The sequence below is a fragment of the Vigna unguiculata genome, chromosome 11, assembly GCF_004118075.2.
Source record: "Vigna unguiculata cultivar IT97K-499-35 chromosome 11, ASM411807v1, whole genome shotgun sequence".
NCBI classification, from domain to species: domain Eukaryota; kingdom Viridiplantae; phylum Streptophyta; class Magnoliopsida; order Fabales; family Fabaceae; genus Vigna; species Vigna unguiculata.
In genome coordinates, this window is record NC_040289.1 from 12,678,403 (window position 1) to 12,822,581 (window position 144,179).

At 33.2% G+C, this 144,179-nt stretch overlaps 3 protein-coding genes and 3 long non-coding RNA genes across 19 annotated transcripts in view; 5 read left to right on the top strand and 1 right to left on the bottom strand.

The window, feature by feature from the left end:
• Nucleotides 1–20,273: 20,273 nt before the first annotated feature.
• On the bottom strand, nucleotides 20,274–24,054 carry LOC114168967. The gene is made up of 3 exons (XR_003600797.1): nucleotides 23,939–24,054; nucleotides 23,643–23,711; nucleotides 20,274–20,567 (listed from the first exon to the last, which is right to left on the bottom strand). It is a non-coding gene; the product is annotated as an uncharacterized LOC114168967 (long non-coding RNA).
• Nucleotides 24,055–32,872: 8,818 nt separating this feature from the next.
• LOC114168188 lies at nucleotides 32,873–49,261 on the top strand. 2 transcript variants are annotated; one of them, XR_003600635.1, is made up of 18 exons: nucleotides 32,873–33,031; nucleotides 33,113–33,176; nucleotides 33,747–33,855; nucleotides 34,480–34,542; nucleotides 35,982–36,091; nucleotides 38,438–38,504; nucleotides 38,614–38,685; nucleotides 41,173–41,334; nucleotides 42,191–42,264; nucleotides 42,365–42,462; nucleotides 42,836–42,943; nucleotides 44,300–44,406; nucleotides 46,517–46,617; nucleotides 47,313–47,450; nucleotides 47,902–47,949; nucleotides 48,341–48,455; nucleotides 48,638–48,729; nucleotides 48,929–49,261. XR_003600635.1 is itself a non-coding variant. In XM_028052925.1 (17 exons), exons 1-17 carry the CDS (start codon nucleotides 32,977–32,979, stop codon nucleotides 49,013–49,015), a joined length of 1,569 nt encoding a protein of 522 aa, XP_027908726.1. In that variant the 5' UTR covers nucleotides 32,874–32,976; the 3' UTR covers nucleotides 49,016–49,261. The 2 variants fall into 2 exon arrangements, 1 of the variants encoding a protein (XP_027908726.1); XM_028052925.1 differs by lacking the exon at nucleotides 46,517–46,617 and having other exon boundaries at nucleotides 32,874–33,031.
• A 9,665-nt stretch (nucleotides 49,262–58,926) lies between these two features.
• LOC114168922 lies at nucleotides 58,927–62,492 on the top strand. Its single transcript, XR_003600788.1, has 2 exons — nucleotides 58,927–59,267; nucleotides 62,160–62,492. It is a non-coding gene; the product is annotated as an uncharacterized LOC114168922 (long non-coding RNA).
• Nucleotides 62,493–72,075: 9,583 nt separating this feature from the next.
• LOC114169441 (protein yippee-like At5g53940) lies at nucleotides 72,076–93,907 on the top strand. 8 transcript variants are annotated; one of them, XM_028054590.1, is made up of 7 exons: nucleotides 72,076–72,196; nucleotides 72,329–72,468; nucleotides 75,068–75,111; nucleotides 77,295–77,369; nucleotides 93,106–93,214; nucleotides 93,401–93,456; nucleotides 93,544–93,907. In XM_028054590.1, exons 2-7 carry the CDS (start codon nucleotides 72,373–72,375, stop codon nucleotides 93,629–93,631), a joined length of 468 nt encoding a protein of 155 aa, XP_027910391.1. In that variant the 5' UTR covers nucleotides 72,076–72,196; nucleotides 72,329–72,372; the 3' UTR covers nucleotides 93,632–93,907. The 8 variants fall into 8 exon arrangements, with proteins under 8 accessions (XP_027910391.1, XP_027910390.1, XP_027910393.1 ...); XM_028054589.1 differs by having other exon boundaries at nucleotides 72,077–72,196; nucleotides 72,312–72,468; nucleotides 93,544–93,879; XM_028054592.1 differs by lacking the exon at nucleotides 77,295–77,369 and having other exon boundaries at nucleotides 72,080–72,196; nucleotides 72,312–72,468; nucleotides 93,544–93,879.
• LOC114169440 lies at nucleotides 83,347–84,622 on the top strand. Its single transcript, XM_028054587.1, has 3 exons — nucleotides 83,347–83,657; nucleotides 83,735–83,853; nucleotides 83,939–84,622. Exons 1-3 carry the CDS (start codon nucleotides 83,348–83,350, stop codon nucleotides 84,524–84,526), a joined length of 1,017 nt encoding a protein of 338 aa, XP_027910388.1. The 5' UTR covers nucleotide 83,347; the 3' UTR covers nucleotides 84,527–84,622.
• A 48,195-nt stretch (nucleotides 93,908–142,102) lies between the features above and the next one.
• LOC114170455 overlaps nucleotides 142,103–144,179 on the top strand; it is a 7,069-nt gene continuing 4,992 nt past the window's right edge. For 3 of the 6 annotated variants that reach the window (XR_003601069.1, XR_003601067.1, XR_003601064.1), the window contains exons 1-3: nucleotides 142,103–142,375; nucleotides 142,490–142,823; nucleotides 143,965–144,179. The exon at nucleotides 143,965–144,179 is cut by the window's right edge and continues 58 nt beyond it. This is a non-coding gene — a long non-coding RNA (uncharacterized LOC114170455). The remainder of the gene's footprint in view (nucleotides 142,376–142,489; nucleotides 142,824–143,964) is intronic. The other 3 variants (XR_003601065.1, XR_003601068.1, XR_003601066.1) reach the window with 3 other exon arrangements.

Below are 144,179 nucleotides of genomic sequence, written 5' to 3' on the forward strand. Positions count from 1 at the left end.
ATTAGAATCATACCAATGCATGTAACTTATGATATAAATTATGCTTTTTAGGAACACAACAGGAACCAATGATACCATCCAACTCATGCAATTGTCATAGAAGTATATCAATCATTCCCTAAGTTTATTCCCTTTGACCCAATCTCTCAGGCACACCCAACTTCAACAACCACACAACACATTAGTCTTTCGTTGGTTAATTTAGACCCATTTTATTGTGACATCTTATGTATTAGAATTACACCTAAGACCAGAATTCACGATCAGCATGAAACTTACACCTAATCATACTTTGGCAACCCTTATATGTACTATTATTTCGTTCCTCTAACTTATCTAAAACAAGTTTAATGTTATGACATGTTCACCAAACACACATTAGACACGCCACTGCGTAATTCCGCACATTATCTCATTATACCATATCCTTGATTCAAAATGAACCTCAACAGGAACCCATCTTATTACCAAAACACAGTCCACCAAAAAGTTGTTGGACATTAGCCGTCGCCTAGCGAGAAACCCTAATATTCCCAAATCCCATCAATTATCCAATTTCTCACCCCAACAGACAGTTAGTATTCCATATTATATCTATACACAATTTAAACATTAATGCACATGGTATCACACTCCTTTTAAACATAATCATCATGACTCACGTTATACCCCAAACTCGCGCAACCCATCAAGCTCATGCAATTGCCTAAACGTCCAATTAACGTCAAACAATAACCATTTCATTATTTTACTTCAGCAATCACGCAATAAGACTGCATAAAACAATTTCAAAATATTAGCACATCCAAAACGCTATTCAAATGCATAGAAAAGGCACACAGAGCCTGTAACACCTGGTGGGGCCTGATTACTACTAGGCGATTTTTGGCAATTTCCAGAAAGTTGATCTATAATGCATGAGTCGCTTGGCGGCCCATGAACACTGCTAGGCAATTTCTGTGCAGAAACCTAGAAAACGCGAAAACAACGACAATTGAATAGAAAACAGGCACCACAAGCATGAATCATGTTACGAAAACATATTAAAATGAATATACACGTAAAGGAGCTCCCCTAACTTGGTTTCCCAGCTCCGAGAGTGCTCCTAAGCTTCTTCCTTGAAAAAAAAAACTCCTCATGCCTCTAACATAGGAAACCTTTACCTTCTATTAATAATGTTCTATTTACTTAATCATAATATACTTAATATAAGTCAATTATGTGATAACGATTATGCTATTGTGGAAATACATTAGCATATAATTTACTATTATATAATTGTATCACACAATACATTAGCAAATCACAATAAACTATTGTATAATTATATCACCTTCTATTGCATTACTATAATTTACTATTACTTGGCTTAAGAAGTAAATACAATTTACTATTTATAGCATAAGATTTGCACTAAACCCTTTATTAACAAGACTTCTTATAAATTGTGGAAAGGTATGAAGCCAAACATTTGTTATTTCTATCCTTTAGTTGTCAATGTTTTATTCTGAACACTAAGAAAAATCAATCTAAATTTGACTCCAAAAGTGATGATGGAATCCTACTTGGATATTCTGAAACATGTAAGGCTTATAGAGTCTATAAATCTAGAACAAATAGTTGGAGAAGTCATTCATGCAAGATTCAATGAATATAGCCTTAAAAAAAAATTTAGGGTGTCAAAGCAAATCTGGCCTGTCGGGTTGGCCCGCTAGCTGACCAAAAAAATGGCAGGTCGGGTTAGAATTTTCAACCCGTCAGCCCATTTTGTCGGTCTGCTTATCTTGTCAAATTGACGGGCCAAAGGCGGACATGCTTGCCTTGACCCACTTGACCATTTTTATTTTTTAAATTATATTTCTGAGCTAAATTAATAAATTAATCCAGGCTCCATGTGTTAAGAGGGGACATAGAAGTCTGCTAAACTTTGGTTTCACCGTCTTTCCATGTCTGCCAACAACTATACATGATGAGCAATGACAAACCGATATTAGATGTCGATTGTAATAAAAAAGATTCACATTCCCTCTTTAAGAATTGAGATCCGCGAGTTAAAATGCAAGAGAAATAATCTTTTGACAATTCACTATTCACTTTTAAAGGAATATGATTATTAAAAAAATGTATATGTTAAGAGAAAGAAAAAATATGTATGATTGATTTTGTTATGTTGAAATTCTTTAATATTGATACTTGGCTGGGTAAAGTTTCATCTACTAATCAAATTATCTAAAAAGTTGTAATGATTAATTGGATCACAGTTAATACCAGTAAAGTTACTAGGGGATGTCTTAGTACTTCAGATCAAAGGTAGTAGAAGAGAGCATATTGGTAGATTTTCATCCTTTTTTTGAATCCGTAATTTTATTTATGTGGTTGTGATAATGCATTGGAATATGCTTCGAATGCTAATTTTAGAATGTGATTCTTCTTTTGTTTGTTTAACTTTTTATTCTCTTTCAATTGTTTATTTGGAAAAAGAGAAAATGTGAGTTATATAAAGACATGAAATTTAGACGTTCTCAAATTTTTTGGGAGGAAAATCATTTTAGAGATAAATTAGTGACTTTAGGATTGGAAAATAGAGAAAGCTTTAATTAATATCCTATTATACCTCTTATAATAAGTTTAAATTCTTTTTTTTTTGTTATTTTTGTTCAATTTAGTCCCAATTTTTGTTAACATTAACCAATCTGGTCCCTCTCAAAATTGAAACCAAATTTAATTTTTATACTAAAATTCACATTTTTTATTAAATATTTTTATATAATGTATTAAAATTCACATCATATAAAAATTAAATTTGGTCACATCTTTAATAGGGACCAAATTGGTTAATGTTAACAAAAATTAGGACTACATTGAACAAAAATAACAAATATAGGGACCAAATTGAATATAGAACATTGACTTTGACAAGTGACACCTTAATGGATTGAGACGTGGACATTTAAATTTTTTTTAAAATAATTTAGAAAAAGTAAATAAATAATTCAAAAAGACCACGAAGTGACACGTGGCATGCTACTGGGTTGACACGTGTATATTTAAAAAAAAATTAAAATATTAAAAAAAAAATTCAAAAAATTCAAAAAAATCACGAAAGGACACGTGACAATCACTGTTCATGGCCGTTAATGATTTAAACAGTATTAGCAAAAAAGGACCAATTGAACAAAATTGACGAAAATTAGAACCTATTTGAACACAAAATCAAAATTAGAACTTATTTGAAAAAAAATTGACGAAAATTGGAAAAAAAATGTATTTTAACCATAAATTTTTATATAATGACAAATTATAAATATCTGTTGGAGTATTAGAATAACTGATACCAAAACAAATAATAATATGTAATAAGAGTTTAAAAAAATGTAATGTAAAATAATGGATGTAAGTGTAAAATTTATTCATAATCTTATATGTTAATATAGTGAATATGATGTGGAGCTGTGGAATATCAGTCTAATAATAGTAGAGAACCTTCACTTTCTAAAAAACAGTGGAAATGAGACGAAGTGAATAGTATTTATCCGGTTCTGTATTAATTATCAAGAGTAGAAATTTCACCTCTAGCCATGTTGACCAAAACGAGAAGGTTTTGTTTTGGTGGGACCAAAATGCTGATTTTTTTTAGTGGTCTTTTAACATTTATATCAGTCGATGATACTGTAATATTATTAAAATTTATATACAAAATAAATTTGTATTTATTAAAAATAAAGCAAAATAAATAAATGAAAAATGAAAAAAATAATTGTTGATGACTAAGAAAAAAGAAGAAGAGAGAAGATAGATAATTTTATAGGAAATGTGTGTGATTAATTTTTTAAAATTTAACAAATAATTATATTATAAAGGATAAAATTGAAATTATAAAATATGGACACACAGGGAATTTTCTTTATATCTCTTTATATTATATATATATATATATATATATATATATATATATATATATAAAATAAAGTGAAATAAATAAAGAAAAAATGAAAAAAGTAATTGTTGATGACTAAGAAAAAGAAGAGAGAAGATAGATAATTTTATAGGAAATGTGTGTGATTAATTTTTTAAAATTTAATACATAATTATATTGTTAAGGATAAAATTGAAATTATGAAATATGAACACAATATAGAGAATCCTCTTTATGTATATGCATTATTTAAATATCTGTGATATTATACTAATAGGTGATGATATTATAATGTTATTAAGTTAATATACGAAATAAATTTATAAATAAAGTAAAATGAATGGAGAGAAGATGAAAGAATAATTGTTGATGGATAAGTAAAAAGAAAAGAGAGAAGATAGACACTTTTATAGAAAATGTGTAGAAATAACGGTTAATTTTTAAAGGATAAAATTGAAATTATGAAATACTAGAAAACACACAGGCGCTATCGCGCTTGTGTATCTGCATTTTTTTAATTTTTATAAGATTAATAATATTTATTTTTAAAACATATATATAATAAATTTTAAAATAGTTATAAAATAAAGTAACTGTTAAAAAAGGTTTTTAAAATAACGGTCAAAATAAAAAAGATTTAAAAAAAACGGTTAAAAATAAACTAATTATAAAATAATTAATTTTTAAAATAATAATTAAGGGTAAAGTTGGAAAATGAAAAGTGGACACAAAAAAGGAATCCCTTTATATATTATTATAGATGGACACAAAAGATAGAATTTTTTTATATATAACTAACATAAACATAGCACTATCCTCCATGTTTATGCATTTCTTAAGTATATATATTACAAGGTGATGATATTATAAATATCACTAAGTTAATATATAAATGAATATATTTATTAAGAAAAAAGTGAAGTAAATGAAGAAAAAAATAAAAAATAACTATTGATGAATGAAAAAAAAAACTGTTAAAATATTTTGTATTAAACATATAAAAATAAATGTTAGTCTTTAAAAAATAAATAATTATATTTTAAAAAATAATTAATTAATTATGGACATAAAAGAAAAAATTATCATTATATATAATTAAAGATTATAGATTCTTAAGTATTAATTAAAGGTTATCTGGACTCAAAATGAAACTACTCAATCATGAATTTTATTAAGTGTCTTTGTCTGTTTTGTTCACATTTTGTACTGCTAATGCTTTAAATTTTCACAATTTTAATCAATTAAATTTATAATAAAACGATGATGTTCCATAAAAGAAAAATTAAGAAATTAAAATTGTAAGGCCCACTTTTTTTGTTCCTAAGGTTTAAGGGCCTAACCTTATTTGTTGAGTCTAAGGCCAGTCCATAAGGTGCCCCAAAATCTCATTTCCAGCCCTAACCCTCTCATTCTGTCGTTTTCCAGAAATTGTTCCTCTCCTTCCTCTCACTTCTAAAACACAAAGCTCTACTAGGGTTTCAGTAAGCTCCTCCTTTCCTCCAAGCTTGTAGTGCATCCTCCCTCCGTGTAAGCAGAGCTTTAAACCCCTGAAAGTAATTTTCTGTTCCATTTGAAATCTTTGGTTCCACTTTAATCTCTGTTAGGATCTCAACTTCGTTTTTCTTGTTCCTCTGTGCCAGCGTCGTAAGTTACAGTGGAACTACAGTGTTCTCCCTTGCGTGTTGTCGTTAGTTTTGCAACCGTTCAGGTAAGGGAAGCTAGGGTTTCACTATTTTTAAGTTATTTTGCCTATTGGGTCTATTTTACGTTATGGGTGCTTGATATATATTGTTGATCGTGTGATAATACATTGTTTGTGTTGTTGGTGTTGTTTGAATCTGGTTTTGCATGCGTGAGAGCAGGTGGGTTCTACTGAACTCGCCTAGGCGAGCTGGGTGGTTGCTCTAAACGAAAAGTTCTCACTTAAGCGAGGAGCTCTCGCCTGAACGAGAATAGCAGCAACTCACCCCCTCTCTGTTTCGAGGGTTCGCCTAAGCGAAGGTCTCTCACCTGAACGAGAGTAATCTCGCCTGAACGAGACGGGCTAGCTTAAGAGTGACCTCAACGTGCCCTCTATTTGCAATATCACCTAGGCGAGAGCTGGTAGCTTAAGCGAGGGGTTCCTCTCGCCTGAGCGAGAGATCCTTAGCCTGAGCGAGATTGACAAAGTTGATTGAATTCTTGTATGTTCCCAATAATTGGCTGGTTTATTGTTTTAAAAAGCTCAAGCATGATGCCTTGTATGTTCTATATGATATGATGAGACTGGAATTGATGCGTTTGGTATGAATAAGGTCATGAATCATGGTTGGTTGGTTGGTTGGATATTGACATGAGATTGTTATGCTTGATAAACTTGTGGTTGGTTGGAGAGAGATGGTTGTGGTTTGAGATAGACGTAATTCCATTAATCTCTTGGTGAGATTTCATGGTGGTGTTGTAGGGTATGTATTTTGGTAAGGATTCAAGTAAGGATTGCATCTTGAAACTCTAAAGAGTCAGTTAATCTCATGTACAACGGACTGATTCAAGTGGTGAGAGTAGCAGGAGGCCCTAGTCTTTGGCAGGATAATGACCTTAGATGCTTGAAGGCTAACCTTGTGTGTGGTAGGATGAAACTCATTGGCAATGGCTCTGTAGAGCAGTAGAGGCCACCACAAGCGCAAACATATGGTGAATCCGACCTATTATATGTATTCGGATAAATTGAGTCTTAGAGTCTTGTTGTTTGTTATCACATGCTTGGATGATTGATGTGTTCTTGATTTTAAATTGCATGCTTAATTGTATGATAAAAATCTTTTTACTCTGGCTTACCCTCTTTGCTTGTGTTTGTCTTCTTGTATGGTTTTCCTTTTTGCAATGATCACCAATTCCTTGGTGTGAGCAGATATGGGAACCCCTAGTGATCACAGTCACGATGGGAACGCTAGAGTTTAATTTGTCATGAGTTGAAGTTGGGCTTACTGTTGAGTTCACGTTTAAAGAGCTTTTATTGTTTTGTAATCCATTGCTCATGAGCAAGCTCTTTTGGACAACTGTTGAACTTCTAAATTTTGTTCATGGCATCGTGGTGTGTCTTAGTCTTTCTCTTCGAGTATATTTTGGATAATTGTAATGGTTGATACATATATACTTTATGGCATTGCTCTTTTATAATATATTATATGTGAGGTTTCATTTATATGATTTATTCTCTATTATATGGTGCTGATATTATAATATCACTAAGTTAATATATAAAATGAATTTGTATTTATTAAGAAAAAAGTGAAATAATGAAGAAAAGAATAAAAAATAATTGTTGATGAATGAAAAAAAAAATAACTGTTAAAATATTTTATATTAAATATATAAAAATAAATGTTAGTCTTTAAAAAATAAATAAATAATTATATTTTAAAAGATAAATAATTAATTATGGATAAAAGAAAAAATTATCCTTATATATAATTAAAGATTATAGATTCTTAAGTATTAATTAAAAGTTATCTCGACTCAAAATGAAACTGCTCAATCATGAATTTTATTCGGTGTCTTTGTCTGTTTTTTCACATTTTGTACTGTTAATGTTTTAAATTTTCACAATTTTAATCAATTAAATTTATAATAAAAAGATGATGTTCCATAAAAGAAAAGTTAAGAAATTAAAATAAAATCATTTAAAAAAAATTATATCAAAACAATATTGTTTTTAAATTTTTGTTGTAACACGTCTATTCTGTCAAGAAAGCATAACAAATGGATTAAATTTACAGAAAACAAAAATATTTATGATAAGATGTGCAAAAGAAAAACAGTGTAGCGTCCCATTTAATAAATAAACTTACTTAAATGACACGTCACACAATATAATACGAGCAGAGATACAGAGTAAGGACTCATTCCCTAAAATATCCAAGAGTAAAAAGAAATAATCCTGGGGCACACCACGATGCCAAACAAGACAAGGTACAAGGTCTAAAGTAACTAGAAACACAACACAAAACAAAATAATACATGGGCCATAGCCCTAGCAAAAGACATAAGAAGAGTAGCCCAAGTCCAGTCGACTACGCAGCGGAACCATCGCCTCCCTGTTGGCCACGGGTGTTCATCGCATCTGCTCACATCAACAAGTTGATGATCATCACATAAGAAAGAACCACACAGCAGAACACACAACAAATAACAGCAGGTTAAGCTAGAGCCAAAATAGTTTTATCATGCAATCAGATATGCCTTTACAGTCAAATATACATACATCATTCAAGCACGTTATGACCTTTAAATCAATACACTAAGACTCGACTCGACTCATCCGAATTACATATAATCTGGTCGGATTCAGCGGATGCTTGCACTTGTGGTGGATACCTTTGCTCACCCCCGAGCTATGTGTTACAAGTGTTACAATGAATCAATCCCCCCCACACATGGTTAGCCTTTAATGAATTTCAGGCCTCCTGCTACTCTCACCACAAGAGTCAGTCTGCTCTAAGTGAGACTAACTGACTCCTTAGAGTGTCAGGATGCAATCCTTACCTTGAATCCTTACCAAATTATATAGATGGGGCACCACCATGGAAACCCACTAACATGGGCCATGGGATTACGTTCCGAACACTGAAGCGAGACCCTAAAACCCCACCTAGAGATTTCAAGGGATTACGCACTGACACGGACCAATCATACTCAATCAATCAAGAAAGATTCATCATGCATATATATATATATATATATATATATATATATATATATATATATATATATACATATCACATACCAACTCTTCATAATCCATCTCTTTCATTTTCCCAGTTAATCCATACCAACCCATCATCCTCAACCAACATAGTGGAATTTCATCTCATGCCAATGCCGTGTCACTTTAATACCAACCACTTTATTTATTTCACATGCAAAGGTCACACTAACACATCAATTAGATCCATACTCTCATATATATATATATATATATTCATGTCTTTCGCAAGCCTCACACTTAAAATAGGGTAATTCAATCAATCAAACAATTAATAACAACCAAGGGGGGAAAAACAACGTGGCCTGCAGCAGGTCTCGCTCAAGCTAGGAGCCCTCACTCATGCGAGGGGAGTGCCTTCGCTCAAGCTGCAGACTCTCGCTTAGGCGAGACTACGAACAAGTCCCTAAGAGTTTCGCGAGCTTTCGCTTAGGCGAGGCTATCTCGCCTGAGCGAGATGGTCTTTCGCTCAAAATTTGGTTTATCGCCTCAGCGAGCGCTTGGGCGAAAGCCCTTGGGTGAGCCTCTGCTAATCTTGCCTAGGCGAGACTAGCTCGCTTGGGCGAAAATAGCAGTTCACCCCCACTGTTTGACACTTGAAAAATCCAATATTCATCCAAAACAATATACCAGGCATATTCACTTCACAGCAGGCACCATACAATCACCAGAGATACATAACAGAATCCAATCACAGGTAAAATACGCTCAAAACAAGAATCTCTAGCTTCCCTTACCTGGAATAGCTAGCAGAAAACCCCGATCCCCAAGCTAGTGAACACGACAAACCTTAGAGGAGATTCACGAACTGGAAATATGGCAGAACAGATTCAAATCGGGTTACTAAGGTGAACCTAAGCTAGAATCACGATTATGGAGTCAGAAATAAGGAAGGTGTGGTTAAGGAATTAACTTATGTGAGGGAAGAACGGAGTCGAGCTAACTTGATCGGGATGGAGGAGCAAACCCTGGCAGAGCTCTTTTGGGAAGGTTGAGAGAGACAATTGTGATTCTGTGAATGAGTGAAAGTGAGAGTGTTAGGACGAATTAGGTCTGGACTCCTTTTGGGCCAGCCCTAGGCCCAACCGATTTGGGATAGCCCCTTACAATTTAAGACAAAGTAAAAAGTGAGCCTTACAAACAACTTGAATAGTATATTTTAAAAAATTACTGATAATTAAGTGATAAAATGTGCAGTCAAGTAAAATTATTTTAACCACAAAATCAATGAAAAAAACTCATTAGTTGTTAGTCATGCAAAAATTATAATGTATATATTCTAAGCATTTTTCGTAGAATTTTATTTGGGTAATATACAAATTAGATTTAGTTTTTATATATATATATATATATATATATATATATTAAAGAAAATTTCATTAGAATTGTAAAAGTGTAATTAAGTTTTAGCTTTCGTATAAATTTGGATAGTTTTCAATTGAATCTTTGAGATATTTGTTTCATCTTTTGGACACTCAATTTAATTCTTGTCTTTTAATTTGTTTTTTTTTCTTAATTGGGCGACGTTAACGTATTTCATCATTTTGTTTTCTTAATTTTTCACATATTAGTATAAGATTTTATGATTAATAAAATAATATTATGATCGATGTAAAATAAGAAACTTCGTGACATTAAAGCAATACTATTATCATTCATTAAAAAAATAAACGGTATGAACTTAACTGGAAAATATGTAAGTTTTGACTACAAAATAAATAATTTAACAAGAACTCAGTTAAAAGTTAAAAAATATAGATGATGATGAACTTGAAATATATAAGTAAATTAATTATAAATAACAAAACAAGCATTGAACATAGTGGATTAGATTTTCTAAAAATAAAAAGCGAGGAAGAAAACAAAGATTGAGTCATAATAAACAGAAAAAATAATGAAGCTAGAATGATGATGTTTAGGGAACATGTCTAGATTTTGTAAACTTTTAGTATGATTTGGTGACATTTAATGGACAGTTGAAGAAGGTATATGACAGAGAAGGGGTGAATTGAGATGATTTTCACGTGGGGGTCTGATTCTAGGGTTAGACTTTAGAAGGAGAGTGAGTCCCATGGCTAAGTTGTGGAAGGGACAAATTTAATGCTCTTCCTGTTACCTTTCTTACCTTTTTCTTCGTCTGGTTCAACTCTGCTGGGACCCGTTCATGCCAAACAATGTTTGAACCCTATTTTCAACGCATTCAAGCTTCTAAGTTTATCACTCTCCCCTCACCGGGGCCAATTGTCCTCTTTTCAGATTTTCTCACACCAAAATAATTGCAGTGCTAGTCATGCAGATTTATGCCGCCCCATACCACAAAAGTACAAAGTTCCAGAAAATGTGACCTTAGAGACAAAAAAAATTGTGTTCGACATTGCCATGCCAATCAAATCACACTATTGTACATGTCATCTCGTCTGTTTCATATATAACTTTGTTGTCTGTGTGTTTGGATCAACATTTTAATAACTAGCTTTTGGGTCTTGCATCCTTATTTAACATGGAAAATTGAATGAACTAGACACATTTATAACATAATTCCCAAACAATATATTTTTTTTAAAGGGTGCATCTGGAGTTCAATTATCAGTTTTGTGTGTTTATGCATGAACCTCTTAGTTTTGTCTTAAGAGAACAATTTTAAACTTAAAAGTCAATTTTACAAAATCGGTTTAATTTCTTAAGTAATTAAGGTTTTCACTCATTTATATATATTTAAAATTGTTCTTATCTTTAATCGATATATTTCCAACATATTCTTCACATCTATATCAATTCATCTATATCAACTTAATAAGAGGTAGAACAATAAATCTAACATATAATAATCTTAGTTAGAATAAAATCTAACTCATACTGATATTATAGGTTAAAGATAAACTTTAAGTCTAATTTAATTTTATAAAAGTAGCTTGTAAAATAAAGTTTGTACTTATTTTGTATGTTCTAAATTAGTTTTATTTTGATTGACGTGGTAATTCCAACATCATTCCAACATCATTTAAAACATTAACCATTGATTATGAGTGAAAGAATTAATCATTGATTATGAGTGAAAGAATGTTGGCCTCCGAGAGAAAAATGCAATTAATTACGATGTTAATCTGAATGTTGGTCACCAGAAGAATACAACACTAAATCTCTCAAATAATAGAGCATTATTATGCAGTTCATATTATCTTTTAGAAAACAAGACAGTTTATTATGGAAGTTATTGACAAAGTATAATCCTTATAAACTAGATCCTCAATTGTGTGTTTGAAGAAAATTTTGTTCAGGGGATAAATATCATTTCCCATGTTATTATTAGACTTGAAAATGTCAAGAATTTAAGTATAAGATAAAATTACTAAATTAAGTTAAAAAAAAATAGAGTGATATATAGAAAAAACAAAACTTAAAAACATGCTTTAAGGTTTTTTAACGTTTTACATGGGCAAGCAATATCTCATAATTGGTCAATTTTTCTCGGTTAAAGATATTCCAATGGAAAAAGAATTGGTTTCCTAATATAGATAAAAAAATATCCTTATTGTTGTTGAAAAGAAGAAGCAAATAAAGATACAATACAACCTAGAGGATTCATAAATCATAATTGGTCAATTTTCCTAGTTTATCTCAGTAAAAAAAAAATCCAAAGGAAAAGAGTTGGTTCCCTAACGTGGATCCAAAAATATCCTTATTGTAGTTGAAAAGAAGATGCAACCTAGAGGAGAAGCAAAGGGTGAATATGCTTCCCACAGTGAAGCAGAGAGTGGGGTCTGATATTCTGAAATTTGAGCATTCAGCAGAGTGATGGGTGCAGAGGCAGCAATGCAGAGAGAGCATGATGATGGATGCTGCTACCAACGTACGCAGTTTAGGGCAAGTGAAGGGCCCTAATTGGGTGAAAGGATGACAATGATGATGACGATGAAATTAGAAAGGTACAAGAAATTCGAAATGGGGTGTGTGATTTCTGCATGATTGGTGAGGCAATGAGTATAGTACTGGTTTTGAGGGAGCTTTGTTTTGTTTGTGATGAGCATAGCCGTTAGGGACAGTCTTCACCTTCTGCTTCTGCATCAAAATGGCATGGCACGCCTTGTACCATACCCAACCCTACCTTTTGGACTTTCTCATACTTCTTTCGCTCTTATAACGTTCCTGCTTTCTAGTCATCTTCCTTGTGCCTCCAAATCATTATCAAATAAAAAGGTAAAGAATATCGTGCATGTGCTATAGTCCAATGGCATAAAGCTTCACTTTGGAAGTTTTACAAACAAGAACGAATCATGGATATCTCTTCGGGGTCAAAGGGAATCATGGGTAGACAAATGGGTATTTATCTCTTATCCGCAAATAGTTGGTGGTCGTTTATTAATGGGAAAATTTAACTTATAACTTCTCTTATTTTTCCTTCCAAATCTATTCGGTTAACCTTAATTTTGAAATATTAACGGAGAAATTGAACTCATAATTTCTTTCTCCTTTCTTTTCAAATCTACCAACTCAACTTATAATTTTAAAGTGTTTTTTTTGATGAAGTTGAACCCGCAATCTCTCTTGAATTCTCTTCAAAGACGGATTCGGTAACATCTTCCCAGAAGAAATCACGTAAATCCTCTTAATTTTCATGTGTTAATTTAATTTCTAAAAAAATTATAAAAAAAAGTAAAGTTAAATGACCTTGCCAGGATAAAAGTCACTGAATTTGTCCGCACACCTTCCAATTTTACCACGAAATCTCCTTGGAACTCCTTTTTATTTTCTTTATTTTGGATTCCCCACCAATTTTCCACTGGTTTCTTTTTTCTGTATTGTAGTTGTTCTTATTTGTGAAAATACATGTGTTTTATTTTTATTTTTTTTGAAGAATATATTTTGACCTTATTCAATAAAGTGAGTGGATATCAGTGTAAAGTGTGTGTTCAGAAGTCTGTCACAAAAGGAAACAAAAAAAGTAACTTTTGCATAGAAATGTAAAAGCTGTAAACTTATAACCTTATAAGATAAATATATGAATATGAGTAAACGTTACATGAAAATGAAGGAAAACAGCATTCGTAATATTCCACCGATGATCTTATTTATAAAGAACTTAATGTTAGAAGTACTTGATGTTTCTGGCGTTTAAAATATTGTAGTGTGATGAATACGGACTGATATATATATATATATATATATATATATATATATATATATATATATATATATATATATATATATATTTCAATCCGAGCGTTATTAATAAAAATGGATGACTAGAAAAAAATCAAAAAAAAGTTACGAGTTTTGAAGAGCATATTTTATTTATTTTTTCTCTCAGCGACAAACATGAAGATTTTCATAAATAATTTATGTTCTTATAAGAGTGTGTTTGCTTTCGCAATAAACTATTCCGCATATTATCTTAACAAATAATTTATGCTCTTAACACTTTTTTTATAAATAATAATAATATATTTTAATTTAAATTATTTTATGACCAATGACAAAATAATATCTTTTTATTTTTATCAATTAAAAAAAATTAATCTATCAATTTATTATATTACTCACTAACTTTCATAAACTTTTATCTCAAATTCCTTTATTTCTTATCATTTTTTCCTTAATTTGAACTACTTGATGACATTACCCATAGTCAAGGGACAATCCATAATAGAATTGGCGAGAAGAATCCAAGAAGATTAAGCTTCATTTGAATTGAACAAACCTAAATTGATGTCCATGTGGTCTAAGGAAGATATGAAACCTAGTCTAGGATTATTTGTAACTATTAGATTAGGAATATTTTGGGGCTTGTATAATGGGGCAAGAATGTAGGATTTTATTTGGGACATAGTTTGGATTTGAGCCTAGTAGTCTAGTTTGGGCCCAAAAGGAGATAAACCTAGTTTTGGACCTAGAGGTGTACGCCTAAAATTTGGGTTTCCTAAACTAGGAGGAGTGGAAACTTGCCTTGCAAGTCTCTCCTTTGTATGCATAAAGCATGAAGTATGTGATTGCTTAGGTGGCAAGTCAAACTTTAAATATGTTGCTTTTTGGCTCCAATTTTCAAATTTCTATACCACTTTTTGGCTCTCCTTTTTTGAGACCAAATTAGGATTAGCTTGGCCTATATATAGAGGCCTTCACTCATGTATTTTTGGAGCTGGAGTTTAGTAATGAAATTTTGCCAAATTGTTGAACCATTCACTTGCCTGAGCTCTCCATAGACTAGTTCTCTCTTCTAGACTACTCTAGGCCTCTTTCCTTAAAAGTTGGCCTCACCTCTCCCTAGGAAACTCTCTTCAACCGAACCAAACACCATCAAAATATAGTCTAACCAAACTCTTGCAACCTTCATCTTTTCATGGAGTCACTCATCCTCACGATTTTGATGGAAGTAAAAAAGAAGGCCATCATTAGGTATTTAGAGCCTTGGTTGCTCACGATCTACAAGAGATAAGTTCTTCTTCTCCATTTTTTTTCTTTAATTTCGAGTTGTTTACATCTTCTCCTTCATGTCTTGAGTTGTTTTTATCGATTGGTTTATGTTTCTAAATCTTTTGTTCGGTTCAAATCTTTTACTTTTTCTTGTACCTTCATTTATGTGCTTTTAGGTGATCTTTTGTGTTCTACTATTTGTGCTTTTAATTTTCTTGAGTATTTTGTTGGTTTGTTCAGTGCATTTGTTGTATTATTGTGTCATTTTGATCTTATGATCATTACATGTTGTCTAGAAATCATGTTTAGTTGATATATTTCATTACTTCCTTGTTTAACTGTTTAAATTTCTTTGAATCTATGATGTCTTATTTGCTTTGGTGATTTGCACTTATGGTGCTGCATTTGGAGTAATTCAATTGAATTTCTCTTCTCTTCTCGAGCCTTGGAAATGCACCTTCACATCTAGATAACCTTGTTTATCTTAATGCTCAATGCAAATTTTCCTTGTGCTTACTTAATCACCTAATCGACATTTCTTAATCATTTTGTGCTTTTTTGTGCTTTTAATTTTTGGGCTAAATATGCTTTTGATCCCTTATCTATTAGTGAAATTTGGGATTAGTTCCTCTTGAAAACTTTGGATCAATTTGGTTCTTCATCTTTAGAAATGCGTGCATTTAGTTCTTCATGATAGTATTTGACTTAATATTGAAACGAAAATGTGTCAAACGATGTAAAGAACTCAAATATAATCATAAAATGTGTTTGAAACATCAAATAAACTTAATAAAATTTGGCTAAAAGGACTAAATCCACGTATTCATAAAGATGAAGGACTAAATTGGTCCAAAGTTTTCAAGAGAGACTAATTCCAAATTTCAGTAATAGTTAAGGGACCAAAAACATATTTAACCCTTAATTTTCTAACTTTGAGTTCTGATAGTTCTTAAAAAAATCCCAAAGTTAGGATTTTATTATGTTTCATTAAGTTTCTAGTTTTATACTTTGCTTCCATTAGTTTAATTCCTTGTGTAGCTTCTTGTTTTCTCTACTTTTGATTCAAGCATTTTTTATGATGAATTTGAAGTGATAGTGTTTCTTTTTTAAGTCAAAGTGCTGTTGGAAAAATGTCTAAAAGAAAGAAAATTAGTAGAAAAGAGAAAATGAAAAATGCAAAAAGAATTAAAGAAAAAATGAAAAAGAAAAGTGACAAAAAGAGTGCACAAGAATCCTTACTACTACTTGCATTTGCCTTGTTTTATGTGCTTTGAGTTTTAGAGATTTAATTATGGAAAAACATGCACATGTATGTATAAGATCCGAGAAAATTAAATAATTAAATAAATAATTATTTGATAAATGCGGTCAATGAGAACCTTTATGGCATTTAATGTTGGAAATTATGACAAGGAATAATACTAGCTTAAGTGATTGAGAGTACTTGGTCATGTAGAGAGAGCTTAGGTTTGAGTCCAATTTATGCCAATTGTATGTTAATTAATTGTTTTATTATTTTTAATAATATGGTTGATTATGATAAGTGATAATATAATCCTAGATATATAAATATTATCATGAAACATGAATTGGTTGAATGGTTGTGCATTAACTTGGTAATTGTATGGTTGTGTGTTTGAACTTGGACTTACATGAAATAGGTTCCATTTTGCCAAAATTCTTTTTAGCATGAATGTGAAGGAGGAGAAAACCCTAGCTGGGATATGTACTTAATTTACAAATTAATTGCATATGTTTGGGTTAGGTTATGTTCATACTTAATGTATGTAGCTTGACTGACGCAAATTCATGGATGTGTGCATTGCTTAATTGCATAATGAAGCTGGATTGTAACTTTCGCTTTGTGGGTTGTTATCTAGTGGATTGAGATAAGGCAAAGGTGTTAATTTGGGGGCCTATGATAAGTGAAATTGTGTTTGAATCAAGGATGTCAATACGTTTTTAATCATTGTTGCAGTTAATTTAATCTGTCGATTAGCATTGTGAATCTGCTAACCCCCCTTTTTTTTGTTGAATTGCATCTGAAAAGCTCTTTGAACGAAATGTTTGGTCACTAAGAGATGACCTTGGTTGAACTTGTAACATCCCGACCGGATGTTACAAATTTTTAAACAATAAAATAAAGAATTATTGCATTAGCTTAATTTAATAAAATCTCGTTTCCCAAATACGCGGGAAATTTAAAACTTTATTTCAAGTAAATGTATCTCAAATACATGTAAACTCATTTATAAACAAATCCATGTTCATAACCAATGATTACAATCTGTAAAATCCATAATAAAACAATTCTATAAAATTCTCCCAACTAGCCCCTACTTTGTCTCTATGCCTCCCCGGATCCACCTGCAACATCATCTGCTCACGTGTACCGCGTACACGATCATCGCCAAACACAAGCAGATAGGGTGAGCTAATAGAATAAACATATATATAGGATATAACACATTAATATATATCACACAATCACACCCAAGGAATTCTCTCCTTTGATTCCATACCACATGGCCACAACCATGTTAATCGTGTTCTACGTCTTCTAGTGAGTACCTCAAGATGTCTTGCTGTCATACCTATCGACCACAACCGATAGAGCATGTGCAGAAAACCATGCTACGGATCATACACCGTAACGCCAGGTAGAGTTCCCAAATACGAACGTAGTTTGTAACATTCCAAGACTATCAAACTCGTCAGCTAAATACTGAAGAGGGCAATCTATCTGGACCCATCTGTACTGGCCACAACCAGCACACTCACACCGGTAACACTCGCCAACCCGAGCTTAACTCAAGAGTTCCTCGTGTTCATCTGCCATCCTGAGCTCAACTCGAAGGATGCCATTCCGAGCCACAACTCAATGAATGTCACGTGTTTAACCCTTATCCCGAGCTCAACTCAAGGGATACGTTTTGAGCCACAATTCAAGGAACACCAGCAAGCCGACCTTTAAGATATCTTAGAAGCCTTGTAGATCACGCACATCATAGCAAGCATAACCCCAATCTACTACAGCAAAACCGACTGGCGCTGCTCACTAGGTGTCAGGCATTACCTACTTCCAGACCGCCTGACAGGGGACACGTGCCGCCAGGCGCATAGCGCCTTTGAAAATACCACTGCTGCAGTCATCGCCTAAAGGGACCACCCTCACCACCAGGTGCGCACATTCCAAGAGCCCACTGTTTGTTGGCTATCGCTTGGCGGATCCTACTCTGCCGCCAGGCGCTACACTAGTACATTGCGCAATTCAGGTTCTGATTTTTTGGTTCAGGTACTCCCTATTCACACCCCCACTCATCCAATCCCTCAACAAGTCTAATTACAATATCTTTACTTAATAATAGTGCTCAATATATTACCACTATCATAATTACCACCTCCAGGATTTCTCAAATCAAGTTCATATCATTAAGATCCTTAGCCACACCTAATGTTAGGTAATTTCATTGCTTTATACCAGTGATACGAACCAACCATCACAGTTAAATCTGAACACTACTATTACCACGCAGTTCATAATATAATCTGACTTATCATCCTTCATTGCTTATAGTCCTCCCATTACCAATATATCACCATTAACCCTTAGTAACCATTATACCAAGTTTTCAACCTAGGCCAATCCCTGTAATACCCCTAACTCCAAAATTTGTAGTTCTCAAGACCCTGATTGGTTTCCAAACACCACAATGCATCAGATCTCCTAGAACCCACAGTTCTGGTATAGCGCCTGGCGGCAAACTAGGTGCCGCCAAGCGGTTCCTGCAATTCCAAAAACTCGCCACCTCTCCCTGCATCTGCGACTCCTTCAACCACCCCAAATATTCTGGTTTTAATCAAAATATGACCTAAATAGGTTGCACTCACTTATTCAGATTCATGCCCATTCCTCACACTTCCAAAGTACTACATTTTAGTAATAGTTAACGCTTAATTTCTTGCAACTTTAAAAATCCCCAATCATCCATCTTAAAATTCACATTCATACAATTTTCCCCCAATGAATGTCCAATTACAGCGCAATTACACGATTATTGATCCTCAATCATCAATACATATATGAATTCCATTTTCCTTCAATTACACTACTACATATATTAGATTTAATAACATTTTAAAAATGTTGCTAAAACCTAAAAAAATGTTACCATTTGCAAAAGTAACATTTATACACATGTTATCTATAGTGTATGTTACCAAAAGGTTTTAGTAACATTCTTACATATTATTGGTATCATTTTTAAAAATGTTACCAATCAGCATCTTTACTAACATCTAAAAATTGTTACGAATTTAATTTTTTTGTAACATTTCAAAAATGTTACCTATAGATTTTCTAACATTTAAAGAAAATGTTATCTTTTTATCTTCTAACATTTAAATAAATGTTACTAATTATCTTATTTTGTAACAATTAAGAAATGTTACAAATTGTCTTTTTGTAACATTTTAAAATTGTTGCTAAAGATGAATGGTATTGTGCTCATCCAAGATTTTAAATGCATTGCATCATGCAAAAGAACAGTGGATGGATATTTCATATTGCTAGGTTCTCTCCAAATATTAAGAAATACCTTGAATTATGTAATTTACAATTCTCTAGAGTAAGGATCCTTTCGTCTCCTCAATCACAACTTGTACTCCCACTGTGGCCCACATTTCTACTGTATTTAGGGCTCCACAACTTCAATTCTCACACAAGAGATCTCAATATCAACTCAAGCCAGAGCTTTCGATGAGCTAATTCAACTAGGAAAACTTAGGATAAAATTAAGCAATAGTATAACCAATTTCATGTTTTGACACGACAGAAATATTTGTATACCAGCAGCAGCAACTCTGTTACCAATATCAAATCCTTCCAATTCAGTTCTTCATGGTTCATCAAGATGTACATGCCCAGCAAAGTAAGTAATTCAGATAATCATGTTTAAACATACAATGAACCAGCTGGAGTTGATAATCCACTCTTCTAGTATACCATTCCTACTCTAGTAAATTCTTGCATGCCCAAACCTATTATTATTAAACTATTCAACATTGATGTATATAGAAAATGCATCAAACAACATTGTTAAAATAAACAATATGATGAATTTCAAGTCTTACACATCAACTAGGCCAAGCATAACAACAACATCTCCATAATCTTTAGCATCATCATTTCTACATTCTCTATTGAAATTAAAATATATAAGATTAGTTCAACAAATCATCCTACAAAACCACAATATCAATACAAGAAAAAGTACCTAGCCAACTATAGGGAGTATGTTCTTCTAAATTCGAAGATCCTTCTCAACTTTTTCACTTAACAAGCAAATGAAGAAAGTGAACTGAGCTATGAAATGAATCAAATTAGAATAAGCAATCATGGTTTCTGTGTTGTTGCGGTCTATTTAGGTGTTGTTTTCCTCCCCTCTTCGAGTCAAGCCCTCCTACACTCTAGACTCCACTCTTTGCTGCTTTATTCTGTCCAAAAAATGGTTTTACAAGATAAATAAGCAAGCTGATTCATACCAAGATATCAAGTTTCCCAAATTTGGTTTTGATGAAATGAGCTAAAGTAGCAAAACTAGCAGGGTCATTCACATCAAGTAGATGAAAAACTAGAAGGTCTGAGAGACCGAAGTCTTTTAGTGTTTTAACTACTTTCAACCCCCTCTCCTGTTAGCACCACCACAACCCCATTTGAAGCCAACTTCTTACACATACCAAAACAAATCCCTTTGTTTGCTCTTGTCATAACAACAAACCTGAAAGATATTATTTTATTAATGTCTCAAGATTAAGAAATTACCAAAACAGAATAATGTATAACTAATATGTTGATTCACAGTAACTATTTTTTATCAAAAAATATTGTATTATGTCAACTCCAAGAGCGTCCATAACCATAACATTGCATTCAAGATTTATGATATGTTGGATTATCAACACTCTCACATATTGCTACCTTCACCTACCATTTTCTCTATTTAAAGTTTTAACATTAGATCTAACACCTTGAAAATGTTTAATCATTACTTCATCTTTACAACTAATTACAGGTTTTAATCTATCCTTTTTAATCATTTCTTTCTATTAACTAATACTGCAAAGATAAGATACATATAAAATCCAAGTCTGAAACACATATATAGACACGTGAGTATACGAAGAATTCAAGGAAGAAAATCTATATGACAAGCTTTGAGAGAAAAATAAGTGATGGTTATGGTAATTATATGGTGAGTAATAACCGTACTCTAGTGATCTTTGCAGGCTAAAGTAAATGTGCAAATACACATTTAAAGTTTTTAAATAATGAATGTTAATAAGGAAATTTTAAAGGATGCTTATACTTGGTTGATTATCATTACTCTAATTTTGGATTGCAAGGAATGCATGAAATCTTTGATGAGCATTAATGTTGGAGGTAGTCTAGAGGAAGCAAAATTGTGATTTGGAGATTGAAATGACTTCTGTTTTAATTGTATTTCTCTATATATATTTTTTTCTTTGCTTAATTTTCTAATACATTAAATGTATTTTATAGACTGAAATAACTTATAGAATTTCGTAACACAGTACTCTAACCGTTACACATATAAAGAGTCATATGAATACCACTAAATACTCTTAATAGACCAATGTCAATTTCCATTAAACACTTATAACAATACATTATTCAATAGACCATGAGTTATTAAATAAACTCAATATAGAAACTTTGGATCTGCAACCACACACAATGTTTGCCAACCTAAACATAGTTTATCTAATTTTAATGCATTTTCTAAAAGAGAAGTTTTAACTTCAAGAAGGACAACTTGAGTACCAATATCAAGATCAATGCTATAGAAAAAAAACCATGAAAAGCATTATTATGGGATAGAAAATTTCAAGTTAGAAGACAACTTCTCAACCTAGAAGATATATTATATACCTTAATGAGTATCACAAATAATCACTTCTATCAACGGTTTTGGAATACCAATAGGTTCACTAGAAACACTATTGCTCTTTAATATAACATTATTATTAACATAAAGTATGTTGAGATCTTGATGCAACTTCTCTTGAATTTTATACAGAAGATGAGAATAGAGAAATTCAAGTAAACTTAGAGCATAACTAGATGGTCCCTCCTTTGTAATAAATGTGTCCCTTTGCAGGTTTCTAATGTATACTATGTTAGGCACTTAAATTGTCCATCTCAATCATCTCTCTGATCCATCTTAAATAAACTAACAAAAACATTGTTACTATGTGAATGCATCATCATGGCATTTAAGACTTAGGACCCCATGTTCATGTAGTCACAACCAACCAAAACATCATCATGCTTTAAATCTATCAGTTGGTGAAAAATTAATATATATCAAAGATATTGTTATTGTTAGCCACTATGATACAATGATGTCAAAATCAGAAACAACTTACTGAAAAATTTGACATTAGGCTTGATTAGAATTTTGAGTTTACTTTTATTGAAGTTTATCTATTAGTATCTTGAAAAAATCAGAAGGGGCAGTACATGTCTCACCTTTACGGTGCAAATGAAAATTTGGCTACCATTGGTGTTAGGACTAGCATTTGCCATGCTTAAAACTCCAGAACCAGTATGTTTCATTGCAAGAAAGTGTTGAAACTAGAAATGTAAGCAGATTAATTAAACTTAATTTTAAATTGAAAAAGAAGCTTAAACTGAATTTTAAATACCAATAGGCAATCACTATTAAAAATTTATAATTAAATATTACTATCCAGCCATAATAGAGAGACAAATAGAAAATTTTTCATCCTTGAAACTTGGACCATAGATACTAATCCCACCAATTCCCTGCAGCAAAATAAAAGAACATTCTAAGCAAGAATAAAATTCATTAGCCTTTTTGATACATATACATCGCATGTCAGTTGGAAAGTAAATGCACTCATCACTAAATATATGCAGGCCTACAAACAAAAGTTTAGCTCACATTTCCTTCCGTAAAGTTTCCTCCCTGAAACATGAAATCTTTGATTATACGATGGAAGGAGCTTCCTTTGTAACCATATCCTTTCTCACATGTTAAAGGATTATTCAGCTTGATATATAAAATTCAAAGTTACACAATCCATTTCAGAGTAGAAATCCAACAGCAGCAAGAAAAATGTTGTAGAAAAACTTGCTTGCTTGTGCACAAAGCACGAAAAATTTCAGCTGTTTTGGGAACATGATCTCCAAATAGGCCCAAAACAATCTTGCCCACAGTCTCACCCCCAACATCTACGTCATAGAAACACTTGGTTGTCACCTTGGCTTAAAGCTCTAAAGCCTAAAGGTAACAAAACCCTAAACCCTAAACCCTAAATCCTAAACCCTAAACCATGTAAGAAAATCATGTTAATAACAGTAGAAGACATTATTGAGCATGTTAGTATGGAACGCTCATGCACATATCAGATAGAGAAACTTAAACCATGCACATTGAAATTGAAAATCATGAAGAAAAAATTAGGAGTGAGTGCGAACTGAACATTGTGACAAGCTAAATTGGTTTATGAATTGAAAAACAATACCTATTTTGATAAACGAGTATCACACTCTGGTTGCAGTTGTCGCATTACCAGTGCTACTACTTGACGACACTAAGTTAGGGCAGAAAAAATTAGAACTGAGTTATGGCAGATGATGTAGTGAGATGAAATTGAAATCGAATCTAAATCGAACATGAGATCGAAAGAGGCATGGAGACGAAATCGAACTTGAAAATGACACAGATCACGTAGTGACGTGTGATGAAGATGAAAGCTAAAATCGAAAGAGAAAGAATAACGAAATCGAAAGAGAGAGCGAAAAGCAAAAAATTTATTACCTTGAGCTTTTCGAAAGAGAAAGCAGGGAGGCGCGCGAAAGTTGTTGCATCCTTTAGAATAACACTTTCAGAACGAGAGACCGAATACCAAATTAAAAAATTTTAAAATACGTAAAAGAGCAAAAAGAAAAGATAAGGTGAAATCCAAATTTGATTGTGTTTTCTAAAAAACTCAAGTATGTAGTGGGATTTTCAAAATCTCTCTTATGTTTATTTTTTAGTAGAAGTTATAATATCCTTAACTAATAAAGTTCCCTTTTAAAATTGTATATTTTTGTGGTGATTGATCCGAAATTCCAAAAATAATATTGAAATTGTTATAAATTTATTTTAAATAAACAAAAATTTTAAATTAATATTAACTATATCAATATTATAATTATAATGAAATTAATTAATTACAAATTTCTTACTATCATTTTAAAAATTTCTAATTAAAATAAGAAATGAAAACTTAATATCTATAACAACATTATTTAAAAATGTTGCAATATCATTATTAACATTATTTATGGTAACATTTTTAATTACTTATGGTAACATTTCTTAATAAATATTACTATAGCTATTCATAGTATTCATAAGGTAACATTTCTAATAAATGTAACAAAAGAAATGTTGCTAAATCTAATAATTCCTGTAGTGTTAACAACGTTCCAGAACCCCAAGAAAAGCAAAATCGAACCAAATTGGTCTGCGTCGCCTGACGGGTGTTCATCACCGTCAGGCAGTTCAACAAAACCTAGAATATTGGGTGAAACAAACATGTGTCTGGCGGTTCCTCCTCATGAACCTAGATGGCACTAAGATGGGATGAGCCGCCTGGTGGGTGATGAACTACCGTAGACAATTTTTGGAAAATTCCAGAAACGTGAACTTCATACAGATTAAGACAGTTTATATTCACCCAATCATCATATAGTTCATGAAATTATAAAATGCGCAATAAAAGTACGGTTCCAGCTCCCCTAACCTGGATCCTTTTGCTTAAAAATGGAAATTTGGAGAGTTCCCTTGATCACCAATGGTCTCCCTTGAATTCCCTTCCAATTCAGTCTTCTATTCACGCACACACCACAATTCCTCTCTGAAAACTCACTCCTCACAAAGCTCTACAAAGGAAAACTCAGAAAACCCTCTTTCTCTCCACTAGTTGGCTTTTTAATTAAGACTTAATGTGGGTTAATGGCATAAAACGAAAATGGTTAAATGTTGGGGTTTATTGCCATTCAATGGTTCATCATGGACTGTTTTTCAGCCTCCCTTGGCTACCCATTCAGCTAGGGTTTTCTCTAACTTTTCACCTTTATGCCAAATATAAAATTGGCAAAAAAAAAAGAAAGCTTAATTTGGTCTCACCAAGGTTCAAAAACTCATACCATGTCAATGTCAAATCAATGCACAACCATTTAACCAATTTATGTTTCATGATGACTAATATAATTCTATGATTATATTATCACTCAACATGATCAAGCATATTAATAAAAATAACAATAAATCAAATAACACACAGTTGGCATACATAGGACTCGAACCCAAGTCCTCTCACACAACTAAGTACTCTCAACCACTTAAGTTAGTACTTTTCCACGTCACATCAATCAATATTAAATGCCATAAAGGCTCCCACTACCCTCATTTATTAATTAATTAATTAATTAATTAATTTTCACGGATCTTACAGTACTACCGAGTATACTGCATTTTCATGTTTTATTTGGTCGGTACGACCTCAATCACTTAGGAACTGAATAGCATATGATATGGGATGGTGGAATTTCATTGATAAATTAGCAACTATAATAAGAGGTATAATGGTTGGAAATTTGGGTTGTAGTGGAGACAATCAATACAACTTGAAATACTGGTGTAGCGCCTAGCAGTGGGTATCAAGCTGCTAGGCGATAACTACAAATACAGAGGGTTACTAGAGCGTTTAGCGCCTGGCAATGTGGACGGTCTCGCCAGGCGACAGATGTTTGGACAGTGGCACTAGGAACGTGTGGCGCCTAATGGTGGGGGTCATTCCACCAGGCGATATCTACAAAGACAGAAGCTTTTGGGGCACTTGGTGCTTAGCAGTAGATGGGTTCCGCCAGGCAGTCTGTAATTGGTTTTCGCCTCGCGGCGCTCAAGCAACACCAAACGGTGATGCAAGGGCAGTGGTTTGTTCTTTGGATGGTGCGTGGTCTGCAAGGCTTTGGGTGATACCTTAATTATGGAATTTTCTAGAGTATTCCTTGAGTTGTGGCTTAGAATGACATTCCTTGAGTTGCGGCTCAAAATGGAGGGTAAACACGTGACATTCCTTGAGTTGTGGTTTAGAATGGTGGGTGGTACCAATGTGAGTGTGCGAGTTGTGGCTCGTACGGAGGGTTTCCACTTGATTAAGCAATCGCAGGTTGTGACCAATGATGTGTTAATCTTTTGTCGAGAGTACAAATTATAGTTTGTACTAGGAACTCCACCTGACGTTATGGAGTGTAGTCCGTAGCATGATATTCTTGCGCGTGTTTCTACGGGTTGTGGCTTGTAGATGGTAGAACCACGAGTTGTGGCTTGTGGCAACGAAGGATCTTTTAGGGTAATCATCTAAAGATGTAGAACATGAATAAACATGATGGTGGCCATGCTTTATGGAATCAGGGGATAAAGTTTCTCTGATGCGTGTGTGTGTACTCTGAATTGTGAGTATATATATACATAATATATGTTATCTCACCTTATCTATTTGTGATTGGCGATGATTGTGTAAATTCGTTACAGGGGAGCAGATGATGTTACAGGTAGTATTGGTGAGGCATAGAGCCGGAAAGGGGCTAGCTTGGGAAAACTTTTCTGGAGTTTTATCATCATTTTCTTTTATGATTTTTATAAACAATATTTTACTGGTTTATGAACTTGTATTAGTAGTTGGACCTTAATGAGTATTATCATGACGTGATAATTAATGTTTTAATTTTCCCGCATTTTGGGAATGGCATTATAATAAATGCAGTTTTATTTTCTTTGGTAGTATTTTATTTAAAAATTAGTAATATCCGACCGGAATGTTATAGTATGTGTCGACCTTAGCTATTTAAGTGTCCTAGTGCACATGTAAGACCTACGAAATTTAATTAATTAAATAAATAAATAATTAATAAATGTGGGTAGTGGGAGCCTTTATGACATTAAATGTTAAATTCTATAATGTGGAAAAGTATTAGCTTAAATGGTTGAGAATACTTGATTGTGTTAAGAGGACTTGGGCTCGAGTCACAAGTATGCCAAAATTTGTGTTATTTTAATCGTGCATTGTTTTGAATAATATATTGGTCGTGGTGTGTGATATTATATTCTTAGATGAGTAAGAATTATCATGAATCTTGAATTGGTTGTACATTGACTTGACCTTGGCATGGGTGTGAGTTTGAACCTTGGTAGTCACTAATTAAGCTTTCTTTTTGCCAAAATTCTTTTTGGCATGAAACCCTAGATGTAGAAGGGGGCATCCAAGAGGGATGGAAAACCACCATAAAACATTAATTTAATGAGCATTAAGTGAGCGTAATGTTAATTTTCGTTTTAGCCATTAAACCAATTAAAAGTAGAGTTATAATTGGGATTAAGAGCAAAACTAGTGAGAGATAGAACCTTATGGAGTTAGAACAACAATCAGTGCTGGAATTTTAGTATGAGGGAGAATTTGGAAGCCAATTGTAGAGGATTGAGCTAACCAAAGGGAGTCACGTGCTAACATCTAAAGGAAACTCTAGCATTGTCTTTTGACAAAATTCTTTTTGGCATGAATGTGAAAAGCCAGAAACCCTAGCTGTAGAAGGGGGCATCCAAGAGGGATGGAAAACCACCATAAAACATTAATTTAATGAGCATTAAGTGAGTGTAATGTTAATTTTCGTTTTAGCCATTAAACTAATTAAAAGTAGAGTTGTAATTGGGATTAAGAGCAAAACTAGTGAGAGATAGAACCTTCTGGAGTTAGAACAACAATCAGTGCTGGAATTTTAGTATGAGGGAGAATTTGGAAGCCAATTGTAGAAGATTGAGCTAACCAAAGGGAGTCACGTGCTAACATCTAAAGGAAACTCTAGCATTGTCTTTTGAACAAAGATATCCAGGTTAGGGGAGTTGGACCACATTGATTTTACATTTTTTTATTAATCGTATGATAGATAGCATGCTTGTGTATGATTCTACTTTGCCTTACTTGAATTTCGTGTTTTTGGAATTTTTTTCAAAAACCGCTTGGCGGTTGATGAACTGCCGCCAGACGACTCATCTCCTCTATGTTGGTTTTGGGTTCTTGAAGAGGAATTACCTGGCGGCATGACCCTGACTGCCAGGCGACGCTTGCGTGTTCACCTAGTTTTCTGGGTTTGTATGCACGACCTAGCGGTGATGAACACTCGCCAGGCGACGCGAGCCAATTTGGCACAATTTGGTTTTTTTGTGAGTTATAGGCTGATTCCGATTATAGAAAAATGATTATTCTCGGGATATTGGAACTTTAATGGCAAATAATTGTTGAATTGCGAGGGAATTTGGTTTTTATTGGAGGAAAATGATAGATATGTATATTAGGGTTCAAACATTTGGGGATTTACATTTTTGGAGTAAATTACGTAAACAAAAACGATGTGAATCTATGTATTGGAGGCCTAACATATAATTGGTAATCATAAGCGTATAATAGAAGTGTATTGAGTGAAAAATTGATAAACTGGTAGGAGTTATTGGTGAGTAGAATTCGCGTAGGGTGCATGACCAAATATGGAATTATCCAGAAAGTGATGCACCGCCTGGCGGCAAGTTATGAGCCGCCAGGCGATAATCGATGAAAGTGGTTCTCGTGGCTGGTGCAGGTGGCTTGAGTGTGGGGTGCATTCGAAGGTTCAAGTGGAATTGGATAAGGGAAAAATAAGGTAGAACGAAATTGGAAATAGCTGGTATGCCTTAGGTTATAAGAGTGAGCTTAATTATGTTTAAGGTTTGGGAGAAATAACAATCTCGCAAGTACAACTTAATGGTAAATATGAGTCAATGTGAATTATTAATGGGTAGGTTATGTGGTGTAATCTTAAAGAAAACTTAACTATCGCTTGGGTAGGTTAAGATGATGATTTGGTGTGAATATATACACTTAGGCCATTAAGAAGGGAATTGGAGATGTGGCTACTATTTGGCATAGACCTTGGAGTTGGGGCCATCACGATGAATTGGGATCTATTTTTAGATATTTGTGGGCGAAAATTGGGGTGGTGGCCAAATTCAAGAGTGGTTGATGTCTAAATTGTGAAAATATAGAGATAGGCACATATATATTATCCTTGATAAAGATTTATGTATAATGGATGATAGATTCTTGTGTTGATGCCTGCAAGGGGCCTTTGAATTATTTTGGGTGTGGGTTATTGCATACGTGAGATCCTAGGATCCGGTTGCATTGTGCAGATACTAGTATTGCGCGAGTATTAGTGTAGCGCCTAGCGGTGGTGATTTATCCACTAGGCGATAGGTACAAAACCAATGGCTATTGGTATGTATTGCGCCTAGCGGTGAGGGTCGTCCCGCCAAGCGACACCTGTAGATAGTGGCATCAGAGGCGCTTGGCGCCAGGCGGCACGTGTCCCCCGCCAAGCGGTCTAGAAGCAAATTTTGCCTAGAGGCTAAGGAGCAACGCCAAGCGATAATGAAGATGCAGAGTGGTTTGTTGTTTTGATGTGCATGGTCTACAAGGCTTGAATGATACCTCGAAGGTCGGCTTGCTAGTGTTCCTTGAGTTATGGCTCAGAATGTATCCATTTAGTTGTGGCTCGGAACGATATCTCTTGAGTTGTGGCTCAGGATCGCGGATGAACACGAGGAACTCTTGAGTTATGGCTCGGGTTGCCGGTGTGAGTGTGCGAGTTGTGGCTCGTATGGATAGGTCCAGATAGATTGCCCTCCTCAGTATTAAACTGACGAGTTTGGTAGTCTTGGGATGTTACGAACTATGTTCGTATTGGGAACTCCACCTGGCATTACAGAATGTGGTCTGTAGCAAGTTTCCCACACGTGCTCTACAAATTATGGCTTGTAGGTGTGGCAACAAGACAACTTAAGGTATTTGTCTAAAGACGTAGATCATGGATGACATGCTGGTGGCCATGTGATATGGATTCAAAGGATAGTATTCCTTTTATGCAATTGTGTTAATATATTTGATTTATATATGTGTTTTATACTATTAGCTCACCTTATCTACTTGTGTTTGGCGATGATCGTGTATTGCGTTACACGTGAGTAGGTGATGTTGCAGGTGGATCTAGTGAGGCCTAGAGCCGAAGCGGGGATAGACTGGGAGAAAAGATTTATCAGAGTTTTTATGTTTTATGGTTTTGGAATAATTTTATAAACTTTTATATTCCAGACTTGGATATTGTACTTAAATTTTTATAAGTATGGATTTAAGTTACTTTGTGAGGAAATAAAGTTTTAAATATTCCCTTGTTTTCTGGAATTTCAGTTATTTTGAATGAGGTATTAATATTAATTCTATTTTATTTTATTTAAATTTGTAATATCCGGACGGGATGTTACAACACCATTAACATTTGGCAATTTGAGGACAAGAAGCATCCATTTCAATTCTAGCTTTATTTTGGTTTTTGTAATCCATTATAGTGTCTTTCTTTAGGTAATTCTTTTGAGTGCTTATCTTGTTTCTTTACCATAATTCTAGATTGCCATTATTTTGATATTCTCTTTTGTATGTCTGGGCAATTTCCATTTGAGTTTAACATTCATTCACTTTGAGTTTTTCTTGCTTTAATTCCTTGACCTCTTTTGGTTTGCTTACCTCTCCTTAGGAAACTCTCTTCAACCAAATCAAACATCATCAAACCTTCATCCAACGAAGCTTCCACAACCTTCATCCTTTTATGAAGTCACTCATCCTCACAATTTTGACGGAGAAGCAAAGAAGCGGGTCATCACAACCCCACTTTCACCTTATTTTCTTCTTAAATCCACTCAAATTTACTCCTCCAAATCCATGTTTAATACTGTCTTAGAAATTATGAGAGTCATGTACTATAGAGTAATCAAGACTCTTTTAATTTAAGATTAAAATAAAAACTTAAATAATTAGAATGAAGAAATAGGATAAACCTTGTCTTCTTTAAAAAATAAATAATATTTACAAGAAATTTGACTAAATAATATTTTGTGCAATATTTGCAAGAAATTTGACTAAATAATGTTTTGTGCAAGTTTGTTTTGAGACTTTGACTTCACCATTATAACCAATAACACAAAACAAAAACATCCTCAAAACACAACCACAAGCACCACGGTTTAGAAATCCAAGGTTAAAGATACATAGTGATCCCATTCCCTCTTAAACCATTCCCATTCACTCACTTATGAATCCAAAAGTAAAAGAAAACCAATGACACCTCTTAAACAAATGAAATGGAGAAGAGAATGATAGAATGTTGAGGTTAGGATTTGAAAAATACCAATTGGGTGGGATGTTGGGATGCTCAACGACAGAGAAATTAAAAACCTACTAGAAGCTTTGTCTCTTAACGATGACAATGAGAAAGTTACATAGGAAAAGCTCTATCTCTCAACAATGGTGGTGAAAGAAGCAAAAATGGAGTGAAACTTTACTTAGAACAAAAACAAAAAAGTAAAAAATTAAAGGAGTTCAGTTCAGTGGTTCAGTGTCTAATAATCGGATAACGGTTCTTTAACACTGAACTATTTTATAATTCACTTCGGTTGCTATTATAAGTAATTCAATTTTTATTAGTTTTTTTATACTACAGTTAACTGTAGTTTAGTAATGTTAAACTAACTTTGTCCGGCCGTACCACCAACCCTTGAAGAATAATTCTCTTCCGACCTTAAACCAACAACAAAACACAACCTCTTCCATGGTGAAGGAGAACACTGTTTCAAATAAAGCTCCAAAGGAAAGCAAAGTATTTCAAATCTTATGCGGGTGCAAGTAGAAACTTGGGAATGGAAGAAGCAAAAACCTAAGTCATACTTCAATTGGTGGGCCTATAATAATCGTCCCCTCCTATGCCACTCACTACTCAAACCCCCCTCCCTTGCGAGTTGCACCACTAAATCAAAACATAATAAAATTAAATTTTAATGTAAAAAATTAAATTGTAGTTACTAATATATGATCTTGTCCTTTAATTTACTCCAAATCCAGATTTTTTGCTTTTAATTGTCATTATTAAATTTTACATTAATATTAAAAAAATAAGTATGTATTTCTAAAATAAATTTTTATTATATTATATCTTTCTAATATCCATACCTATAAAGAAAATTGCTATTAATAACTATTTGGTAACCATTTTTTATTGTATATTACTAATATTAGTATTAATATAAACTAGTGAAAATACAACTTTTTTAGCCCATGCGTATCTATTTTTTTTTACTTCAGTAAAATTTTATTAAACTATAAAATAAATTTTATTAAAAATAATTATAAAATAAATAATTTGTATCTTGTTTTATCATTAAATATTTTTTTATTATAAATATTTATTTGAATTTAAAAGAATATTTATTAAAAAAGGTAAAATGGTAAAGTAATTATTTTAAGTTATAAAATAATTAAATTTAGATAAAAATAAAATATTTAATTTAAAATGACAATTGCTTAAATGATAAAATTAAAAAAATAATATGTATATAAAAAATCGAATCTTCTTTAATTATAAATTATTTTATTAATTATAAGTGGACACATAAGATATGTATTTTAACTAATAATTATAAAAAAAACAAGTAAACTTAAAATTTAAAAGAATTAAAATTTAAAATTCAAAAACTAAATTACAAAAATCACAATTTATATTTAGAGTATTTATAATAAATTATCTTTTACTTCAAAATTAACAATCTTGTACTAAACACAATATTTTTCTACACAGTTTATACTACCGTTTGCCACCGCTTCTCCTATTTTCTTCTTCCTTCCTCTTATTTCTCGTTTCTGCTTCAGACTCACTGCCACTCGCGCCATGGGTGATTTATCTCAACTTCTCGAAGCAGCTTCTGATTTCAGTCACTACCCAGGTTGCTAATGTACCTGTTCTTCACTTCCCTTCTCTTTATTTATCAGTATTTTTACTTTGAGTAACATTGCTTCGATTTCAGGGGTGCAAAGCGATGATTCCGCTAGGGACTTTCTCAATCGCTTCCCTCTTACTCTCATTATCAAGTTTGCTTCTTTTTCTCACTTCTGTTGTACCCTTTTCCTCGTTTTATGTTTTGCTGACTATTGGAGTGTTTACGTGGTTTAAAATGGGGGTATTTCTGAGTGTGTGCATAGGATTATTCTTCATAAAACAAAAAATAAGTGTTGGTGTTTGAACAAAATAAATTTATATATGGTCTTTATGCTGAATTTTGCTGCGGGTTTAGGTTTGACATGATTAAGACTTGTGTGCATTCAGAATTTTCTTCTTGACTTTGATTGAAAGCATTTTGATTAGAAATATACAACTCATTGTTCTCTTTGGTACATTATTGTGATTTGACAGATGAAGTCCTTCCACCTGATTACAAAAAAAAAAAACGATTTACTTTTAGAATCTTGATCAGTGGAGAACTTATTTGCATCCATGATTATGTCTGTTCTGTATGACTTAGTGTTGTGGTTTTTTTGGTTAAATTCTCTTCTTGGTCATGAAAAAAGGTTGGGGTCGTATTCAGTGTTAATTCGGTGACATATGACATGATACATCCTTCTGGAGAAATTTTCTCTTGATTTTCTCCTTTAATTTTGCAGTGCACTACAGACTAACGTTGACGTGCCTGACCTAGAAAATACTCTTGTTGCATGCCTTGATAAGCTATTCAATACGAAGTTGGGAGCTTCTTTGATCCCGCAGTATATGGTTTGTAATATAGTCTCTTACCTCATTCTTTCTATTTTTGATTTCAAAATTGTTAGTGGAATATGGTTTGCTAACTGCCCAAGTAAACTATATATATATATATATATATATATATATATATATATATATATATATATATATATATATATATATATATATATTTTAAAAGTGTATAATATGTTCTTGCAAAAATATTATCTATTTATAGTTTTAGTTAGATTTTTTTTTTTTGAGAAAATTAATTCGTAAGAGTGAGCTACAATAATTGACTTGAGTTTTTTTTTTTTTGTTTCTGTTTCTTATGCACTGAATAAGTGATTGAACTAGTGTTTCTCTCAGTAAATTGATCATCATTGACCATTATGTTATCTGTGGGGAATTGAATGTTTGTTCCAAGTCTTTTTATCCATTACGATTTAAAATATTGGATATTAGTTCTATCTTAAATTTATATAATCATTTTCTATCATCATATAATTTTCATTGTTATTGGCATAGGACATTTGAATCATTAGCAAACAATTTTCATTCTGCATACATAACGTTCTGTATTATTGTCCTATTTAACTGTGTTATCATTGTAATGGTTATTCTTATTGTTTTGCTGTTATGACTTTGGTTCAGCCTTTTGTTCAAGTTGGTCTGCAGGCAGAATCTCAAGCAGTCAGATCCTTATCTTGCAAAACAGTATGTGGATATGCTTTATATATGCCAAGTTTGTTTTTAAATCGTTCTCGTGCATTGACAATGAGAATTCATCACCCTCAACCACACCAATAAAGATAAATAATTTATGTTTAATGTAATGTACTTTACTATTTCTGTATATAGATCTTTGCGAATTCTATGTGGTCAATCCTCAAATTTTATATATGTGGGCTAATATAGAAATATAGAATCAATCTTGAACCTTTACCTTATAGATTAAGATGCTAAGATAGTATTGGACATGATGAGCCTTTTGAAGTAAGATCTTTGAGTTCAAAATAAAATTTACTTTCAGTATGAGGTAGAGTGGATTTGAGGCATTATCCATGCTTCAAGCCCCAAGGGTTGTTGTTATAATGGTGTTTTAGAGATATAAAATAATTGTGAACCTTAACCTAATCGGTGTTTGTTTGCTTTAGCTTACCTGGTTCCTATTTGGGGGAGTCTATCCTTGAAAATTGTAAAATTTTGTCTTACATGTTTAATCATTTACTTATTGTAAGGTTGGTTTCTCTTACTATCATGTCTGTGTATTGGGGAGAGTCTGTCCTCTTAGCAATCCTTTTTGTCCTAATCCAGTGTAGTGCTTCTCCTTATTAAAGAATGCTAGTCATATGTCTGTGCATTGGCATTTAATATTTAATGAAGCGTTCCTTCCAAGTTGTATATGCTGATAATTGAAATTCTTTGATACTTACTGGTGAATATTTTTTAGAGGAGAGAAACAAATGTTTTCTTGATATGCTTGATTGATAATTTTAACCAGCACAATGGATTTATTTATACACAAGAGAATTACAAAGATAATCAATGCAAAATCAATTTACAAGAGAACAATTAAGATGCCGCTTTATTATGCATTGAACCCCACTATATCAAGTACCCAAAAATCTTGGGAAAAATAAACGCCGAAAGAAGTTCTTATCTCATAAAATATTCCTATTTCCTACAAATTTACAATTTACGTTTGGAAATAATTTTCGCTTGATATTTTTATATATGCAAATTACTATTTATTAGGGAGGGTAATCATTGTGCTAATAATTTAGCTGCTTTGTCTTTAGATAATAAGATTCACTATAAATGGTATGATACTATGCCATTAAAGATTGTTCTTAATTTCTCTCATAATAGGTTTTAACTTCCAATGTTTAGAGTTGTTTAGTTCTTTAGTAGGAAGTTTGCATTGTATTTTTGTACATGGGTTTGGTTTGGCCCCTATGTTTTCTTGTTTTTTCCTTTCTCTTTTTAATAAACTTTTCATGTGATGACAAATGATTCGTGTGCTTTGAGATGTTAGCATAATTGAGATGTCAAGATACATAGTGGTGCCTAATAGGAGTTTAAATAAAGAAATTACTACTTATGTATCACTCTTTCAGTAGTATTACTTTTATTGACATGGTAGCAACTTTTAGGTAAGTCGCCTTCTAGAGAATGTTGACAATGATGACAAAGTTGCTGCTAGTGTTCGTCTAATTAAAGACTTCAACATATATCCTCTTTTGCTTGATTGCATCATAAATGGGTAAGTAGAGAAACTATTTTGAGTTCCTTATCATTCTTGCTTTGCTGAAGTTTTTATTGCAATAAAATGATTATGCTGACTGTTGCAATACCTAGAAATAGGTAAGGGATATGGCTTCATTGAGTAATTTATTGCCACTTGTGGACAAATTAGTTAGGAATTCAGTCTAAGGAGGCGCTTGATATTTCATGCATTTTTCATTTCTAGTTGTTTTAGATGACATAATCCAAGATACAAATAAATCTCAAATGTTAATTATAATAAGAAATTGAATTGAAGCTTATGAAAGAAAGGTTGATATTGGTAATTTATAAAAGAGGGTTAAAACTTGGTTGCCGTGACATCTAAGAGATATTATGAGATTCTAGTAATTGGATGTAATCTTATGTATAATGGGAACTTACATGAGATTATTTATTACTGATCTGATGGTACTTTGTTTACTAAGCATGACTGCCTCTATCTTTATGTATGATTATGTAAATCCAACAATTTCAGTTTACTAAGGAAGGATCTTACTCTTTCATTCTGTAATTCTCCTTCATTGTAGGGCCTGTATCCATTTAATAAGTACTATCTATTCTAGGAATCAAATCCCTAAGATTGTGGGATTGATATGCTAGTAATAAAATCAAGATACAACCAATATACATAATTAAAAACAATAGGAATCAAATCTAGAACTTCCTAAAATATTCCAATAGATATCCGTAACATTAGAAGGACCCTACTCTTTCTAGCTCCTCATATTTTAGTTGGACAAATTCTCCTTGATTTTCAGGAACAACATGGGATCAACATCATAAGTTGTTTAAACCCCTCACTTTGGATCCTTTGTATCCCCAATCTTTGCTGTGGGGTTTTCCATGGAACTTCCAACATTTATCCCTAGTGTGGCATGACATGTTGCAATAGGTACACCATACTCTTTTTTTTCTCTCCATCTTTTTAAAAGAGCCTCCATTTTTTCGGTCTGTAACCATGATGGTTGTTCCTTCAACAATCATTGTTGAATTTTCTGCAATAGGAGTCTCTAGCATTAGACTCCGACTTTCTTCACTCCAAATAATTTCCATCAGTTCATTGAGCCTTGGAACCTTCTCCTTTACCAATATTTGAAGTCTGACTTGATCATATTCGTGGTTTAGACCTACCAAGAAATCATACACCCAATCCTGTTCAATGTACTCTCTTAAAATTGTTGAATCCTCATAACACCCGACCTTAATGACCCTGTAGTGATCCAATTCCGTCCATAAAGCTTTAAGATGATTAGCATACTCGAGAACATATTTGGTGTCCTGTTTGGCTGTCATGGTTTTTACCTTCACATCATAGATTTGTTCTGTATCTTTTGCCTTAAAAATTTTTTTGCCCTATTGCAACCCATGGCTTTTTCCAAATTGAGAAACATACATGTGTCATTGATTTCTGGAATGATTGAGTTCCATAACCAAGCCATGATCATGGAGTCTTCTTCATCCCATGACTTGAAAATAGGATCATCTTCAACAAAAACATCATTGGTTTAAGGACTAGCATTTCCTTTCACTTTCAAGACGGTCTCAATGAGTTGAGACTATTTTATATATATTCTTTTTCGTCCAACCAATAGGCTGAATGAACCCTATGTAATTCTCCTGCATTGTGAGGCTTGTCACCATTTTCCATTTCAGTCATTACAATTATGTGCAATTAAGGCACGGAGAAATAAATTAATGAGAGATGCATAGCAATGGAGGTCAGATTGTGCAACAATGGAGGCTGACAAAGAAAAGAGAAGATGTAGCAGTGAAAGTTTCAATTAGGTTTACACAACAATGAAGACTGCAATTAAACCACACAAGGAGAGACTCCTAATGATCAGAAACTCTGATTCAATCTTAAAATTAGAAGAAAATAATTTCTCTCTTGTTCAGTTTGATTACATGATCTGATATATATACATACCTTGATTGGATAATTTAGGAAACAAGTACAACCTATCTTAGGAATTAAATCCCTTAGTGTGGAATTGATATGCTAGTAATAAAACCAAGATATAACCAATATACAAAATCAAGACCAATAGAAATAAAATTTAAAATTCGTAAAATATAGTGACATAATAAAATCTAAAACTTCCTAAAATATCTCGACAATAAACTGCCATTTAGCAGTAAATCAGGATTTCAGTAAAGGACCCTTTTCATAAGGTGGTCAAGGGATGCAACTTAATAGGGTTCTGTAATTACTTGTCCTTTATATTTAATATATCCCTTTTTAGATCTTTTTGTTGGCTAATAATTACATGGTTTTTTATAGTTCACTTACACTCTAGATCTTTTTATTTCCTCACATGTGCAGTGATGAACAAGTGGCAGCTGTAGCAGCAGATGCAATAACAAAGTTAGCTAGTTTTCCTGAAGGCATGGTATGCAAACACTTTCCTTACGGCACATAAATGTCTTTCACTTGTATGAAAAGAAAGTAGTTGAACCATCTACTTCGTGATTTATTTCTGACATGCTATGCTATTGTAGGAAATTATATTTCCATCAGGAAAAGTAGGTGAGACAGATCTGGAGCTTATAGCATCACAATGTTCATCACTGGTATGGTAATTTATTTGTTATCCATGGATTTGTATTTTTCATTGAATATATTAACATGTAAAACTGTGGGATTTACCTTGAATACTTGGTAAATCTCATTGAAATTAAAGAGAAGAAGATTTTAGAGTGAATTTGAGAGTGTGTTCTCTCCTCTTAGGTTTCAATATTTATAGTACATGAGATGCAATGGATGAGAGGAAAGAGGAGAATTCTAGAAGATGCTCCTAGGAACTAGAACTAAAGCATGCTCCTAGGAACTAGGACTAAAGCATGCTTCTAGGAACTAGATCTAAAGCATGCTCCTAGGAAAATGAATCTCCTTTAAGACTATTTATTCTAACAATCTCTACCAAATGATTTTACCTATTTCTTCATTGGATTTGAGAGTAAATTTAAAGAAACCTCTGCCACTTGAGTTTTATAGAATTGTATATGTTTTGAGTGTATTGTGTCTAATGCAGACCACACAATATGTATTTATACTATTGAATAGAATCAACTAAAATAAAGACACCTAATAATTGGGAATCAATCATACTAATTTTCGAGATTATGTAACGGTTGATTTCCGTCCCAGAAATCTGTAACAACTGATTATATTCTAACAAGTTTATTAAGACTGGAGGTGTGGGCCTAGATTTATAGGGAAGGCCCAAGGTTTGGATGTCTTAAGAGGAACAACGAAGGAAAGAGAGGGGTTGACATGGAAGTAGGTGTAACAAAATTGACAAATGCATAGGGTTATTTATATGAGGACTGTTAAAGAGCAGTGAAAGGGGGAGAAAAAGAATAGTTAGGTTATTTAACATTGCTTTGTAATAATCTAATGTGCCATTAGACTAATATTTCCCAATGTAGATCCACCTGTATTTATCATATGGTCTACCAAAAATCTCCCAAGTTTGATATCTTTTCTATGGTATCCATCTTTTCAATTATTTGTATCCCTTGAACCTTTTAGAATAGGTCATCTTAAATAAACTTTATTAAAAGGCTATTGTCTGCTTCTAGTTTCTACATATGATCTTTCTTATTCTTGTCTTTCCTCTCATTCATTGTATCTGAGCTTCCAATGTTATGGTGGAGACGAGATATGATGGTTCCAACACCAATTATCTTAGAGGACTTGTTGTCACAAAGGAGAATTGAACCTCCTTCAAGTTTTGTAAACTCCTGGAACCATATGAAATGAACATCTTAAGTCCACTATCCGCTCACAATCTTCAGTACTGCTCAACACCATGAGCACCATAATCGTCTTCCATTAGAGCTGCATCACCAAACATAGATGGTCAATTAGACTGTTTACCAAACCAAGATGCTATGTCAAGTATATTATCCTTCTTCTGTTCTGCCTCTTTGAACAAAACCTTCTGATGTGTGACCTTCCTTCTTGCAATGGTAATATCTAATGAACGATGTATTTACCTATTCGCATCCTTGACCTATTTCTACCTCCTTTATTATCAATGATAGACTATCTACCCCTTGTTACAAGGCCATCTCCAGCACCAAATGCCTTAACTTCAAACTTCTTGTTTAGCATGTTTGAGCTCAAAGTTGCGTGAACCTCCTCAAGAAAGTCTCTCTTCCATACAATAGGTTTCCTTGAAATGATCATATATCTTAGGCAATGAACACAATAACAACAACACTTCATCCTCATCATCAATCTGCATATGAATATTCTTTAGAAGATTCTAATGAGGTTGCCAAAAGTGGTTGGTGAGGTTCTGACAAGCAGAGGGCGGCACGTTTGACATACTCCTGTTTGCTGGAGTAGACAGGTGCGTGAGAGCACTTGAAGAGAATCAGGCGTGCAACTTCATGGGTTGGATTGTACTCCCCAAGGTGCAGCAAACCCTAGCTTAGAGGACAAAGCGACAATGCATGACAGACAATGGCCTCACAAGCAAGAAGGAGGATAGAGTGGGATCTTACCTGATTTGTTATATCAACTTGAATTTAAGGGATGACCGGAAATCAGTGACTTGTCCTTCTCAGCTGACGGACATTATAAAAATATAGGTGACTACAAGCACAAGCTAAAAGAAAAGTCTACAACATGACCTTTAGCCCTTAGGCTGGGTACACCCAAAAAGCAGCTTTATAAAAATTGTACAACAAATAATGATAAACAACTATTTTAATACAAGCATTACAGGGAAAACAATTTCTTCCTCTAAAAACATTTTATAAAGAATGTTAAGTATAAAAGAACTTTGTAATGAATGTTCAGAATAAATATGTATTGTAATCTGTTTGTCATTTACGCACTGGAAAGGTTTTACGATATAATCACATGATTATTAACATGTGATTGTAGTTATTAACAAATATTACAAAATAAATAAAGGGTATAGTTTTGATGTTCCCCATTTATCAAGAAAGTCCCCAGATAAATTGCATAATCTAGGATTATTCTTGACACCATGTGCATAATGGATTAAATTTGCTACTGTATAACATTTTACTATTCTGATTTAGGGTCGAGTTCGTGTACTGGCACTGGTGGTTAAGCTTTTTTCTGTATCTAGGTCGGCAGCGTCCACTGTTTATAGCTTAAATCTACTTAAGTTGTTGGAAGCAGAACTCAGAAATGCTGACGATACCCTTGTAACTTTAAGTGTATTGGAACTTCTATATGAGGTTACTATTCCCTTCTCTTGTTATCATTGATTTTAAAAATGTATAATTATCCTTTTACTTGTGCATGTATTTATATTTAATTACTTTATTGTAATATCAAAGTTATATCCACAGGACAAGAAAATGTTAGAAACAGTATCTAATACACTGTTTTACCACACTCCCACCTATTGGTTAAATTGATTTGAAATCATAAAATTTTGTTGTTCTCACCTATTCAATGAACCACTTTCATGATTTTGAGGTTTCATTAAATTTTATGCTATAAGAGTGTTACTAGCACCTAAGGGGATTTAGCTTTACAATGATGTTAATAAATATCACACGAGGTCTCATTCTTACCTGTTAAAAATTAATTTCCTGGTTAGACTTATTTGATTATTTGTATTGCGAGAGAAAAAAATGCAAGTTGGGTTTAATTTATAGACAATCATGTTAATAACCATCACAATAGGTGTCACTATTACCCGTTAAAAGTTATTTTCCTTGTTGGACCTGTTTGATTATTTATATTTTGAGAGGAAAAAGCGTGTTTGGTTTAATTTATAGAAAATTGGGCACAGATCCCCTACTCCCAAAAACTTTTGTCTATTACCCTTTTGTAATTGGGCACTAAAGTGTTTGTTCCCAAACATTTTCACTCACGTAACATCCTCCCCCCAATAAACTGAATTTTAAAATGATTGCATGCAGAAGTGATTCCAAGGATAAACCAAACTACAATCATTCAATTAAACAAGTAACAGATACCAAATTAAGGAACTCAACAGTAGCAACTATATCAGTTATTTTTCTCTTCTCCGTTTCACATTACATGCTCATATATACAATCTCATTTTGTGTGCATTGGACGCAGTTGGCAGCAATCGAACATAGTACAGAATTTTTGTCAAAGACTAGCCTCATTGAATTGCTTTCGTCAATAATTAGGTAACGATTTATGTTCTTGTAGAGAATTTTTTATTCATCTGATGGATGTGTGAAAGTTTCCTTCTTGATAAAAACGGACATTCCTTTTTCTTGATGCTAGCAACAATTCTGTGGAATCAATTTTAAGATCACGAGCAATGATGATATGTGGAAGGCTTGTGCCCAAGGACATTATACACTCCTTCACTAACGAACCTTGTAAGTGCTGCTCTGCTATCCATTTCTCTCTGTTATTTGTTGGAAGATATTGGAGATTGATTTCATCTTCAGACAAAATTCAAAAACCTTAAATCCATCTAATTGAAACTAGGTTTTGTTGCAAATCTAATGGGTCACTTACTGGATTGATTTCATTTGTCAATTGGCTGTCTACAAGCATGATATGTTTCACAGTTTGATACTTATTTTCAAAGAGCAAGAAACTACTAATATGATGCTACCTTGCAGGGCTTGTTCGTCTTCATTTTAAAGTGTTCATATACTTTCCACACAATTTGATAATTTGTTTTGAAAGTATATTGAAACTGTTAACTAGTGTATACTTTTTGTGCTATGAAATTGATAAACTCAGGTGTTAAAGCTGTTATTGCATCTATTGATGGTAGACTTCAGTCATTGGATCCTTCAGATATAGATGAATGTGAAACTGCACTTGAATCATTGGGTCATATAGGATCATGTAAGTATGTCACAATATCAGTGCCTGCTTTTTAGCATATCTGTTTTTATATCAAGTAGGAAAACTGATTTTAGTTGATTAAATTACTTTGGTCTCGTTCTCAGACTTATCAATCTCAGATAAGAATATTAAGTGAAGCCCGAAAAGTGCTATGTAGTGGGTTGATTGCCATTATGAATTTTACAAGTATGAAATAATTTGTAATGCGTATATAAATGCTCAAACATAAAAAATCACTCCTAATTAAGACACATTTAATTAATAATTAAGATTTATAATCTTAAGCCAAATGCAGAAATTAATAAAAAGAAGAGTCAAGTAATATAAAATAAACAGAAAGTATATGAGGAAAGGGCAACATAGGTTACCAATCTCAACACAACAGTTGAGAGAAAACAGGAAAAACCTATTGAAAAGAAATGAAATAAAACAGAATAACAGAGAAGAGATCATACAACTGTATGCCAGAGTTCCACAGGTTGTGGATTGGGCAGAATCTGCTCTCAGAAGCTGAAGAGGAAAGTGGGTCATTACTGAAGCAAACGTTGTGCTTGTTCCTATGTAGTCACTGCTGTATAGGAAACTGTACCACTGGAATTTCCTCAGAAATCTGGATCCTTGACAAAGAAAACGCCTTGGTCTGACCCTGTATGGGGTATGCAAATGGATTTGAAAGGGGAAGAATATGGTTTTGGCTCTGGTAAGTAAAGAGAGGAGGAGATGAAATCTGAGGAATACCCCTTAAGGCCCATTGATGAGGCGTGTCCAGGCTTCACGTAACACAGGAGGCCAAGTGCGGTGCAACAGGATGCAATGCTGTGGGGTGCATGTGATGTAATGCTACTATATTGGTGCTATCTTGTGCTAAGTTACAAAGATCTCACCTTGAATCTGTCAAATTATATTGCTCTCTACTGTTTTTAAGTTTTAAACCCACATAACACCTATCGCAGAAGTTATTTATGGATAAAATTATATATTGCATTACATTCATTGAAGGCATGACAAATAACAAACTGGTAAACTACTCAGACTTCTACAAACCTTTCCAATCCATCCTAGGTTTTAAGCCAACTCAATGCCACCAACTTATATACTATAATATGATCATATCTTTAGTTGATGTGTGATATCCAACAAACTTCACATTGAAGATATTATCTCCATTACTCATATGTATATTATGAATAGGTGATTTATAATATCGTCATAACATATAGATATGCATATATGATTTTATACCATATTCAAACTACTTATTATCAATTTATATTTCCTTATTGATGATTGTTTTAATAAGAATTTCTTTGTTTTTTACATACTACAAATTGTAATTTATGGTTTTTGTGATCATAGCTACCCAGGGGGCCACATTATTACTCTCAGGTTCATCACCTGCTGCAAGACATGTTATAGATGCTGCTTTTGAACGACAAGGGCCACAAGGACATGGTAAACAGCTGGTTAGTGAACTAGATTCTTTTTCCCCTTTTCTTTTCAAAGTAATTTAAATATCCTAAACTACTATAACTTGATACTCCCTAATCCCATTTTCTATTGTTTAGTTGTGTTAAACTCTAGAAAAGAGAGAAATATTGAACTGAAACTGTATATTTATGAAATAACCATGGGTGGTTCACTAATATTGAGAGAAAGAAATGAATACTATAAATAGAGGAGATTTGATATCCTCTAATAAGATATGATATAGGAATAAATAAAAAAAAATGATCATAATAATACATGTGTAATCTATATATTCTTGATTGCAAAGTGTCAACTCATTATTTCTGTAACTATAACAATATTCTTGATTATATAGGATCAACTCTTTATTTTAAGTGGGCATAGATTGGATTTTTCAAAATCTAGTCTATATCCAATCTAGAGCCAATAAAATAGATTGGATCTATAATCCATATCCATTTTAACTAGATCAACCAAATTTGGATTTGTTTTTTCAATCCATTTTAATTGGATTAAATCTAGATTAATTAATTGTCAATTAGATTAAATCCAATGAAACAGATCCAATATACCTTATTATTAGGTTCATTAGACATGGGTTGAGATGACTCGGCTCGATCTAGGTCTGGTTCACTTATCTCAAATTAGGTTTGAGTCACCTCACCTCAGCGTCAACCAGAGTTCAAGTCAACATGGGCCCAAACTGACTTGTCTTGACCTGAGACTGTGCTCACTCGTCTCAACCTTCGACCGTGCTTACTCATCTCAACCTTCAACCTAGGTCGACTCGTCTTAACCTTTGACTTGGCTCAACCTTCGACCCAAGACGACTTGGCTAAACCTTTTGCCAGAGTTGACGCGATACGACTTTCGACAGGGGTTGACTCGCATGACCTTCGGTTGAGGCTAACTCAGCTCAACCTTTGGTTGTGGCCAACTCAACTAGACCTTTGGCTCGGGTTGACTTGACTCGACCCTTAGCCCACACTGACTTGGCGCGACCTTTTGTCGGAACTGACTAGGCACGACCTTCAGCCGGGGCCGACTTGGCATGACCTTTGTTTGGTGCAGACTCAATGTATCCATCAATCAGGGCTGTCCCAATGATCTTTGGCTTGAGCGGACTCGGCTTGATCAGGCCGACTTGACTTGACCTTCAGCTCGAGTTGACCCGACTTGACTTTCGGCTAAGGTGGACTCAGCTCGACCTTCGGTTGAGGTGGACTTGGCTCAATCTTCGACCATGGTTGACTAGGTTTGACGTTCGGGTTGGGTCGATTTGGCTTGACCATTGGCTCGGGTCGACTCGGTTATACCTTTGGTCTGGGTCGATTGCACATGAACTTTAGCCAAGACTGACTTGACGCGACCTTAGCCGAGGCAAACTAGGCATGACCTTAGGTTGGGGTCAACTTAACTCGACCATTGATTGGGGCAACTTGCTCGACCTTCGCTTGGTGATTTGCCTCGACCTTCAGCATGGGCTGACTCGACTCGACCTTCCGCCTAGGCCGACTCGACTCAACTTGACCCGACCATCAACCAAGGTTGACTCGGCTCGACCTTTGGCTATGGTCGACTTGACTCGTCCTTTGGTCGAGGATAACTTGTCTTGACCTTCGATCTGGGCCGACTTAGCTCAACCTTTGACCAAAGCCGATTAGGCCCAACAGTTTTGCTGAAACATCCTCGACCTTCAACCTAAACCAATTTGACCTGACCCTTCAACTCGAACCGACTGAATTTGAGCTTTGATTTAGGTCTACTTGGCTCGACATTTGACCATGGACAACTCTAGTCAACGTTCGACCTAGGCTAATTTGGCACGATCTTGTCCTTGATTGCCTTGGCTTGACTTTAGATGCAACTTGATTTTGGATTTTCAAAATGCAAAAAATGAACCAATCTAAATCCAATCCAAATTCTGTTAAATGGATTGGTTTTAAAATAAAAAAATGTTTATTTGGATTTGGAAAAAAATCCATTTAAATAGACTTAAAGCGATATGAATTTGGATTATTGTAGATTGGATTTCACAATTTGGATCTTTTGCCCACCCCTTGCAATGGGCTTTGGAGGTCTTGACGACCTTGTCTCTTGTTGCAGCAAGAGGGCTTTCCAAGCAAGGCACGTGGAGTGCACATGTTGATACTGGTGGTTGCATGTGATAGTGTGCGGGCAAACTCTATTTTGACGAGGCAGCAAAAGTAAGGCTCCAAATATTGGGAGTTTTGATACCAAATTCAACTATGTAAGGAAATATAAAATTATTTATTTTATTAATAACAATCACACTAATAAAATCCTTTAAAATAAGAAAAATGCTGAAATGAGAAGGAAGAATCTAAAGATACGTTTTACTAATTATCATGGAGATATTGAAGGTATCTTTATCCAAATAATTAGCTATTTACAACAGAACATTGTGTTTCTAAGATAGCATGAGTTTTTTATTTATATTGAGGGAAAGAAATCAATACAATAAATAGAAGTGATTTGATGCCCTCTAATAACAAAGATATGATATAAGTATGTTCCTAAAATTCATATACAATTTAGATATTCCTGATTATGTAGTAACTATTCCTTATTTCTATAACTATAACAATATTCTTGATTTTATAGATCAACTCCTTGTTTTTAATTATATAAAATTGCTTAGGCAGCCTGAAGGAGTGTATTGCCCTGTAAGATGAAAATAGCTGAAGTTGTATTATTCATTGATGCAAATTGCTGCAAGCAATGTTGGGTAGTAATGTTCTGAATCTTGGCAGCGTTGTTTCCTAGGTTTACAGCTTCTATTTGGGGTTTCATAATGCCTACTTCAATCTCTCTGATGCATTTATATGCTGATAACTTATCTTCTATGTTCTAACTTACATGGTTTCTTATGCGATCACAGGCTGCATTACATGCTCTCGGAAACATCTCGGGAGAAACTAGATCTAAGAATAATATCATACTCAATGCTGAAGCAGAAGAAAATCTGCGACGCTTAATTTATGAAACAGCCACCAGAAGTTCAAAACTGACTCCATCGGTTGCCTTTTTACATTTTTTTAGTTTCAAATGCTTTTTATTGCTTAATAATTTTGAAGTTTTACCTATAATGATTCGGTTTCTCTTTGAAGTAAAGGGACTAAGGATATATGTGAAACTTTATCTAACTGTAGCTTTGTCCTAACATAATCATGACTAGTTAAAAACTAAGAAACGTTTTACACTGATCAGGTTTATAGTGCAATGCTGCCTATTTTTTGTATTAATTTTTTTACTGAAGAATATCGACTTTTGTTTCTTTCCTTTCATATATATATATATATTAGAATATGTATCATTATCTCTATGTGAAATGTAATTTAAGATAAATATTAGCTAGATGATGAAAAATTCATCTTGATATAGGCAATGTTTGTTGCGTTGACTTGCATAAGAGCTTTTTAATTAAACATTGAAATACTACCATCTTACCAAGTTCATGCAATTTGCAGGGTCTGTTTCTGTCAGTATTGCAGCAGGATGCAGAAATACGTCTAGCGGTGAGACATTAATATGAACTTTCATATTGTTAGTATATATGCGCTAAATTAATTAAATTTTATTCCAAAGAAACCATTGACTTAAATTTAATATTGTTTAAGTAGTGATTATATTTATTAACATTACTCATAAGTTAAAAGAATTCAATCAATAGATGTGACTTACACTGTTAATAACCCAACTTGAGCATCCATTCACACGGGGAAATGGGTGAATGTAATCATGATTTCTTGTCATCAGCAAAAAACAAATACTCATAAGTTAACATTATATAAAGGAGTGTAATCTAGTGATTATATTTTATATAAAGTTATCATCTGATATATTTTCTCTATATATAATTGTCCATGAAATATTTTACTAAAAAAATTTTGTTCAATATATTTTCAGGTCTATAGAGTGATAAGTGGATTGGTTGCCCGACCATGGTGCTTGATGGAGATATGCTCAAAAGATGATATTATAAACAAAGTGACTAATCCAACTGTTGAAACCACTAAAATAGGTATGTATTATAATTTACATTGTTGTTAATTATCTCTAATTAGGCTTATGCTAATGAAAAGTTTTATTAAAAAAGAAAAAGAAAAAAAAAGAACATTGTTGTTAATTATATTAGTGATATATGCTTTTCCATTACTTCATTCCAACTGTCACATTAACATCACTTGAATTGGTTCATTTCAGGTATGGAAGCCCGATATAACTGCTGCAAGGCTATATACCAAACTCTGACACTTTCTGATAGTGTTTCTGCTTTTACAGATATATATGCAAAGGTTAGATTTAGATACTTCATTCATATACAGCATCGTATAATATATACTTTCAAATACACAATAATACGAGATTTAGTTATCTTATTGGCTTTCAGTTCTGAAAAATTTGACACAATGAATCAAATTAACAGAATTTGTGTTTGTTTGACTATATTTTTGTTGAATTGAAAATTTAGTAACTGAGTAATGTTGCATGCAGTTGGAGAAAGCAGTTAGAATGGATCCATACCTTGTTAAGAGCCATGGTGAACCTCAACCTGTTGTGGAGACTGCCGAAAGATTTTAATATATAAATGTCACTGACTAGGCAATGTTTTTTTCCTTCGCCAAGTTCTTTGTTCAACTTTAGCAAATTGTTTTTTTTTCTTCTTTTGTTGTGTTTTTGTATGACCTGCAAATAATAGGAGTTTTAGTATTTTTGTTGAGTGGGAGTCGGACGTGAAGATTTGTATTGTTTTTTTTTACGCTTGTAGTGTCAAATTTTTACAGAAGTATGTCATGGTAGATTTTCAACAAATTGAGTTTTTATGGATTTTGATATTCTATTACAATATCCTATATATAGATTGTAATAACAAAACATAAAAATATTGAAAATTGACTTTTTAAAATTTGGAAGGTAGTGTTGAATTAGAAGGAATCAAATTTATTATTGGAGTAAATATCTTGTAACTAATGTTTTGTCTATGATGATAATGGCAGAAATAATATTTTTGTTCAAATTATTAACTTACAACCTTGTCCATTATAAATATTGTTTAAAATCATAATAGGTACAACAATCTTCACCTTAATTAGATGACTCGGTATCCCAGAACATGCAATTTCATTTAAGATTTTGATGTAAATAATTCACCTTCAATTTCTTGGACTTCATCTGATTGGTAAAACATATGTAAACATAGATAAGATTTTTCATCACTTAACTTACTCTAGTAGGACAAAGCATAGTTGCATCATAAAAAAAAATTCATGCTATATCAGATTAAACAAAAATTTAGGATAGAAAAATTCAACAAATGATAAAGGTGATTCAATGTTTTGAAGCAGACGATCTTGTGCTATATGAGCAATGCTCTCTCATTTTCGTTTAAATCCATCTGTCTTCAATTTTTAGAATCTAATAACTAAATTCTTTTATATTTTTGCACTCTCACTACATTTATTAGTATTTAATCTCATGTACGGCTAACATCTATATTAAAATTAATAGTTGCATGTAAATTATTTTAAATTTTTTTATAAAATGCATGTAATATTTTCATGAAAAAGTAAATTTAAATTACCTTATTTATATATTTTCTAATTGTTATGAGAAAACTATAATATATTTATTATAATATTTAGTATATATATACATATATATATATATATATATATATATATATATATATTATTTTATTTGCAGTTTTATAAAAAAACACATAATTTGAATTATACAATAAATTTTAATGAAAAAATGTAATATTTATGGATTAATATGTTTTTAATGATATTTTATCATGTATGGAAAAACAAAAAATCCTGCATGTAACCCATGTCTCGTGGTAATCTATTATGAAAACAAAAACTTCGGTTTAATTAGTTTTGGAGGATATTTTTCTACTTTTAAATTAAAGTTAAATATATTTTTAATTCCTTAACTTTGATAAGTGAAAATTAGAAATAATTCATCTTTGAAATTTTGGATTAATTTAATTCTTTAACTTTATAAATGCATGTATTTAGTATTTTTAACCAAATGTTTTTAAATTTATTTGAAGTTTCAAATGCATTTCATGATAGTATATGAGTTGTTTATGTTAGAAATTGATAATCAGGAATGAGGAAAAGTCTAGCATTCTCATTTTATTCACTGATGAACAATACATCAGTTTATATATAAATGTCCTAGATGAGTGGCTCACTCTATATGACTAACAGAAAGAATAAAATGTAACAAACTGAATACCATGTATACAAAATAGAATGGAGAGAAACAGAAAAGACAAAACAGAGAGATATTCTATTGATATTCTCTAACAGTCCCCCTCAAAATCAAGGTGATTGAAGAATTTCAATGACATTGAGTTTGTCACGGAGAAGGCAAAAACGACTTCTAGAGAGAGGTTTTGTGAGGAGATAAGCAATTTGATCAGTGGCAGGAATGTGAGTCACGTATAAGGACTGATTGAGAACTTTCTCAAGAACAAAGAAAATGTCAAGCTCCATATGTTTAGTGCGAGAGTGCAGTACAAGATTGTGAGTAAGCGTTACTATGCTTTGATTGTCGCAGTGAATCATAGGAGTCTCCAGTGGAGTCGCCATCTGTCACAACCGAGATCACGGCGGAACGGCAAAAATAATTTAAAAAAAAAATAGAGAAGTCGCCATCATAATTTATTATGGAAAACTATAAAAGAACCTTAAAAGAATGGTCTTCGAAACCAAATTTAGATTCGGGAGTCGGTTACGTGTGGGAGAAGGTATTAGCACCCCCACAACGCTCGTCTTAAGACGGTTCCCTCTTTAATTAAGTGTGCAAGATAGAATTTTGATGTTTAGAATATTTGTTATTCCCAAAAAATCAAACAAAATAAAAAAAAACACATACAAAAATATTAAAGATTAAAACAAAATTAATTTTTATTTTTTTGGCCCGACAAGGATTGTACCTCGCTCCTACATATTTCCATCTGGAAAATCAAGGATAACGTAATTCTTTGTAAAAGGCTGTTTGATATTATTATTATTATTTTCTAAATTTTAGATTTATATATATATATATATATATATATATATATATATATATATTAATATCAAGAGAACCCAAGATTATACATGATAAAAGATTTAGTTTTCAAGCAAATCCGAGATTTGACGTGATGTTTAAAATGATTTTATAATTTTTATTTATTATTATTAATTTTTTTTTTCAAGAATTAAAAGTTTGTGAATGAATGTTTTGATTATCAAGCAAGTCCGAGACTTGACATGACATTTAATACTCATATAAAAGAAATAATATAATTTTTTATCTTTTTTTTATTTATTATTATTTTTTTGGGGAGAATTAAAGCCTACGAAAGAAACCTTTTTAATTATCAAGATAAATGGCATTCCAAATAAAGGAAAAGGAAAGGGTTGAGGATATCAATGACAAACCCAAAATCATTTAACGCGTGAACTCCAAACACATTTAATCATACAATAGTTCAATCGATCATACATTTGATATTATAAGAGAATCATGAATAACATTAGGAGCAAAGAGAGTTTACATTTCAAGACACGAACAGAACAAAACTGACCGAAAGGATGGTAAGGTGACCCCTTTTGCATATGTGCTTTGATAATAATAAAGAAGAGGGGTTTTTCGAATTTTTTCTTGTGTCTTGCATTGGAAAAATTTTGTGCTTATATATGAGGTACCACTGAAATCCTAGTCTTTAATTATAAGAAAATATATGAGGAAGGAATTGGTCCTGATATTAGAAATTAAATGGTCGCACAATATCTACGGTATTGATTATAATTATTAACGAAATATTGTCTGTAATTACTAGAATCATATTTTTCGTCACATAAAGATCGTGATCAAATCATAACATATTATTCATATAATTGATTCTAATTATTATCAAGAATATTTTCTTCTAACTATTAAAATCGTACCATCTCTAAAAAATATTATTATCGGGAACATTTACTTCTAATTATTAAAATAATATCTTCCCTGATTAATAAATCAATGAGGCACATCACATAAGCGTAAATGCAATATACTTATTCAAATTATTATAAAAACATATTGCTCATAATATTATACCTTTCTCTAAAAACAGAAATTATAAAATGTCATTTTCTGACATGTCATGTGAAAAGTGTAAATAGCAAACAGTAGGGTGAAAATATGTATAAAACATTTGGGCTCATGAGAAGGGTGTGATAATTAAAAACAAATTAGATTCTCCCTTCTTTTTCTTCTTTTTTTTCTTTTTCTTTTTTTCTTTTTTTTCATGGTAGAATTAAAGTTAAAAACCTAACATATTTTTATTTTATTTTATTTTTTATTTAACAAAACAAAATGCATTCACCCAGACGAAATTAGGTATTGACAGTTGTCCCACTTTACTTAGATTTTAATAGATAAGATGAAAGTGAAATTTTCATATTATCATAGTAAAAGATAAATAAAGATAAAAACACTAATTTCGTTCGGGTTTCAAAAAGAAATATAGACGAAAAATAAAAAGAGTGAAAAAGAGTCAAACATATTTAAAGGTAGACATGACCACACCCAAGGGGAGGGTCTCCATCCGAACGAGAGGAACTCAGTGACCATTACCATGTAGAGGTCCCTAGGTGACATAAGAAAACAATGACCATTGCATCGTAGAGGGTCTTAATTTAAAGAGATCGATGATCATTGCCTCGTAGAGGGCCTCGATGTACCAAAAGAAAATATGAACTCGACCATTGCCTCATAGAGGACCGATATACCAAAAGAGAACTTGAACTCGACTATTGTCTCGCAGAGGACCGATATACCAAGAGAAAACCTAGACTCGACCATTGCCTCGCAGATGGCCGATATACCAAAAGAAAACCTAACTCGACCATTGCCTCGCAAAGGGCCGATATACCAATAGAAAACCTGGGCTCGACCATTGCCTCGCAAAGGGTCGATATATCAAAAGAAAACCTGGGCTCGACCATTGCCTCGTAGAGGACCGATATATCAAAAGAAAATCTAGGCTCGACCATTGCCTCATAGAGGGCCGATATACCAAAAGAAAACCTGAACTCGACCATTACCTAGCAGAGGGTCGATATTGAAATGAAAGTTTGCAACCATTTTGTGAAGAGGGTTCTACTATGAAATCAACATGTGAAAGTCAAATTGAACTTTGTGAGAAACAAAACGCATGAATGAAAGAGACTCTGTTTTTTTCTTGATAGATTATGTGAACATTGTATGTTAAAAATCCAGATGGGAAAACAATGAAACCCAAAAAGTTGCCCCAGGTTAGAAACATGAAGAATAAGATATGACTCAGATGGATTTGTGTAGGAACCATGATTAACACATCAACAAAGTGAAAAAAACCTTACCAACACAGAAACAAGGTGTGGAAACCTTGACAAGGTGTAGAAACCTTAACTAACACAAAAACAAGGTGTGGAAACCTTGGCAACACAGAAAGGTGCAGAAACCTTGACTAATACCAAAAACAAGATAAATTTGTGCTTGAGGGCTACACAAAACTAGGCTTGAGAGTTATACAAAACTGAGCTTGGTGGCTAGATAAAGTGGGCTTGGGCTACACAAAACTGGGTTTTAGGGTTAGACAAAGCTAGGCTTGGGGTGGCCAGATGAAACTGGGCTTGAGGCGCCAGTGCAAAACTAGGCTTGGGCCAAACTAAATTGGGCTTAAGAGACCGAATAAAACTAGGCTTGAAGGGCCAGTGCGAAGTTGGGCTTAGGCCAAACTAAATTGGGCTTGAGGTGGCCAGATGAAATTGCGCTTAAGGGGCCAGTGTGAAATTGGGATTAGGGGCTAGACAAAACTAGGCTTGAGGTGGCCAAATGAAGCTGGCTTTAAGTGGCCAGTGTGAAACTAGGCTTAGGGGCTAGACAAAGCTAGGCTTGAGGTGGCCAGATAAAATTGGGCTTGAGGGGCTAGTGCGAAGCTGGGCTTGGGCCAAACTAAACTGTGCTTGAGGTGGCCAGATGAAACTAGGCTTAAGGGGCCAGTGCAAAACTAGGCTTAGGGGCTAGACAAAACTAGGCTTGAGGTGGCCAGATTAAACTGGCTTAAGGGGCTAGTGCGAAACTGGGCTTAGGGGCTAGACAAAGTTAGGCTTGAGATGATTAGATAAAACTGGACTTGAGGGGCCAATGCGAAACTTGGTTTGGGCCAGACTAAACTGGGATTGAGGGGCCAGATGAAACTGGGCTTAAGGGGCCAGTGCAAAACTGGGCTTAGGGGCTAGACAAAGCTAGGCTTGAGGTGACCAGATAAAATTAGGCTTGAGGGGCCAATGCAAAACTGGGCTTGAGGGGCCAGATAAAACTGGGCTTGAGGGGCCAATGCGAAATTAGGCTTGGGGGCTAGACAAAGCTAGGCTTGGGGGCTAGACAAAGCTAGGCTTGGGAGCTAGACAAAGCTAGGCTTGAGGGCTAGAGAAAGCTAGGCTTGAGGGTTAGACAAAGCTAGGCTTGGGGTGGCCAGACAAAACTGGGCTTGAGGGCTAGACAAAGCTAGGCTTGAGGGACCAGATAAAACTGGGCTTGAAGGTTAGTGCGAAGCTGGGCTTGGGCCAAACTAATATGGGCTTGAGGATATATGAATGAAGAGGACCATCAATCCGAGAAACATCAAAGAAGCAAATTTTGTATCTTTCTCATTTTCATCATTTCGAAACAGAAGATTCGACAACCGTTCATGTGAATGAAGAGGGTTTCGGTCCCAAAAGTGACAAGAATTTATTTTCATTTCATGAAAAAGAACTATGATGCATGCACATGATGCATGAAGATTAAAACATGTTATGAATTTTTCTTTTTGAGCATTTAGATTATTTATGCATGCATGAATATGCTAACATAGTTTGATATGTGCATGAATATGCTAACATAATATGATATGTGCATGAATATGCCAATATGATATATGCATGAATATGTTGGCATGCATGTGACTCTCTTTTTTTCTTTTTGAACCAAATACTACATAAAACCTAATTTTGCTAACATATGTTTTGATATTTTTTTTGTTTGATATTTTTTTCTTTTCACAAAAATGAATGATGTATATATGATTAGATATGAATCTATGCATGAAGCATAGCCTCATGTATTTTTCACCTTTTACATTGTATGAAACTTATTTCAATTGATCCCCAATTTATTGTTATTTTTAGATTTATGGAATTCTTCTGTTTTGATTTTTTTCCTTTGAAATATATTCCTTGGTCTGATCAATTTATTGAGAAACTCTTTTTTGTACCATTGTTTTTTGAACACTATTTGAGTGACATACATGAAATTGCCAAAGTTCTTGGAAGGGCTTAGATGAGGTTATTGACTAAGGAGTTACCCCAATTTGATAGTTAAGATTTAAGTTCAGGACATGAGGTGTGTTTGGGCTTGTCCCAGTTGTTGATAAAAAAAAGATGGAGACTTTAAAATCTGCCCCAATTTGAGGGTATAGATTGGTCTCAGGGTGCAAAATGTGTTTGAGTTTGCCGTAGTTGTTGATAATATGAGAATGTTGAAAATAATTGGAGGCTTCATACTAGTTGCCCCAATGTAAGTCTGACAATCAAAGTCAATAATTTTCCAAATTCAAGATATCTGACTATAATGTATGAACAAGTAAACTATCTCCCCAATTTATTTCAAGGTGAGAATAATGAGTAATGGTAGGAGAAAGGTCGATCAAAGTTTAGGCTCAAAGAAGAAAATATGATAGGAAACAAATGAAGAATGAGAGGATGAGAGGGCATGACCTTGATTTAACTTGACAACTCGTGCTAATTTTGATCTCTATGGAAACAGGTTAACCAAAATAAACTGCCCTAGTGTTTGAAAGAAAATCTTTGAACACCTTTTTTCAATCTTTTTTTTTTACAAACCTCTTAACATGACAAAATATTTTCCTCTAAATTAAAGTTTTTGAAAAACAACAATTAATCATTGATTTGTGTGGACTTTATTAGGCTTGTATTGTGGCCAAGGCTAAGGGATATAAAAAAAATGGATAGTGAAGGCTCATAATAGATGGTATAAAGGTTATTTAAAACAAGGGTCTTTATCTAACATTACATCTAAAACTCATTTGACTACCTTTGTTCACCACTTTTTTTCCACTTTCCAACTCTTGTTTCTCTTTTTTTTTTCTTTTTTTGCATAACCAATTTTTTTTGTCTTTCCAAACTTTTTTTATTTTTTTTATTGGTGAATTACAAGTCAAATGAAATAGATGCAAACATTATGTTAACTTCAGTGGGAAGGTGACCTTTGTTCAGGATAATTAGAAAGAAATTTTGATTTTTTATAAGCTCAAAATGGGTAACAAAGGAAAATCATTTTTTTCTTGATAAAGAAACATGGCCACACATCATTTCAACTCATGATTGTTTTAATTTCAAAAGCTTTAATCTAAGGGGGGAAAATCACATTAGAGTTTGCCCTTTATTTGTCCTTACTTTTTTTGTATTATTTTCTATATTTTTGTTGTCTTAATTTTTGCCTAGACTACCCTCTTGGGTTTTCAGTCTAGCAGACTTTTCTTCATTTTTTTCTTTTTTTTGTCTGTGTTCAAAGACTTACTTCAATTTTTATTCATTCTAAGGCACATGTCCCTTAATGATGACCCTCTATGGAATACAAAGAAAAGGTTTATGGGAGAAAGGTGAGGTAAAAGAGGATGGGAGAGGAAATGAATTTGAGCAATTTCATGTACACAAATTAGAGCGATGTTTCAAAATTATGTCACTTTTCATAAAAAATTATCCATTTATTCAACTAACTGATTTGACCAAAGAATAATTTATTTTCTCTTTTTATGTTTTTTTCACTATTCGCAAGATTCCATGAATTTATTAACAAAAAATGGGAAACAATTAATTTTGAATTTATTATAGTGAAACTTTTTTTTTCAAGATGTGGTGTTGATGCATGTTATGTGTTATGCAAAGTGACATGAGAATGCAAGATGCTACAAATTCGAAAACTACCTATACACATGCATGTGAGTGTATGTATGGTATGTACTATACAAGGTGACATGAAAAAAACAATGGGATGAATATTATGCATTATAGTGGATTCATGTTACGTGTCAAGTGAATGTAAAAATGTTATTTACCTTAAAATTATATGCATGGTACCATGCATGAATGAAGACAAGATGTGGATGTAATGCATGTATGCGCCTCGAGATGCCCTTATTTATACGTTGATGCAAATATGACATAGTTGAAAATTAACCACTTAATTCGATAAAAATGAAAAGATTAAAAAAATAAAGAAATAATGCACGCTCCCTTTATGTCCTAGAAGGTGTAGAGAAAATCTATTTTCTGGTCTATGGGCTTTTATATGATTCTTTCAAGGATCTAAATTATCTCACAGGCCTCTAGAGCTGAAGTCAACTTCAAGACATAATCCACAACGATAGGCAAAGTTGACCCATGGACTAGGGACCAAATTGACACCTCTACTTTCAGGGGAATTGCAACCCCTTGGTAAAACCATTAGTGGGGTTAAAACCCCCAAAAACGTCAAATATAACCCTAACTAAAAATAATTATTTTTATAATGGTGTGTGAAACTAGACATTAATATGTATAACATTTTTTATGTTTTACAAATTTTCTCCAAATTTAGAATACATTCATATTTGTGAAAATTTATATTATAACCAATGAAAAATATTGTAATACACAAGCCATGTATTATGTACTTGTGTCCTTAATATATAATTCAAAATACTTTAAATTAGTAGAACTAGCCTACTAACGTGCATTTTTACATTCTTATTTTATTGTAAGAAAATAAATTCGATATTTGTATATTTAAGGAGAATATATTATTTAATAAATTAAATTTAAATTTTACATTTTAATTTCGTAAAATTTACTTATGGGAAAATTGTATTAGTTAACTTATGGAAATTAATAATATCATTCAGGAATATATATATATATATATATATATATATATTATCATTTATTATAAAACATTTTGTTACTATTTATTATATTTATTTGTATTATTTATTTATATTATTGTCATTTATTATAAAATATTTTGTTACTCTTTTTATTATATTTATTTCTATTATTTATTGTTATTTATGTTTATATATTTATTATTGTATATATATTATATATATATATATATATATATGTCAACACCCAATTTCGTCCGGGTAACAATGATAAAAATAATAAATAAAAAATATTAATTAATTAATTAAAGTTCAATCGAGAAGAATAAATAAATAAATAAATAATAAAAAAAAGGAAAAATATGTTTTAGTTCGAGAAAAAAATAAATATCTATGTTTATTTTTTTATTATTATTTTTTTATTTTTAATTTAATTTTGTTTTATTTATTTATTTGGGCTTATTATTTTATTTTCCTTTCTATTATTACAGCTCCATTTTTGTTTTACGTCTCTCATTCTAATTTAATAAAAAAGGAAAAAACAACAAAAACAACAAAAACAAAAAAAAGAAAAGGAAAAAGGGAAAGAAAGAGATAACGTAAGGTGTCTCTGTTATCAGACCCATGCCTGCTATGCTATCATAGTTTTGTATTGGGAATAATCTGTGGCATGGTCATGATGACTAAAGGAGCAGGAAGCAACATCTGCTCTCAACCTTATCCCAAATTTCGAGATTGGAAGGTGGAAATAATTTCATAATAAAAAGGGGAGATTCATATGCTGTAGGGGTTGGAATAGATTGCATTACAGAGCGTAAGAACAACAGAGGGGAGCCATTTGATCAGGGAACTTTCGTTTGACAATAGGGACTGTAAGAGGTAAGTTTTCCATCCGAATACTTGAGTGTTTGAGATGAAACTGATGTTGTTGTGTTGTGCTTGAGAATGAATAAAATGTAGTTGTGTATATTGAATTTTGTGTGTCATTTATTTGGTTCATTGAATCTACATACATTAGTACATTATCATTGTTTGAATCCTCCGTTATCACCCTCGATTGAACCCTTCGACCCTCACCATCACCATACTGCCAAACCAGAATCCAAACACACAGAACACCATAAACAGTTATGTTTTATGGAACACATCCACACGTAGCTGCCATTTTCATTCTCGGTTTTTCTCCACTCCACTCACCCAAAACAGCCCATCCCACACGATCACCAACGGGCATCATCACCTTCGCCTGCGCGTTACACCTGCACAAATACACACAAACACCAAATTCCTCCATTGTCATTTTCACACCCAACCACAAAAACATAGACCCAAATTCCAGTGCCAAACGCTTAAGCCTCATATACCCCAGTGCCACCGGCCATTCGAAGCTTTAAACGGAAGATGCGCTACCGGTAGCGACCTTGGGTGTCGCACAGAGGTCGTTCGAGACGATATGCGAAGAGAAAGCAAAGGCCGAGCACTCCAGGGTTCTCGACGACGACGCCCCCAAGAACAGGATGTCGCTGGTGATGTCTTCGACGGCGGTGACGCGATGCAGCGGCCACGGGTATGGCAGTTCTTGGTTGCTGAGCGAGGAGCAGACGCACCCCAGCGACTCTAAGCGCGAGCGTCGATCTCGTGAGAGAGAAGGAGAGAAGGGTTGGCTTTCGGCGTCGACGGTGACGGCTCCGGTCGTGAATGATGTGGCTGACGACGACTTTAGCTGACGGAGATCGTGTGGCAGCTGGTTCTTGGTTGGCCATAGGACTATTTCGCGTGAGAGGGGAGTGAAGGGTGACGGCGTCGCCGGTGAAGCCTCCGGCAGAGGTTGTTGGTGGCCTGGGGTTGTGTTGGTGGTGTCAAGAAGAAGAGATGCCATGGTGAGGGGAAGAAGCTTTGGCTTCTGTTAGGGTTTTCCGAAAAAGAAAAAGGGAGCTGCAGGCTTTGAACTCTATTACCACGCGTACCCCCTTTTTTACCTCATCCACCCCATATGCTAGGTTGTGTTTCCTCCTTTCTTTTCTTCGTGTACACCCCATTTTTAATCCCTGCACCTCCATTTTGTGTTTTCTTAGCACACCCCTTTATCCTTGCGCACCCCCTGTTTTTAATTTCTGCAGTTTCACACATTCTCTTTATCCCTGCGCACCCCCTGTTTTTGATTTCTGCAGCTTTACAATTTGTGTTACTTGTTCATTTATTGCAGCCCCTTTGTTTCACTACGCATACACCTCCCAATTTTCACTTCCTCGCGCACCTCCATAATTACTAATCCCGCACCCCTGGGTTTGTTTTATACTTTATTTACTACACCCCCACCCTTAATAAACACACTTATTCTCATATTTTGTTTTCTACTTTCATCTTTTAATTAAATTGTCTTTTTTATTATTAATTTCTTATTTATTTATTTATTTATTTATCTTTTATTATTTTATTTATTTTCTTTTCTTTTATTTATAAAAAAATATTTGAAAATTATCAAAAATTGCAAAAAATAGAAAAGTCGAAAAAAACGGGGTAAAAATACCCTCTTTCACTTTATTGTGTCTGTCCGGTCGCTTGCACCGTGTGACACTTATTTTTTAAAAAATACCAAAAATAGTTTCTTTCTCCTTTAGTGTCTGTTCGACCACTCGCGTCGTGTGACGCATATTTTCAAGTAATTCAAAAAACCCAAAAAAATACAATTTTCAAAATACAAAAATATCAACATTTTCAAGCAAAAAGTCTTTTTTTAAAGAACTACGTAACCTGATTTCTCATTTTTAATGAGAATACGTAGGATCAAGGTCAATCCTTTTCGGGCCGAAAAAATAAAAAAATATATTTTTGTTTCTTTTTAATATTTTTGTCTTATTATTTTTGGGGAAAATTAATATTTTGAAAACCACATCAACTTTGTATTTTTAATTAAAGGTATCGCCCTCGGGCGGGCGCGGTAGGGTGCTAACACCTTCCCTACGCGTAATCGACTCCCGAATCCAAAATATGGTTTTTCGCAGACTTGTCTTATCTTTATGGTTTTCCATAGTTTTCCAGAATAACTATGGTGGCGACTCCCAAATCTTTTTTTAAACCCGTTTTCTTTTTCGATTCGCCTTCCCATCGTGATTCCGGTTGTGACAATATATATATATATATATATATATATATATATATATATATATATAATGTTACTATAGCAAAGAAGATCAAATTATTGTTTTTATGATGTCCACATGAAATAAATGGTTTAGAATTAGTAGATCTTAATAGATATAGGTATTTGTCTAAATGTGTTCTCGACCAAGCTAAAATTGTTAAAATTGTCAAATTAATTGATTTGGGTATTAATCTAATCAATTAGGTTATGTATAGAGTGTGACCATTGATTCTACGATCATATTAATTGATTAGGTTATTAGTCTAATCAATTAGGCTATTTTTGGAGTGTGACCATTGATTCTCCAATCATATTAATTGATCAGGTTATTAATCTAATCAATTAGACTATGTCTGAAGTGCGACCATTCATTCTTTAATCATATTAATTGATTAGGTTATTAATATAATCAATTAGATTATTTTGGAGAATGGAACTTAACACTACAATCGGATTAATTGATTAGACTGATAAACTAATCAATTAATTTCGTCAGAAATTTATCCTGGTTAAAACTCAACTTTCTTCATCATTTGTTGGTTACGTTTTTTATAATCAATGATCATATCAATACATACTAGAGGATTCTGAGAGAAAATCAACATTGTTCTTCACTGCTTTTCTAGTTTTCATCAAGACTCCAAGAAGATTGTGTGGTTGAAATGATTGTGCTGTTAAATTATGCATAAGTCTCAGGTGTATTCATTTCATTAGTTTCTTTCATTGTGTTTCTGTATTTATGTCATAGAGGTAGTGATAGGAATAGGTAATTGCATGTAGCATTACCTTGGTTGAAATTCTTAAAGAGTATTTAAAGTGATTGTATATCTAGAGTGTAGGTTTTACATAAGTGAATCTTGTACTCCTAACTCTTTGATATTTTTAGTGAAATTTCTAGCTAGGATGGGTAGAGACCGGATATAGATTCATTTAAATCGAACCTGTATAAATTTGGTTTATCTTATGCTTTTCTTTTATCATCTTTTTTGTACCTTGTTAAATATAAAGGTTCAAACCTATGATTTTTGTATACGCCACGTCAATTGATTAAAGATATTTTAAATCTGTTTAAGTTTAAAATTGAATAAAAATTGTCAAAACCAATTCACCTGCTCTTGACTAGGAAAGATTTGTCCATCTATTTTAACATATAATTTAAAATTAATTATTATATCTATTAAAAATTATAAAATTTTAACTACAATTTTTTTTTCATTATCATTTTTTTATACCTAATAATGCTTTAAATTTAACTTCAAATTTTTAATATACGTAATACTGTAAAGGAATGAAAATTAATAATGTTGAAAATAATTTTAAAATAACATAATTGAGTTATAATAAAATATTTCAAATCAGTAATGTATATTTAAAAATTCTTCGTAACATGTTGTTTAATTAAGTACTGATACTCATTCGTAAAAGAAATTGGGATACAGTAAATATTTTACTTTGAAAACAATATTTCCTTTTAAACTATATTATTTATATTAAAAAAATGTTCTTAACTTTTTGACGTAAAAATCATGATATAAAACATGATGAAGTAAATTTAAATTTTTTTATTATAAGAAAATAAATTTGGTATTTGTAATTATAAGTTGAATTATTATTTAATAAATTAAATTAAAATTTTATTTTTCAATAACACAGAATTTATTTTTCCTTTTTATAGTAACGAAAAATATTTATCAGTTAATTGATAAAATTATAAAAAAAATATTATTAAAGAATAAATATCAATTTTATTATCATTCACTACTAAAAATTTGATTTTTAGCGTCTGTTAAGGGTGAGGTTTAGTGGCAGTTTTAACCACCATCATTTTTATTTCCGTCACTTAATCAACTGACGTAGAATTTAACGACATAAAGGTATTATAATGTCGATTTAATATAATTGTCGGAATAATCACCACTAATACTCTTAAAGTCAGTTATAACTGCCAACAAAATCATAATTTTTTTTTAAAAAAATCATCTAATATTTAGCGGCAATTATAACCGCCAGCAAAATCATAATTTTTTTTTAAAAAAAATCCTCTAATATTTAGCGGCAGTTATAACCACTAGCAAAATCATAATTTTACTTAAAAAAAGTTCATCTAATAAACGCCAGCAAAATCATACTTTAAAAAAAACTATCTAATATTTAACGACAGTTATAAATGCCAACAAAATTATAATTTAAAAAAAAATCATCTAATATTTACCGGCAGTTACAACCACCATCAAAATTAATTTAGAAAGAAAAGAAATCTTCTAATCATTTGTTTTTCCATTTTGATCTATTTGTTTCCCAACTCAAAACTAGTTTTGCATCCCTCCATGAATTCCTTTCTTTCTTTTCTCCCTCTCTGCAACTGACTAAACCAAATTCGGCAAAATTTCAACTTAAGTTGACTCAGCTAAATTTTGCCAATTTCGGCTAGGCTGTCAGTAGGGATGGCAACGGGGCGGGGCGGGGACGAGTTTCACTATCCCATACCCATCTCCATAACAAAAATTCATCCCCATCCCCATACCCAAACCCAACGGGTATCAAACTTTTATCCCATCCCTATCCCCACCGGGTAACGGGTATAATCTCGTACCCATACCCGTACCCGTTTTCTTACTACTTTAATATTAATTTTAATTAATTTTTATAAAATAATAAAAAATTACGGTAAAGGAAACATAATATTATCAAATATTCAATATTAGGAGTATGGTTGTTTCTTCGATATCAAATACTTTGAAATAAATTATAATTGTTTAAATTTTAGATTAGAATACCAAATAAAATTTAATGAGAATCAAAACATTTATTAAATTTGCAAACATTAATGCAACCTAGTTGATAATTTTTTAAAATATTTTTTTTAAAATATAAAAGGAAAAAATATTTTTAAAATAATATAAAAGGAAAAAATATTTAAATTAAAATATATTTTAAATGTTTGTTTACTTCAATTTTTTAAATTATAATGAATCTATTTTTTATACACTAATAAAAGTTATAATACATCACTTGATTAAAATGACGCAAAGAACAAATAATAAATATAACAATAAAATTTTAATATAGATTTTGTATCTTTTGAACCACAATATATGTTGGGTGGTGGTAAAAAGATATTCATGGCAATTACATTAAATTTTTATATTGTAGTAAATAAAAATTATTTATACAATTATAGTGAAAAAATTAAAGTATGATTGTAATGAGTTAGAAAATAAAAAATAATTAGATAAAATTTATCGAAATAGTATTCTACATGATGAAAATAAAAAAAATAAAAAAATAAAAAAATTAACAAATGTTTGTCTTATAAAACAATTTGGAGACTATTGGAAGGAATCACACAAAGGAAAATAAATATATAATTTTTAAAGTATGATAAGATGAAAAATATCTTAGAGATCTAAAAAAACTTTTCAAATATCAACATATATACTCAATGGTTGATAAAAAAATGACGCAAAGAACAAATAGTAAACATAATAAAATTTTATCATAGATCTTGTATCTTTTAAACTCCAATATATGTTGGATGGTGATAAAAAAACATTCATGGCAATTACATTAAATTTTTATATTGTAGTAAATAAAAATTATTTATACAATTACATTGAAAATATTAAAGTATGATTGTAATGAGTTAGAAAATAAAAATAATTAGATAAAATTTATCGAAATAGTATTCTATATGATGAAAATAAACAAAAATAAAAACATTAAAAAATTAACAAATGTATGTCTTATAAACAATTTGGAGACTATTGGAAGGAATTGCACAAAGAAAAACAAATGTATAATCAATGGTATGATAAGACGAAAAACATCTTAGAGATCTAAGAAAACTTTTCAAATATCAACATATATATTCAGTGGTTGAGAAATAACAAAATTTTTTTTAGCGAAATAAAAAAGTTATTCAAATGAAACAAAAATTAATAATAATAAGTAATTTTTTTTTATATTACCTTGTAAATGAAATGTTTATGCTATTAAACACTTAAATTGAGAGTATTAAACATTCTCAGGTGAAAGGAAAATATACAATAAATAAAAATATTAAAAAATAATAGAAATATTCAAATGTTAGACATAAATTTATTTTAATTGACATACATCATTTTAACATAATTACATAAAGGTTATGATAAGATAAAAAAATATATTGGAAATGCGAATGAGTTTCATGACAAACAAAATATTTAGAAAAAATAAAAATATATATATATAAATATAGGGTTACTTAATTAATTGTGAATATTTTAATAATTTAAATGAGGATGGAGATATGGCGAGGACGGGTATTATGATGGGGATATATTCATCCCCATCCCCATACCCAATTGAAAAAATCGGGGATTCCCCATACCCATACCCATACCCAGTCAATGCGGGGATTCTCCGTCAAAACGGGGACGGGTTCGGACAATACCCATGGGGACGGGTTTATTTGTCATCTTTAGCTGTCAGGCGATAGGAGTACCAAGGAAGTCACTAGAACGCGTGGCGCATGGCGGTGATGAGTGACCTGCCAAGCGATAGCCCTTTGTCAAAGGTTTTGCTTGTGTTTAGCGCTTGACGGTGAGAAGGCTCCGCTAGGCGGTCTGCGCTGGAATGTCACCTGACGGCGCTTAAGCAATGCCAGGCGAGAGCGTAGAGTGTAATGTGTTCGTGTGGCTTGCATTTTGTATGTTGTATTGTGGGACTTGGACCAGGAGATGTTTGGGTCATGAGCGGAGAGGTTCATGGCTGGTGGTGTACACGTGATGATATGAGCGGGAAGGTTCATATCCGGATACTCTCGTGTGGGGATACAAGCGAAGAGGTTCGTATGTTTCGTGCTCACACTTGAGAGATGTTGCAAGCGAGGACGTTCGTAGTTGGTGGATCACGTATGTTGGACTACGAGCGAGAGGTCCATTGTGTTGGACTACGAGTGAGGAGGTTCGTAGAGGCAGGAATGATAGTAGTGTATATCCTGGGTCCATGGTCAAAGTAATTACTTGTGTGGAGTGGATGCGCGTGATCTACAATGCTTCAATGATACCTTAGAGGTCGGCTTGCTTGTGTTCCTTGAGTTGTGGCTCGGAACGTATCCCCTGAGTTGTGGCTCGGGATAGGGGCTAAGCACGTGACATTTCTTGAGTTGCGGCTCAGAATGGCATCCCTCGAGTTGTGGCTCGGGATGACGGATGAACACAAGGAACTCTTGAGTTGTGGCTCGGGTTGGTGAGTGTTGCTGGTGTGAATGTGCGAGTTGTGGCCCGTACGACAGGTCCAAATAGATTGCCCTCCTTGGTATGAGACCAACAAGTTTGGTAGTCTTGGGATGTTACGAATGATATTCGTATTGGGAACTCCACTTGGCATTACAGAATGTGGTTTGTAGCATGGCTTCCCGCACGTGTTCTGCCAATTGTGGCTGGTTGGTGTGGCAGTAAGACATCTTAAGGTATTAATTAGAAGACGTAGAACACGGGTAACGTGGTGGTGGTCATGTGTTATGGAATCAAAGGATGGAAATTCCTTTAATGTGTTCGTGTTGTTATAATTGTTTCATATTATATGTATGGTTTAAACTGTTAGCTCACCCTATCTGCTTGTGTTTTGGCGATGATCGTGTACACAGTACAAGAGAGCAGATGATGTTGCAGGTGGATCTGGTGAGGCATAGAACTGGAACGTGGGCTATCATGGGAACATTTCTGCATAGAGTTTATTTTATGAATTTTAAGGTTTCTCTTGTAATCAATTGAATTATAGAAATTGGTATTATTATGAGACAGTTTTGATAATATATTGAATTTTATAATAATTGGTTCTGAGGTGGTTTTTGTTATGAAATAAAGTTTTTATATTTTCTGTGTTTTGGAAAATGGAGCTTAATAAATGAGGTTTTAATATTAATATCATATTTTATTAATTAAATTCGTAATATCCGAACGGGATGTTACAAACATCATTGAGTGAAAATACTAAAAGGTGATGGAAAGATGAAATTGATTATCTCAGTGCTTTACTAATTACCTAAACATTAAAAATAAATAAATAAATAAATAAATAATAAAGTATGAAGGAAATATAGAAACATTAATCTTGCAATGGTCCAACAAAATATTATGAGTACCTTGTTACACCCTGGAACTAAATCCTAGAGAATTTTTATTCTCCCACTGATTTTTATATCCTGGAAAATCAAGTGGTGTTAAGTGGCATGTTTGGAAACAAATAATTAATATAAACAAAAGAAAGAAAAAGAGAATGTCTAATCGTAATATAGGAATAATTTTATTCAGTCAAAGTATACAATTTACTAATTTACTGCTTAGTATAATTGTTTGTTAGACACATTGATAAATACTATACAAAGAAAAAAAGTACAATATATATACAACAACACCATTGGGTATTCTCTACTATTTATGATTTGCATCACTTAAGGAATTTTACCAAGCAATTTGAAATGAAGAGTGACCATTGACTCCCAACACATTGAAGATGAATATTCTTGACAAATTAAATACTATAGTATCTACATATGTTTGAATCTCATCAAATAAATTAGATAATCTAATTTGTAATAACTTTTTTGGCATGTAAACTAGACATAACCAAACTAAATGAAAGTTATAAATGGGAAAGAAGTGAAAAAGTTATAATGCTTTATAATCCAATGGCACCGATGCATAATAAACACATACAAACAAACTATGAGAGCAAACAAAAAGCCAACCTTGTTTGTGCCATAACGTTGAAAGGCAAACAAGCCAATTAATATGATGCATGCACTGGAACTTCTACATCTATCAAGTTTTACAAGTGTTATTAGTGAGTCATGCGACCTATGTGTCAGATAAAGGACAAGTGTAGCATCGAAGTTCTAAATGCACATAAAAGAAAAACTAAATCAAGTAAATTCACAAGCTTATGATGAACAACAACTATTTTTATGATATTATCCTTCCTTTTAAGATCTTTGCACATAAACAACATAAAATTTTGTGATGACATGTAAGTCCACTTTAGCCTTGTGGTAGTCCCAATTCCCGATCTAGGAAGCAATAACAATTTGACTAGAGCATTTTCCATTTCCATATAAGATATGCTTAAAATCTAAGTCTAGTCATATCTTCAACAATATCTAACAATCCTCTGTGAACCTTTCACATCAAAGACATGGTTTGTGAATAATACCAATATTGCTTGATATTCTTGGAGCATCAAATATTGATGTAGAAAAGCTTAAGATTACAATAGGTGTTGTCAATACGAAAATTTATTTATCAACATAATTTAAGTTTCAATTAATGTCTAAAATTAATCACTAAAACTTGACTATTATCAAAGCAATCCAATTAGATAAGCTTTTTTCCATGAACTGGAATAACCATAGTTGAAATCTTTGAACCTCAGTTCTGCATCTGACAATATAGCATCAAGCTTCTAGGGAAAAGTATCCATGTGCCTCAAATCGCCCACTCGGATGCCATTGCGGTTAACCTTGCTGGAATAGCAGGGTCCAATGCCTTTATTGGTGGTGCCGATGAAAGACTTAGATTGAAATTAGATGGAAATGATTATGGAAAAACATAACCGAATACAAGAGAATAAAAGAGGGAAAGAGAAATGAAATGGATATAAATCGAAAATTGAAAGCGAAAGAGAACGAAAAACATCAATGGCGTTCTTGAGCTTTGCGCTAAATCTAATACAAAAACACATAGTGATTGAAATTAGGGATTATGAAAACTTCAAAAGAAAATCTAATATGAAGAGAAAAATAACTTACGGGAGCGAAAATCAACTTACTAAGAGGAGAAAAACACTTCGGGAAAGAAAATTGCACAAGAAGAAGAAGATTTACAAACAACTTCCATGGGAGAGAGGATGACTTCTAGAGAGAAAGAAGATACTTTCTTGCAGAATTAAAAATGACCTAGGTAAAGAAGAGATTTAGCTATGTGAAATACTTTGCAACGAAAACGCACCAATAAACTGATTTAGGCGCCAAATACTCTTGCTATAGTACACACATTTAAAATATCTCGTTAGTTGTGAACTGACTATAAATTTATATGATTTTTTAATTTCTTTTAACTTAGTGGCATTTCAATTAAACTGCCACTAAACTAAATAAGTGACTCTAAAAACTATTTTTTCTGTAGTGATTTATTATTATGTATTGTGAAGCATTTTGTTATTATTATTTATTGTTTATATTTATTATAATTTATTGTTATTTATATTTATATATTTTTTGTCATTTATTATTGTTTATATATATATATATATAATTTAAATTTAATTATGATATCTAAAAAAATATAATTTTAACTAAAAAAATTTAAATATTTTAATTATCATTGTTTTTATAGCCAAAAATATATAAAATTTATCATATTTAACTTTTGAAATTCTCAACAAATAAATGAAATTCATCAATATCTGAGACTTCTTCTTATGTTTGAATAGGTAATTTAATTGTTCAATTGGTTCAACCTCTAGACATTTCAGGTTGTTATCATGATAAAAGCTCAATATACATATTAACATTGAAATTGAAATGCATATTTATATATTGAGTGACAATTATTGATCTCTAGCACCTTTCATTTGTAGTAATTACAAATATTAAGTAACTATTTGAAGTTGAATGATCAAGATTATACATCAACTATATATTTTTCAACAGTAAACTTTTATTTTAGTTGTATTAAGTTAAACTTTTTTTTTCTTTGTACTAAATTGTTACGTTTGTATTAAATCTTCACATGTTTAAAATAATGGAACTCAATTATTTTAATTACATAATACTTAAGTATAAATAGAAATTTCATAAATGATTTTTATTACTTAAAACATTTCATCTCTCTAAGAACATGTTCTTTAGAGCTCTCTTTCGTCTCTGTACAATTTCTAATTGTGTGATCATCTCTTTGAAGATTGGAGACTGCCTATGTGATCCTTGCGGTGAGATCTTCAAGTTCATACAATCAATTTCTCAAATTGAGTAAGTTGATTTTCAACTCTTTCTTTGTAAAAAAAATTTAATCTTTGCATGCGTCTCTCATTGAGGTTGCACGTGTTCCTTTAGTTTTATGTTTGGTTTGCTATTGATCAATGATCACGAGTATATGATCTGATCATTTTTCTAGTATTTCTATTTGTAGATAGAGTACCTTGTGGCTTAGGAAAGGTTTTGGCATTGTTAGAGTCCGTTGAGGAATTTCACCATGTAAGGGAAGCTATTTGTATTGTTTTATCTTATAAACATGTTGAAATCACTAACATCATGATTTTACTATGAATTACCTAAATGATTGAACTATGTGATGGGTTTCACTTGTTGAATTGGGAGTTATATCTCTAAGTGTTGCATAATTTAGGTTGTATGATGAAGTCTTGAAATGGTGTTTGATATGAAATGCTAATGTGATAATTTAAGTTGATGAATGTTATGAATTGTAATTGACATGTTGTGTATTTGGGGTACTAGTAGACTTCTTAAATTAGACTGATAATGCAAGATTTTGTACAATCCTAATATGCAGAATTATGCAGACTCGCTGATCGAGGATGAACTCGCTCAACGATTCTAAAGGTAGGCTCACTAATTTGGGAGTCGTTGAGCGATAGTCCACTCGCTGAGCAAATCCAAAGTTAGGGACTTACTGACTTGGGAGTTGTTATTTGAGTATCTACTCGCTCAACAAACCCAGAGTCAGAGAGCTTACTAACCTTGTAGTTGTTGGTCGAGAACACCAACTAAACAAGAGGTGTGTATAGTTTTCATAGAAACTCTTAGTAGTTCAATCCTTAAGTTTCTTCTCATGTTTGTATAGTTAAATCCCTTTGGATGATTGTATAAATACTAAATAAGTCTGTGGATTTATCTTTATTAATTATTGAATTTTTTATTTAGTTTTCAATATTATATGGGATGTTACATATTTCGTGTTATTTGTAATAGATTTGTCTACATCACTACTTTCACTAACAATGAAACACAACAAAAGTTACATTTTCTTTTGCATAACAAAGTTAAAACAAAATCATATAATATTATGAAATAAAGATATATATTTCAAATAATCATATATAAATAATTTTATATACTTTTATTATTAAATATTAAATATTATTAGAATAATGTTCGTGCAATGCGCATATACAAAGACTAGTTATAAGTATATACAATGATTTTTTTTTCTTTTTTTAGTTTATCTTTAGATTTAACATTTTTTCAAGAGACCTCAAAATTTAATTTATTCTAATTGATTATGAAAGTTTAGTTCTTTTAATAAAATATTTTCAATTTTATGAAGTTAAATTATGTATCTTAACATATAATAAAATTACTTCAAACTAGCAAGCTTTAAAAGATTAATTAAAATAAATTAAAATTATACAAACATTGAAAAACAAAATCAGGAGAGTTAATTGTTCCTTCTCGTGGAAACTAATGAAGCGAACAATTATTACAACTGTCAAAGCAATCATTGATTAAGATTTATTTTAAGAAGAATTGTTTATGTGCGAATTGAATTAACGGGCCATCAGTTACGATGTAAATAAAATTATCGTTAGGAAGAAAAACCGATGAAAAAAAATTAAAGAAAAAATCTTGGTTGAAATTTTCATTCTACCAGTAACTCAATACCACGTGAGCGTTTTCTTCTCTCTCTCTCTCTCTTGCTAGAATCCTTCAGATGTCTCTTTGTCGTCATAATTCATACGAATTGTCAATTGTATAATTCATTTTTCTTTACCTTGGTAAGCGAATGTTGAAAAATAGTGAGTGGTGGCGACATCAGAGGTTGTCTTTCAAAACCGAAGAAAATGGGAAGAATCTTCACGGTGGAGCTGGAGGGCAAGTCCTACGGTTGCAAGTCCTGCAAAACCCACCTAGCCCTTACCGATGATCTCATCTCTCGGGTACGGTTTTCTCTCTTTCTAACTTTACTCAATGTTAAATAATGTTTTATCTAATATTGTTGTTTGAGATGGGGTTTGTGAGATGAAACCAGCATAAAAGAGCAATTTTTTTTCCTGATTTTAAGAAAAATATGTCTTTTCATTTCAGTTTTCTTATGTCAATATGTGAAAATATTATGTGTTTTTCTATTGGGTTTGTGAGATTTGATAGATGTGATTATATGCTAGAAGAATTTCCCTGATTGTTAGAAATCAAGCTTTGATGAATCGATTATTTATGCTAAGTTGGGTGTGAAGCCTTTACAATTGTGGGTTTTATTTACTACAACTGCAAAGAACAATGTTTGATCCTTGCAATCGGTTTGGTCTACCCAATATTTTAATTTGTGGTCATACGGTGATGAATTTATCGATATCCTTGATATTGTGTAAAATTGTGAACAAGTACAATTGATGGGACTACAAGTATGATGCGGAGATACGAAAAAACCAAACATTGCAGCTGAAGTTATGATTGCAAACTTATTTTTCTAAAAGCCTTGGGTTCATCATTGGGAAATAGCAAAAAATTGACTTTTTGGATGTTAAAATCATCCCTTAATTTTTCACCATATCTTTCTGTGATGGACCAAACTGGTTATTAACCTAGAGTCATAGAAGATTGGACCTTGACTACTGCCTTCAAATTTCTAATTTGAATTTGCATCATTCCAAACAAAATCTGGATGGCAGGGTTATTGATTTAAAAACCCAGTGATAAGTTACACCTTGCACTTAATGTCTAAATTTGTATCAAAGTTTATTGAGTAAGATTCCTGCTAATCTAACAATCATCTGGTTTCGTGGAAAATGGATTTATATGATTATACTAAATAAGTTGGAGAACTTGATGCATTTTGAGGTCTGTTCAATGGTACCCAGAGCTTCTTGAATTTGATTGAGTGGTCATTGGGATTTTTTGTGGCAAAGACAGCTACAATTAACAGTTACATATAGGACAGTTGATGGTTATATTTCTCATTCAGTTGGAAAAGTTTACTCTTAGTAGAACTCAGAACATCATTAGTGGCAATATCATATATTCATCTCTTAAGTTATCTTGTACAAAATCCCTGTGGAAGTATGATATTCTCATCAACATTTCTATTGCAGCTCCTACCATTATTGAAAACAAGAACTCTGGCTAATTTGGTGGAAAAAAAAAAGGCTTATATCCTTCAATTGTCTCCTTGTGGAGTGGGGATTGCCTACAATATAATAACTTCATGGGTCATCTATTTTGACAATGAAGGATGGCAACAAATCTTATTGGGAAATACTGGATTGTTGCATGAATTGTCAATATCCTTCATTTTAGTCCTTTTGCTATATATTCTTGTTCATGGATAAATTGAAGGTACGCTGACAAGATTGCAATCTGCGGTCAAGAGAATTTAGTTCACTCTATAACTTCAATATTGAGGATAAATTTTCAAATTCAGAAATAATTGGATAAGACTGCTTAAGTTTGATGAAGCAATTACTACAAAAGCTTAAGTTGTGTATTGAAGACATAAGAATGACTTTATATCAAATCTTACGTGCTTCTCAAACAAGATCTCTTTTGGCTTTAAGCATGCATAACTTAATTAACCACAGAACATTTGATACTATGGTGAACTAACTATGACAAAATTTTTAATCCATTGGGTAAAAACACATGAACACTTTATATTACATCTGTAACAGCAGGTTGATATGCTAATAGAGGAGTTCACTTAGTATTTGTCCCCTTTATTGGTAGAAATTATCACAGCATCAATATGTTGTCTCAAAAATTATGCTACAATGATGTGAAAAGAGGGTCCTTTGTTATATGACTAGAAAAAGGCTTCAGTAAGAACTTACATGTGTCTTTCTAACTGTTGACGGGATGACTGTCTTAATTCTACCTATTGTGGTTTCTTGAGAGTTTACATGATACCCTGCGTAGAGGTAATCCCCTTATAGGGTTTCACAAGGTTGTTTGTTTTTTGGAGAACTAGTATACATACTGTAATGTCTTTCGGACCATTAAGGGGGAAATCTTAAAAAATCACTGACACTAGTGTAATATGTCCTTTCTTATTGTTAGAGAGAGAGAGAGAGCTAAAACTCTGTGTTTCTAAGACAACATAGATGCTTCATTTATATTAAGAAAATGGAATCAATACAATAGACAGTGGAGACTTGATGTCCTCCAATAAAAAACATATGACATAGGAAAAAATGAAATTGTTTATAATAATGCATATATAGTTTAGATACGTTGTATTAGATTGCATCTACTCCTTATTTATATAATTATAAAACATAATATTTGTTTCTCATTCCATCTTTTTATGGTGTTTATTTTTCAAGATTATCATATACTGTATGAGTAGCTATTTTAATTAAAATATAAGTATTTAGATGAGATGTAAACTATAAGGGGAAATGGAAAATTAACCTTTCCTGCTTCTAATTGAATGTATAATCTTTGTCTTCTAGGTTTTGCTTGGTTTCTACCAGAACGTTACTGTAATTGTTATGCTGGACTAAATTACTTCACATCTTAATATTTGGTTCCTATTCTTCTTAGGCATTTTATTGCCAGCGGGGAAAAGCATATCTCTTCAATAATGTGTGAGTATTTTTTCAATTGTAATCCATTTGTGTTTAAAAGTAATGATTGCAGTATACAGTAACATAATAGTCTTGTGAGTAATGTTATTTAGTGTTTTCATAATACTAGTTAAAAGTTCCATTAAAGCATAGTTTGATACTACTGGAAGTCTAAAACTTATGATGGTCATATTTTGCGAAGTTAAACTTTTGGATGAAATTACGTATTTTTCATTTGGTAATACTTTTTGTTGGAGTATTAGACTGAGGCATTTAAACCATTTGTACAGGATATGAGAATTTATTGGTAGTATATTTAAAATGAAAGATGTTGTACTTTCAATTTGTATGCCATATATTTTTATTTATGTTAATTATTTTGACATACTTTAGAAAAATAGAAAACGGAGAAAATATATTTCAGATAGCTTGAAAAGTCTCCCTAGGTTATTATATTTATACAGAAACTTATATGTGATACAACAATGAAAAGGAAAGAGTAGAAATAGGTAAAGGCAAATCTAGGAACCTTGGTACAAATAGGTACAACTCAACATCTTTTCAATAAAGCTTACTTAGCCTATTCTAAACCTATTTTAACATTCCCCCTGCAAGTTGGAGCATACAGATTGTATGTACTAAGTTTGGAACAAATAAATTCAATCTAAGGCCCTCTCAATGATTTGGCACATTTGTAAATTGATCATTAGATTTGACAAATTTGGTATCAAATTCCTTAAATAACAACTTTTTCTCGAATTAAATGATAGTACATTTCTTTTGTTTGGTCCTCTCATGAAACATAAGATTAGAAACAATGTAAAGAATTTCTCGGTTATCTCAATACATCTTCATTTGTTGAATCTCACAATTTTAGTTCTTGGAGGAATTGATTTACCCATACAAGCACACAAGTGAGAGATGTCATTGCCCTTTATTCAGCTTCAGCAGTTGAATAGGCAACTACATATTTCTTACTTTTCCAAGAAATAATTTTTCTTCCAATGAAAATACAAATAGTATTTGAGATTTCTAAAATCCTTGGTTTGAAAATGATTGCATAAGTGTTCTTCTAGCTTAGAGATTCTAGTAACATCATTCTCTATAATGACTAAATCATTAATATACACTATTAAATACACACATTATCAAGAGGGGGCATGACCATAGAAATTGAATGATCTACCTTTACTGCTTGAGACCAAATTTCAGCCTAAATTTGACAATGTGACTAAATTTTCCAAACCAAGCACATGGAGATTGCTTGAGACCAAAGAACAAGCTGCAAAATATAAAACCAAGGAGGTTGCTCTATGTAGACTTCCTTCTCTATATCACAATGATTAAAAACATTTTTAATATCTAATTGACAAAGAGACTAATATGAATAACTGCCATGGCAAGAAAAGGACATGCCATAGTCATTTATTCCACTAGAGAGAAAGTATGTTGTAATTGAGGCCATTGAGTGTATCCTTTGGCCACCATCAAGTTTTGAGGTGATTAACCTCACCATTGGGTTCAACTTTAATGGCATATACACATACACATACACAATGGTAACCAATCGTCTTTATCTTGAATATAAGAGGAACTAACTCCCATATATTATTATGTTCAAGAGCTTGCGTTTCAAAAATCATGGCTTGTCATCATCCAAGATGATTAGGTGCTTTTATCACATTCTTTAAAATAGGAACAAAAGAAACAAAGAAAATAAATGAAAATAGGTAGGGACAACTTGTAATAGCTAAGAAAATTGTAAATTACGATTAAAATGAATACCTCTTCATAAAGCAATGATCCAACTCAAGTCATCATTATAGAAGTCATGTTATTGAGTGATGATGGAGAAGAACCTTATGAAGAAGACTCATCTTGGAGCATTGGACTACTTATTTGGTTCCTCCATTGATGGGTAATAAGAGGTGGTGATGATGGTTCAAGCAAATTCAATATGGAATTTAGGTTGTCATTAGCAAGAATAAAAGACTCAACAAATGGCATATGTAGGACTTGTTGGACAAAATAAATATCGTATACAAAAGTAGGGAAAAAAGGATTTTGTGTAAAAGGGTGACATTAGCAGACATGTAATACCTTTTTGTTTCAAAAAAGTACCACAATTATCATTTTTTTATGATAAGAAAATCCTATGAAAACATATTTGATGACTCTAATTGATGTTTTATCCAAACATGCAGACATGTCATGAGGAAAGCTTACACAACCAAAAACACGAGGAGAAATATGAAAGATCAGTTTGGAAATAGAATAGAGTGAGGAATTTTACTGTCATGAGAATAAAAGGACATTCTCTTAATAAGAAAACAAATATATAGGATAGCATCAACAATGAAGGACATGTATATTTGCACCAAGTGTTTGTGATTGTTAGATATATTATATTTTATGTTACTTAAGGAAACATAACATCTATTGTTTATCAGGGAAACATAGACATAGTTTGATATTTGTTGATATTGTTTGTCCCAATATCCTCTATTTACCATATTTATGCTTAATTGCCATATATACTTATATCACTATGTATTATAAATATATTCACCCTATATGTATTGTAGACATAAGGGAGATTAACCCTATATAGTTTTTCTCTATATGTAACATGGTATATAGAGATTAAGTTTTTTTTGGCATTTTTTTCTTCGCCCCTACCACTGCAACCGTTGCCACCATTGCCGCTGTCATCAGAGTGTTGGTTTGGACCGGTGGCAACATGGTTTTGATTGTCTCAACCAGGCAACCCCCATGCCACAAGAATCGCCGCCATCAGAGCAGTCACGCTACCTCACGCATCGTTCAAAGTCGCGTCTCCTCCCATTTTGCCGTTGCACGTGGCGGCACATTGCCACTTGATGGAGCTCCAAGCATGGATTTGGAGAGGAGGAACTCCATGGAGGCAGCAGAATGATGGAGCAAGGTTGAAGGTCCATGAGCAATGATATGATTTATGGAAGTGGAGCTCTAGGAAGGAGACTATCCTATGGAAGGAGGCTAGAGGAGCTAAGGTAGCAACTTAGTCTAGTAATGACTCTCAAGGCAATTATGTGGAGTGCTCTCAACATCTATCAATTACCATTCAAAGAGTAACCTTTACACAAGTATAGGAAGCTCTCATTTATAATAGAGGAGCCTTCCTTAATGTATGGAAACTGAGAAGGAAATGAAATGTAAATGCATGGTTTGCTCTCCAAGTTGCTCATGAAACCATTGGATGCAAAGGAGACAAGGATCACGCGCCAAGTGGCATCCTTCACATGTCTCATGCTTGGTTCATGCCTGGCACCATGTGGAGATGAGTCTTGAAGAATAATTCTTGGCCAAGTGCACAATTGTGCTTGAATTAGCCTAATTTGCAAGCTAGTCAACAAGTTCAATAGCCCTTAATAAAGCATGGCCTAACAAGTGGGCCAAAATTAAAGTCTATACTAATACTTTGACATGCAACCTCTCATATTTTAACATCCTCCTTGGCCCATGAAGAGAGAATTTGAAGCCCATGAGGATTTTGGCCATCTTGAGTGAAGCCCATTTGAATCTTTCTTAACATGCTTCTTATTATGCCTTCGATTGGGCTTGGGCCTTGAGGTGAATGTGGGCCATGTAATGGGCTTTGGGTGGATTCATCACCACTCCTCTCCGATAGTAATAACCTACATCGACATCACCTCTTCATCCTTTTTCTAGACCTAACCTCATTGATCCAATCATACCTCTTTGGTGTTTTAGGGTTTTTTTCTTTCTCTTCCTCCATGATGTCCTTTATTGCCTCTTCCAATTCTAATACCTCTGACTTGGACATCAAACATTAAACTTTGGCTAGAAGTTACTGGTATCTTGTATCACTCTTTATTATAAATATATTCACCATATTAAGAAGTGAAGTTTAGGTTTGTAAAACTTGTAACTTAAGATTTGCACCCACTTAGATATTGTAAATTTATCTTATCTCCAGTTGAAATGATACTTCCAACACATGAATTCTAGCAGATGAATCCTCTAGTGTTAGCCACATTCTATATTTCCCAGTAGGAGAACATAGATTTCTAATTTGGCATGACATTGTTGCTACCACCCAAGCAACACACTTGAATATAGCCACCACCTCTGAATGAGTAAGGACACTCATTAAAGTAACAGGTGTCATACGGTTATAATGATTAAGTGTAATCGGTGAAGGCTCAGGAAAGCTCAAACAAGACATTCTTCCTTATGTTAAAGATAGCCTCTCATTAGACAACCTTTGGTGTTTTACAATGAGCTGATCTTTGTTTTGTATATATCGAAGTTTTATAGTAAAGGTAAAAACACCATGTCACAGTCCAACATGCAACTTAAGACACATGTTCATAATCTTGACCCATTTACCAATGCTTAGTAGGTGGAAGTGACTCTTTTGAACACCTTTCTCAAAAAGTTATTTGAATGATGGATCTAACAGTTAGGAAAGTACATAAAATCTCTCTTTTCAAAGAGGATAGTTCTAGGTGTAAATGAGTTGACATTTAAGTTCATCTTATATGTTTAAACGTATGACATTTGGTTGGGTATTAGTTCCATCCAGGCAAAGATAAACCATTGAACTTTTGCAGCCTCACTATGGTAAAGGAGGATCTTGCATGTTAATTTAATGTAGGTTTTTTCCTTCATTTCTCTAAACATACGAAATTTACTAGAATCTTCATGAAGCTAGAAATTGGCAAGTCATTTTCTCAACTTATCTATGAGCATCTTGGCTTTATATCAGGGTTGAAATTTAGAAGAAACTTGATAAGGGTCAAAGTCATCATCATCATTGCCTTTATACAAAGCAAATATGGAACAACATTTTTTGAAAGCAACATTTATTTTCTATTATATGCTTTTGCCAAAACACAACATAGTTGAATTACATCCCCAACTGCAGCATCAAGGTGAAAATTTTCACTATTTGCAGTAAAAATGTTGATAGACATGCTGACATCGGATGTGTGTCATCAATTATTCTGAGGACACAACAATAATTTGTGTCTATTCTTATCTTTGCAAAGGTGGTTTCAATAACAATGTCAATCTGAAAATCTATGCTCTCTACTATTGGAAAATATAGAATGTAGCTCATTCAACTACTAAAATTCATGCTTATATAATTATTGACGATGGAAAGATACTTTTTTATGGTTATCATGGTGCTGAAAAGTTAAGAATAAAGCTAAATAAATTACTTGGAGTATCTGAATGTGATGGTATTAGAGCCATTGTTAGAGTTTTATAGATCAACTTTTTTGTGTTTCGGTAAACAAATAGCATAGGGAAGTAAATGTTGCTTTCAAAATATGTTGTTCCTTAGTTGCTTGTATTTAGGCAAAGATGATGATGACTTTGACCTTTATCAAATTTATTTTAAATTTCAACTCGAACATAAAGACAAAATGTTCATAGATAAGCTGAGAAAATGGCTCGCCAATTTTAGGTTCATGAAGATTCTAGTAAATTTATTATGTTCATTGAAATGAAGGAAGAAACTTACATTAAATTGACATGCAACATCCTCTTTTACTATAGTGAGGCTGCAAAAGATCGATGGTTTATCTTTTTTTGGGATAATATTGATACCCAACCAAATGTCATACATTCAAACCTATAAGATAAACTTTAAGCTCAACTGGAACCTTCGCCTTTGCAAAGAGATATTTTATGTACTTTCCTAATTGTTGGATCCATCCTTAGAATAGTTTTTAGGAAAGGTATTAAGAAGAGTCACTTCCACCTTTTAAGCACTGGTAAATGGGTCAAGATTACAAATATGCATCTTAAATTGCATGTTCGATTGTGGCATGGTGTTTTTATCCTTACTAAAAAACTTCGATATAAACAAAACAAAGATCAACTCATTATAGAACATCAAAGGTTGTCTAATGAGCAGTGTTGTTTAATATCGACCATGGCGTCGATATGGCGGAAACCGGTAGCGGTTTTCCAGCCAGCCGCCATAACAAGGCGGGGGCGAATCGGAATTTGCGTGGCGGGTGGCGGTTGCTCGTGGCGAAAATCTCGGACAGCAGGAGAAGAGAAGAGAAGAAAGAAGGAGAAGAAAGAAGTTGTGCAGTGGCGTGTTGGTTGCAACTGGTTGCATGAAGAAAGAGAAGATAGCCAAAAACTAAAAACCTAAACCTAATAAACCTAATTGGTTTGAAATTGGGCCTTGGCCCACTTCCGCATCCAAATTTCTTCATTCACCCATTTAATATTCATTAATATTCAGCATTGATCAAACGTACACCGTTACCTTATTTCAACACTGACCATCCAAATTTCTTCATTCACCCATTTAATATTCATTAATAATCAGCCACGATCAAACACGTCCATATTTTTTCACTGTTACCTCATTTCAACTCTGATTCTGTTTTTATTCTATTCCCAGATAATAAACTTAAAAATTTGATTACGTCCAAATTACTTTTTTCTTATGATTTTATTTTTCTACCATAATTTTAGTTACCATATTTATTTTTTCAATTACCATATTTATTTTTTAAAATCTAAGCCTGGCCCATTAAACTAATATTTAACCTAGTCTTGTGTAAAACTTTCTTCATTCTCCACTATTTTGTTCTATTCAATACCAAAAGTCCTTAAAGTTTTCCTACTTGCCGCTGCCACCACTGCAATCAGCTGCCACCCATTACCACCAGCTGCCACCGCCGGCCACCACCGCCGCCGACCGCCACCGCCGCCGATCGCCACCGTCGCCACCGTCGCCAGCCACCACCGTCAAGTTTGTTTTTTTTTTTATTTTTTTTATTTATCTTTTCTATTTGTCTAATTTTACTATAATTATTTTGTAAAAAATATACCTATTTTTCAGCAATAATAATGGCCAATGATAATGATCCTTCAAGAACATCCCAAAGGAGTCCGGGATGGAAATATTGTCATCCGATGGATGAATCAAATTTAAATACAACTATTTGCAATTATTGTGCGAAAGTCATAAAAGGAGGAGTTACTAGAGCAAAAGAACATCTCATGGCAAAAAAGAGCAATGTTGCTGCTTGCACCAAGACTCCGAAAAATGTGAGAGAAGAACTTTGAAAATTATATAAAGAAAAAGCAGATAGCTCCTCTATCAATCTTAGATATAATGCAACCAATGATAACCATAAGAGTGAAGATGAAGTTGAAATTTCTACGGCTAGCAATGATAAAGGGAAAAATAGTGGTGGAAGGAAAGGACCAATGGATATGTTTTGCAGAAATCCAGCCGCTGTGATAGAGAAGAGAAAAAAGGAAAAACTAAGGCAAGCTAACATCAAAGAGACATGCTCGATTTTGGTACCAAGCAGGCTTGTTATTCAACCTTGTGAAATTGAAAAGTTTTCAAAATATGATTGATGCCATAGGTGCTTATGGACCCAATTTACCCACGCCTAGTTATCATGAAATCAGAGTTCCGCTTCTCAACAAGGAAGTTGAGTACATTGAAAAGTTGTTGCAAGATCATAAATTGCAGTGGAGCAAACATGGTTGCTCTATTATGTCAGATGCATGGACTGATCGAAAGCAACAATGCTTGATTAACTTTTTGGTGAGTTCCCCTGCAGGGACAATGTTTGTCAAGTCCATTGATGGTTCAAACTTTGTGAAGACAGGAGAAAAACTATTTCAGATGCTTGATTCCCTTGTGGAGGAAATTGGAGAAGAAAATGTTGTTCAAGTTATAACAGATAATGGGAGCAATTATGTGTTGGCTGGTAAGTTGTTAAGAGAAAAGACCTCATCTCTATTGGACTCCTTGTGCTGCCCATTGTATAGATTTGATGCTTGAGGATATTGGAAAGCTTCCTTTGATAAAGAAGACAATTCAAAGAGGAATTAGTCTTGTTGGCTTTATTTATAGCCATTCTAGTACCTTGAGTTTGTTGAGACAATTTACAAATAAGAGGGAATTAGTAAGACATGCAGTTACAAGGTTTGCTACCTCCTATTTATCATTACAAAGGTTGCATCAAGAGAAGGGAAGTTTGAGAAAGATGTTCACTTCTGATGAATGGAGCAATAACAAGCTATCAAAGGAAACCAAGGGGAGGGAGGCTACAAAAATTGTTCTTATGCCTTCATTTTGGAATCAAGTAGTATTTACTCTCAAAGTCATGGCTCCTCTTGTTCATGTGCTTCGTTTAGTTGATGGGAAAGAAAAGCAGCTATGGGTTATATATATGAAGCAATGGAGAAAGCCAAGGAAACAATAATGAAGTCGTTCAACAACGATGAAAGTAAATACAATGATGTATTTACAATTATTGATAATAGATGGACATGTCAACTTCATCGCCCCTTGCATGCTGCTAGTCACTTTTTGAACCCAGAGTTCTTTTATTCCAACCCAGACATGGAATATGATTTGGAAGTTACAAATGGATTATATGATTGCATTAGGAGGTTGGTGCCAAGTAAAGATGTGCAACAAAAAATTTTAACTGAGTTGCCTCTTTATAAGAGTGCAAATGGACTCTTTGGTGATGATTTTGCCAAAGAATCAAGGAAAACCACAGCCCCAGGTGAGACACTTAAACACTTTTTAAATTGTGCTAAGATATAATGGTTACATTCTAAGCTACTTTCATTGCTTGTGTAGCTCAATGGTGGAAGAATTATGGGCATGCAGCTCCCAACTTACAAAAACTAGCTATCAAGATTTTAAGCTTGACATGTAGTTCATCGAGATGTGAGCGCAATTGGAGTGTTTTTGAGCAAGTAATAAGACAACTCATTTCATTATTATATTAGTTTGTAAGTTGTAGAAAGAAATTAATTTACATATTACTTATTCACATTGCAGATTCATTCAAAGAAAAGGAATAGACTGGACCACAAAAGGTTGCATGATTTGGTTTATATAAAGTATAATCAACAACTTGCTCAAAGATACAATATTAGGGATGAAACAGGCCCTATTTTATTGAATGACATTGATGAATGTAATGAGTGGTTAGTGGGAGAAGTTGATGATGATAACGATAATGAAGAGGGAGGTAATGATTTGGTTTTTCATAATGATCCCGCTCTTAATTGGGCAACTGTTTATGAAGCTTCAGGTATTGGAGAACCAGTAGTTTATATAAGGAGACAAACAACTAATAAAAGAAAGCAACCATCAAGTGATGGTATTGTTATTGGATCTTCCCATGCTTCTAAGAAAGGTCCAGGTGCAACTCCAACTCCAACTCCAACACAATCTAAGAAGGGTAAAGAGAGGACTCAAATTCAAGTTCAAAATGAATTGCATGATAGCTCTGATTCCGAGTTTGAAAGATTACTTAACTTTGACAAGAGTCTCTCAGAAGGGGAAGAGGAGGAGGGATATGCCCCATTGGATGATGACATTGAAGACAATTATGTTGGAATTGAAGAAGAATATGATGATTAGAAAGAGACTTAATACATACATTTAATGATTTTTTGCTATTTTATGTTTTGAACTTTAAATTTGTAGTGTTTTGAATTTTTATACATAACATCATTACTTTTTCATTAAAATTATATGTGGTGGTATTATATTTTTTTTTATAAAGGTTATGGTTTCCGTTATAATTACTTCCGCCATAACCCGTTATGGTTTCCGTTATAACTTTATAAAGGTTTTTGGGGTTGCCGATATTTTCCGTTATCCGATATCAATAACACTGCTAATGAGAGACAATCTTTAACATTAGAATACCTTGTTTGAGCTTCCGTGAGCCTTGATTACAGTCATTCATCATGATCGTATTACACATGTTACTTTAATGAGCGTACTCACTCATTCAGAGGTAATGACAACTCTATGCCAAGATGAAAATCTATTCTCTTCTACTATTGGGATATATTGAATGCGACTAACACTAGAGGATGCAATTACAAGAATCTGTGCTTATATAATTGTTGAGGATGAGGAGACATTTTTTTATGGTTATCCTGACGCTGAAAAGTTTAGAAGAAAGCTAAAACTATTACTTGGATTATTTGAATGTAATGGTTTCAAAGCCATTGTTACAGATTTCTTGGGCAAATTGTTCCACTCACTATTGGACCACCCAATAATGTCTTGTGTCATGCTCGAGATGTATATAACTCAGCGTGTCGGTGTGTTGGAAATCTCACATCGACTAGAGATAAAGCCAATTTATAATATACGTGTGAGTGACAACCTCCCCTTAAAAGTCGATTTTTTGGGGTTGAGTTAGGCTTACAGTCCACTTCTTAACTCACCCTATGTGTATTTTAGACACAAGGGAGACTAACCCTATACATTTTTTCTATATATTTAACATGGTCACCAGAGCTTTAGGTTTTTTGGATTCTTTTCGTCGCCTTTGCCATTGCAACTATTGTCGCCGTCGTCAACCACCATCGAAATTGTTGTCAGAGTGTTACTTTCGATCGGCGACCACACAATTTTGATCGTCTCGACCAAGCGATCTCCACTTCGTAAGAATCGTCGCCATCAGAGTAGCCATTCCCTCACATGACGTTTAAAGTTGCCCCTCCTCATGTTTCGCCACCACATGTGGCCACTCCTCTTCAGTAGCGATCACCTGGGCCAGCATCACCTCTTCATCCCCTTTCGGGATTTGGCCATGTTGATCCGATTGGAGCTCTTTGGTGTTTTAGGATATTTTATCTCTCTTTTCCTCCATGACATCTTCTGCTACCACTTTCAAATTTGATATCTCATATGTCATTGTGTGTTTGACCCGTCAGCCTTTACTAACTGTGTCTGCACTTTATTAGTTTGAAATGATGATTTAAGCCAAGAAAGGGGGTTGTATTGGTTGTTTAAAACTTTTACGAAAACATAAAACCCTTTTTGATTGAATCAAATAGACAATGAAATTCGAATACAAAAGTTGATGACTAGTACAATTTCAATCGGTCAAAAAATAAAACAGCAGACTAAATTGTTCTTAAGCCTATGAAATAGTCGATTAAAATTTCAAATCAATCGGCTAAAATCCTTAGAATTTATGCAGAATGCAGAATTTGCAGATTTAACTCAAACAATAAACTTTTACATACAAGACTTGTTTCAATCAATATTTCTAACAAGTATACAACCTCATATTACACAAGAACACATGAAAGCACAACAAAGAGTTGATTACTTGGTTTTCTAGAGTTTTTAGAGTGATTCAAAGTGAGTGAAATGAAGGAAAGAGAATTGCACAATTGTTTTTATATTGGTTCACTCAATCACCGAGTTACATCCAGTTTACCAAAACATGAGCCTAATTTCCACTATATTCAAAAGTTTTACAAATCACACACCAAGATTACACTTTTGAACAATGAAACTCCCAAGATTTTTGACTCACAAAAATCTAGACTAACACCCTGCAAGAATCACACTTACAAACCTGAAATCACATCAGGCAAACAAGTAGAGGCACAAGAACTACAAAACCTGATGGTGGCTCTCCCTAACTAACCATACATGTGTTCTTCAAGCTAATCCCAAGCCAAAATGCCCCAAAGATAAACCAAGATCATCAATCAACACGTTGTAGTTGTGCATTGTAGAGAGAGAGATAGAGAGAGAGTTTTTCAGTGATGAATGACAAGATTTCTCCCTCTAAAACTCAGAATTGTACCTTTGCTCTCAAAAACACAGCTTATATAGTCATTCGAAATAATTCAACTGATTGAATACATTCATACTAGAAACTATATACAATAAGCCTTTTAACTTGTTAAAACCCTTTTTAAGAGATTATGAATGACACACTAAGACTAACAAGACATCTAACTTATGTCATATAGCCTATCAACATGATATAACACCTAATCATTACATTTAACACATTATTTCCATATTTAATACACTAGAAACATAATCTTCAAGTGGATCTTCATCAATCTTCATCAAACACATGTGATCTTCATGCACTTGGCTTTATCAAATCTTTGCTTCAAGATTGCTTGTGCCAACACACTTGCCCATTGATAAGTTAGATGACACGAATTATACGACTTAGACATCAAATATTAAACTTTAGCTCAAGAGTCAGTGGTATCTTCATCATCTTACTTAAAAGGTGACTAATATTGCTCCTGATAATTTCCCCGTTGGAAGAGAATCGATGATTAGGTATGCATGGTTCTAAAAATATACCATCCAATCTTCTTTAAAACAAATGTTCCAGCCTACGAAACATGTTCTGAAGTCTTGGAAGAGTGCAAATTATTATATACACCAATGATACTCAATGTCTTATAGTGTTTGTTACGACCTTTTTAATATTGTTCATTTTCGAAATTAGGACCCTATGGCTGATTATTTTGGGTAAGATGCATGGTCTTCTTCGTGAATTTAATGAGTTATTACCTCTTGTGTCTACTCCTATCCAAAATTAGTGCAACAGTCAAAGTTCTTCATGGTTTTGACTTTACATAGATTTGCTAATAAATATTCAAATGTATGTGATCAGATTTTGAGTTCCCCTATTATACCTTAGTTTATTTATACTTATTCCACCCTTTTGCATGAGCCATGTAAACCTCTCAATGATACACACCTTTTTTTCCAATGATTTTATTGCTTTGGCATCTAAACGTGAGGATCGCAATCGCTCTCGCAAGCCAGGAAAAGGGCGTAACAAGTATGACCATTGTGGTAGGCTAGGCCACAAAATTAATAGATGTTATGCATTACATGATTATCCTCCTTGATTGGTTGTTGTTACTCAGACTAATCCTCCCTCACAACCATCTACTGTGGATCCCCTCCATCTGATCTTGCCAACAAATCTGCTATTATCAATGAATTTCTTAAATGGTCTAAGGATCGTAAATCCACTAGTTCCACTACTTTTGTTGCATGCACAGGTACATCTTTTGTTGGTCTAACTCAATCTTCGTCTATTGGTCCTTGGGTTCTCGACTCAAGAGCCATAAATCACATTACTGGTAACAAATCTTTGTTTTCCTTTTTATCCTCTTCGAATAATTTTTCTTCTATTACAATGGCTAATGGATCTAGGATTTTAGCTTAGGGTGTTGGGACTGTTAACCTTTTTCCTTTTTGATCCATTAATAATGTTCTTTATATCCCTGGGTCCTTTTAACTTATTATCCAATAGTCTTTAATTTGTTCTCTGATCGTATTATTTCTCTTACCAAAACTTTTGTTTTTTTATCCGATCGGAGTTCAAGATAGGTGATTGGCATCGGATTGAGTCTCATGGTCTTTATATCTTCGCCCTTCTACACATGTTGACACAGTTATGGAGTCTCCATCTCTCTCTCTCCTTCATGCCTAGTTAGGTCATCCATGTCTAGCCAAATTGCAACAGCTTATTCCCAACTTATCCAAGTTGTCTAGTTTGGTGTGAGTCGTGTCAATTAGGAAACATAGCTACAGTTCCTTTCCTACTAGTGTCTCACAACGTGCTTCATCCCCTCTTGCCTTAGTTCACTCTAACATTTGCGACCCTAGTAGTATTAAGTCTAGTTTAGGTTTTTAATATTTTGTTACTTTCATTGATGATTATTCTAGTTGTACTTATTTATTTCATATCTTTCAAACCTTTTATAATAAAACTTAACCTTCGTTTTGTGTTTCTGTTCAAACTTTCCGAAGTGATAATGGCTGTGAATATCTTTCAAATTCTTTTAAACAATTTATGGCCTTTAATGGCATTCTCCATCAAACTACATGTGCTTATACACCTCAACAAAATGGGGTGGTTGAACGCAAAAATAGACATCTTATTGAAACAACTGGTACCTTTTTAATTCATAGTGAGGTTACTCAACCTTTTAGGGTGATGTTATTCTTATTACATGTTATCTTATTAATTGTATGTCATCTTCGGTTGTAGATAACAAAATTCCTCATTTTATTGTATTTCCTCATGAATCTCTCCATCCCTTGCCTCTGAAAGTTTTTTAGTCTACATGTTTTGTTCATAATTTTGATTCTGGTTTTGATAAGCTATCTCCTAGATCACACAAATGTGTTTTTTAGGATTTACTCGATCACAAAAAGAATACAAGTGTTTTTCTTCTTCTCTTAACTATTATTTTGTGTTTGTAGATGTCATCTTCCTTCAATGAGTTTTCTTTTTAATTCAAGGGTCATTCTTCTTTTAGTGTGTCTCTAGTTAATATTCTTGTTATATATGATCCTCCTGTTTGTACATAATCCACCGTCAGATTCTCCTCCTCCACCGTCTATTCAGGTATATAGTCGAAGACATCGTCCCCAACAACCACCAAGTGACTCACTTCAAGTGTCAACTATTTTGTCTCCTCTAGCTCCGACAATTGTTCTGACCTTCCAATTTCACTCCATAAAGGTATAATTCTACTCGTAGTCCTTCTCCAAGTTATATTGCTTTGAGTTATCATAGATTATCTTCACATTTTTATACATGTCTTTCATTTATTTCTTTTGTGTCCATTCCAAAATTTGTTATTGAAGCCTTAGCCCATCTTGGTTAGTATCAGGCCATCCCAGATGAAGCAACACCTTTGCCACCATTTTCAAACCGAAAAGCTTGGCAAAGTCAGATATTTCTTAGGTACTGAGGTAACGCAATCCAATGATGGTATTGTTATATATCAAAGGAAGTGCATTGAATATTTTGGAGGAAACTTGGTGGATGAATTCAAAACTTGTTGACACACCATGGATCCTAGTACCAAACTTCTACCAAATCAGGGTGGCCTCAAATCCTAAGCAGTATAGAAGATTGATTGGAAAATTAAATTACCTTATAGTTACTCGTCCTGACATTTTCTTTGCAGTCAGTACGGTGAGCCAATTTCTCAATTTTCCATGTGAAAAACATTGGAATGCAGTCATTCGTATATTAAAATACATTAAAGGATCTCGTAAAGGTTTGTTATATGGTTCAAATAACCATACAAGAGTTGTTTTCTATTGAGATGCTGATTGGACATGATAAAACATCTACTTCTAAGTATTGTGTCTTCATTGGTGGTAACTTGATTTCATGGAAAAGTAAGAAATAAAATGTTGTGGCAAGATCTAGTGCAGAAGCAGAATATAGAGTTATGGCTTCAGCCACTTGTGAACTTGTTTGGCTTATAGCAATTTCTTAGAGAGTTACAATTTGGAGATGTCACTCAAACGACTGTTATATGTGATAATCAGACTACTCTATCAGTTTTAATCATGTCTTTCACAAGAAGACGAAACACATTGAGCTTGACTCTAATCTGACTTTTTGAAATGACTTGAGAGGTGTAGATAAGTGGTAGTTGGAAACAGCGAAAGTGAAATACCACTATTTTTTATGTTATTTTACTTATTTTGTTAATTGAAGGCGGGACTCTGCCCCTCTTTTTGGACCCAAGTCAGTTACAAATGTTAGCTGTTTGATCCTACCAATAGTCATATGCTTGTCTCAAACATTAAGCCATGCATGTGTAAGTATGAACTAATTTAGACTGTGAAACTGTGAATGGCTCATTAAATCAGTTATAGTTTGTTTGATGGTATTTACTATTCAGATAACCGTAGTAATTCGAGAGAAGATTGTATCTAGAGACATCAAGATTGAGTTTGTTAACTCAAGATCAATTAGCATATATTTTCACTATGTTTTTAAGAGGATCTTGAATTGATTATATTTGTAGCAAGTTGCATACGATTTATATGCACCAGCTTGAGGAGGAGTGTTAGATATATTGTGTTTTATGTTAATTAGGGAAACGTAGGATTTATTGTTTATTAGGGAAACATAGACATTGTTTGATATTGGTAGATATTGTTGATATTATTTATAACAATATATTCTATTTATCATATTTATGTTTGGTTGTCATATCAACTTATATCACTACTTTTTATAAATATATTCACCTTATGTGTATTTTAGATGTAAAAGGAGACTAACTCTACAATTTTTCTCTATATTTAACAGCTATGTCAAGTTATGTCGTTTTGCTAAGGTGTGTGAGGGCAAATAGAGTGATGTAGAATGCCATGTGAGCTTAAAAGATTGAAGAGACAAGGTGGAACACGAAGAACAAATTTTAAGTTTAAAGAAGGAGAAAGGGAAACTTGACCAGTTCCTTAAAAAGAAACTTTAGATACATTGGGTAGGGTTATGAGATAAGTTTTAGGAAAGGTGTTGGAGATCTCACATCGACTAGAAATAATATCAAATTATAGTATATAAGTAGGTGTAAACATCACCTTAGAAATCAATTTTGTGAAATTAAGTTAAGCTTAAAGTGCACTTTATAAGAAAAGGAAAGAGAAGAGAACAAAGAGGTGTTATCAAAAATATGATTAGAACCATGAGTCAACTTTTCACAGATTGTGAAATGTCAATTGTTGACAAACTAGGAGTTGTAGATGATTGTGCAAGACCTCTAGATTTCAATCTCATATTTTTTATATCTCTCATTACAAAACTTTGGTTCAACAACCTTAGATATGGAGACATTGGTTTTGTTTGGGAGAGTGGCAATTTAGGATGTCCTCTACCAGCACTTACTCCTCCAATTCCACATCAACCTTTTCAACGTGGAGATAACATGGCTGAAGATTTCGTAGATCTTGAAGATTGTGAAAAATCGTTATGTAGTTCTTCAATAGCATAACAATCATCAGCAACAAAAGACATTGTGAAAAATTGTGTAAGCAATAACTATTGAATTACTTTTCTTGATAACAAAAACAAACAATACACAAGTATTTAAAAAACAAAATCATGATAAAAGGAAATAAATATCCAAAATTAAAGACTCTAAATTAGGAGCAAATCTACCTGATAAACTCCTAATCCCAATCACTTAATTTTATAGTGTTACAAACCAATATATATTCCATAAATGTGCAAAATTTACACCTATATTTCAACAGACATCATATAACATGATTTGCATGTTGAAGAAGTGCTTGCTTGTGGGTAGAATCATAGACATCAAATGTCATTTGCAAAGATACTTTGAGTCTTCTTCCAAAAAGTTGTGCAAGTTTTGAAAGTTTTGAGGGTTCCCAATATATTGGGTTCCATAGATTGCCATAGTAGAACACAGTAGAAAATCCAACTTTTGCCATTGTGCTGAGTTTTCTTATGAGATCTCACTTAGATCTTTTTCAAAGTTATGATGGAACCATTGGCCAAGAAACCAAAGTTCCATAGAAGCTGCTCAATCCATTCAAGCTTTTTTGATGTTATGGAAGGAGAGCTTGAAAAATAGTTTGCTGGTCCATAAGCCATTCCAAGAGGCACAAAACAGAGTGTGGTGCTCAATAGTGAATGAGAGATTTTTCTCAATATTCAATAGTATTATTCAAAATAACTTTTTAATAAAGCTTACTTGTATCCTATTCTAACTGATTTTGTGAATATAGGGAAGCAATGCATGAAGTGTCAGGAACACGAGCCTAGAAAGAAAACAAAGCTAATTTGAAATGATTTCATTTTATGTATTAATAGTTCATACCTAATATCCAACACTAATGACTTAGGCTCAGGAAAGGAAAAAAAAAGCTAATCATGAATTAGTTAGCTTAACTTCATATTATAGTCTTTTTCTAACAAAAATGTCTTTTAACTTTATGCTTGCTAATGCATTTCTTTTTTCACACACATTATTGTTAAATGAAAACGAGAAATAGATTAAAGGCATGCTTAGGTAATCAACATCAGGGTTTATTACTAGCTAGCCATTATTCTGTTTGCGTAATTTGGTTGGTTAAACTTGTGACCTTCCTAGATTTAACTTATTTCAGAAAGATTCATCACAGATTCCTTGAAAATAGCTAAAGAAATATCAGGATGGTTACCAGCCTTTTCACAAGCTTAATCCAACACCGCCCTTTTTGAGCTTAAGCTTCGTTTCTCTTTCAGAAACATGCTAAGCTCTCTTTCCTAACTGGGCTATTTTTCAGGAGTTGTTTGATCTAGTTTTTGTTAGATGAAAATATAACTACGTCTGAAGTTTCCAATTCTTATGGGTATGCTTTTTGTCTTCAACCCCATGATCCAGTGTGAACTTCACGATTGGAGTGCTAGAGGAAAGGATGATGCTTTCTGGACTGCATACTGTGGCAGATATCTTTTGTTGTTGCTGTGGTCAAATAGTTGGCTGGAAATATGTAATTCTCCTCCTGCCCTCTCTCTTTTTGGTATAGAAAATATCTGAATGGGTGCTTTAGGTCAAATCTATTACACGTTTATTTGCATGGATGACCAGAAAGTTTTTCATGCATTATCTTTACTATTTTGTTTCAGCTTTCTGTTATATTACTTTTGACCTTTTTAAAATTGCATTTTTCTCTCAGGAGTCTGCACATGAGAGAAGCCAAAAGTATAAAGAGGGGAAGTTTGTTCTTGAAAGGTATATTGTTGTGACAATTTGAGTTATGCTTCTTTATCCTCCATAGTTTGTTATACTGATTGTGCATGTTGTGGCATTGTCATGTAGCAGAGGAAGGATTGTTGATGAAATTGATTTTACCGCTGAATTCCATATTGAGAGTTGCGTCAGCATGAGTGATGCTGAAGATGCTTAATCATATTAAAGTATCCTGTACTTATCAGATCATGTAAAAGAGGAATGGATAGTTTTTTATATATGAAAATAATGTAGAACCATGGAAATGTTCAAATCAAAATTTGTTATGCTATTTCCTAGTAATAGTAGGTAAAAATTAGTAGAATTCTCAATGGTATTTCATCTTTGAAAACAGAAAGAGATGAATAAGCTGTTTCAGAATTTCCCTTCTTTCATGCAAAGATCTTGGTTAGAACCTTCCTAAAATGACATATATCCTTTAAATTTCCTTCAATATTATGCTCAAATGTGATATGCGGCAACAAAGTCGAATCAATTTAATTGAATTTGGATTGGATATAGATTAGATGATTTTTTGAATTTTAAATATCCAAAATCAATGTGCTTCAAAGTTGAGTGAAGTTGATTCAGGCCTAAGTCGAACTAAATTGGTAAAGGTTGGATCAAGTCACCTTAGACTAAAAGTCGAGCTGAGTTGGTTTTAAATATAGTTCAAGACAAATTAATCTAAGCCAAATGTCGAAATGAATCGGATCAAGCCAAGGTCCAGTTAAGTCGTCCTGAGTCCAGGTCAAGTCAAGCAATCCAAACTTAAAACAAGTTAAGTTAGCTCAACCCCAAGTTTTGGGATGACTCATATTGAGCCAAGTCACTTGACCCAAGTCTACTCAAGTTGAGATCGATGCGAGTTGGTTTGAGACCAAGTCGAGGCGAGCTAGCTTGATCTATAGTTAAGGTGAGTTTGTTAGATCCAGGTTGAGTTGAGTTTGCTAGGGCAAAGGTCAAAGGGAGTTGGCCTTGGCCTAGGTTGACTCAAGTCAAGTTTTATCAAGTCGATGCTAGCCCAAGTTGAGTAAGTTGGTCGGACTTAAGTTGACGTGAGTCAACTCAGACCTAGGTTGAGCCAAGTTGGCCTTAGTTTAGGTCAAACTAAGTTATCCCTAGCCCAAGTTTAGCTAAGTGACCTAATCTCAAGTCAAATTGAACTAGCCCAAGACCAAGTTGTGTCAAGTTAGCCAAGGCTAAGGTCAAGTCAAATTAGTCTTGGTCCTGATCGAGTTGAGTCAATCCAGGATGAGGTTAAGGTGAGTTAGTCCAAACCAAGGTTGAGAAAATTCAGTCAAACCCTAGTTGAGCACCCTGGTCTAACCAAGTTGGTTCGAGCTCATGCTAAGTTAAGGTTGGATCTAGTCAAGCTAAGTCCAATTAGAATAAGGTTGGTTCAAGCCAAGATTGAGTTGAGTTTGATTGAGTTCAAGTTTAGTTTGACTTAGGTGCGATCGAGATTGATCAAATCAAGAAGGGTCTATGTTCGGTCGATACATTAAATTGCATTGGATCAAAAGCATGTCAAATTGCATTGGTTGATCCCACATTAACTCTATTATATTGATCCCACACCATACTTAATGTAATTAACAAAATGATTTTATCTAGATTTATTCGAATTTAAATTGGTTATGAAAAATATTCAAATTAAGTTGATCTTATTAAAATAGATATGAATTATAGATTCCACCTGTTTTATTGGATCTTGATTCAAAATATCTAATTCATGACCATTATGTAGTCTATAATTAGGTACCCATGAAGCACCGATTCGAACACCTACACCAGACATGATATTGAATAAGATACCAAAACACGGCTAATTCGACCAATCACGAACCCATAAATACATATTGATTACAAATAGTATTTAACATTAGTTTTTTTTTAATTTGTGTTGTTTTTAAAGATTTATCAATATAACATGTAAGTCTCTCTAGGATAATTTTTCATGTACTCTATAATAATTTGTTATAATAAGACTAACATGTCTTTTAGTGAGATTAACTTAGAGACTCATGAAAAAGAAAAAATAAATGGGAGAGAAGACTCAAATAAAATTTAGTTATTTTAATAATAATAATTCTTTTAAAACATTATAAAATCAATGAAAAAATAGGATTAAGTCAAATCTAAATGATTAAGTCAATCAAACCAGTCGAAATGAAATATTTGGTTTTAATAACTTTTCATATATTTAAAATTTTATTTATTTAACTAGATAAAAAAGACCAAATTATATTTTCATATTATACAATAATCCAGAACATATTTCTGAATTTCACAATCGGAAAATCTACAGTGTGTGCAGAAAGAAACCATGGGGTGCCAAAAGTAATCGCTCATTGAACTCAGGCAGGATAGTTGATGGGATAAGAAAATTTGTTTTTGCACCCTCATAGTTTCCTTTTTCACTTCCATAAAAGTGAAGATCCACACTTTGGGGGCTTACATCTCCAAAGAGTTTTACTGCACCCAAAAAATTTCAAATTTTCAATAGTACTCCTCTAAATTCTTTGACTATTCAGTGATAAAAGTTAAAAAAAAAATAAAAGATTTTCTCTGACTCTGCTCTAAAGTCACGGGTTCTGTCATAAATCTCACACCCCAACACTTTTAACCTCCCTCCTTCACTTTCTCTTTATTAAAAGAGATGTTTTCCACTCAGAGTACCCCAATTTGAAATCTGAAATCTGCTACTACTAGGAGGCCTTTTGCATCCAAACCCACATCGGTTGTTGCACTGAAAAAATCTGCAAGAAAGGTTCTTTGTTTTTCTCAAGAGTGGTATGCATTATTCTTCTATTTATGGTTATTGTTTGAATGTACTTGGAAATGTGAATGAATTGGTTATTGTTTGAACATGGAAAAAATATATTATGTGTACGATCGTTTCAGAGACTGCGTAGAAGTGAAAAACAAATTTGGGTAGACCGTATTTCGAAACCCGTAAAATCTTTAACCGGCTTTCGAAATTCGATGATCAAACAGATTTGTAATTGTGAACCGACATTTGAAATTCGGTTAAGTGATATAACGGAATTCAAAATCTATTTTCTTTGTATACCGGCATTCGAAATCCTGTTGAGTTGTCTACCAGCATTCGAAGCTCGCTTCCGAAATTCAAAATCAATTTTTTTTAACCGGCATTAGTAGTTTGGTTGATGATTTCAATTTTGTTATTTTTTTATTTGATTTGTTTATAAAATTTAATTTCAATTATTTTATAATTTATGTATTAATTATTTAATTTTAGATTATTTCTATTTTATATAAGTACATTAAATAAAATTTTATTATTTTAAATTTTGTAGTTATTTTTACTTTGTTAATTTTTAATTAATAATGATAATTTTTTATTTCAAATATTTGTCTTTATAATATCTAGATTAATTAGATTTATTTATTTTCAAGTTATTTTTACTTATTTGTTATTTGTTAGTTTTTAATGTTTTTATTATTTATTTGATTTTATTTATAAGATTTAATTTCATTTTTTTATATTTATATATTAATTATTTAATTTTAGATTTTACATTAAATAAAATTATATATCGGCAATGAAGTCCGGTTGGTAAATTATTTTTTTATTTAAAGTTGATATATGTATACCAGCATTCCAATTCCATTTGTTTAGTTTTTTTATTTATTTTACATACAGAATTTAATTTCAATTTGATTATTATTATTAAGTTGTTGTTTAATTTTTTTATAATATATTTTATTAATATTTATTATTTTTTTAATTCTGAACTTGAGTTTTTATATATTTATTTTTTGTTATTTTTGTTTTAATTTGTTATTTTTTTATTCATTTTATTACTTTATTTTTAATTTCATTTTTCATATATTTTTTAATTATATATTTTATAGTTATTTTTACTTTATTAATTTTTAATTAATAATGACAAATTTTTATTTAAAATATTTGCCTTTATAGTATCTAGATTAATTATATTCAATTACTTTCAAGTTATTTTTACTTATTTATTATTTTTTAGCTTTTAATGTTTTTATTTATTTATTTGATTTTATTTATCAGATTTAATTTCAACTTTTTTATATTTATATATTAATTATTTAATTTTAGATTGTTTATATTATATATAACTATATTAAAAAATAATAATATTTTTAAATTTTTTAAAATTTGAAATATAAAAAATTACAATACATATAAATAATTATATGATACACAATAAAAATTTAAAATAATTATAAATGAATAATATTTTTAAATTTAAAAAAATTGAAAAATAACATTACATATAAAGAATTATATGATACACAATAAAAAACTTTAAAAAATAAACAAAACATAAAAAAATATTATTAAAACAATAAACATTAAATAAAAAATTAAATAAAATAACAAATAAAAAAATATTAAAAAGCTATTGAACATTAAATTAAAAAGAAATTAAATTTTCAACCAATTAATAAAATTAAAAATATAAATATAAAACAAATACGTTAAATAAATAAAATATTATACCTAAAGCTAACTACCAGAATCAGCATAACTAACAAAATATTTGAAATAATTAGAAAACATTTCAAAATTCAAAAATAGAAATTAAGAAAAATAAGCAAAATAAAAACCGGATTTTGATTTTTGGTTTGTGTAAAATGAAATTTGTGGTTATAAGCCAGTTTGTATTAAAAACAAATTCAAAATTAAGAATTAAAGATTTAACAAAATATTTAATTTTTATAAGTTTGAAAAAAAGTATAAATTAAATAAATATATAATAAATCACAAAAAATATAAACAACTTAAAAATTTAATAATATAAAAGATTCGTAACCGGATGTCAAAATCCATTTACTTTGTGAAGTGGATTTCTAAATTTGTTTTTAGACACAACCGAATGTCGAAAGTCGGTGTATGCTTTTTTAAATCCGTTTTCTGGAAAATCGAATGTCGAAATCCGTTTAATTTTTTAAACAAATTTCTAAATCCATTTTTGGGCACAACTAGATGTCGAAAAGTCGGTGTATGCTTTCTGAGTTTTTTTTTTCTCTTTTCCATGTCATTATCTATCAGCATCTTGAAACACAAATCACCCATTCATAACCATAATCAGCCATTCATAACCATGCATTCAGTATATACAAAATGCATTTGGTATATACAAAGCTTAATGTATAAAATGCGTTGATATATGAAAGTTGAACTATAAGATGCATGCATCTGATAGTATTTTAGAATGATGGATGATAGACGTCAAACAATAACTTACGTATCTTAAGATAATAAAACATAAACAAGTGAAAAACGGAACAACATTTCGATAAACCTAATGCAACCAGCGAAAGTGCAAACATAATTGACAATTGAGAGTGAAAGCCGTAGAGGTTCTAAAAACAGCAATGAAAGTGACTTGTCGAGGGTGCAGCATAAGAACCAAATACAACTCTCAACTCTCAGTTCACCTAACGCTGTAATTATTTTAATTACTTTTACCTACTTAAGTCAGAGGTAAGTCAAAGGGGTAAAATGGACTGTACACTTAATTTTTGGGGGTGCATTAGAACTTTTTGGAGGTGTAGGAAGAAGCCCCCACACTTTGCCATATGGGTTTTAAAGTTTTTTCCAAAATTGCAATAAAAAAACTGGAGTCAAAATGTCTTCCAGATTACACAATTTTAGAAACCTTTTTACGTAGAATATGATTTTCATATTGTGTAATCTTGAAAATATTTCTAACTTTTGATTATACAATCCGAAAATCATTTGACATGAAAAAAAAGGCTTTTGAATTGTGTAGTCTCATATTTTAAAAAAAAATCATTTCATCTGAAAGTAATTTTTTTATATAAAAAAAAAACTTCTGGTCAGATGGTACAATTTAAAAGTTATTATTGAAGTTGGAATGACTTCATCTAAATGCATTAAACCTCTTCTAAGTAGAAAAAACGTGAGATATAAGTCGATTTAAATGCATCTAAATGCATTAACCTCTTCCATCTAAGTTGATTTAAATGTAAATTGTGGATATATTTCTTTATTTAATCCGACAAGACAAGAAAACAAATATTTAAAACCAGAAGAGCAACAGAGTTTTTAGGCGAGGTTGCTCGTTTGGGCGAAAACAACAGAACTCTTTCCTACTCACGCATGTAAACCAGAAAAGCAATACCAAACAACATTTCAACCATTTCCAGGCAACCACAACAGCGAGCAAACATCATAAACATGATTTAAAACCAGAAAACATGCAATAAGCATAAAAAACTTTAACCCTAACTTCCTTTACCTCGAAATTGAAAAATAACTCAAGAAACCCTTAAGAGAGAAGCATTGGGACATGAAGCAGATTTAAAAAGTTGTAAAACAAACCACGGAAGACAAGAATGGGACCACAAATGAGACTCACGTACAACTAGAGCTACCAAACAAAGAAGAACGAAGGGATAGAGTTTTAAAGCTCAACTTATGTGGTGAAAGATAGTTTTCGCTAACTGGAAGGGGGATTTTGCAGCTGCCCTAGCACAACTCCTACTTCAACATTAAAAGGAAGAGTGGGAACTGTTTTTGGTGAATGAGACAGAATAGAAAGCATGTGCATGTGGACAGTTAAGGGAATCCTAAAAAACAAGATGGGTTATCCTTGGACCTTTTTATCAATGCTGATGCAACACTTTAACACAAAAAATGGGGTCTTACAATGACAATCTAACTTAACCACCGAACTCAGATATAAATCGAACAATATTTTACAATTATAAATTTTTAACAATAAAAATAATTTCTATAAATTATATTAATCGGACCCATGATACACGAACATTTTTCAACCACAATTTAATAAGAATAATGATGTTTTTAAGAGACCATATAAGAAATGAAAAGAAAATTGAGAATATAAAAAAATATTATAATTTAATTTTCTTACTCACTTTTAATCTATTATTTCGATTACTTTTAAATTATTTATTTTAATTTTGTTTAATAATATAATGTAATGATTTAAAACTAATTAAAATGATAGATTAAAATTTAAATAAAAAATATTCAAAATATCAATTATCCTAAAAAGAAGGATGTTGGCCCACAACTAGGCCTATGAATGGAGACAACACAACACAATTTTCTCATATCTCTACAACCTCCACGCTCTTTTCGTTGTGCCGTCCCTCACATCATTTTCAACTTCTACAACTTTTCTTTTTTTAATTTTAATTAATAAATCAAATAAACTGAAAACGAAAGCAAAAAATCTGAAAACGGAAATGCTTCTTGTCAGCTTAATGCCACAACTTTGGAAAACATTTATTTTAATATTTTCATAAATATATATTTCCATCATCAAGATATTTAAGAAAATCATGCTTTATTGTATGTTATCAAAATTATATAAAATATTATTTTCAATACATCCCAAGAATAATTTTTGTCTGACGAAATATATTATAAATTTTACTTACCGTTTATTAGAAAAGAATATTTTACGTTTTTTTTCATAAAATAAAAAGATCAAATATATAATTTAATTTAAAAATAAAACACATTTTTAAAAATAATTCCCAGAAAATAACGTAGTTAATATACTTTTTTATTTATTTGTTTCGTTAAATTTAATTAGCTAATTTACTGTAACTAAAAAATTAAATGATATATGTATTATATATCACCTGAGTTGTTTAATGTAAGGTCCAGTTTTCCGCCTTAATGTTTTAAGGGCTGCCCTTAGTCTAATGGGCCTAAGAGCTGGTCCAAGGAGTAAAAACAGATCCCATCTACCCTAACGTTTCCACTTCCCTCACTTTCAGAAACAGTGCCTCCTTGCCTCCTTGAACAGCTGCGACGCTCTGATAGGGTTTTGTCGCCAACATTCTTCGATCTAGCTCAAGCCAAATTCCACCCACCTCTTTGGTCACCTTAGGACAGTTGTGCTCGCTGTGTGCGTATTGGGGGTTTTCCGCTTAGCTCTTCCAGGTAATGGAAGCTAGGGTTTACGATTCACTTAGGTTCTTCGCATGTTTTCTGAGTTTAAGTTATATTTTTTAGGTGCGCTCATGATTTGGCTGTTTGATATTGGTAAGAATGTGGTTTCGATGTATTTTCTGTGTTTTGCGCGAGAGAATAGTGGCGAACATTGGTTTTCTTGCCCAAGCGAGCTTGCCTCGCCTAGGCAAGATTAACAGAGGCTCGCCCAGGACCGTTACTCGATCTGTCGCTTAGACGAGGAGTTTTATTTTTTAGCGCGAAGTGGTCTCGCCTAGGCGAGAAGGGACTCGCCTGAGCGAGACCTCGCAGAGTCCGCTACTCCCCTGCTCGAGTTCTCGCCTAGGCGAGAAGGGGCTCGCCTGAGCGAGAGGACTTCCCTCGCCTGAGCATGTATAAAGTGTGGGTAGGGCATAATTCCATGACTCTTGTAGTGAGAGATCTTGGTGGCGCTTCATCTGTTGGACGTAATTCCATAGACCCTCTTAAGGGGAGTTCCTAGTGGTGCCTTGACAAAAGGACGTAATTCCACGGGAGGTCGTGGTGGTGCCTCAAGGCCAGGGCGTAATTCCACGGAGGCCACGTGGTGGTGCCTCCTGTAAGGGTATAATTCCGCGAAGGCCTCGCGGTGACGCCTCATTGCTAGGACATAATTCCACTGCCACGTGGTGGTGCCTCATTATGTGTATCCGGATAGTCAAGTCTTGGGGTCTCATATGTTTTGATAGCTCTGGTGTGATGCTTGTTATTTATGATTGGCTTTGAGATTACATGTGGACTGTTATAATATGAAATTCCTTTACACTAGCTTACCCTTTTGCTTGCTTGTATGTTGTGTGTGGTCTCCTCTATTGCAATGATCATCAATTTTATTGATGTGAGCAGATGTGAGGACCCCTGGCAGTGGTATGGATAATAGGGATGCGACAGCTTGATGGATGGGATGAGTATTGGGCCCACTGTGGGGCACATCACTGAAGGATTTTATTTAATTATGTTTCTTTTGTCCGCACAAGACATAGTATAGTTATTTGCTTTTCCAGTGTACTTTGTTTAGGCCGTGTGGAGCCTCTTTTATGTAATCTGGGGAAATGCCTGGCGTATTGTATGCCTGCATACTCCAAACTTCGTACTCTCTGATTATTTATGTATGTGACGTTTTATCAATTTGAGGTTATCCAGTTTTTGGGACGTAACATTTAAACTTTTATATATATATATATATATATATATATATATATATATATATTTAAAATTATTTATAATGTTAACGAGATATATTTTTATTTGTAATTCTTTTTAATTGTGATTCTGTAAATTAATTTATCATACTATATTTACCGTTTTAATTTTTATTTGATATAAATAGAAAAGATATACTGTTTGCTTAGTAAAAAAATAAAAGAATATATTAATATTTTAGTAATTGATGTTTGGATTGAGTAAAATATAATTTGAGTTCTAGTCGTATACATCTGGAATAAAATAAAGTTGTTAACAAATTAATTGAAGTTTGTTTGGTTATGCAAGTTAATGAATAACAAACAATAATTTGATAACCAATAAATAATATAATTATAATAAAATTGGAGAATTATCCTATTTTATCTTATTATTTTTTATGTTTCTTTTCAATCATCTACTATTTCAAATATCATGTCTTCTATTGTTGTATGTTCTAACTTTTCTTCAATTTTTTATAACTAATGTTTTTCGATGAAATTTTCATGAAGTTATCGAAAGACGATTTAGGTCGATTTAGGTTGACTTAACCTAGTTATATTGTTTGTTCACTCTCTATGCAGCAATGCTTTAAAGAAGTGACCATTATTTGATAGCCTTAATGACACTTATTACTCAACGATAATACTATTCGCTCAACGAATGCATTTTGTTTCCTCTTAAAATAATTTATGAGTCCTTTTACTCAATTGGTAATGACTCTCTAATGAGTATCTTGTCTAATCCTTTCATAACAACTTGACTAGTACGTCAGGATTATTTAGAAATATTGGCAGCTACTTAGTTTTTCCCTTTTAAATCTTTTTAAAAGTATCATCTAATATTAAAACATAAAATAATTTTTCTTTAAGCCAAATAATCTCAAACTCACATCTCCTTTTGTCAAAACCAATAATCTAACGCTTTCTTTGCACAATTGTAGTTAACTCATAAATTGTATCAACTGACCCATTTAGTTTGTTTAAGTATTTCAATTTAGTTTTCAAACATAAAAGATTTTCGTAAAGTTTTCAAAACGAAGTTTCACTTGCAAAACAACCATTTGACACGGTTGATATTGTAACATCCCGACCGGATATTACGCATTTAAATAATAAAATAAGAAATTAACACATCAGCTTCATTTAATAGAAAACTCATTTCCCAAAAACATGGGGAAATTAAAACTTCATTAAATCTATGAATCGTCCAAAATTCATAATTTATAAAACTCAAAATAATATAAAACGTCCATAGTGTTTACAACTTATTTCAAATCGTAAAATACAAAACTCCCAAGCTTTCCCCGCTCTGTGGCTAAGCCTTACTAGAACCACCTGCAACAACATCATCTACTCACGTGTACCGCGTACACGATCATCGCCAAACACAAGCAGATATGGTGAGCATAACATAATAAACATTTAAATATTTATACATATATAAAACACACTTATTTTCATATATATCATACAATCACCCCCAAAGGAATCCCCTCATTTGATTCTATATCACATGGCCATAACCATGTTATTTGTGTTCTACATCTTCTACGTGCGAGAAACCAATGCTACGGAGCATACACCGTAACGCCAGGTGGAGTTCACAAATGCGAACATAGTTTGCAACGTCCCAAGACTACCAAACTCGTCAGCTAACTACTGAGGAGGACAATCTATCTGGACCCATCTGTACTGGCCACAACCAGCACACTCATATCGGCAACCCTCGCCAACCCGAGCTCAACTCAAGGGTTCCTCGTGTTCATCCGCCATCCCAAGCTCAACTCGAGGGATGCCATTCCGAGCTCAACTCGAGGAATGCCATGTGCTTAAACCTTATCCCGAGCTCAACTCAAGGGATACGTTCCGAGCTCAACTCAAGGAACACCAGCAAGCCAACCTTTAAAGCATCCTAAAAGCCTTGTAGATCACGCATGCAGAACCAGCAACCAAAGGCTGCTGCAGCAAAATCGCCTGGCGGGGAACACATACCACCAGGCACTGTCGCTTCCAGACCGCCTGGCGGGGGACACGTACCGCCAGGCACGTAGCGCCTCAAAACCACTAATAATTGAAGACACCACCTGGCAGGACAACCTACATCGCCATGCGCACGCGCTCCAAAAACCCATTGATTCTCTCGCAACTGTAAGACCCACTAAATTTAAATAATTAAATAATTAATTATTTAATTAATGCGAGTGAGAGAAACCTTTATGACATTAACTGCTAACCTTCATAATGTGGAAAAGTACTAGTTTAAGTGGTTGAGAGTACTTTGATTGTGTGAGAGGACTTGGGTTCGAGTCTTATGTATGCCAATTGTGTGTTATTTAAATTCTTAGTAATTTTTTTAGAGATGCTTGGGTGTGATAGGTAAGGATATAATATTTGACATATGAATATTATCATGTAATATGACTTGGTTGAATTAGTTGTACATTTGAAGTGGAATTGTGTGGTGTTGGGTTCAAACCTTGGTTTGAACAAAGTATTTTCTTTTTGCTAAAATTTACTCTAGCATGCACATGAAGAGGCACGTAAACCCTAGGGTGTATGGCAGCAAGAGTGGTTGGGAAAACAGAAGGTAATAGGCCATTAAGGGAGATTAATGATAGATTAATTGCAAAATTCGTTTTAAGGCAATTTAACCATTTTAAGAACTCAATAGAAAGCTAATTAGGAGAAGTAGAAAGGGTTTGGTGAGGTTATCAGTGTGGGTACAGTACAAAGCACGAATTGGTAGGTTTTGGGTGAGTTTTGAGTGAAGCTTGAGGGCTGTCTTGAGAGAAAGGAGAAGGAAGACATTGGTGGTCAAGGGAAAGCTTGCGAGAGTCAAGGCGAAGTTAAGGAAAATCTAGGTTAGGGGAGTTCTGCTTGTATTATTTATTGTTATTTCGTATGATGATGAATTTTGGATCATGTTTGAATTGTGAACAATTGAATTTTTTGTGTTATTCGCGTTTCTGGAATTTTTCCAGAAACCGCCTGGCGGCGCATGAACTGCCGCCAAGCGGCACATGTGGTTACACTCATTTTTCTGGGTTTGAGGATGATCCGCCTGGCGATTGGGAGTGAACCTCCAGGCGCTGTACTGCTGTTACTGTTTTTCTCCATTTTGATTGGTTGATCAGTGATGTTGTGGTGATTGGATTGAATTCTTATTGCACATATATCAACTGCATGATGAATTATTGTTCGCAGTAACTAACTCGATGGAAATTGCATGAACTCGTGAATGGAATTGGGTGTTAGGGTTTATGCGGGAATTGGGGATAATAAGCATGAAATGTTTCAATGATTAGTGTGTTGATTATCCTGAATTGACTATAGTATGAATGTTGTACCAACCCTATATGGTGTGTACAAATAGAAACTCATTGGAGTGAAAGTGGGTATTGTAATTGGAAAAATCGGGGTGCAGCTCAGTGTTGGAAAATCTGGGCAAAACCCAGATATGTATGCACCGCCTGGCGACGCATGAATTGCCGTCAGGCGGCCTGTCAGTGCAGTAAATTTTCAGACAGTCGTGTGTATGTTTGTGTCCTTGGGTATTTCATTGGCAAACTATATTTGTATGATATGGAAATTTAACATGTAGGAAGAATTTGACTTAAATGAGACTAGGGGGATTAAGATAATGAGAATGTGAAGTATGATATAGACAGTGGAGTTCTTGGAACATCAGGGTGCCTATAGCAAGTTAAAAATTTAGAATGTATGTTAATTGGGTAAGAATGAGATAGTTATGTGAGATATGGTATGGTTTTGTGCTTGTGAAATTGTATTGAGGTGCATATGCAATATTGATCAAAGTGTGGTGTCATGATTCATATAAGTTCCAAAATGTAAGATTATATGATTGGTTGTACGTGAATTGTATGAGGCATGTTTAAAAGAGGTAATCGAAGGTGAGCATGGAGGCATGATAATACTTGATTGTTGGCATGTCTAAATATGTGTGATGTAATTTGGCATTGGTATATGACTGGAAAATCATAATGGTACTATACTTGGGTGCTTGGTATGTTTTGGAGATCCTTTGGGATCTGTTTAAGTGCACAAAAACCAGTAGCATTGTGCTACTGGTATAGCGCTTGGCGGCGTGAGCGAGTCGCCAGGCGGACGGGAAATAAACCAGTCACAGCGGGAGCAGAACGCCTGGCGGTGGGCAATGGATGCGCCAGGCGATGACGACGAGATAAGGTGCCTGGCGGCGTGGTGATGCCCACTAGGCGGTGGCGGTACTGAGAGGGTACTGCAGGCGCGTGGCGCCTGGCGGTGTGTGATGCCCGCCAGGCGGTCTGGAGCTAAGTTTCGCCTAGCGGCGTGTGATGTGCGCCAGGCGGTTTTGGTTCAGTGATAGTGCGCGAGGAAAGGTTCTACACAGCTTTAGGTGTGGTACATGATGCGAGGCTTTGGTTGGGGGTCCAGTTACGAGTGTAACCCGTATTGGAATAACATGTGACCACTGTAGGTTGTAGCTTGGTGGTTTAGGAAGTCTAGTGCAGCGTGCGAGCTGTGGCTCGTACGATGAGGTTCAGGTGATTGCCCTCTTCAGAGTATTCTGATAGAGTTTTGGTAGTCTGGAACAGCTACAAGTATGTTTGTTTCAAGGAGCTCCACTTGGTGTCACGGTGAGATGTTGTGGCAAGATTATTCCCACGTGTGGACTATCAGGTGGTGGCCTATAGTCGGAGGGGCGAGTAGACACTCGTGCAGCGAAGATCGATCATGGTTCTCACCTAAAGGGTATATAAATGATAAACGTCTAAAGGCAAGTGTTGGAAGTGAAGTAGTAAAAAAAAATGGGAAAGTGTACTAACCCGGGTTTACATTTGTTAATATGGTATTTAATATTATATTGTTGATTTTATTTAAATGAGCTCACCCTATTTGTGTGTGTGTGGCGATGATCATGTAACTTGTTACATGGGAGCAGATGTTGATGCAGGTGAGCAAGCAGATGCTTAGAGATGGAGTGGGGATATCTCAGGGATTTTATTACTAGTTACTATGTTGCACTATGGATTTAATTGTAATAATTTTTAGACACTTTTGTTGGTAATATGAACGATGCGACTCATTTTTTTTTATTTGTAATGGCGCGTTGGATTTCTAAATTTAAATTTTTCCGCGTTTTGGGAATTGATGATAAATAAATGAGGTTGTTATTTTATTTATATTCTTATTTATTTTAATAAGTAATTTCCGGCTAGGACGTTACAACAACCGCCTGGCTAAACCATCTTCACCGCTAGGCGGGACTCACACCAAACCCCCCTGTTTTGTGGCCATCGCCTGGCGGTCCAGACTCTACCGCCAGGCGCCACACCAGTAACCTCACTCTTTCTGGTTTTGTAAACTTTTTACCAAGTTTCACCATTTTAGTCTTGGGCTATCATGCTTCCAGATTCCTGAGTCCTCTTGAACATATATGTACCCCTTTTTTTTTACATTAGTCACCATCTTTTACAACTCATAAAATAGGACACTCTTCAATTCCCTTTTTGGATCACCAAACTAGTTTATCAATATAGGATTGCTTAGGTTCAACTTTTCTAAGACTCAACACGTCACTGTATTATTCTACTCTTTATGCTCAGTTATTTACCAATCAGTAACTCAGTTTCCATCAATTTGCATATGAATTAACAATTGTGCCTAAACATATTTACACCATTCTTCCAAATTGGCAATTCCAATTAATCTCATAGTCTCAACTTAACTTTAGCAACCCTTAATATAATTAATACCTCAGAGGGTTAGGCCACAAAATCACTAATCACTCTGCGAATTTTACCCCACTGTAATGACATTCCTTTTCCCTCTAAATAATAGAATTCACCACTAATTTCTACATATCATCATCCACTCTTCCATCGATTTCAAATTCCACTCCACCAGTCACACGAACCTATTTCCCCACAGTCCAGTACCATCAGTAACGCTCGCAACCACACAAAAATCCAACTTTCTGTGATGGCGCCTGGCGGCCAGCCCCGTGCCGCCAGGCAATGCATACAGTTTTGGCAATTTACCAAAATTTTTCGCACCTGCACTATGCTTCTCCATTTCCTTGATACGTTCCTTTGCCTACGTTCATTGTTTTGAACATCAGCTTACTCACCGCGACATAGTTGTCTAAACCCAGCAATATCTAACATCTTCTATTTACTAAATTTATGTTTGGTTGCCATATATACTTGTAATACTTTTTATTGTAAATATATTCATCTTATGTGTATTATAGACACAAAGGAGATCCCTGTACAATTTTTTTCTATATTTAACACGATATCTCAAGCTTAAAGGTTTTGTTTTTTTGGCATACCCTCCCACTACAATCGCTATCAAGCCATCCACACTAGAGGAAAAAAATATATCAAAATTGGAAGAGGTAGTTAATGACATCAAGGAGGAAGAGAGAGAAAAAAAATCCTAAAATACCAAAGAGTTCCAATGTTGGCGTAGGTGATCGTTGTCAGAGAAGATTGGTGTTGATCCACCACACGTAGGGTGAAGTAAGAGGACGTTTAATTTTAAATGACGTGTGAAGGAGTGTGGTTTCTTCAATGGATGTGATTCTTACTGTGTGGAGATCACCTGGCTAAGATGATAAAAATGGTGTGGTCCTCGATCAGAATTATCACTGGAATCGTTGATGGTGATGGTTGACAATGGTCACAACGACAACGATTGCGGTGACAAGGGCAACAAAAAAATGCCAAAAAAGCTCTAAATGCAATGTTAAATATAGAGAAATTATTTGGGGTTAATTTCTCTTCTGTCTACATATAGTGTGTTAAGAAGTCGACTTTAAACCTAACCTAACCTTACAAAATTGGCTTGTAAAGTAAGATTTGCACTCACATATGTACTATAAATTTGTTTTATCTATAGTTGATGTGAGACTTCTCACATATCCTAAGGTATGTAGATATCGAGTGTGAGACTAAACATTAATGGATGGACAGAAAATTAAACAATATGTCCAATAAATCTTGACAAGATATGATCTAACAATGGCTTTGATACCATCACATTTAGATAATCTTAAGTAGTCTATTTAGCTTCCTTCTCAACTTTTCAGAGCCAGGATAACCATAAAAAAAGGTCTCCCTATCCTCCTCAATTACATAAACATGAATTTTAATAGTTGGATGCTCTAGTGTTAGCAACATTCTCTATTTTCCAGAAGTAGTGGAGCATAAACTCTCAACTTGGCATTTTGTTCCTGCTACCACCCGAACAACACAACTGAATATAGCCATCAACTTCAAATGAGTGAGGACACTTATTAAAGTAACAAGTGTTAAATGATCATGATGGTTCACTAAAATTTTCTTGTTTCAGGGAAGCTAAAACAAGGCATTCTTTCTGAGTAAAAGATCACCTTTTATGAAACAACTTTTGGCGTTCTATAATGAGTTGATCTTCGTTTTGTATATATCGAAGTTTTGTAGTAAGGGTAAAAACACCATGTTACATTCCAACATATAACTTAAGATGTATATTCGTAATCGTAACCCATTTTTCAATGCTTAGAAGGTGAAAGTGACTCTTTTGAACATCTTTCTCAAAAGTTATTCTAGAGATGAATCGAATAGTCTGAGAAATACATAAATTCTCTCTTGGTAAAGATGAAAGTTAGAGTTATAAAAGAAGTGACTACTTAAGTTCATCTTTTAGGTATAAAGGTATGACATTTGGTTAGGTATCCATACCATCACAAAGAAAGATAAACCATTGCTGTTAGGCAGTCTCATTGTGGTAGAGGATCTTGCATGCCAAATTAATGTAAGTTTCTTCCTTGCTTTCTTTGAATATAGGAAATTTTTCAGAATTCTCATGAAGTTAGGAATTGTACAGTTATTTTCTCAAGCTTATTTATGAGCATCTTATCTTTATGTCAGTGTTGAAATTTAAAAGAAACTTGATACGGGTTCAAGTCACCATTTTTTCTTTAGACAAGGCAAATAAGGAACAATTTTTTTTTAAAACAACATTTACTTCCTCATTGTATATGTTTACCAAAACATAACAAAGTTGAACTACATCCATAATAACATCAAGGGGAAGACTTTTTGTATTTTCCAGAAAAGATGTTGACAGAAAATCTGACATCCTAATCAATAACAGTGTAGAATGTAGTTCCTACTGCTGGGAAATGTAGAATGCGATTAACAGTAATGCATTCAACGACTAAAATTCATGCTTATGTAATTGGTAAGAATGGAGAGACTTTTAGTATTTCAAGCAAAAGTATTGACAGATATGCTAACTTCGTGATGTGTGCCATCAATTATTCTAAGATAAGTGACCATACTCCAAATAATATATTTTGTTTCATTCTTAACTTTTTAGCGCTAGGATAACCATAAAACAGTCCCCCCATTATTACCAATTACATAAGCATGGCTTCTAGTAGTTGAATGCATTAGTGTTAATCGCATTCTACATTTCACAGTAGTAGGAGATAAATTCTACACTGTTATTGATTAGGATGTCAGATTTTCTGTCAACATATTTTCTGAAAAATATAAAAAGTCTTCCCCTTGTTGTTGCAGAGAAGATGCAGTTCAACTTTGTTATGTTTCGGTAAACATATACAATGAGGAAGTAAATGTTGTTTTAAATAAAGAATTGTTCCTTATTTGCCTTGTATAAAGACAAAGATGGTGATGACTTGAGCCCTTATCAAGTTTCTTTTAACTTTCAATCCGCACACAGAGACAACATGTCCATAAGAAGATGGCTAGTTAATTTTCAGCTTCATGAAGATTCTAGTAAATTTCCTATGTTTCGATAAATGAAGAAAGAAACTTACATTAATATGGAATGCAAGATTCTTTACCATACCGAGACTACGAAAGATTGTTGGTTTATCTTTGCTTGTGAATGTACTAATATCCAACCAAATGTCATACATTCAAATCTAGAAGGTGAACATAAGCGGTCACTTTCTTTAAAACTTTGTAAACCTTTGCCTTTTCTAAGAGAGATTTTATGCACCTTCCTAATTGTAGGATCCATTCTTAAAATAGCTATTGAGAAAGGTGTTCTAAAGCGTCAATTTCACCTTCTGGATATTGGTAAATAAGTCAAGGCATGTTTTTATCCTTAAAACTTTGATATATACAATGAAAATCAACTCATTGTAGAACGTCAAATGCTTTGTTTCAAGGAAGCTAAAACAAGGCACTGCTTCTGAGTTAAGGATAACCTTTTATGAAAGAACTTTTGGCGTTCTATAATGAGTTTATCTTCATTTTGTATATATCGAAGTTTTGTAGTAAGGGTGAAAACACCATGTTACATTCCAACATATAACTTAAGATGTATATTCGTAATCGTAACCCAGTTTTCAATGCTTAGAAGGTGAAAGTGACTCTTTTGAACATCTTTCTCAAAAGTTATTCTAGAGATGAATCGAATAGTCTGAGAAATACATAAATTCTCTCTTGGTAAAGATGAAAGTTAAAATTATAAAAGAAGTGACTACTTAAGTTCATCTTTTAGGTATAAAGGTATGACATTTGGTTAGGTATCCATACCATCACAAAGAAAGATAAACCATTGCTCTTAGGCAGTCTCATTGTGGTAGAGGATCTTGCATGCCAAATTAATGTAAGTTTCTTCCTTGATTTCTTTGAATATAGGAAATTTTTCAGAATTCTCATGAAGCTAGGAATTGTACAGTTATTTTCTCAAGCTTATTTATGAGCATCTTATCTTTATGTCAGTGTTGAAATTTAAAAGAAACTTGATACGGGTTCAAGTCATTACCATTTTTTCTTTAGACAAGGCAAATAAGGAACAATTTTTTTTTAAAACAACATTTACTTCCTCATTGTATATGTTTACCAAAACATAACAAAGTTGAACTACATCCATAATAACATCAAGGGGAAGACTTTTTGTATTTTCCAGAAAAGATGTTGATAGAAAATCTGACATCCTAATCAATAACAGTGTAGAATGTAGTTCCTACTGCTCGGAAATGTTTAATGCGATTAACACTAATGCATTCAACGACTAAAATTCATGCTTGTGTAATTGGTAAGAATGGGGAGACTTTTAGTATATCAAGCAAAAATATTGACAGATATGCTAACTTCGTGATGTGTGCCATCAATTATTCTAAGATAAGTGACCATACTTCAAATAATCTATTTTGTTTCATTCTTAACTTTTTAGCGCTAGGATAACCATAAAACATTCTCCCCATTATTACCAATTACATAAGCATGGATTCTAGTCGTTGAATGCATTAGTGTTAATCGCATTCTATATTTCACAGTAGTAGGAGATAAATTCTACATTGTTATTGAATGGCATGTAAGATTTTCTGTCAACATATTTTCTAAAAAATATTAAAAGTCTTCCCCTTGTTGTTGCAGAGAAGATGCAGTTCAACTTTGTTATGTTTTGGTAAACATATACAATGAGGAAGTAAATGTTTTAAAAAAAAATTGTTCCTTATTTGCCTTGTATAAAGACTAAGATGGTGATGACTTGAACTCTTATCAAGTTTTTTTTAAATTTCAATCCGCACATAGAGGCAAGATGTCCATAAGAAGAGGAGTAGTTAATTTTTAGCTTCATGAAGATTCTACTAAATTTCCTATGTTTCGAGAAATGAAGAAAGAAACTTACATTAATATGGAATGTAAGATCCTTTACCATACTGAGACTGCGAAAGATTGTTGGTTTATCTTTGCTTGTGAATGTACTAATATCCAACCAAATGTCATAAGTTTAATTACTAGTATAGTACCCAATTGGGGGCTAATATGTCAAATAGGTACCCAGTTTTAAAAAAGTAAAAATTGCATCCCAATTTTTGAAAATTGCTTCAATTAGGTCTCTTTCAAACAGAGTTGACTAACGCTGTTAGTCAACGTGCCACGTGTCAATCTGTGGTTTTTTTGATTTTTTTTTAATTTTTTAATTTTTTATTTTTTTTTGAATTTTTTGTTTAAATTTTTTTTAAAAGAAATTAAAAATGCCACTTGTCAAGTCCCTGTGTGTGACACTTGACATTATCAGTGTCACGTGGCATTGTAATGACACGAAATCAACACAATGACATCTACGTGGCATTACAATGCCACGTGACACTGACAATGCCACGTGTCACACACAGGGACTTGACACATGGCATTTTTATTTTTTTTTAATTTTTTTTTTTAAAAATTAGAATTAAAAAAAATTAAAATTTTTAAAACAAAATCAAAAAAACCCCAGATTGACACGTGACACGTTGACTAACAGCGTTAGTCAACTCTGTCTAAAAGGGACCTAATTGAAGCAATTTTCAAAAGTTGGGATGCAATTGACATTTTTTTAAAACCGGATACCTATTTGCAATTTTCTAAAAAATACTAAAAGTCTTCCCCTTGTTGTTCCAGAGAAGATGCAGTTCAACTTTGTTATGTTTCGGTAAACATATACAATGAGGAAGTAAATGTTGTTTTAAATAAAGAATTGTTCCTTATTTGCCTTGTATAAAGACAAAGATGGTGATGACTTGAGCCCTTATCAAGTTTCTTTTAACTTTCAATCCGCACACAGAGACAACATGTCCATAAGAAGATGGCTAGTTAATTTTCAGCTTCATGAAGATTCTAGTAAATTTCCTATGTTTCGATAAATGAAGAAAGAAACTTACATTAATATGGAATGCAAGATTCTTTACCATACCGAGACTGCGAAAGATTGTTGGTTTATCTTTGCTTGTGAATGTACTAGTATCCAACCAAATGTCATACATTCAAATCTAGAAGGTAAACATAAGCGATCACTTTCTTTACAACTTTAACCTTTGCCTTTTCGAAGAGAGATTTTATGCACCTTCCTAATTGTTGGATCCATTCTTAAAATGGCTATTGAGAAAGGTGTTCTAAAGAGTCACTTTCACCTTCTGAATATTGGTAAATGAGTCAAGGCATGTTTTTATACAACGAAAATCAACTCATTGTAGAACGTCAAATGCCTTGTTTCAGGGAAGCTAAAACAAGGCACTGCTTCCGAGTTAAAGATAACCTTTTATGAAACAACTTTTGGCGTTCTATAATGAGTTGATCTTCGTTTTGTATATATCGAAGTTTTGTAGTAGGGGTAAAAACACCATGTTACATTCCAACATATTACTTAAGATGTATATTCGTAATCGTAACCCATTTTTCATTGCTTAGAAGGTGAAAGTGACTCTTTTGAACATCTTTCTCAAAATTTATTCTAGAGATGAATCCAATAGTCTAAGAAATACATAAATTCTCTCTTGGTAAAGATGAAAGTTAAAGTTATAAAAGAAGTGACTACTTAAGTTCATCTTTTAGGTTTAAAGGTATGACATTTGGTTAGGTATCAATACCATCACAAAGAAAGATAAACCATTGTTGTTAGGCAGTCTCATTGTGGTAGAGGATCTTGCATGCTAAATTAATTTAAGTTTCTTCCTTGATTTCTTTGAATATAGGAAATTTTTCAGAATTCTCATGAAGTTAGAAATTGAACAGTTATTTTCTCAAGCTTATTTATGAGCATCTTATCTTTATGTCAGTGTTGAAATTTAAAAGAAACTTGATACGGGTTCAAGTCATCACCATTTTTGTCTTTAGACAAGGCAAATACGGAACAACTTTTTTTTGAAACAACATTTACTTCCTTATTGTATATGTTTACCGAAACATAACAAAGTTGAACTACATTCATAATAACATCAAGGGGAAGACTTTTTGTATTTTCCAGAAAAGATGTTGACAGAAAATCTGACATCCTAATCAATAACAGTGTAGAATGTAGTTCCTACTGCTCGGAAATGTTTAATGCGATTAACACTAATGCATTCAACGACTAAAATTCATGCTTGTGTAATTGGTAAGAATGGGGAGACTTTTAGTATATCAAGCAAAAATATTGATAAATATGCTAACTTCGTGATGTGTGTCATCAATTATTCTAAGATAAATTACCATACTCCAAATAATCTATTTTGTTTCATTCTTAACTTTTTAGTGCTAGGATAACCATAAAACATTCTCCCCATTATTAACAATTACATAAGCATGGATTCTAGTCGTTGAATGCATTAGTGTTAATCGCATTCTACATTTCACAGTAGTAGGAGCTAAATTGTAGTAGGAGCTAAATTCTACATTGTTATTGATTAGGATGTCAGATTTTCTGTCAACATCTTTTTTGAGAAATTCTCCTTGTTGTTGCAGAGGATATGTAGTTCAACTTTGTTATGTTTCGGTCAACATATACAATGAGGAACTAAATGTTTTAAAAAAAAATTGTTCCTTATTTGCCTTGTATAAAGACAAAGATGGTGATGACTTGAACCCTTATCAAGTTTCTTTTAAATTTCAATCTACATACAGAGGCAAGATGTCCATCAGAAGATGACTAGTTAATTTTCAGCTTCATGAAGATTCTAGCAAATTTTCTATGTTTCGAGAAATGAAGAAAGAAACTTACATTAATATGGAATGCAAGATCCTTTACCATACCGAGACTGCGAAAGATTGTTGGTTTATCTTTGCTTGTGAATGTACTAATATCCAACCATATGTCATACATTCAAATCTAGAAGGTAAACATAAGCGGTCACTTTCTTTACAACTTGAACCTTTGCCTTTTCTAAGAGAGATTTTATGCACATTCCTAATTGTTGGATCCATTCTTAAAATAGCTATTGAGAAAGGTGTTCTAAAGAGTCATTTTCACCTTCTTAATATTTGGTAAATGAGTCAAGGCATGTTTTTAGCCTTAAAACTTTGATATATACAACGAAAATCAACTCATTGTAGAACGTCAAATGCCTTGTTTCAAGGAAGCTAAAACAAGGCATTGCTTCCGAGTTAAAGATAACCCTTTATGAAACAACTTTTGGCGTTCTATAATGAGTTGATCTTCGTTTTGTATATATCGAAGTTTTGTAGTAAGGGTAAGAACACCATGTTACATTCCAACATATAACTTAAGATGTATATTCGTAATCGTAACCCAGTTTTCAATGCTTAGAAGGTGAAAGTGACTCTTTTGAACATCTTTCTCAAAAGTTATTCCAGAGATGAATCCAATAGTCTGAGAAATACATAAATTCTCTCTTGGTAAAGATGAAAGTTAAGGTTATAAAAGAAGTGACTACTTAAGTTCATCTTTTAGGTATAAAGGTATGACATTTGGTTAGGTATCAATACCATCACAAAGAAAGATAAACCATTGCTCTTAGGCAGTCTCATTGTGGTAGAGGATCTTGCATGCCAAATTAATGTAAGTTTCTTCCTTGATTTCTTTGAATATAGGAAATTTTTCAGAATTCTCATGAAGTTAGAAATTGAACAGTTATTTTCTCAAGCTTATTTATGAGCATCTTATCTTTATGTCAGTGTTGAAATTTAAAAGAAACTTGATACGGGTTCAAGTCATCACCATTTTTTTCTTTAGATAAGGCAAATACGGAACAACTTTTTTTTAAAACAATATTTACTTCCTCATTGTATATGTTTACCGAAACATAAGAAAGTTGAACTACATATCCTCTGCAACAACAAGGAGAAGACTTTTAGTATTTTTCAAAAAAGATGTTGACAGAAAATCTGACATTCTAACCAATAACAGTGTAGAATTTAGCTCCTACTACTGTGAAATGTAGAATGCGATTAACACTAATGCATTCAACGACTAGAATCCATGCTTATGTAATTGGTAAATGAGTCAAGGCATGTTTCAAGGAAGCTAAAACAAGGCACTACTTCCGAGTTAAAGATAACCTTTTATGAAAGGACTTTTGGGAACTGATCTTCGTTTTGTATATATTGAAGTTTTGTAGTAAGGGTAAAAACACCATGTTACATTCCAACATATAACTTAAGATGTATATTCGTAATCGTAACCCATTGTTCAATGCTTAGAAGGTGAAAGTGACTCTTTTGAACATCTTTCTCAAAAGTTATTCGTGTCCTTGGGTATTTCATTGGCAAACTATATTTGTATGATATGGAAATTTAACATGTAGGAAGAATTTGACTTAAATGAGACTAGGGGGATTAAGATAATGAGAATGTGAAGTATGATATAGACAGTGGAGTTCTTGGAACATCAGGGTGAATATAGCAATTTAAAAATTTAGAATGTATGTTAATATGGTATGGTTTTGTGCTTGTGAAATTTATTGAGGTGCATATGCAATATTGATCAAAGTGTGGTGTGATGATTCATATAAGTTCCAGAATGTAAGATTATATGATTGGTTGTACGTGAATTGTATGAGGCATGTTTAAAAGAGGTAATCGAAGGTGAGCATGGAGGCATGATAATACTTGATTGTTGGCATGTCTAAATATGTGTGATGTAATTTGGCATTGGTATATGATTGGAAAATCATAATGGTACTATACTTGGGTGCTTGGTATGTTTTGGAGATCCTTTGGGATCTGTTTAAGTGCACAAAAACCAGTAGCATTGTGCTACTAGTATAGCGCCTGGCGGCGTGAGCGAGCCGCCACGCGGACGGGAAATAAACCAGTGACAGTGGTCACAGCGGGAGCAGAGCGCCTGGCGGTGGTCAATGGATGCGCCAAGCGATGACGACGGGACAAGGCGCTTGGCGGCGTGGTGATGCCCGCCAGGCGGTGGCGGTACTGAGAGGGTACTGCAGGCGCGTGGCGCCTAGCGGTGTGTGATGCCCGCCAGGCGGTCTGGAGCTAAGTTTCGCCTAGCGGCGTGTGATGCGCGCCAGGCGGTTTTGGTTCAGTGATAGTGCGCGAGGAAAGGTTCTACACAGCTTTAGGTGAGGTACATGATGCGAGGCTTTGGCTAGGGGTCCAGTTACGAGTGTAACCCGTATTGGAATAACACGTGACCACTGTAAGTTGTAGCCTGGTGGTTTATGAAGTCTAGTGGAGCGTGCGAGCTGTGGCTTGTACAGCGAGGTTCGGGTGATTGCCCTCTTTAGAGTATTCTGATAGAGTTTTTGGTAGTCTGGAACAGCTACAAGCTTTATGTTTGTTTCGGGAAATCCACTTGGTGTCACGGTGAGATGCTGTGGCAAGATTATTCCCACGTGTGGACTATCAGGTGGTGGCCTATAGTCGGAAGGGCGAGTAGACACTCGTGCAGCAAAGATCGATCATGGTTCTCACCTAAAAGGTATAGAAATGATAAACGTCTAAAGGCAAGTGTCGGAAGTGAAGTAGTAAAAAAAGGGAAAATGTACTAACCCGGGTTTACATTTGTTAATATGGTATTTAATATTATATTGTTGATTTTATTTAAATGAGCTCACCCTAACTGTGTGTGTGTGTAGCGATGATCATGTAACTTGTTACATAGCAGCAGATTTGATGTAGGTGAGCAGGCAGATGCTTAGAGACGGAGTGGGGATATCTCAGGGATTTTATTACTAGTTACTATGTTGCACTATGGATTTAATTGTAATAATTTTTAGACACTTTTGTTGGTAATATGAATGATGCGACTCATTTTTTTTATTTGTAATGGCGCGTTGGATTTCTAAATTTAAATTTTTCCGTGTTTTTGGGAATTGATGATAAATAAATGAGGTTGTTATTTTATTTATATTCTTATTTATTTTAATAAGTAATTTTCGGCTAAGACGTTACAACAACCGCCTGGCTAAACCATCTTCACCGCTAGGCGGGACTCACACCAAACCCCCCTATTTTGTGGCCATCGCCTAGCGGTCCAGACTCTATCGCTAGGCGCCACACCAGTAACCTCACTCTTTCTGGTTTTGTAAACTTTTTACCAAGTTTCACTATTTTAGTCTGGGGCTATCATGCTTCCAGATTCCTGAGTCCTCTTGAACATATATGTACCCCCTTTTTTTTACATTAGTCACCATCTTTTACAACTCACAAAATAGGACACTCTTTAATTCCCTTTTTGGATCACCAAACTAGTTTATCAATATAGGATTGCTTAGGTTCAACTTTTCTAAGACTCAACACGTCACTGTATTATTCTACTCTTTATGCTCGGTTATTTACCAATCAGTAACTCAGTTTCCATCAATTTGCATATGAATTAACAATTGTGCCTAAACATATTTACACCATTCTTCCAAATTGGCAATTCCAATTAATCTCATAGTCTCAACTTAACTTTAGCAACCCTTAATATAATTAATACCTCAGAGGGTTAGGCCACAAAATCACTAATCACTCTGCGAATTTTACCCCACTGTAATGACATTCCTTTTCCCTCCAAATAATAGAAGTCACCACTAATTTCTACATATCATCATCCACTCTTCCATTGATTTCAAATTCCACTCCACCAGTCACACGAACATGTTTCCCCACAGTCCAGTACCATCAGTAACGCTCACAACCACACAAAAATCCAACTGTCAGTGATAGCGCTTGGCGGCCAGCCCCATGCCGCCAGGCAATGCATACAGTTTTGGAAATTTACCAGAATTTTCCGCACCTGCACTATGCCTATATTCATTGTTTCGAACATCACCTTACTCACCGCGACATAGTTGTCTAAACCCAGCAATATCTAACATCGTTCCATGGTCAATTCACAACAATCATACTAAAATTATCAAAAAAAACCCCAAATTTCAACCCTACAGGGTGTTCATAACCATTTTATCAAATTGAACTCCCAACCATGTGTAATTCAATAATGTAATCCAACACATCATTAATAATTAAATTAGACTTCCTTTTTCCCCGATCAAAATTACCCCAGAACGCACAGAATTATCAAAACTCGAACCACAGGTTCGCGTCGCCTGGCGGTTCAACCAATACCGCTAGGCTCTTCTTCTAGAAAACCCAGAACTGGGTACAAAGCCATGCATCGCCTGGCGGCCAAGGACGTGCCGCCAAGCAGTTTCTGGGAATTTTCCAGAAACCCAAAAATTCAACATACAAAGGGGACGTTCATGCAGTTCATACTATAATTCATGTGATTCATGCTTAAACATAAAATTAATCGTGTAAAACTCCCCTAACCTGGTTTCCTTAGCTTAGCTTTGACTCTTGAAAGTTCTCCCTTGATCACCAATGGCCTCCTTTGTCTTCCTCTCCCCACTCACTCTTTGCTTCACTCAATTCTCACAATACACACTCAATTTCGTTCTCTGTGCTCTAACCACAGTGGCAGCCTTGCAAAACCTTTCTTTTAACCTAAATTTTGCCTTTTAAGGGTGCCTTAATGCTAGGTTAATTACCCAAAACGAAAATGAGACTTAATGGAATGTTAATGGCCATTCATTATCTATCTCATTATGGGCTGTTTTACAACCACTCTTGGTTGCTCCTTAGCCGTCTAGGTTTTCCATGCCCCTTCACCTTCATGCCATAGGAAATTTTGGCAAAAAGAAAGTTTCACTTAGGTTTACCAAGGTTTGAACCCATAACCATGCCAATGTCAAATCAATTACACAACCATTCAACCAATTCATATTTCATGATGATTAATCTAATTCTATAATTATCTCCTCACTCAACATGCTCAATTATATTATTAAAAACAATAATAATTAAATAACACGCAAATGGCATACATAGGATTTGAACCCAAATCCTCTCACATAATCAAAGTACTTTCAACCATCTGAGCTAGTACTTTTTCACATCATATCAATTAATATTTAATGTCATAAAGGCTCTCACTACCCGCCTTTATTAATTAATTATTTATTTAGTTAATTAATTTTCACGGGTCTTATGGATATCTTGAAGAATCTAACTTCATTTTTTCCTCTCAAAACTCCCCCATCAATAATAGGTTTTTTGCAGGAACCACCCAATCTTAAGTTCCATCACACCTTATCAGCCACCAAACATCATCATTTAAAATAAACCAACAACACAACCAATACACTATTGTAGTAATTGACAAAATCACAAACCAAAGACTTCCCAAGGCATATAGATTCATTACCCTTAAGGACTTATCTGTGGTGTATTGCGCAAGCCCCCAGGATACAACAGGAACTTCTTGGAATTTTTGAGGATCTCAGAAACTAGCAAGATAATTCTTAAATGGAGTATGTATAACCAGGATATAAGAGAAAGGAGAAAAGAAAAAAGATAAGGAAAAGAGAGATAAGAAAAGTTGTGTTTTGGAAGAGGATTTAAGCACCTATTTATAGGTGATGAATGGGTTTAAAAAATCCCATGCTTTGTAGTTAAAGCCTGGTGATAAAAGCAAATATCCCATGATTTGCGGAAGTGGGATCAACTTGTGGAGGAAAGTTCGCTACAACAACATGCACCAGACCGAAAAAGGAGGAAAGCTTGCGAACGTTGCAACAACTGCAACATTAATTTTGTATTTTGTAATACACTTTGTCAACACCCAATTTCGTCCGAGTAACAATGATAAATATTTTATTATTATTATTTTTATTTTTATTTTTAATTTAATTTTGTTTTATTTATTTATTTGGGCTTATTATTTTATTTTCCTTTCTATTATTATAGCTCCATTTTTGTTTTATGTCTCTCATTCTACTTTAATAAAAAAGGAAAAAACAACAAAAACAAAAAAAAAAAGGAAAAAGGGAAAGAAAGAGGTAACGTAAAGTCTCTCTATTATCAGACCCATGCCTGCTATGCTATCATAGTTTTGTATTGGGAATGACCTGTGGCATGGTCATGATGGCGGAAGGAGCGGGAAGCAACATCTGCTCTCAGCCTTATCCCAAATTTCGAGATTGGAAGGTGCAAATAGTTACATAATAAAAAGGAGAGATTCATATGCTGTAGGGGTTGGAATAGATTGCATTCCAGAGCGTAAGAACAACAGAGGGGAGCCATTTGATCAGGGAACTTTCGTTTGACAATAGGGACTGCAAGAGGTAAGTTTTCCATCCGAATACTTGAGTGTTTGAGATGAAACTGATGTTGTTGTGTTGTGTTTGAGAATGAATAAAATGTAGTTGTGTATATTGCATTTTGCGTGTCATTTATTTGGTTCATTGAATCTACATACATTACTACATTATCATTGTTTGAATCCTCCGTTTTCACCCTCCACTGAACCCTTCGACCCTCACCATCACCATACTGCCAAACCAGAATCCAAACACACAGAACACCATAAACAATTATGTTTTATGGAACACACCCACACGTAGCTGCCATTTTCGTTCTCGGTTTTTCTCCACTCCACTCACCCAAAACAGCCCATCCCACATGATCACCAACGGGCATCATCACCTTCGCCTGCATGTTCCGCCTGCACAAATACACATAAACACCAAATTCCTCCATTGTCATTTTCACACCCAACCACAAGAACAGAGACCCAAATTCCAGTGCCAAACGCTTAAGCCTCATATACCCCAATCATCAATATCCAATCATATCGGCGATTCGAAGCTTTAAATGGAAGACGTGCTAACGGCAGCGACCTTGGGTGTCACATAGAGGTTGTTCGAGACGATATGCGAAGAGAAAGCAAAGGCCGAGCACTCCAGGGTTCTCGACAACGACGCCCCCAAGAACAGGATGTCGCCGGTGATGTCTTTGATGACGGTGACGCGATGCAGCGGCCACGGGTGTGGCAGTTCTTGGCTGCTGAGCGAGGAGCAGACGCACCCCAGCAGCTCCGAGCGCGGGCGTCGATCTCGTGAGAGAGGAGAGAAGGGTTGGCTTCCGGCGTCGACGGTGACGGCTCCGGTGGTGAACGATGTGGCCGGCGACGACTTTGGCTGACGGAGATCGCGTGGCAGCTGGTTCTTGGTTGGCCATAGGACTATTTCGCGTGAGAGGGGAGTGAAGGGTGATGGCGTCACCGGTGAAGCCTCTGGCGGAGGTCGTTGGTGGCCTGGGGTTGTGTTGGTGGTGTCGAGAAGAAGAGATGCCATGGTGAGGGGAAGAAGCTTTGGCTTCTGTTAGGGTTTTCCGAAAAAGAAAAAGGGGGCTGCAGGCTTTGAACTCTATTACCACGCGTACCCCCTTTTTTACCTCATCCACCCCCATATGCTATGTTGTGTTTCCTCCTTTCTTTTCTTTTCTTCGTGTACACCCCATTTTTAATCCCTGCACCTCATTTTGTGTTTGCTTAGCACACCCCTTTATCCTTGTGCACCCCCTATTTTTAATTTCTGCAGTTTCACACATTCTCTTTATCCCTGCGCACCCCCTGTTTTTTATTTCTGCAGCTTTACAATTTGTGATACTTGCTCATTTATTGCAGCCCCTTTGTTTCACTACGCATAAACCTCCCAATTTTCACTTCCTCGTGCACCTCCATAATTACTAATCCTGCACCCCTGCATACACTTTTTACTCCTATTTTGGGTTTGTTTTATACTTTATTTACTGCACCCCCCCTTAATAAACACACTTACTCTCATATTTTGTTTTCTACTTTCATCTTTTAATTAAATTGTCTTTTTTTATTATTATTAGTTTCTTATTTATTTATCTTTTATTATTTTATTTATTTTCTTTTCTTTATTTATAAAAAAAAATATTTGAAAATTATCAAAAATTGCAAAAAAATAGAAAAGTCGAAAAAAAAGGGTAAAAATACCCTCTTTCACTTTATTGTGTCTATCCGGTCGCTCGCACCGTGTGACACTTATTTTCTAAAAAATACCAAAAATAGTTTCTTTCTCTTTTAGTGTCTGTTCGACCGCTCGCGTCGTGTGACACATATTTTCAAGTAATTCAAAAAACCCAAAGAAATACAATTTTCAAAATACAAAAATATCAACATTTTCAATCAAAAATTCTTTTTTTAAAGAACTACGTAACCCTGATTTCTCATTTTTAATGAGAATACGTAGAACCAAGGTCAATCCTTGTCGGGCCCAAAAAATAAAAAATATATTTTTGTTTCTTTTTAATATTTTTGTCTTATTATTTTTGGGGAAAATTAATATTTTGAAAACTACATCAACTTTGCATTTTTAATTAAAGGTACCGCCCTCGGGCGGGCGCGGTAGGGTGCTAACACCTTCCCTACGCGTAACCGACTCCCGAATCCAAAATATGGTTTTTCGCAGACTTGCCTTATCTTTATGGTTTTCCATAGTTTTCCAGAATAACTATGGTGGCGACTCCCAAATCTTTTTTTAAACCCGTTTTCTTTTTCAATTCGCCTTCCCGTCGCGATATATTTATATATATATATTTATAACAATCCCCCACATATTGCAAAAGATAAGAGACAAAAAGAAAGAAAGAAAATTTTGGGTCTCAAATAAGATGTAATGCATCAAAGCTAGTATATCAAGCTATATGAACCAGTCCTAGATTGAGAAACTTAACACACAGTGTAGTTGGTATAGCAAGCTATATGAACCAAGGACACTTGATGTATGTTAGTGGTTTATCAATCACAATATACCCCCACACTTGTTGTTATCGTTGTGTTGCGCTTATTAGGCCATGCACGTGCCCAGTAGTCATGAGTGCTCTAGAGATCATGCCAAGATCTCATACAAGCGGCCCCACTTGACACTCATATAGGTGATTTCATCAAGTGTATGCTACAAATCACACACCACCCATAAGGGATATGAAAATCATTAAAACTGTTTAAACTAAAATTCTTACACCATAGAGAATTTTAATCACAAAGTTTAACCTCTAAAAAATGCAGTCTCTAGCACTTTCACGCACACAATAAGAATGGACATAATTAATTAAAATCAATTTAATGCTATCAGAACTAATAAGTGACTTGTTTTTACCCATATGAACCTTATTCATGGGGTCTACAATAAAAAAGGTTGGGTTGTTATCACTTGTTTGTTTGCAAGTGGCTTAAGTCTCATTCCCCTCGATGTTTCTAATATCATGTTTCTTCCCAAGGGTCAGAGGATCTACTAGATTTTGTTCTGACCTCACATAATCAATGGAAATAATTCCACTCTTTAGCAGTTGCTTAACCTAATTATGTCTCAATTGTATATGTATGTTCTTTCCATTGTAGTTCTTGTTTTTAGCTATAGTTATTGCCAATTGGCAATCACAATGTATTGACACAGATGGGGTTGGTTTCAGAACATATAAAATATAACACGCATTTCCAAATAATTAAAAATATAAAAAAAAAACATAAAACAAGTTTTCAAAATAATAAAAGAAAAAGTAAAATCAACAAATTTTTTAAAGATTCATAAAGAACTACGTAACCCTAATTCTCCAGTGTAAATGGAGATACGTAGGAGCGAGGATTAGTCATGTTGGGCCCATAAAACCAAAAAATTATTTTTGTTTCTTTTGTACATTCATTTATTATTATTTTTGAGAAATAAATATTTTGAAAAATCACATCCTTTTGTATGTCGTTTAATTAAAGGTATCGTCTTAGGATGGGCACTATGTGGTGCTAATACCTTCCCCACGCATAACCGACTTCCAGACTCGAAATCTGATTTTTTGCAGACCTTCTCTTATCTTTTTTGTTTTTCCATAGTTTTTCAGTATAAACTATGGTGGCGACTCCAAACTCTATTTTTTTCAAATTTAACTTTTGGTTCGTCGTCTCGTCGTGATTTCAATGGCGACACAGTCTTGAAACCCACCAATAAAACAGATCAAATCTATAAAGATTAGTTGAAATAAATAAAAGGAACACTTAACACCTTACAAAAGGATTTTCATGGAATTAAGCAAAGGTTGTAACTTGAAAAATAAAAAAGGATGAACATAATGTTCAAACATGTAAATCAATTTTAATAAATACTTAGTGTCTCTTTTAGAATTCATGCACTTCCATTCAATGTCACATGTCCAATATTTCATGTCAACAATCACACCATCATGCATTCAGATAAGACCATACATGTACATTTATTAATATGGCATTTGCATGTGCACCTTTCCTCTACCAAATTAACCATCTTTCTTCCACTTTTTTTCTTACTCTATTTTTTCCATGCACATACTATATTGCTTGTTGATTAATTTATTTATTTACCCACAATCTTCTATTTCTCACCATTTATACATGCATTCCATTATTGCATTGCATTACATTAACTAAGGATTTTCTAGAGTATAAATCCTCTGTCCTGGAGTCATAAAGTAATGTTAAATTGTTTAGATCCACTTAAGAATCTAATTTTGAATACACATGAATCTAAGTATTAATAGATCTTCTATCATACTTGTAAGACCAGGGAAAAATTAAATAGTTATTTAATTAATTATTTAATTAGGACGGGTAGCGAGAACATTTAAAGTAATAAATGCGAGGAGCTATGACGTGGAAGAGTACTAGCTCAAGTGGTTGAGAGTACTTTATTGTGTGTGAGGACTTGGGTTCGAGTCCTATGTGTGCCACTTGGATGTTATTTAAATTATGTGTTTTTATGTGCTTATATATTGAACTCGTATGGATCATGATAAACTCTTAAAATTGTAGGATTTAGCATGAAATAAGGATTGGTTGAATGGTTTGGCCTTGGTGTGGTATGTGCAGGAGTGTGGGTTCAAACCTTGGTGAGAACTAAATAATTCCTTTTTGCCAAATTTTTCTTGTGCATGAATGTGGAAGGGTTAGAAACTTAGCAGCCAAGGAGGGGTAACCTAAGGGCTGGAAAACAGAGGGTTAATTAAGCAAATTGGTTAACCTTTGTATCATTTTTATTTAAAAATTCGTGTAAGCCACTAAAGGAGCAATTAAGGGAGAGAGATAGTGAGAGCAAGGGTTAAAAGAGAGGAAATAGCATTGAGGGTTCGTGGTGCTCATAGGCAGAGGCTTTTTCCGAGAATTGGGACTGATAAAGTAAGGTAGTGAGGCTGAAAAACGCAAAGGTTGGAGTGGAAAGCAAGGGCTAGGGAAGTTTGGTGAAGGGATAAGCACACCTACTCGAATTTAGTAAGGAATCCAGGTTAGGGGAGTTGCTTACTGTGTTTTGATTCGTGATCGATTTATTATGTACTGTCTTGTATAATTGCATGAATTCCTTCTCTTTTTGACGCTGCTTTTCTGGAAATTCTGGGTTCTGCCCAGAAACCGCCTGGCGGGCATGCATGTGCCGCCAGGCGGCACGTTAATTTTGTTCCCAGTTTTGGATTTCTGGTATGAACTGCCTGGCGGTGAGTCCAGGACCGCCAGGCGATGCATGACGATTATCACTGTTTCCCTGTGTCGTTGCGAATTTTGTGAAGTCATGAATTCTCCATTGTTTCCCGATGTTCTGCGATTGCATATAGTGATTGTAATTTTGACTGTTTGGGTGTTGCGAATTAATTGGAGGATGGGCAGAGGGTTTGTGATTGAGATCAAAAGGTCGTTCTGAATTTGATGTGTTGATTAGAAGTGGTTGTTGTATCGGGTATAATATAATTCGATGATGATTCTAGTAATTCATGTGGGAAGTGCTATATACGTGTTATATTCAATTGTAATTGGGTGTTTGATCAAGTTCTGGAGAAATTAATGGACTGTGCAAGTATGGAAATTAGGGAGCTATTTCAGGTTCTGATGTACCGCCTGGCGGCGTAATGGTGGCCGCTAGGCGCCAGTGAGTGGTTTGGGACTGTTGGGGTCTCTGGGGCAGTGGCAGAGTGAAAGGTGAAGGGTGAACTCGTAATGGGGCAAAATCCAGTATGATTGGAGGGTAAGGGTGGAGGAAGTGAGAATTCGTGATATTGTAGGTACGCCAATGTGCAGGAAGGGAATTAAGATATAAAGAGGCCATTAGGTACTGGAAATTTTGGTGGTAAAGGATAACCCGCTGTAAGCAAATGATGACAGGGGAAAAATACCCAAGTTAGGTAGCGAATGGTGTACCTTGGATATGTGGCAATGAAACTAACAAATTAGCTAAGATAAGTCTGGATGTCCAATGTGATGATAGGACCATCCTGTTAGGGTGAAGTGAGCTGAATGCAAAGGATGAGGTTAATCTCTTAAAAATTATTGAATTATTACTCTAGAGGAGAGGTCTTAGTGAATCAAAAGTCGAGGATGAAACGTCTCAAGAATGAGATATAGGAAAGTAAAATGATAGCGGGATGATTGTAAAGTCAATAGGTTTTGATAGAACCAATGAGTAATATCCCTTAGAGCCATTTTGAATGCAGAATCAACTGAATTGAGTGCCAAAACCAGCTGCAGAATGCTTCTGGTATGGCGCCTAGCGGTCTACTAATAACCGCCAGGCGATAGGTTTATTGTGAGGAAGCCTTGCACTGAGTGGCGCCTGGCGGCACGGTGTGCTCCGCCAGGCGGTGACGAGAAAACAGTGGCTCTGAAAGGCGCTGGCGCCTGGCGGTGAGTGAATACCGCCAGGCGGTCTGGAACAATTTCGCCTGACGGCGTGTGGGCCGGGCCAGGCGGAAACGCTGTTGTTCTTTGCATTCTGGTGTGTTGTTTTTAACTGACAATGATGCTTTGCTTGGATCGGGAGATGCTGTGCCATGAGCGGGTAGGTTCATGGATGGTGTGACATGTGATGATATGAGCGGGGAGGTTCATATCAAGTTACTCTCACGTGAGGATACGAGCGAGGTAGGTTCGTATGTTCCGTGCTCACGTTGAGAAATGCCACGTGCGGGGAGGTACGGGGGCTGGTGGATCACATGTGTTGGACTACGGGCGGGTAGGTCCGTAGAGCAGGACTACGAGCGGGGAGGTTCGTAGAGGCAGGACCACGAGCGGGCAGGTTTGTGTGAGCATCAGATTCCCGAGTCCAAGGCTAACAAATTGTATGATTTGAAGACTGATAAGTCTTGGGGTTAAGGTCTTGGCCAAGAATTATATATATAATGAATAAGATGGGTATATGATGTATTTGGTGTTCTATATGTTGTTATTTTATTTTCTCAGCTCACCCTTTATGTTTGTGTGTGGCGATGATCGTGTAATTCGTTACACGGGAGCAGATGTTGATACAGGTGGTGCTGAGGATGCTCAGATGGCGGAGTGAGGGCTAGCATGGGAGTAGTGCTAGGGTTTTGCTAAATTGTAATTTATGTTTTAAATACAAATTTTGGTAACTTGTAACCTGTTATGAATTCAGTTATGAGTTTTGGCGCGCTATCTTAATAAATTGAAATTATCCCGCGTTGGGATTTTTATCGAGATGGCTATTAATGCAATTATTTATTTTCATATTTATTTTTAAGTAATATTCCCTAGGGATGTTACAATACTCAACAAATATATGTTTAACTATCAATCGTATATATCAAGTTTATATATATTATTAGAGTTGGTTTCACTTTTCTTTTTTATATCTCTGCATATTTCACTTAATTGAGATGTTGAAAGGAATTCCTCTAACACATAATTAGCTCAAATTTGGAAACAATACTAAACTCATAAAATGGTCCAAGCCATAAATAATCCGGAGAAATATAGTACATATTTTTAAAAACGTTTCTCTAATGTTTGATATAATTTCTCAAATAAAAGAAAAAGATATGTTATTTCTAATTAAACCTGTTAGTTTGCTTCAACTGCATAAAATGATAGATATGTACAAATAGATAGATAGATAAAATATTTCATTCTTTTAGAATGAATAATAATTGAATGCAATGAGTTTTAACTAAATTTGCTTGATCTGTAGAGAAGTAAATTCAAATCTTGCTTTTCATCCTGCTATTTGTTTAGTTCCTCTAAACTATTAAACAATATTGGATCCTATTTGTAGAAGAATCAAGAAAAGAAACATATAGACTCCTCACAAGGTGAGAAACTACACATGATGTTGGTTTCATAAATATATTGAATGAGTATAGTGTATGTATGATATAAATTCTTTAGAAAATGACATGGTATATATTCACACATATTATTAGTACATGATATGAAGTGAACAATTAAGCATCAATTTACCTACATATTCATTTTCTTTCATTCCAATAGGAGATCTCTCTAATCATAACATCTTGAAAAAAGTTATCTGTAATTTCTTTCACTTCATCTGCTCGTAGATTAGGAACTTCAATGGGTTGAACTTTAACTGGTTGAGTTATTTATAGCAACAACCTATCATTTAGAGTTTCATTATATAAGCTCAAAATGTTGTGTTAGTATAATAAGGCAATTGATTATAGTGTTCAAGAAGTAAAACAAAACTCTAAAAGCTTGATATCTTGGGAAGCAACCCATTCCCTGACTGCATACAAGGTTATCTACATATTTATGAAAGAAAAATATAAGCAAGTGAAAATACATCATATAAAGAAACTATTTTTCAGGTTATATTAAATATCATCAAACCTTCTTCTCATACCAAAGTGAAAAAAATTTACTATCTTCACCTCTATGTGAAATTCTTTATCCCCTTGCTTAGAATTAGTAGAGAGAACTTTAACTGCAATAGTCTCCACAATAGACATATGAGCTTTATAAACAGGACCAAATTCACCTTGACCTATGAGTGTTGTAAGATTATATGTTGCCTTTTGTAAATCTCTAAAGCATAGTTGAAGACTTCCAACAGAAAGAAAGAAGAAAGAAAGAATATATGACATGAAAGAAACTATTCTTTGTTCAAACTATTGTTAACTTGATTTCGTTATCAAAACTTGCAGTAGTCACTAAAATTGTAAATTTTCAAGCGTAAGAATGGAAGAAGAGAATGATTAAAGCCATTTGATTCTTTGTTTCCTTTTCCAAATTTCAAATGCTCAAACCTAATTACTCCATTCACTACAAGAAAATGTCTTTTTAGTAACTAATTTTAGTGACTAAAAGTTGTTAGTCACTATAGTGACCAATTTAGATACCAATTTACAAAATTAAAATTTATTGGTTACTAAAATAGTCACTAATATAAATAAAAAATTATAATTGATCACTAAATTTGTCACTAATTAATTAGAGAGCAATTTAGTAACTAAGTTATTTTGGTAGCCAAAACTTAGGTAGCTAATTTTTAGTGACCAGTTTTCTGTGGTAGCCAAAACTATGGTAACTAATTTTAAAAACCAATTTAGTGACCAATTATAATTTTTTATTCATAATAGTAACTATTTTAGTAACCAATGATTTTTTTACTTTGTAAACTTGTATCTAAATTAGTAATTATAGTAACTAACAACTTTTGGTTACTAAAATTGTTTACTAATGAAGCATTTTCTTATAGTGATTACTCCATTAGGTTTCTCTTTAAAGAACAAATAGTGTATAAACACAACAATAATCTAACTGAAACCCCAAAAGCAAAACCACAACCACAACCACAACCACAATAAAAAAACCACAACCACAATGGAGAGGTATAATCCAGAAAGCTTTCCACGATTATAAATACCCAACACAATGGGAAACAACTCTAAAACAAAAAAAAAATTAAACAACACCGCAAACCTTCTTAGAAAATGAACTTCTCTAAAAAATCCACAACCCAAATGCACAACACATAAACGCAAAACGCGTAACCCTAACTCAAATGAAAAAAAAAACAGAACCATAAATCATAAAAGAATCAATTCCTTACAAAACACCACAACCACAATGGAGACCCAAAAACCACTACACGGACAACACACAAGACCCAAAAACCATACCACAAATCCGACAAAGAAAAAATGAAACTTTTACCTCAAACAAAAATGTAGTGAAGAGGAAGATGAAGAACGAAAAAGAAAAGGTTTTTGTGAATTGAAAATATAAAGAAGATAAATTTATAGAAAGGTTGATGAAAATTGGCAGGCACTAAAGATAATCGGAAATAGGAAAGGAAATGTAAGGAAATGACGGGATGATTGGGTTTGAGATGTAGAGAAATCAAAGAAATTTGGGTTAAATATGTTTTTGGTCCCTTAAGTTTCAGTGAAATTTGGAATTAGTCCATCTTTAAAACTTTTGACCAATTTAGTCCTTCATCTTTAAAAATGCATGAATTTAGTCCTTTTAACCAAATTTTGTTAAATTTATCTGACGTTTCAAGTGCATTTCATGATAGTATTTGAATTGTTTACACCGTTTGACACAATTTCGCTTCAATGTTAACTCAAATATTATCATAAAATGCGTTTAAAATATCAAATAAACTTAACAAAATTTGGTAAAAATGACTAAATCCACGCATTTCTAAAGATGAAAGACTAAATTGGTATAAAGTTTTGAAGAGGGACTAATTCCAAAATTCACTAGAACTTGAGGGACAAAAAACATATTTAATCCTAGAAATTTGCTAGAGAAAGCTTGGGGAAGGTTTTTCTACAAATGTGATTTTGAAAACATAACCTCGTGCCTTCAAAGTTAGCGTCATCTACAACAAAATTTAAAACGACAAAGAAACAAAGTTTTTATACGCGTGTTGAAATAATAGAATGGGTAATAAATGAAAGTTAAAAACGAAATGGACAAGTGTCATAAATTTAAGTAAGGGTACTTAGGTATGTTTGGACACATGGCAACCATTTAAGTACGGTCATTGCTGTAATTTTACTTATACATTCTATTTCTATATTTATAATAGATTACAAATGTCAAGTAACTATCTGAAGTTGAATGGTAAAGATTATACATCAAATATATGTTTTCAAAAGTAAACTTTTAGTTTTGTTGTATTGAGTTAAACTATTTTTTTCTTTGTGCTAAATTGTTATGTTTTTATTAAATCGTTGCAAGAACATTTATTGCATGGTTATAGTTTGTAACGACTTAGAAATAGTATTTTAGAATTGGTATTGTGTTTAAAATAATGGAACCAATCATTTTAATAATAAAATACTTAAATATAAATAGAAATTTCATAAATGAGTTTCATTACATAAAACATCTCATCTCTCTAAAAACTTGTTCTTTAGAGCTCTCTTTTGTCTCTCTACAATATCTGATTGTGTGGTCATCTCTTTGAAGATTGGAGACTGCCCATGTGATCCTTGCAGTGAGATCTTCAAGTTCATCCAATCAATTTCTCCAATTGAGTAAGTTGATTTGCAGCTCTTCCTTTGTAAAATTTTATTAATCTTTGCATGCATTATTTCTCATTGAGGTCGCATGTGCTCCTTTAGTTTTTTGTTTGATTCTCTATTGATCAATGGTCATGAGGATATGATCTGATCATTTTTCTAGTATTTCTATGTATAGATAGAGTACCTTGTGGCTTAGAAAAGGTTTTGGTGTTTTTAGAGTCGGTTGAGCAATTTCACTAGGTAAGGGAAGCTAATTGTACTATTTTTAAGTTAAAAATATGTTGAAATCACTAACTTATGATTTTAATATGAATTGCATGAATGATTAAACTGTATGATGGGTTTTACTTGTTGAATTGGGAGTAAGATCTTCAAATGTTGCATAATTTAGGTTATATGATGAAGTCTTGAAATGGTGTATGATATGAAATGCTAATGTAATAACTTAAGTTGATGAATGTTATAAATTGTAATTGACATGTACTAGTAGACTTCTTAAACTGAACTGAAAATGCAAGATTTTGCAAAATCATAATCTGTAGAATTATGTAGACTTACTGGTCGAGGGTGAACTCGCTCAACGAATCCAAACTCAAAGGCTCACTAATTTAGGAGTCGTTGAGCGAATCCAAAGTTAGGGACTTACTGACTTAGGAGTTGTTGGTCGAGTATCTACTTGCTCAACGAACCCAAATTTATAGAGCTTATTGACTTTGTAGTCGATGGTTGAGAACACCCTCGTCGCGCGAATTTTGGAAAAAATTTCATCCTTGAGTTCTAGTGATTCACTCACTAGGCAAGCCATATGGTCATTGGACGAGTGAACATTTGTGAACTTTTCACCTAGCGAGAAGATAGTTTCACTAAACGAGTGTATCAGAGTCTAGTAGTTATTCTATGATTAATTTTGGTGTTTTGTGGCTAATGTAAACTATTATTTATGAAATGATTTGTTTGTACAATAAAGTAAAGGTATATTTTGAGTTGTCATAAGGTATTTCCCAGGGAGGAATTCCCATCGGTAATGTGTTTCACTAAGGTGTGCCTTGATAGTAAATACCGTTCCATTTTGTGAGGCTATGTTGAACTCTACTATCTATTCGTACTCACGTAGAGGAGAATGGTTAGGTGGTAAGAGTAGCAGGAGGTCTTGTCATAAGGATGGTTCCATTATTCTTATGACTATGAAAAATGATTAACCATGTGTGGTAGCTCGGTAGAGCATGTTATATCACCATAGGTGCATGACTTCACTAGTTTGACACAAGTGCACATATTCGAATAATATTGAGTTTAGAAGAGTTGGTTTATAATATGACATGTTGTGTGGTGTTGTTATATTTTGAATTTGGAAATTTATGCATATGGACTTTTTATAAAGCATTTGTATTATTTTATTTAACTAGCTTACTTTGTTTATTTCTTGTTTGTCTAGTGTTATCTTCTTTTCTTTTGCTATGATCACCAATGTAGTGTGAACAGGGAATGATGCATGCCTTGATGAATCAGTGGATGTGAAAAGTCTTCAGCATGAGGCTGAAGTTAGCTGAATAACAGATGTGTATAGTTTTGATAGAAACTCTTATGGTTCAACCCTTAAGTTTCTTCTTATGTTTGTATAGTTAAATCCCTTTTGGATGACTGTATAAATATACTATATAAATTTGTGGACCTAACTAATTATCTTATTAATTATTGAATTCTTTATTTAGTAGTTTTCACTATTAAATGGGATCTTACATAATTCGTGTTATTTATGATGTATTTTTCTACATCACTACTTTCTCTAACAAATAAGAACATCCAATAAAAATAAAACACAACAAAACTTACCTTTTTCTTTTGCATAACAAAGTTAAAAAAAAATCATATAATATTGTGAAGTAAAGATATATATATATATATATATGTGTGTGTGTGTGTGTGTGTGTGTGTGTGTGTGTGTGTGTGTGTGTGTGTGTGTGTGTGTGTGTGTGTGTGTGTGTGTGTGTGTGTGTGTGTGTGTGTGTGTGTGTGTGTGTGTGTGTGTGTGTGTGTGTGTGTGTGTGTGTGTGTGTGTGTGTGTGTGTGTGTGTGTGTGTGTGTGTGTGTGTGTGTGTGTGTGTGTGTGTGTGTGTATGTGTGTTTCAAATAATAATATATAGTTAAATAATTCTATTGGTCCCCATTTTTATAGAAAAATCTTAAGTCCGTCTCTTGTTTTTGTCTTAATTTGTTTCCTATTTTAGTAAATTTGTTACGATCAGGTCCCTTTCGTTAATAATGTAATAATAGGGTTAACTTATGTGTCACATGTTAGTTTGTGATTTTTTTTTTTGATTTTTTAAATTTTTTAAATTTTTTTAAATTTTTTAAAAAATAAAAGATTGTAATGTGTCAAATTTAGATCATGCCTCGTGGCAATGGTAGTGTGACATGGCAATGTAAGTGGCATGTGTCATTGTTGATGTAAAAAAACTCGATTTGATCCTTGTATCTATTATGGTGTCTTAATTCAATCCATTTTTTTAACTGGAGCAATTTTATCTATTCCAAATTCAGACCAAATTTAACTTTTATATAAATGTTATAATGATATTTTTAATCAAATTAAGTTTATTTAAATTTATATTTTGCATTGAACTTTATTTAAATTTTGTTTTAAATATTATATATCAATAATTTATAAACAAAAATGTTTGAGTTGGTTTAGAAATAACAACTTTATAAATTAAAATATAAAGTTTTAAAATTGTTTTATAATAATTTAAAATAAATATATTTATTTATACTTTTGTTTAACAATTTATAACATTTTAAATTGTTATAAAATTATTTTTAAAATAATATATTTAACAATTTGTAACATTTTAAATTGTTATAAAATTGTTTTTAAATTTTACATTTCAATTTATAAAGTTGTTATTTTTAAACCAACTTTAACATTTGTCCAGAAATTATTGATATATAAATATTTGAAACAAAATTTAAGTAATGTTCAATGTAAAGTATAAATTTAAATAAACTTAATCTTAGTAAAAATATCATTGTAACATTTACATAAAAGTTAAATTTGGTTTATAAATGGATAGGGATGAAATTGTTCCGGTTTAAAAACAAATAGGACCAAATTGAGACAAAATAACAAATATAAATATTTAAATTGAGATTTAAGGTACATAATTGTAAAAAAATAAATCAAGAGAGTTAATTGTTATTTTTGATACTAATGAAGCGAACTGTTATTACAATGTGCCACACAGCGATCATTAATTAAGATTTATTTTAAAAAAATTTGTTTATGTGTGAATTGAATTAACGGCTCATAAGTTTGGATGCAAATAAAATTACTGTTAGTAAGCAAAACCGATGAAAAAACATTAAAGAAAATAGTATTGTTATAATTGAATAGGAGATGCGTTTTGATAGAAATTAATGATTCACTCTTAAGTTTTTTCTTCTTATGTTTGCATAATTAAATTCCTTTTGGATATAAATATATTATGTAAATTTGTCGATTTATCAGATTATGTTATTATTTATTAAATTTTTTATTTAATAGTTTTCACTATTAGTGGAAAATATTTCGTGTTATCTGTGAAATAATTTTTCTAAATCACTACATTCTTTAACAATTAAACACAATAAAAGTTATTTTTTCTTTTACTAAACAAAGTTTAAAAAACTCATATAATATTATAAAGTAAAGATATAAACTTCAAATAATCATATATAAATAATTTTATATAAATTTTTATTATTAAATATTAAACATTATTAGAATAATATTCGTACATTGTGCATATATAAATTGCGAATATACAGACTAATTATAAGTATATACAACGATTTTTTTTTTGTTTTAATTTATCTTTAGATTTTAATATTTTTTCAGAGACTTTAAAATTTAATTTATTCTGATTGATTGTGAAAGTTTAGTTCTTTTAATAAAATATTTTCAATTTTGCTAAAGTTAAGTTATTTATCTTAACATATAATAAAATTACTTTAAACTAGCAAGCTTTAAAAGATTAATTAAAATAAATTAAAATTATACAAACATTGAAAAAAAAATCAGGAGAGTTAATTGTTCTTTCTCGTGGAAACTAATGAAGCGAACTTTTATTATAACTATCAAAACGATCATTAACTAAGATTTATTTTAAGAAGAATTGTTTATGTGCCAATTGAATTAACAGCTCATCAGTTTCGATGCAAATAAAATTATCGTTAGTAAGCAATACTGATGAAAAAACGTTAAAGAAAAAATCTTAATTGGATTTTTCATTCTACTAGTAACTCAGTACCACGTGAACGTTTTCCTCCCTCTCTCTCCTACTAGAATCCTTCAAATGTCTCTTTGTCTTCATACTTCATACTAATTGTAACTTGTATAATTACTTTTTTTTACCTTGGAAAGCAAATGTTGAAAAATAGTGAGCGGTGGTGACATTAGAGGTTGTCTTTCAAAACCGAAGAAAATGTGAAGAATCTTTACGGTGGAGCTAGAGGATAGATGTCCTATGGTTGAAACTCTTCCAAAACCCCTTGGCCCTTGCCGATGATCTCATCTCTCCGGTACAATTTTCTCTCTTTCTAACTTTACTTAATGTTAAATAATGTTTTATCTAATATTGTTGTTTGAGATGGGTTTGTGAGATGAAACGAGCATAAAAGAACAACTATTTTTTCTTGATTTAAAGAAAAATATGTCTTTTCATTTCATTTTTCTTATGTCGATATATTAAAATATTGTGTCTTTTTCTTTTGGGTTTGTAAGATTTGATACTTGTCATTATGTGCTAGAAGAATTTCCTTGATTGCTAGAAATCAAGCTTTGATGAATCGATTATTTATGTTGCGTTGGCTATGAAGCCTTTACAATTGTAGGGTTTTGTTTACTACAATTGCAAAGAACAATGTTTGATCCTTGCAATCGGTTTAGTCTACCCAAGATTGTAAATTGTGGTTATGTAGTGATGAATTTGTTGGTATCCTTGATATTGTGTAAAATTGTGAACAAGTACGGTTGATGGGACTACAAGTATGATATGGAGATCTGAAAAACCCAAACATTGCAGCTGAAATTGTGATTGCAAACTTATTTTTCTAAAATCTGTGGATCCATCATTGGGAATGAGCAAAAAATTGACCTTTTGGATGTTAAAATCATCCCTTAATTTTTCACCCAATCTTTCTATGATGGACCAAACGGGTTATTAACCTAGAGTCACATAAGATTGGACCTTGACGGCTGCCTTCAAATTTCTAATTTGAATATTGCGTCATTCCAAATGAAATCTGAATGACAGGGTTATTGATTTAAAAACCCAATGATACGTTACACCTTGCATTTAATGTCTAAATCTATATCAAAGGATTTTATTGAGTAAGATTGTTGCTAATCTAACAATCCTCTAGTTTCTTGGAAAATAGATTGATCTTATTCTACTAAATAAGTTGGAGAACCTAAAGTATTTTGAGGTCTGTTCAATGGCAACCAAAGCTTCTTCAATCTAATCGAGTGATCATATAGGACAGTTGATGGTTATATTTCTCATTAAGTTGGCAAAGTTTACTTAATAGGTATTTAAATTGCAGAAATATAAAAAATAGAAATTAAACAATGAAATCACTAATGTTGTTTGATTGAAAATACGAAATACAGAAGGATAGAAATATCCAAGCTCCTAAGAAGCAACCACAAGGTCCTCCTCCAAAATGATCATCCCCCGAATCCTACCTCCATGATTCTTTTTAACTGCCACTATCCCTCCTACTTCTCTCTCTCTTCTAACTAACTTATTCCTCCCAATGTGTCACGTCATTCTTCCTAAGTCTTTTCCTGTCATATATCCTGCCCCACCTATTCTTTCCATTCTCTTCTCTGATTAAGGGCTCCCTAAACCCAATCGCATTTGGGTTTGTATCATTACTCTTATATGTAGAACTCAGAACATCATCAGTGGCAGTATCATATATTCATCTCTTAAGTTATCTTGTCCAAACTCCTTGTGGAAGTATGATATTCTCATTAATATTTCTATTGCAACTTCTACCATTATTGAAAATGAGAACTTTGGCTAATCTGGTGAGAAAAAAAAAGGCTTATATCCTACAATTGTCTCCTTGGAGAGTGGGGATTACCTACGATATAATAACTCATGGGGTTATCTGTTCTTACAATGAAGGATACCTATATTGGCAACAAATCATATTGGGAAATACTGGTTTGCTGCATGAGTTGCCCTTCTGATTGTTGATGACATGACTATCTCATTGCTTCTTTTAGTGAAAATTAGACTAATACCTAATGTGGTTTCTTGAGAGTTTACATGATACCCTGCCAAGAGGTAATTGCCTGATAGGGTTTCACAAGGTTGTTTCACATAGGAAAGAGAGAGATTAAGCTAAAACTTTATGTTTCTAAGAGAACATAGATGCTTTACTTATATTGAGAACATGGAATCAATACAACAGACAATGATGACTTGATGTCCTCCAATAAAAAACATATGACGCAGGAAAAAATGAAATTGTTTCTAATAATGCATATATAAATTAGAGACTTTGTATTAGAATGCATCTGCTCCTTATTTCTATAATTATAAAACATAATATTTGTTTCTCATCCATCTTATTATGGTGTTTATTTTTCAATATTATCATGTACTATATGAGTAGCTATTTTAATTAAAATATAAGTATTTAGATGACATATAAACTGTAAAGGGGAAATGGAAAAATTAACCCTTTCTGCTTCTAAGTTCTAATTGAATGCATAATCTTTGTCTTCTATCTAGGTTTTGCTTAGTTTCTACCAGAACGTTACTGTAATTGTTGTGCTGGATTAAATTACTTCACATCTTAATATCTGGTTCCTATTCTTCTCAGGCATTTTATTGGCAATGAGGAAAAGCACATCTCTTCAATAATGTGTGAGTATTTTTTCAATTGTAATCCATTTGTGTTTAGAAGTAATGGTTGCAATATATAGTAACATAACAATCTTGTGCGTTATGTTATTTAATGTTTTCAAAATACTAGTTAAGACTTTCATTAAAGCATAGTTTGATACTACTGGGAGTCTGAAACTTATAATGGTCATATTTTGCTAAATTAAACTTCTTGACAAAATTATCTATTTTGCATTTGGGAATGCTTATTGTTGGAGTATTAGATAATGTTATCAAACTCGAGGATTGTAAAGGAATGAGAAAGGAAATAAAAACTCGTAATTTGAGATTGTAAGCTGACTTGTAAGAGTTATGAATAGATAAAAAATTAAATTTATAAATAGTATATCATTAAAACTAATATAAACGATAAAAATAACTCATCAATGATTCATCATAAAATATGTTCATAACAATTAAAATAGGTTAATAAGAGTTTCTCCAGAAAAAGATAGATTTGACTATCAAGGTTGTCAAGCTCAAGAGTTTATATAAATTCGTGAGAGCTTTGCAAATTAGGATTGTAAATTCGAATTGTAAACTCGTAAGAGTTTACTAGTGTAAACACAGGCGCTATCGCGCCTGTGTGTACGCATTTTTTGAATTATATTAATAATTGATGATATTGTAATGTTATTAATTTAATAAACAAAATAACAAAATAAAAGTATATTTATAAAAAATAAAATAAAATGTACGGAGAAAATAAGAGAAAAATAACTGTTGATGAATAGTAAGAGAAAAAAAGAAAAAGGAGATAAGTAAATAATTTTATAAAAACTTGTAAAAGTAACCGTTAAATTTTAAAAATTTAATAAATAATTAAATTATAAAGGGTAAAGTTGGAATTATGAAATGTGGACACAAAAGAGGGAATCCCCTTTATATATAGTTATAGATTTCAGATAAAAAAAATCAAAAATATTTATAAATAACATAATAATTTAATAATGTATGGTGTTAAAAATAATTTTTTATATTTTTTTATCTGTATTATTGTTATTATTATTAATTTATGATATTATTATATATTACTTTTAGATATTTTTCTAATATTATTACACTTTAATTACTACTTTATGTAATATTTTATAAGAAAAAAATCTTAGTAATAAGAGATGAAAAAAATCCTAAATCCCTGATATGATCCAACCCATAAGCCCAACATAATAGGAGAGGGAAAAAAAATCCCTAATATGACCCAACCCGTAGATGCTTTGTGATAGAACCCTCTGTACAGAATGACAATGATCTTCTTCAATTTTGCACACGTGATGAAGAGATGATCAAAATACAAACGAGCAACGAGCTACGAGTTTCAAGCAACTACCAACCTTACACTGGACTTTCTTCACTTTCGCACACCAAACAATTAAGATGGCTACCGTTTGGGGGTTTACAAATCTTTTCATTCAAACTCGTTGACTCAGTGCAAGCTCGCAAGTTTGAACCAATCCACTGATTTCACTACTAATTCTACCGAGTTTAGACAAAAAAACGAGTTTACAACCGAGATAAGTCGAAAGTCGAAAGAGCTGTATAAAAATGCAAACTCAAACAAGTTAACTTAACTTACTAGTTTGATAACCATTTTAAAACTCCCATCTATAATTAAAATGACCCGGTCAATATTTTATTAAGTAAAAAAGTCCGGCCCAACCCAAAACCTCCTTTTTCTTTATTAGGTTAACTTTCGCACCTCACATGCAGAAGACTCTCTATGCACACACAACTTCAGTAGTCTTTGCAATCAACACCCTCTTTGTCGTGTCACTGTCCTCGTCTTCGACGCTCGTCGCTGTCCTCGTCAAGGACGCTTGTCGCCGTCCTTGCAGTGACCCTCCCCTGCAACTCTGTTCTTCTACTTGTTTTCTCACTGCATTTGTTCTGCTCCCTTTTTTCCCTGCTCACGTCAAACCCTAACATCGCAAAACGATGGAAGATCGACTTGGTGATAGATAGGTTTTCTTCTTCTCCTTCAAATTCCTTGTTCATTTCTTCAATTTCCCCATCTCCAATTTGACCGAGAAAATAATTTTCCTCTACTCTACTCATTTTTTATTCACGACGACCTAGCCATTTCCGACAAGTTTCTCGCTCTCGCTCAACCTTCATGCGTCACCAGATTCGTCGCCGAATTGACTTCTCGCTGGCAAAGGTCGGTACGTGGCGCCGGAAACCCCTGACTTCCCAGCCATCTCAAGGGAAGGCACGAAGCTACGAAGTCGCCTCGCCGAAGAGGTCACTGTTGTTGGCGTCAGCAAATCAAAACTCCAGCAGCGGTCTCAACGAGAACTGCCCCGCGTCAGCCGCCGACCGTTCCTTCCCCGAAGACGGCAATGTCATCTGTTCGTTTCTCAGTGTCAAACCCTCACTGTCACCGGTGTCGGCGATCTGAGCTTGTTCTCTAGTAAGTTTGATTTTCTTCGAGCCTTTTTCCCTTGTTCTATATTTTGGTTCATTCATTTCCCCCATTAATGAATTCATGTCTTCAAGAGAGAAAATATCTTGCTCTCGTTTCTCACCCATTTGGCTGGTGGTTTCAATTTTGAATACATTTTGGTCGTTGATGGAAGTTCGAGTTTATAATTTATTTTGGGAGAGATGATTTTGTTTGGCTTCAACGGGTATTGAGGATAAAACTAAAGTTCAACCGGAAGTTTGAAAAATTATTGAATGATTTGATTATTTGTTTTAATGATCATTTTGATTCTTGTTTCGATTTGAATTCATTGAAGTTTGGTACGAGCTGCTACTTTAATCTGATTCGATATTAGTGAATGGTCTCCATAAATCAGTGAATTATTAATCAACCCTTCATCATGTTTTTGCACATGTTTTCTGCTGAATCAAGTGAATTAAGTGGTATATATAAACATAACGAGATTGAATAACTAATTAGACTGAAATGATCTATATTTACCAAAGTGTGGATAAAGTTAAAATAATATTTTTCAAACATATACTTTTAAAAAAAAAGCGTTTTTAATTATATGGTATGAGCATAGATATGATATCCTTTTTTGAATGTGAATTTGTTTCATTGGTTAGGGGAATCCATTTTTGAATGTGAATTTAAGATAGGTTTAATTTCCTGTAATTTCCCTCTTCTCTCATTACGAATTTATCATTCTCCTTAATGAAATCCATCATTTAAATGAGTTATACAAATGAAATCTATGATGTTATCTTGCTGTCAATCTTTGTGTGTTTCATTTTCCCATGACAATGGCTTGCGAGGTAAAAAGGTGTGATATTCACTTTGTCCAGACATATGCCAGTTAATTGGATTGTGGTATTTGTAAGTTATCACACTGATAATAATATTTTTCAAATATTTAACGTACTTTTTTATTTTTTTCATTCAATGTTTTATCAATTATTAAATTAGTAACGCGATTAACTTGTTTTACGAGACAGTATTGTAGCTCAATTTTCGGTGTCATAAGCCGACATCTATGTAATATTTTTCTGTTATTGCAAAATCTTTTGTTCATACTCATAAACATTATATATTTGCTCACTAGTCCTCTCTGTATTTTTGCTTGCAGACTGAGAAGCTTAGTGACATACGGTGTCAGCCTGAGTCACAGCCAAGTTTATTACTTAGGCCTGGCTTCAAGTAATTTATTGTTTTTTTAGTGTTTTTGGGGTGAAATAGATGGCTTCCTTCCTAGTAATTGTTTCATGTTTTCAGATATAGTAATTGTTTCATGTTTTCAGATAATTGAGTGTAGAAGAGTACTGAAATGGACATACACATATG

Bases quoted from the DNA above. Each gene is read 5' to 3' on its own strand.
- LOC114168188 (XM_028052925.1), top strand. From the start codon at position 32,977: ATGGGTGATTTATCTCAACTTCTCGAAGCAGCTTCTGATTTCAGTCAC. The intron at 38,505-38,613 runs GTATGCAAACAC...ATGCTATTGTAG, and splicing joins CTAGTTTTCCTGAAGGCATG to GAAATTATATTTCCATCAGG. The intron at 42,265-42,364 runs GTAACGATTTAT...TCTTGATGCTAG, and splicing joins TTGCTTTCGTCAATAATTAG to CAACAATTCTGTGGAATCAA.
- LOC114169441 (XM_028054590.1), top strand. From the start codon at position 72,373: ATGGGAAGAATCTTCACGGTGGAGCTGGAGGGCAAGTCCTACGGTTGC. The intron at 75,112-77,294 runs GTGAGTATTTTT...CCAAACATGCAG, and splicing joins GCATATCTCTTCAATAATGT to ACATGTCATGAGGAAAGCTT. The intron at 93,457-93,543 runs GTATATTGTTGT...ATTGTCATGTAG, and splicing joins GGGAAGTTTGTTCTTGAAAG to CAGAGGAAGGATTGTTGATG.
- LOC114169440 (XM_028054587.1), top strand. From the start codon at position 83,348: ATGAAGTCGTTCAACAACGATGAAAGTAAATACAATGATGTATTTACA. The intron at 83,658-83,734 runs GTGAGACACTTA...TTGCTTGTGTAG, and splicing joins AAGGAAAACCACAGCCCCAG to CTCAATGGTGGAAGAATTAT. The intron at 83,854-83,938 runs GTAATAAGACAA...TTCACATTGCAG, and splicing joins ATTGGAGTGTTTTTGAGCAA to ATTCATTCAAAGAAAAGGAA.